General features: G+C 40.1%; 6 protein-coding genes across 9 annotated transcripts; 3 read left to right on the forward strand and 3 right to left on the reverse strand.

The window, feature by feature from the left end:
* Positions 1-36916: 36916 nt before the first annotated feature.
* Positions 36917-38616, reverse strand: LOC134013492 (small integral membrane protein 10-like protein 2A). Its single transcript, XM_062453004.1, has 2 exons — positions 38276-38616; positions 36917-37961 (listed from the first exon to the last, which is right to left on the reverse strand). The coding sequence occupies exons 1-2, from the start codon at positions 38453-38455 to the stop codon at positions 37941-37943; spliced, it is 201 nt and encodes a 66-aa protein (XP_062308988.1). The 5' UTR covers positions 38456-38616; the 3' UTR covers positions 36917-37940.
* A 513-nt stretch (positions 38617-39129) lies between these two features.
* rac1b (Rac family small GTPase 1b) lies at positions 39130-48655 on the forward strand. Its single transcript, XM_062452974.1, has 6 exons — positions 39130-39566; positions 45346-45417; positions 46171-46288; positions 46467-46529; positions 46839-46998; positions 47237-48655. Exons 1-6 carry the CDS (start codon positions 39532-39534, stop codon positions 47365-47367), a joined length of 579 nt encoding a protein of 192 aa, XP_062308958.1. The 5' UTR covers positions 39130-39531; the 3' UTR covers positions 47368-48655.
* On the reverse strand, positions 48151-50784 carry LOC134013294 (inactive serine/threonine-protein kinase 19-like). 2 transcript variants are annotated; one of them, XM_062452970.1, is made up of 6 exons: positions 50644-50784; positions 50371-50516; positions 49998-50233; positions 49672-49769; positions 49083-49230; positions 48765-48936 (listed from the first exon to the last, which is right to left on the reverse strand). In XM_062452970.1, exons 1-6 carry the CDS (start codon positions 50735-50737, stop codon positions 48891-48893), a joined length of 768 nt encoding a protein of 255 aa, XP_062308954.1. In that variant the 5' UTR covers positions 50738-50784; the 3' UTR covers positions 48765-48890. The 2 variants fall into 2 exon arrangements, with proteins under 2 accessions (XP_062308955.1, XP_062308954.1); XM_062452971.1 differs by lacking the exon at positions 49083-49230 and having other exon boundaries at positions 48151-48936.
* Positions 50785-50902: 118 nt separating this feature from the next.
* Positions 50903-76018, forward strand: dxo (decapping exoribonuclease). The gene is made up of 7 exons (XM_062452960.1): positions 50903-51025; positions 73238-73714; positions 73893-74119; positions 74353-74572; positions 74915-75050; positions 75227-75321; positions 75438-76018. Exons 2-7 carry the CDS (start codon positions 73245-73247, stop codon positions 75574-75576), a joined length of 1287 nt encoding a protein of 428 aa, XP_062308944.1. The 5' UTR covers positions 50903-51025; positions 73238-73244; the 3' UTR covers positions 75577-76018.
* A 1585-nt stretch (positions 76019-77603) lies between these two features.
* slc25a17l (solute carrier family 25 member 17-like) lies at positions 77604-99015 on the reverse strand. 3 transcript variants are annotated; one of them, XM_062452967.1, is made up of 9 exons: positions 98752-99015; positions 98498-98558; positions 92123-92189; positions 91747-91850; positions 91403-91519; positions 91138-91283; positions 78250-78345; positions 78019-78101; positions 77604-77854 (listed from the first exon to the last, which is right to left on the reverse strand). In XM_062452967.1, the coding sequence occupies exons 1-9, from the start codon at positions 98824-98826 to the stop codon at positions 77707-77709; spliced, it is 897 nt and encodes a 298-aa protein (XP_062308951.1). In that variant the 5' UTR covers positions 98827-99015; the 3' UTR covers positions 77604-77706. The 3 variants fall into 3 exon arrangements, with proteins under 3 accessions (XP_062308951.1, XP_062308950.1, XP_062308952.1); XM_062452966.1 differs by having other exon boundaries at positions 91702-91850; positions 98752-99008; XM_062452968.1 differs by lacking the exons at positions 92123-92189; positions 98498-98558 and having other exon boundaries at positions 91702-91850; positions 98752-99008.
* A 1401-nt stretch (positions 99016-100416) lies between these two features.
* On the forward strand, positions 100417-102768 carry LOC134013131 (putative nuclease HARBI1). Its single transcript, XM_062452925.1, has 3 exons — positions 100417-101527; positions 101895-102111; positions 102254-102768. The coding sequence occupies exons 1-3, from the start codon at positions 100582-100584 to the stop codon at positions 102519-102521; spliced, it is 1431 nt and encodes a 476-aa protein (XP_062308909.1). The 5' UTR covers positions 100417-100581; the 3' UTR covers positions 102522-102768.
* The last annotated feature ends 15909 nt before the right edge of the window (positions 102769-118677 follow it).

Below are 118677 nucleotides of genomic sequence, written 5' to 3' on the forward strand. Positions count from 1 at the left end.
TAATAATGTCTGGCCTACTTCCACAACCTTTACTTTTCCAATAAAGTTTTGAATAAAATTCCAATTAATCGCTAATCTATGAAAATAGCATGAAATCCTCGCTAATCTCAATATCTTTTTCAAACTTGTTTCAAAAAATCTCAAACATACACCAGATTTTTCTAATAATGTCTGGCCTACTTCCACACCCTTTACTTTTTCAATTATGTTTTTAAAAGAATGATAGAAAATCGCCAATCTCTGAAAATTGCATGAAATCCTCGCTAATCTCAATATCTTTTTCAAACTTGTTTCAAAAAATCTCAAATACACACCAGATTATTGTAATTATGTCTGGCCTACTTCCACAACCTTTACTTTTCCGATAAAGTTTTGAATAAAATTCCAATTAATCGCTAATCTATGAAAATAGCATGAAATCCTCGCTAATCTCAATATCTTTTTCAAACTTGTTTCAAAAAATCTCAAATATACACCAGATTATTCTAATAATGTCTGGCCTACTTCCACACCCTTTACTTTTTCAATTATGTTTTTAAAAGAATGATAGAAAATCGCCAATCTCTGAAAATAGCATGAAATCCTCGCTAATCTCAATATCTTTTTCAAACTTGTTTCAAAAAATCTCAAATACACACCAGATTATTGTAATTATGTCTGGCCTACTTCCACAACCTTTACTTTTCCAATAAAGTTTTGAATAAAATTCCAATTAATCGCTAATCTATGAAAATAGCATGAAATCCTCGCTAATCTCAAAATCTTTTTCAAACTTGTTCAAAAAAATCTCAAATATACACCAGATTATTCTAATAATGTCTGGCCTACTTCCACAACCTTTAATTTTTCAATAATGTTTTTAAAAGAATGATAGAAAAACGCTAATCTCTGAAAATAGCATGAAATCCTCGCTAATCTCAATATCTTTTTCAAACTTGTTTCAAAAAATCTCAAACATACACCAGATTATTCTAATAATGTCTGGCCTACTTCCACACCCTTTACTTTTTCAATTATGTTTTTAAAAGAATGATAGAAAATCGCCAATCTCTGAAAATAGCATGAAATCCTCGCTAATCTCAATATCTTTTTCAAACTTGTTTCAAAAAATCTCAAATACACACCAGATTATTGTAATTATGTCTGGCCTACTTCCACAACCTTTACTTTTCCGATAAAGTTTTGAATAAAATTCCAATTAATCGCTAATCTATGAAAATAGCATGAAATCCTCGCTAATCTCAATATCTTTTTCAAACTTGTTTCAAAAAATCTCAAATACACACCAGATTATTGTAATTATGTCTGGCCTACTTCCACAACCTTTACTTTTCCAATAAAGTTTTGAATAAAATTCCAATTAATCGCTAATATATGAAAATAGCATGAAATCCTCGCTAATCTCAATATCTTTTTAAAACTTGTTTAAAAAAATCTCAAATATACACCAGATTATTCTAATAATGTCTGGCCTACTTCCACAACCTTTAATTTTTCAATAATGTTTTTAAAAGAATGATAGAAAAACGCTAATCTCTGAAAATAGCATGAAATCCTCGCTAATCTCAATATCTTTTTCAAACTTGTTTCAAAAAATCTCAAATATACACCAGATTATTCTAATAATGTCTGGCCTACTTCCACACCCTTTACTTTTTCAATTATGTTTTTAAAAGAATGATAGAAAATCGCCAATCTCTGAAAATAGCATGAAATCCTCGCTAATCTCAATATCTTTTTCAAACTTGTTTCAAAAAATCTCAAATACACACCAGATTATTGTAATTATGTCTGGCCTACTTCCACAACCTTTACTTTTCCAATAAAGTTTTGAATAAAATTCCAATTAATCGCTAATCTATGAAAATAGCATGAAATCCTCGCTAATCTCAATATCTTTTTCAAACTTGTTTAAAAAAATCTCAAATATACACCAGATTATTCTAATAATGTCTGGCCTACTTCCACAACCTTTAATTTTTCAATAATGTTTTTAAAAGAATGATAGAAAAACGCTAATCTCTGAAAATAGCATGAAATCCTCGCTAATCTCAATATCTTTTTCAAACTTGTTTCAAAAAATCTCAAATACACACCAGATTATTGTAATTATGTCTGGCCTACTTCCACAACCTTTACTTTTCCAATAAAGTTTTGAATAAAATTCCAATTAATCGCTAATATATGAAAATAGCATGAAATCCTCGCTAATCTCAATATCTTTTTCAAACTTGTTTAAAAAAATCTCAAATATACACCAGATTATTCTAATAATGTCTGGCCTACTTCCACAACCTTTAAGTTTTCAATAATGTTTTTAAAAGAAGGATAGAAAAACGCTAATCTCTGAAAATAGCATGAAATCCTCGCTAATCTCAATATCTTTTTCAAACTTGTTTCAAAAAATCTCAAATACCCACCAGATTATTCTAAAAATGTCTGGCCTACTTCCGCACCCTTTACTTTTTCAATAATGTTTTTAAAAGAATGATAGAAAAACGCTAATCTCTGAAAATAGCATGAAATCCTCGCTAATCTCAATATCTTTTTCAAACTTGTTTCAAAAAATCTCAAACATACACCAGATTATTCTAATAATGTCTGGCCTACTTCCACAACCTTTACTTTTCCAATAAAGTTTTGAATAAAATTCCAATTAATCGCTAATCTATGAAAATAGCATGAAATCCTCGCTAATCTCAATATCTTTTTCAAACTTGTTTCAAAAAATCTCAAATACCCACCAGATTATTCTAATAATGTCTGGCCTACTTCCACACCCTTTACTTTTTCAATAATGTTTTTAAAAGAATGATAGAAAAACGCTAATCTCTGAAAATAGCATGAAATCCTCGCTAATCTCAATATCTTTTTCAAACTTGTTTCAAAAAATCTCAAACATACACCAGATTATTCTAATAATGTCTGGCCTACTTCCACACCCTTTACTTTTTCAATTATGTTTTTAAAAGAATGATAGAAAATCGCTAATCTCTGAAAATAGCATGAAATCCTCGCTAATCTCAATATCTTTTTCAAACTTGTTTCAAAAAATCTCAAACATACACCAGATTATTCTAATAATGTCTGGCCTACTTCCACAACCTTTACTTTTCCAATAAAGTTTTGAATAAAATTCCAATTAATCGCTAATCTATGAAAATAGCATGAAATCCTCGCTAATCTCAATATCTTTTTCAAACTTGTTTCAAAAAATCTCAAACATACACCAGATTATTCTAATAATGTCTGGCCTACTTCCACAACCTTTACTTTTCCAAAAAAAAATTGAATAAAATTCCAATTAATCGCTAATCTATGAAAATAGCATGAAATCCTCGCTAATCTCAATATCTTTTTCAAACTTGTTTCAAAAAATCTCAAATACCCACCAGATTATTCTAATAATGTCTGGCCTACTTCCACACCCTTTACTTTTTCAATAATGTTTTTAAAAGAATGATAGAAAAACGCTAATCTCTGAAAATAGCATGAAATCCTCGCTAATCTCAATATCTTTTTCAAACTTGTTTCAAAAAATCTCAAACATACACCAGATTATTCTAATAATGTCTGGCCTACTTCCACACCCTTTACTTTTTCAATTATGTTTTTAAAAGAATGATAGAAAATCGCTAATCTCTGAAAATAGCATGAAATCCTCGCTAATCTCAATATCTTTTTCAAACTTGTTTCAAAAAATCTCAAACATACACCAGATTATTCTAATAATGTCTGGCCTACTTCCACAACCTTTACTTTTCCAATAAAGTTTTGAATAAAATTCCAATTAATCGCTAATCTATGAAAATAGCATGAAATCCTCGCTAATCTCAATATCTTTTTCAAACTTGTTTCAAAAAATCTCAAACATACACCAGATTATTCTAATAATGTCTGGCCTACTTCCACACCCTTTACTTTTTCAATTATGTTTTTAAAAGAATGATAGAAAATCGCCAATCTCTGAAAATAGCATGAAATCCTCGCTAATCTCAATATCTTTTTCAAACTTGTTTCAAAAAATCTCAAATACACACCAGATTATTGTAATTATGTCTGGCCTACTTCCACAACCTTTACTTTTCCGATAAAGTTTTGAATAAAATTCCAATTAATCGCTAATCTCTGAAAATAGCATGAAATCCTCGCTAATCTCAATATCTTTTTCAAACTTGTTTAAAAAAATCTCAAATATACACCAGATTATTCTAATAATGTCTGGCCTACTTCCACACCCTTTACTTTTTCAATTATGTTTTTAAAAGAATGATAGAAAATCGCCAATCTCTGAAAATAGCATGAAATCCTCGCTAATCTCAATATCTTTTTCAAACTTGTTTCAAAAAATCTCAAATACACACCAGATTATTGTAATTATGTCTGGCCTACTTCCACAACCTTTACTTTTCCAATAAAGTTTTGAATAAAATTCCAATTAATCGCTAATCTATGAAAATAGCATGAAATCCTCGCTAATCTCAAAATCTTTTTCAAACTTGTTTAAAAAAATCTCAAATACCCACCAGATTATTCTAATAATGTCTGGCCTACTTCCACACCCTTTACTTTTTCAATAATGTTTTTAAAAGAATGATAGAAAAACGCTAATCTCTGAAAATAGCATGAAATCCTCGCTAATCTCAATATCTTTTTCAAACTTGTTTCAAAAAATCTCAAACATACACCAGATTATTCTAATAATGTCTGGCCTACTTCCACACCCTTTACTTTTTCAATTATGTTTTTAAAAGAATGATAGAAAATCGCTAATCTCTGAAAATAGCATGAAATCCTCGCTAATCTCAATATCTTTTTCAAACTTGTTTCAAAAAATCTCAAACATACACCAGATTATTCTAATAATGTCTGGCCTACTTCCACAACCTTTACTTTTCCAATAAAGTTTTGAATAAAATTCCAATTGATCGCTAATCTATGAAAATAGCATGAAATCCTCGCTAATCTCAATATCTTTTTCAAACTTGTTTCAAAAAATCTCAAACATACACCAGATTATTCTAATAATGTCTGGCCTACTTCCACACCCTTTACTTTTTCAATTATGTTTTTAAAAGAATGATAGAAAATCGCCAATCTCTGAAAATAGCATGAAATCCTCGCTAATCTCAATATCTTTTTCAAACTTGTTTCAAAAAATCTCAAATACACACCAGATTATTGTAATTATGTCTGGCCTACTTCCACAACCTTTACTTTTCCGATAAAGTTTTGAATAAAATTCCAATTAATCGCTAATCTATGAAAATAGCATGAAATCCTCGCTAATCTCAATATCTTTTTCAAACTTGTTTAAAAAAATCTCAAATATACACCAGATTATTCTAATAATGTCTGGCCTACTTCCACACCCTTTACTTTTTCAATTATGTTTTTAAAAGAATGATAGAAAATCGCCAATCTCTGAAAATAGCATGAAATCCTCGCTAATCTCAATATCTTTTTCAAACTTGTTTCAAAAAATCTCAAATACACACCAGATTATTGTAATTATGTCTGGCCTACTTCCACAACCTTTACTTTTCCAATAAAGTTTTGAATAAAATTCCAATTAATCGCTAATCTATGAAAATAGCATGAAATCCTCGCTAATCTCAAAATCTTTTTCAAACTTGTTCAAAAAAATCTCAAATATACACCAGATTATTCTAATAATGTCTGGCCTACTTCCACAACCTTTAATTTTTCAATAATGTTTTTAAAAGAATGATAGAAAAACGCTAATCTATGAAAATAGCATGAAATCCTCGCTAATCTCAATATCTTTTTCAAACTTGTTAAAAAAATTCTCAAATATACACCAGATTATTCTAATAATGTCTGGCCTACTTCCACACCCTTTACTTTTTCAAAAATGTTTTTAAAAGAATGATAGAAAAACGCTAATCTCTGAAAATAGCATGAAATCCTCGCTAATCTCAATATCTTTTTCAAACTTGTTTCAAAAAATCTCAAATACCCACCAGATTATTCTAATAATGTCTGGCCTACTTCCACACCCTTTACTTTTTCAATTATGTTTTTAAAAGAATGATAGAAAATCGCCAATCTCTGAAAATAGCATGAAATCCTCGCTAATCTCAATATCTTTTTCAAACTTGTTTCAAAAAATCTCAAATACACACCAGATTATTGTAATTATGTCTGGCCTACTTCCACAACCTTTACTTTTCCAATAAAGTTTTGAATAAAATTCCAATTAATCGCTAATCTATGAAAATAGCATGAAATCCTCGCTAATATCAATATCTTTTTCAAACTTGTTTAAAAAAATCTCAAATATACACCAGATTATTCTAATAATGTCTGGCCTACTTCCACACCCTTTACTTTTTCAATAATGTTTTTAAAAGAATGATAGAAAAACGCTAATCTCTGAAAATAGCATGAAATCCTCGCTAATCTCAATATCTTTTTCAAACTTGTTTCAAAAAATCTCAAATATACACCAGATTATTCTAATAATGTCTGGCCTACTTCCACACCCTTTACTTTTTCAATTAAGTTTTGAATAAAATTCCAATTAATCGTTTTTCTATGTCTGGCCTACTTCCACACCCTTTACATTTTCAATTATGTTTTTAAAAGAATGATAGAAAATCGCCAATCTCTGAAAATAGCATGAAATCCTCGCTAATCTCAATATCTTTTTCAAACTTGTTTCAAAAAATCTCAAATACCCACCAGATTATTCTAATAATGTCTGGCCTACTTCCACACCCTTTACTTTTTCAATTATGTTTTTAAAAGAATGATAGAAAATCGCCAATCTCTGAAAATAGCATGAAATCCTCGCTAATCTCAATATCTTTTTCAAACTTGTTTCAAAAAATCTCAAATACACACCAGATTATTGTAATTATGTCTGGCCTACTTCCACAACCTTTACTTTTCCAATAAAGTTTTGAATAAAATTCCAATTAATCGCTAATCTATGAAAATAGCATGAAATCCTCGCTAATATCAATATCTTTTTCAAACTTGTTTAAAAAAATCTCAAATATACACCAGATTATTCTAATAATGTCTGGCCTACTTCCACACCCTTTACTTTTTCAATAATGTTTTTAAAAGAATGATAGAAAAACGCTAATCTCTGAAAATAGCATGAAATCCTCGCTAATCTCAATATCTTTTTCAAACTTGTTTCAAAAAATCTCAAATATACACCAGATTATTCTAATAATGTCTGGCCTACTTCCACACCCTTTACTTTTTCAATTATGTTTTTAAAAGAATGATAGAAAAACGCTAATCTCTGAAAATAGCATGAAATCCTCGCTAATCTCAATATCTTTTTCAAACTTGTTTCAAAAAATCTCAAATATACACCAGATTATTCTAATAATGTCTGGCCTACTTCCACACCCTTTACTTTTTCAATTATGTTTTTAAAAGAATGATAGAAAATCGCTAATCTCTGAAAATAGCATGAAATCTTCACTAATCTCAATAACTTTTTCAGACTTGTGTCTAAAAATCTCAAATATACACCAGATTATTTTAATAATGTCTGGCCTACTTCCACACCCTTTACTTTTTAAATTATGTTTTTAAAAGAATGATAGAAAATCGCTAAACTCTGAAAATAGCATGAAATCCTCGCTAATCTCAATATCTTTTACAAACTTGTTTCAAAAAATCTCAAATACCCACCCGATTATTCTAATAATGTCTGGCCTACTTCCACACCCTTTACTTTTTCAATAATGTTTTTAAAAGAATGATAGAAAAACGCTAATCTCTGAAAATAGCATGAAATCCTCGCTAATCTCAATATCTTTTTCAAACTTGTTTCAAAAAATCTCAAACATACACCAGATTATTCTAATAATGTCTGTCCTACTTCCACACCCTTTACTTTTTCAATTATGTTTTTAAAAGAATGATAGAAAATCGCCAATCTCTGAAAATAGCATGAAATCCTCGCTAATCTCAATATCTTTTTCAAACTTGTTTCAAAAAATCTCAAATACACACCAGATTATTGTAATTATGTCTGGCCTACTTCCACAACCTTTACTTTTCCAATAAAGTTTTGAATAAAATTCCAATTAATCGCTAATCTATGAAAATAGCATGAAATCCTCGCTAATCTCAATATCTTTTTCAAACTTGTTTAAAAAAATCTAAAATATACACCAAATTATTCTAATAATGTCTGGCCTACTTCCACACCCTTTACTTTTTCAATAATGTTTTTAAAAGAATTATAGAAAAACGCTAATCTCTGAAAATAGCATGAAATCCTCGCTAATCTCAATATCTTTTTCAAACTTGTTTCAAAAAATCTCAAACATACACCAGATTATTCTAATAATGTCTGGCCTACTTCCACAACCTTTACTTTTCCAATAAAGTTTTGAATAAAATTCCAATTGATCGCTAATCTATGAAAATAGCATGAAATCCTCGCTAATCTCAATATCTTTTTCAAACTTGTTTCAAAAAATCTCAAACATACACCAGATTATTCTAATAATGTCTGGCCTACTTCCACACCCTTTACTTTTTCAATTATGTTTTTAAAAGAATGATAGAAAATCGCCAATCTCTGAAAATAGCATGAAATCCTCGCTAATCTCAATATCTTTTTCAAACTTGTTTCAAAAAATCTCAAATACACACCAGATTATTGTAATTATGTCTGGCCTACTTCCACAACCTTTACTTTTCCGATAAAGTTTTGAATAAAATTCCAATTAATCGCTAATCTATGAAAATAGCATGAAATCCTCGCTAATCTCAATATCTTTTTCAAACTTGTTTAAAAAAATCTCAAATATACACCAGATTATTCTAATAATGTCTGGCCTACTTCCACACCCTTTACTTTTTCAATTATGTTTTTAAAAGAATGATAGAAAATCGCCAATCTCTGAAAATAGCATGAAATCCTCGCTAATCTCAATATCTTTTTCAAACTTGTTTCAAAAAATCTCAAATACACACCAGATTATTGTAATTATGTCTGGCCTACTTCCACAACCTTTACTTTTCCAATAAAGTTTTGAATAAAATTCCAATTAATCGCTAATCTATGAAAATAGCATGAAATCCTCGCTAATCTCAAAATCTTTTTCAAACTTGTTCAAAAAAATCTCAAATATACACCAGATTATTCTAATAATGTCTGGCCTACTTCCACAACCTTTAATTTTTCAATAATGTTTTTAAAAGAATGATAGAAAAACGCTAATCTATGAAAATAGCATGAAATCCTCGCTAATCTCAATATCTTTTTCAAACTTGTTAAAAAAATTCTCAAATATACACCAGATTATTCTAATAATGTCTGGCCTACTTCCACACCCTTTACTTTTTCAAAAATGTTTTTAAAAGAATGATAGAAAAACGCTAATCTCTGAAAATAGCATGAAATCCTCGCTAATCTCAATATCTTTTTCAAACTTGTTTCAAAAAATCTCAAATACCCACCAGATTATTCTAATAATGTCTGGCCTACTTCCACACCCTTTACTTTTTCAATTATGTTTTTAAAAGAATGATAGAAAATCGCCAATCTCTGAAAATAGCATGAAATCCTCGCTAATCTCAATATCTTTTTCAAACTTGTTTCAAAAAATCTCAAATACACACCAGATTATTGTAATTATGTCTGGCCTACTTCCACAACCTTTACTTTTCCAATAAAGTTTTGAATAAAATTCCAATTAATCGCTAATCTATGAAAATAGCATGAAATCCTCGCTAATATCAATATCTTTTTCAAACTTGTTTAAAAAAATCTCAAATATACACCAGATTATTCTAATAATGTCTGGCCTACTTCTACACCCTTTACTTTTTCAATAATGTTTTTAAAAGAATGATAGAAAAACGCTAATCTCTGAAAATAGCATGAAATCCTCGCTAATCTCAATATCTTTTTCAAACTTGTTTCAAAAAATCTCAAATATACACCAGATTATTCTAATAATGTCTGGCCTACTTCCACACCCTTTACTTTTTCAATTAAGTTTTGAATAAAATTCCAATTAATCGTTTTTCTATGTCTGGCCTACTTCCACACCCTTTACATTTTCAATTATGTTTTTAAAAGAATGATAGAAAATCGCCAATCTCTGAAAATAGCATGAAATCCTCGCTAATCTCAATATCTTTTTCAAACTTGTTTCAAAAAATCTCAAATACCCACCAGATTATTCTAATAATGTCTGGCCTACTTCCACACCCTTTACTTTTTCAATTATGTTTTTAAAAGAATGATAGAAAATCGCCAATCTCTGAAAATAGCATGAAATCCTCGCTAATCTCAATATCTTTTTCAAACTTGTTTCAAAAAATCTCAAATACACACCAGATTATTGTAATTATGTCTGGCCTACTTCCACAACCTTTACTTTTCCAATAAAGTTTTGAATAAAATTCCAATTAATCGCTAATCTATGAAAATAGCATGAAATCCTCGCTAATATCAATATCTTTTTCAAACTTGTTTAAAAAAATCTCAAATATACACCAGATTATTCTAATAATGTCTGGCCTACTTCCACACCCTTTACTTTTTCAATAATGTTTTTAAAAGAATGATAGAAAAACGCTAATCTCTGAAAATAGCATGAAATCCTCGCTAATCTCAATATCTTTTTCAAACTTGTTTCAAAAAATCTCAAATATACACCAGATTATTCTAATAATGTCTGGCCTACTTCCACACCCTTTACTTTTTCAATTATGTTTTTAAAAGAATGATAGAAAAACGCTAATCTCTGAAAATAGCATGAAATCCTCGCTAATCTCAATATCTTTTTCAAACTTGTTTCAAAAAATCTCAAATATACACCAGATTATTCTAATAATGTCTGGCCTACTTCCACACCCTTTACTTTTTCAATTATGTTTTTAAAAGAATGATAGAAAATCGCTAATCTCTGAAAATAGCATGAAATCTTCACTAATCTCAATAACTTTTTCAGACTTGTGTCTAAAAATCTCAAATATACACCAGATTATTTTAATAATGTCTGGCCTACTTCCACACCCTTTACTTTTTAAATTATGTTTTTAAAAGAATGATAGAAAATCGCTAAACTCTGAAAATAGCATGAAATCCTCGCTAATCTCAATATCTTTTACAAACTTGTTTCAAAAAATCTCAAATACCCACCCGATTATTCTAATAATGTCTGGCCTACTTCCACACCCTTTACTTTTTCAATAATGTTTTTAAAAGAATGATAGAAAAACGCTAATCTCTGAAAATAGCATGAAATCCTCGCTAATCTCAATATCTTTTTCAAACTTGTTTCAAAAAATCTCAAACATACACCAGATTATTCTAATAATGTCTGTCCTACTTCCACACCCTTTACTTTTTCAATTATGTTTTTAAAAGAATGATAGAAAATCGCCAATCTCTGAAAATAGCATGAAATCCTCGCTAATCTCAATATCTTTTTCAAACTTGTTTCAAAAAATCTCAAATACACACCAGATTATTGTAATTATGTCTGGCCTACTTCCACAACCTTTACTTTTCCAATAAAGTTTTGAATAAAATTCCAATTAATCGCTAATCTATGAAAATAGCATGAAATCCTCGCTAATCTCAATATCTTTTTCAAACTTGTTTAAAAAAATCTAAAATATACACCAAATTATTCTAATAATGTCTGGCCTACTTCCACACCCTTTACTTTTTCAATAATGTTTTTAAAAGAATGATAGAAAAACGCTAATCTCTGAAAATAGCATGAAATCCTCGCTAATCTCAATATCTTTTTCAAACTTGTTTCAAAAAATCTCAAACATACACCAGATTATTCTAATAATGTCTGGCCTACTTCCACACCCTTTACTTTTTCAATAATGTTTTTAAAAGAATGATAGAAAATCGCCAATCTCTGAAAATAGCATGAAATCCTCGCTAATCTCAATATCTTTTTCAAACTTGTTTCAAAAAATCTCAAATACACACCAGATTATTGTAATTATGTCTGGCCTACTTCCACAACCTTTACTTTTCCAATAAAGTTTTGAATAAAATTCCAATTAATCGCTAATCTATGAAAATAGCATGAAATCCTCGCTAATCTCAATATCTTTTTCAAACTTGTTTAAAAAAATCTCAAATATACACCAGATTATTCTAATAATGTCTGGCCTACTTCCACACCCTTTACTTTTTCAATAATGTTTTTAAAAGAATGATAGAAAAACGCTAATCTCTGAAAATAGCATGAAATCCTCGCTAATCTCAATATCTTTTTCAAACTTGTTTAAAAAAATCTCAAATATACACCAGATTATTGTAATTATGTCTGGCCTACTTCCACAACCTTTACTTTTCCAATAAAGTTTTGAATAAAATTCCAATTAATCGCTAATCTATGAAAATAGCATGAAATCCTCGCTAATCTCAATATCTTTTTCAAACTTGTTTAAAAAAATCTCAAATATACACCAGATTATTCTAATAATGTCTGGCCTACTTCCACACCCTTTACTTTTTCAATAATGTTTTTAAAAGAATGATAGAAAAACGCTAATCTCTGAAAATAGCATGAAATCCTCGCTAATCTCAATATCTTTTTCAAACTTGTTTAAAAAAATCTCAAATACCCACCAGATTATTCTAATAATGTCTGGCCTACTTCCACACCCTTTACATTTTCAATTATGTTTTTAAAAGAATGATAGAAAATCGCCAATCTCTGAAAATAGCATGAAATCCTCGCTAATCTCAATATCTTTTTCAAACTTGTTTCAAAAAATCTCAAATACACACCAGATTATTGTAATTATGTCTGGCCTACTTCCACAACCTTTACTTTTCCAATAAAGTTTTGAATAAAATTCCAATTAATCGCTAATCTATGAAAATAGCATGAAATCCTCGCTAATCTCAAAATCTTTTTCAAACTTGTTTAAAAAAATCTCAAATATACACCAGATTATTCTAATAATGTCTGGCCTACTTCCACACCCTTTACTTTTTCAATAATGTTTTTAAAAGAATGATAGAAAAACGCTAATCTCTGAAAATAGCATGAAATCCTCGCTAATCTCAATATATTTTTCAAACTTGTTTCAAAAAATCTCAAATATACACCAGATTATTCTAATAATGTCTGGCCTACTTCCACACCCTTTACTTTTTCAATTATGTTTTTAAAAGAATGATAGAAAATCGCTAATCTCTGAAAATAGCATGAAATCCTCGCTAATCTCAATATCTTTTTCAAACTTGTTTCAAAAAATCTCAAACATACACCAGATTATTCTAATAATGTCTGGCCTACTTCCACACCCTTTACTTTTTCAATAATGTTTTTAAAAGAATGATAGAAAATCGCCAATCTCTGAAAATAGCATGAAATCCTCGCTAATCTCAATATCTTTTTCAAACTTGTTTCAAAAAATCTCAAATACACACCAGATTATTGTAATTATGTCTGGCCTACTTCCACAACCTTTACTTTTCCAATAAAGTTTTGAATAAAATTCCAATTAATCGCTAATCTATGAAAATAGCATGAAATCCTCGCTAATCTCAATATCTTTTTCAAACTTGTTTAAAAAAATCTCAAATATACACCAGATTATTCTAATAATGTCTGGCCTACTTCCACACCCTTTACTTTTTCAATAATGTTTTTAAAAGAATGATAGAAAAACGCTAATCTCTGAAAATAGCATGAAATCCTCGCTAATCTCAATATCTTTTTCAAACTTGTTTAAAAAAATCTCAAATATACACCAGATTATTGTAATTATGTCTGGCCTACTTCCACAACCTTTACTTTTCCAATAAAGTTTTGAATAAAATTCCAATTAATCGCTAATCTATGAAAATAGCATGAAATCCTCGCTAATCTCAATATCTTTTTCAAACTTGTTTAAAAAAATCTCAAATATACACCAGATTATTCTAATAATGTCTGGCCTACTTCCACACCCTTTACTTTTTCAATAATGTTTTTAAAAGAATGATAGAAAAACGCTAATCTCTGAAAATAGCATGAAATCCTCGCTAATCTCAATATCTTTTTCAAACTTGTTTAAAAAAATCTCAAATACCCACCAGATTATTCTAATAATGTCTGGCCTACTTCCACACCCTTTACATTTTCAATTATGTTTTTAAAAGAATGATAGAAAATCGCCAATCTCTGAAAATAGCATGAAATCCTCGCTAATCTCAATATCTTTTTCAAACTTGTTTCAAAAAATCTCAAATACACACCAGATTATTGTAATTATGTCTGGCCTACTTCCACAACCTTTACTCTTCCAATAAAGTTTTGAATAAAATTCCAATTAATCGCTAATCTATGAAAATAGCATGAAATCCTCGCTAATCTCAAAATCTTTTTCAAACTTGTTTAAAAAAATCTCAAATATACACCAGATTATTCTAATAATGTCTGGCCTACTTCCACACCCTTTACTTTTTCAATAATGTTTTTAAAAGAATGATAGAAAAACGCTAATCTCTGAAAATAGCATGAAATCCTCGCTAATCTCAATATATTTTTCAAACTTGTTTCAAAAAATCTCAAATATACACCAGATTATTCTAATAATGTCTGGCCTACTTCCACACCCTTTACTTTTTCAATTATGTTTTTAAAAGAATGATAGAAAATCGCTAATCTCTGAAAATAGCATGAAATCTTCACTAATCTCAATAACTTTTTCAGACTTGTGTCTAAAAATCTCAAATATACACCAGATTATTTTAATAATGTCTGGCCTACTTCCACACCCTTTACTTTTTAAATTATGTTTTTAAAAGAATGATAGAAAATCGCTAATCTCTGAAAATAGCATGAAATCCTCGCTAATCTCAATATCTTTTTCAAACTTGTTTCAAAAAATCTCAAATACCCACCCGATTATTCTAATAATGTCTGGCCTACTTCCACACCCTTTACTTTTTCAATAATGTTTTTAAAAGAATGATAGAAAAACGCTAATCTCTGAAAATAGCATGAAATCCTCGCTAATCTCAATATCTTTTTCAAACTTGTTTCAAAAAATCTCAAACATACACCAGATTATTCTAATAATGTCTGTCCTACTTCCACACCCTTTACTTTTTCAATTATGTTTTTAAAAGAATGATAGAAAATCGCCAATCTCTGAAAATAGCATGAAATCCTCGCTAATCTCAATAGCTTTTTCAAACTTGTTTCAAAAAATTTCAAATACACACCAGATTATTGTAATTATGTCTGGCCTACTTCCACAACCTTTACTTTTCCAATAAAGTTTTGAATAAAATTCCAATTAATCGCTAATCTATGAAAATAGCATGAAATCCTCGCTAATCTCAATATCTTTTTCAAACTTGTTTAAAAAAATCTCAAATATACACCAAATTATTCTAATAATGTCTGGCCTACTTCCACACCCTTTACTTTTTCAATAATGTTTTTAAAAGAATGATAGAAAAACGCTAATCTCTGAAAATAGCATGAAATCCTCGCTAATCTCAATATATTTTTCAAACTTGTTTCAAAAAATCTCAAATATACACCAGATTATTCTAATAATGTCTGGCCTACTTCCACACCCTTTACTTTTTCAATTATGTTTTTAAAAGAATGATAGAAAATCGCTAATCTCTGAAAATAGCATGAAATCTTCACTAATCTCAATAACTTTTTCAGACTTGTGTCTAAAAATCTCAAATATACACCAGATTATTTTAATAATGTCTGGCCTACTTCCACACCCTTTACTTTTTAAATTATGTTTTTAAAAGAATGATAGAAAATCGCTAATCTCTGAAAATAGCATGAAATCCTCGCTAATCTCAATATCTTTTTCAAACTTGTTTCAAAAAATCTCAAATACCCACCAGATTATTCTAATAATGTCTGGCCTACTTCCACACCCTTTACTTTTTCAATAATGTTTTTAAAAGAATGATAGAAAAACGCTAATCTCTGAAAATAGCATGAAATCCTCGCTAATCTCAATATCTTTTTCAAACTTGTTTCAAAAAATCTCAAACATACACCAGATTATTCTAATAATGTCTGGCCTACTTCCACACCCTTTACTTTTTCAATTATGTTTTTAAAAGAATGATAGAAAATCGCCAATCTATGATATAGATATTTTCCGAGACCCAAGACTTTGCCGAAACCAGAGATGTCCTTTATATTTCTGTGCGGTCAGAAATACGACTCTACCGGCAGTTTCAAAATCTTGTTATTTTTGCTTTCTCTGGCAATCTTGTCACCAGATTTAGCTTATTGAGCTTGAATCAATAGATAGCTATCTATTGATTCAAAAACGAAGCATGAAGAGCGAAAATTGTGGCAATGCTGGCAAACTAGAAATATTTTTTCAACAACATCCAAAGCTCAGGCCTCCACTCTAAGTGTTTCAGTCTGCACTCGAGGGTTTCACGTACACACCAATGTAAATCTCAGAAATGGCTTGAAAAAGTCATGAAACATAATCATTGATATCGAAAAAAGTTGAATAGATATCAAAAAGCTGAATTATTTAAAAATAGTTTAGGGTTTTGTCAACATTTTAAAGTTTAAATGGTGGCTCTAGCTGAAAGATTGAGTAAGAAGAAGGATTTGGAAGTTGAAGAAGTTTTAAGAAGTTTGAGAGGATTTGAAAGAAAACTCCATTGGAAACCCATGTTAAAAATATTATGAATATTGATTTATATTAATTCAATCATAAGAGGTACAAAGCTGAAAAGTCATAGCACCCATGGCCTGAAACTGCTGAATTTTTTGATAGCTGAACAGTTTTAATAGCATATGATTTGAAGGCGCTGAAAAGTGCCACGGAAGAAATAGAAGATAATATAGAATGGCATTTCCTGCTGAAAATGCGTTGGAATGCTGAAAGATGAAATTATTTTTCTTAAATTGCAGAAAATACAGAAATGAGAAAATACCCGCAAGCTGAAATGAATGTCAAGACATGTGTCAGTCACACAAAAGAGGCAGTGTGGAAACTGAACTGCATCATCTAACAACGCTAAGAGCTGAAATACAATGCGGGAGAAGCTGAAAGCTGAACTGTTAAACAGAAGAAGAAGTAGGCCGAGGCTAGCTAGTCATAAAAATAATATTATAGTCTTATCAGCTGAAATTATAGTTGGGATAGTAATAGCAGTAGCAGATGTGTGCATTGAGTGTGATTACTCGGCTTTCTTAGTTGGATTCAATGTGTTGATGGAATGAAACATACAGCAGTAGGGCCGATACAGGAAGACACTGCGACACTTTGTTGCAGAAGGATGATGGTGCAAGTTTTGTCCGTGGAGCATACAACGATTAATAAAAAAGAATCATGTAGACGTGTTTATTGAGTAATCGCATAACTAATTACACATGTAAACGGAGTAATCGTATTATTGGCATAAACCGACAATTGCTAGTAATCGTGTTTCTCATGGTCAAGTAAACGTACCAATCACCTGTGTGAGAGACTGAGTGGTGCGTGTCTGTCGTTACGGTGATGGTGCAGCTATGATTGCTAACGCGCTGAGGGCAGAGAATAAGAGAAATGTAGCTAGAATCCACACCTCAAACAAGATAACCTAGACGCAAAACTGTACGTCCAATCCAAAATATAAGGATATTTTCCGAGACCCAAGACTCTGCCGAAACCAGAGATATTCTTTATATGTCTGTGCAGTCAGAAATACGACTCTACCTGCAGTTTCAAAAACGTGTTCCTTTTGCTTTCCTGGTGCTTGTTTGTTTGGTTGCCACGGTGATGGCGCAGCTGTGATAGCTAACGAGCTAGGCAGAGAGAAAAACGAGCATTTACCTAGCATCCACACCTCAAACAAGTTGACCTAGACGCAAAACTATACGTCCAATCCAAAATATAAGGATATTTTCCGAGACCCAAGACTCTGCCGAAACCAGAGATGTCCTTTATATGTCTGTGCGGTCAGAAATACGACTCTATCGGCAGTTTCAAAATCTTGTTCCTTCTTGCTTTCTCTGACTGATTTTGTCACCAGATTTGCATTGGTCTCTATGGGTCGAGAGTTGGACTTTGTCTCGCTTTCGTGGGGCTCTGAACAAATGTGTACGTCTGTTGGATTCAACAGACAACTGTCTACTACCAGCACAAAATTAGCTATCTATCTTGAATCTTAAATTGTGGCAATGTTGGCAAACTAGAAATATTTTTTCAACGACATCCGAAGCTGCCCTCCACTCTAAGCATTTCAGTCTGCACTCTAGGGTTTCACGTAAACACCCATGTAAATCTCAGAAACGGCTTGAAAAAGTCATGGAACATAATCAGTGATATTGAAAAAAGTTGAATAGATATCAAAAAGCTGAATTATTTAAAAATAGTTTAGGGTTTTGTCAACATTTTAAAGTTTAAATGGTGGCTCTAGCTGAAAGATTGAGAAAGAAGAAGGATTTGGAAGTTGAAGAAGTTAAAGAAGTTTGAGAGGATTTGAAAGAAAACTCCATTGGAAACCCATGTAAAAGATATTATGAATATTGATTTATATTAATTCAAGCATAAGAGGTACAAAGCTGAGAAGTCATAGCACCCATGGCCTGAAACTGCTGAATTTTTTGATAGCTGAACGGTTTTAATAGCTGAAGATTTGAAGGCGCTGAAAGGTGTCTTGGAAGAAATAGAAGAAGAAGATGCTTGAATAAAGATTCAAAGAACAATACTTGGAATGCTGAAGCAGCATTCCAACAATATTAATAAAAATAAGTTGAATAAAGATTCAAAGAACAATACTTGGAATGCTGAAGCAGCATTCCAACAATAAGTTGAATAAAGATTCAAAGAACAATACTTGAAATGCTGAAGCAGCATTCCAACAATAAAGATTCAAAGAACAATACTTGGAATGCTGCTTCAGCATTCCAACAATTATAACAAGGATATTGAAAATGGACCACGGTCGTAAATGCTGTGTTCCAGGCTGTACAGGGAAGGCTAACACTCAGTCTTCCCAAGGAGCCAAACATTCGACAGGCATGGCTGCTGTTTGTCTATGAGAAGATCCCGGCGAAGTTCAACGCTAAATTATTAATTTGCTCTAAACATTTTACCCAAGACAGTTTTGACAACCTTGGACAATTTCAAGCAGGATTTGCTAAGAAGCTGAACCTGAAAAGAGGTGCTGTTCTGACCGTATGCTCATCGCAAGCTGTAGTACAGTATGATTTAGTCGCTAACAGTTGCTAACGTCTCCTGTATCTAGCATAGGTAGAATGCTAAATACGTTTCTAAACACATCAACATACTTTACTTACCAAATGACTCTTGTAATGGTAGAATTCTAGTGGCACTGTGTAGATTTGAATAGTCAAGAGATGGCGGTTTCAATAAATTTATTTTTCTTGTACAAATTAAGAATTTAACAAAGTACTTTGTGATCAGTCATAACGAAGGAGGTGCTAGCTACAGGTCGTTCGCCAGAGTGATGAAGAACAACCCTAAAACCCTGCCTTATATAAACTTTAGATCAAATGGTTCTTCTGATGGTCAATCCATCAATGTAACGAACTCTGTGATTGGTCAGCACTGCTCAGTGACAGTTTGACTCCATACCAAGTGTCCCACAGTTCTTTGATGTGGCATCTCTCCCCAAACCAGTAGATAGTAAAACCACAGGAGTTCACCAGTCAAATGGTCAACTGTCCTTTGTGTGGGCAACTTCAAACAAGTATTTAATTAACCCCACCCATGCAACAGGAAGGGTCAGAGCAGCTTGATCAGTTCATCTATCTTAAACTGCTCCCTCAGATCACAATAACAATACAGTTGAATCCACATTGTCTCCAGACCAGCTGTCTCATCCTCCCCAGGTGTCATAAACTGCAAATGGCATCTCTACCAAATGGAGTTGATTCACACTCTATAGACTAGCTGTAGTCGGCATTAGAAGGGAAGCTTACGAAAAAATTGCCAGAAAACGAATAGCAGTGTGGCCTATTGCTAACGCCTGTATAGATTATCTATTTGAAAGAACTGGAGAAAGGCAGGTGCTAGATACAGGATACGTTAGCATTGCTAATAACTGTTACCGACAAAATCATACTACAGCTTGCGGTTGTGATGAACGTAAGGTCGGAAATGCACCTGTTTTCAGCAACAGCTTCATAGCAAATCCTGCTTTACATTGTCCCAGGTTTTCAAAACCGTCCTTGGTGAAATGGTTCGCGCAAATGTGTTGAGGGTCGAACTGCACAGGGATCTTCTACGCTACGGTATAGACAAACATCAGCCATGCCCGTCTAGTCAGATGGGAGTCAGATGGCTGAGCGGTGAGGGAGTCGGGCTAGTAATCTGAAGGTTGCCAGTTCGATTCCTGGCCGTGTCAATTGACGTTGTGTCCTTGGGTAAGGCACTTCACCCTACTTGCTTCGGGGGGAATGTCCCTGTACTTACTGTAAGTCGCTCTGGATAAGAGGGTCTGCTAAATGACTAAATGTAAATGTAGTCAATGTTAGCTAGACTCTAGCTCATCTGCTTTTTATTAACGCTGATTTGCAAGGAATGCAAGAACAGCTAGATAGCGAAAACACCTAGACTGTAGGCATGTGAACTAGTTTAGCTTGCTAATGCAAGAGCATAGGTAGAATGTGTGATGATTTAGCCTAGTTTATTGGCAATGGGGCTAACGTTGTTTCATGTTCCTGACTGTGTTTCATTCAAATAAATAACCTGTGTTGTTATGTAAATCTACATTTCACGATGCATGTTTGTCCAGATCTTTGTCAGGTTATTTTTCAGCAAGATATCTAGAGCTAGCTAACTGAAGCTGAGTTGAATCACGATATAGTTTGGTTTTTAAGCTGTAACGTTCTACCCACCTAGCTAAGTCAATCCAGTTTCCAACAGAAGTGGAAACAACTAACGTTATAATTTCAAATGATATCTAGTCAATCTGTTGAAAACAGTGTTGTGTAGACACAATAGATTTATTTGCGCGTTTTTATTTCAAGTCTCCACCTTCGGTGTTTCAGTGAGTGCTGTTGGCCGTTTTGCGTTTTTTCTCCCCAGCTTCACTCGTTGAAAACCAACCAATCAGCGCGCAGCTCATCTAAATATTAATGAACATACCATAAAAGGAGAAAAGCTAGTGTTTTTTCCCGGGAAAATTTCAGAGGATCTATCAGGGGGCATAGAACAGCGCCCAGGCCATTTTCAACCCAACCAATGTTACATACCCTATTCGGAGACCTTAAGGAACAGTGTGAAATACCCCAAAAATCCAGTCAATCACCCCTTTAAGGATCCTTGTGGTTGAACGGAATTATTGCCGTCCTGCAATGCAGATGGCGTGGTATCGAATACGGGAGCGATGGCTTTCATCTAACAATACAATTAAGCCCATATATGATTTTTGAACTGTATGAGACAATAAACTCAGTATAAAGTTGTTTCATATTCATATATACAGTATATATATATATTTTTTTTATACACACAACAGCACACAAACAGACAAATAAACAAACAGGATTTCGCTAATGGCACACAAGTAACTAACTTTCTCTAACGTTCTCTTACTGTCTCTGACGTTCCCCAACTGTCTCTGAAGTTCTCTAACTGTCTCTAACTGTCTCAAACTCTCTCAAACTCTCACAAATCTCTCAACCAAGGTCTCACGCAAACCTTGGCTTCGCCGCCTCATTTAATACCCCGACACGTCAGAGTGTTTTGGCAAATAAGAGACGGGTTTCGTTCAAGATCACGTCACTTAACGTTTCGAAACACTTTGACACGTGACCGGAAGTGTGTTTAAAACCCGTCTCGAAACGTTGTTCCGATGCAGTGAGTGTTGAATGTGTCGGGACAGTATCGACACCGCAGTACCGAGCGGACCATCACTAGTCATCATCGTCGTCCATCTTTAGCCGAAGCGAAGCTAGAGAGAGGATTCAATGGGAGATTTCCTACAGTAAGCTAGATCTACTGCTTCAAATTGAAAACGGAGACGAAATTTTGATTACAGACAAGTTCCTTAACCTCTGTTATGAATATCGCCAATAAAAAGGAAATACTGTTACGAAGCATTTGTTCGTAGGTAACGAACGATGGACGTAGCTAGCTATGTGACCTGGTTTCGCCGTTCTATGGCAGCTAGAATGGCCATAACTTTAAAACAAAAGATAATATTTAAAATTTGTCTGCTGTTCTACATTGCCCACACAATTATGTATATATATCAACTCTAACATGGCCTGTATCTTGTATTGAAAGTGCTCGAAAATTAGCTTGTCTAATGTATGGTGGACTGAGAAAACATATTTGTTAGTCAAAGCGGAGCGAGCGGATGTCGTGGGAGAATTCCTACTGTGTTAGATTTACTGCTTCAAATTGAAAACGGAGAAGATATTTAGAGTAAAGACAAGTTTCTTAACATCTGTGTTCAATATCGCCAACTAAAAGTAAAATCTTTTCAGTTACGAAGCATTTGTTCGTAGTAACGCCAGCTGCAGTTAAACACTTTCGGGACCCCGGTTTGGCTGTTAGTGACGGTCAGCTATGACAGTGTTGAGCCTCGATTTTTTCAGATTTTTGTGAAACTTGCTTAATAAATCAAATATAATTTTGACTGATGGTTTTTCAAACCTTTGTGCCTTCAAGATGACATCATTCTGAAGTAACATACGCAATTTCACCTTGATATGTCAATATATGATTGAATTCAATTGAATTGCTCCATAGCGCGGGTGCTCCAAATTCTCAGACTCATCCTGCCCCTTGACACTAGGTTGACCACCTGTCCCGCTTTGCGTTGTGTCGCACAGCATTTTCACCCCTTGTCCCGCACGTCCCATATTGAAAATGCTGTGCGATACAGCGCAAAGCGGGACAGGTGGTCACCCTACTTGACACACGAGCGAGCTTGGCGAGACGCACACACATCCTTTCTGGAAATTGTGTGCTGACCAAGCCCCCACCCTCGGTTTTTAGCTCCTGTTTCATTTCACTTTCAATCGCAGCTCGCCGTTACGAATAGACCAATTATCACCCTACGTCACACCACTGTTAAGCATGCTCAACTGCGCATGTCGGCTGCAAAAGACGAACTTCTCCCAGGTATAATACACTTGGAGTGTTGATCAGGTCATCATATATCTCTGGCCACTGGATTTCAGAGCTTGACATTAACTTTTTGAGGCACTTGTCCTTTGGACAAGTACATTTACGTTTCATTTGTCCATGCACAAAAGTCACTTGACCCCCGATACCTTTAAATAGCCTGACCAAGTGATAGGGCAAAACTAGCCTGGCTAACGGAGGTCACTTTCTCAGGCAAATGACGAATGAAACAGGCTCGGTTAAAGATGCTGGCTATCTTCAGCAGGCTCGTATCTACAAAAGGCAGTCCTCCCTGACGTTTTTACTGTAGAATGGAGTGAACGGGCAAAACTAGGCTGGCTCGGGCAAAACTAGCCTGGCTAACGAAGGTCGCTTTCTCAGGCAAATGAATGAAACAGGCTTGGTTAAAGAAATCCGAGATGCTGGCTATCTTCAGCAGGTTTGTATCTACAAAAGGCAGTCCTCCCTGACGTTTATAGTGTAGAATGGAGTGAAATACAACATTTTGCACACTGCCAGTGAGCGACCCGAGTCTGACTGACGCTAACAAAGTCAAAACAGTGTAACGGGGACGCAGTCTCACTCAGATTGCCAGTTTTACACAAATCACAAAAATAATGGGACCAGCTGGCTAAAAGCAGAATTCCCATATCTCTTTAAAGCTGCCCTGCTCGACGTTTTAGGTGTAGAATTGACTGTAAAACTGTAAAATTATGAACTTTGTGACATGACGTGAAGACATGGCTGCCGCATAAGACTATGCGGTCTACCAGGCGACATTCTCACTCAAATTTCAAGACTTTCGTAACCAAAAAAAAAATTCTGATGTGACAGATCAATGGGGAATCGCTTTTTCTCTTAAAGGCTGTCCTCCTCGACCTTTTTGGTCTTTTTAAATCGAACTATTTGTATAATCCGTGTACTTCTCTAGCCATTATAAAGCCTATCCTTTCCCGGTTTTCTGCAGCCACATTGCGCGCGCATCCCGAATGTTTACAAACAAATAATTGGTCTAAATAATTTTTCGGCGGCCGTTGTTGTTTTCAAGTGGAATCACCTGATAGTGTTGGAGGCAGCCACGTTCGGTAAGTCCTATCACCTATTTTTACACATTTTAAGCTAGAATCAATGATTGGGTTTGTGAAAGTACACTACTCTTGAATTATGGTGAAGGTTTTAGCACTTTTAGACCTTTAGATCGTGAGTCTGAAGTGACGGAAAACCGAACTCGAAAAGTAGCTAGCTCTAGCTTTTTTCCTCTGTGTTTTTAATTAGTGAATCATTTTGCATCTCGGCGAATTGTTCATCAAAAAGGTTGAGGAGGGCAGCCTTTAGGAGAAAAAGCAATTCCCCACAGACCTGTCGGCTCAGAATTTTGATTTGGGGTGTGAAAGTCTTTGTAATAAGCCTATGCGCCAGGGAGACCGCATAGGCTTAGGCGGCAGCCATGTTTTGGCAGCGTCATGTTCATAAGTTCACCATTTTACAGTTAGGTCTGCACGAAAAAGGTTGAGGAGGGCAACCTTTAGGAGATGTGGGAATTGTGCTTTTAGCCAGATGCTCCGATTATTTTTGTGATTTGTGGACTTGCAATTGGAGTGATACTGCGTTCCGGGGGTACATTGTTTTGACGTTAGCCTCAGAGTCAGACTCGGCTCGCCCACTTGCAGTGTGTAAACAATTTTGTATTTCACTCAATTCTACTCCAAAAACGTCAGGGAGGACTGCTTTTTGTAAGTTCAAGTAATGCCACTGCATTTCACAGTCAAAACTGTAGTTTATGTCAAGTGTAGATGGAAAAAGCTTTGTTTTTCACAACTGAACTGACATGGATCCTTTCTTCACTTTTACAGGTCTGGAGGGTCATGCAGAGGCCTGCTCAACAGAGTTCAATAGAGGATGCTGAGAGCAACAACAGAGAATGCTGAGAGCATCACAGACCCCTTGCTGAACTATCCCTCTCTAGCTGGACAGCTTCATTCAGCTGGCCTGACCTGCCTGCCTGCCTGCCTGCCTGCAGGCCCTGCTTGCCCCTGCCTGCCAGCCCTCCAGAGACAGACAGTCAGCCCACAGACACAGTAGCTCTGCAGACTGCTTTTTTGAGGACATTGATGAAAAAGGACAAACCAGCATTTTTTACTTTGAATAAAGTCTAAATGTTTAATCCTTTCCATGTCCCAGTATTCCAAGCTGCTGACTTTGAATGTCTTAAGTGATGAAACCAGTTCAAGTGATAGACTTTTGACCTGAATCCAATGATTATTCATCTGAATAAAAACCACTCAAGAGAAGTACTGCTTCTTTATTAATAGTATTTATGCATATATAATTGCGCAGCTCCCCCCGTCAATGATCTACAACCTCCTCAGCACCTGTATTAAAAATTCTCTGGTGCCGTCCCTGCCCAGGGTTGATTGTAACTGGTGTTGGAAAACACATGTAGTAGGGCAGAATAGAGGGACTGGGCAAAGGGTGCTGGTGTGGAAAGTCCCCAAAAACTGTGAAGAATGGGCAGAAAATATTAGATGACATTGTATCGAGGCCCAATTGGAGAAGAAGCCATAGGATATTTACAATTGTAGTAGGCCATTAGATCTAAAAGTTCAGGGGTGTAATTTGTTGGATATGAAGCCTCCACGCTCCACTCCAGAGACAGTTGGTGACAGAGAGGTGCAGACATTAAGTTAAACATAGTCATGCGTTAAGAGTAGAGTAAAAAATACAGATCCCCCCTTTCTGAATAAAGTTCGACTGATCTGATTTGTTGATTTCTGCTTGCATTACCATTCAATAGATAACAAAACATTTGTAAAAATAGCTTGCTAATATGGAAGCAAATCGTGACCTAAATTTAAATGCATTTGCAGAAATGCTTTTTCATTTTAAGAATGTGTATGCATTATTTGACTCATAAATGAAATTAGTAATCAATCATCCTATTTGCATTTTAATTTTCTTCTTCAAGAGTGCTCAATCTTTCACTTAATTAAAATGAAAAATAACTATACATTTGAGATTTAATTTTCAAAACATGCCCCAGCAAATAGATACCAAAATTCAATTTCAAATGTAAAATTTGAAAATTAAAATGCATTTTCAGAAATGCAAAATGAACATACCAAAATTCAATTTCAAATGTACAATTTGAAAATTAAAATGCATTTGCAGAAATGCAAAATGAACGAAAAAGCATTCTGAGCGGCGCAGCAGAGTGACGTCAGTAGCCGCTCTTCTTCAGCTCCCTGCAGACCGAGCTACCCATCTTGTCCATTAGGGGGCGGTATGCACATCTGCATTGCATTACATTGCAAATGTGCCGGGAAATTGATTGAATTGCCGGGTCTTTAGAGCAGCGTTCCCCAACTGGTGCCCACCGGTCCGTGGACCGGTACCGGTCCGTGGGTCATTTCGTACCGGGCCGCACAAAAAATAATTAATAACATTATTTCCTTTTAATTGATTATCAGAGTCTGAAAGACGTTTTATTCTGAAAAATGACCGGATTCTCTCCTTCTCCGCGGGCCTTTTCCCCTGAGCAAAAAAGCTCTGCAAAAACCTTTGTTTACTCATTTTTTAGCAAGTTTGTGGGCTTTATTGAGCGGTATCATGCGCGTCCCTTCTTCTTGACACATGACAAGTGATAGTTACCACTCAATGAAGCCTGTTTGAGACAACAACTCTATCAGTGTTTTGGATGAAGGCTATCCTGAGATCGCCACTAAAGCACTGAAACCCCTGCTTCCATGTCCAACATCAAGCGGGATTTTCTGCCGTGACAGCAATCAAACTGCAAATGTTTACTCCTCGACAGGTCTGCAAACGCCTTTGTAAACCGAGATTTGTTAAAACGTTTGCACCATCCAAAACAAACGTTGCACCGAACGTTGCACCAACGTTTTGATAACAAACGTTTTGATAACAAAGGTTGCACCAAAACTTGCACCATCACATGATGGTGCAAGTTTTGTCCGTGGAGCATACAACGATTAATAAAAAGAATCATGTAGACGTGTTTGAGTAATCGCATAACTAATTACACATGTAAACGGAGTAATCGTATTATTGGCATAAACCGACAATTGTTATCGGGTTTCTCATGGTCAAGTGAACGCACTCAGTGGCGTAGTAGAACAAAACAGTTCCATTAGCATAGTAGTTAGTAAAATAGATATTAGCAGCATCTGCAGAATTAGTAGTTGTAGTAGTGGCATAAGATATAGCGGTATCAGTAGTGGTAGTAGTTGTGTTGTGGTGCTCTAGTCTTTTAATGAGACGAGTTGACTGAATAGCTTGTCTTGTGTCTCCACTAATCAGCTAATACCAATCACCTGTGTTAGAGACTGAGTGGCGCGTGTTTGTGTCGTTGCCACGGTGATGGTACAGCTATGATTGCTAACTCGCTGAGGGCAGAGTATAACAGAAATGTAGCTAGAATCCACACCTCAAACAAGTTAACCTAGACGCAAAAGTATACGTCCAATCCGACTCTACCGGCAGTTTCTAAATCTTGTTATTTTTGCTTTCTCTGACAAATTTTTCACCAGATTGGCATTGGACTCTATGGGGCGAGAGTTGGACTTTGTCTCGCTTTCATGGGGCTCTGAACAAATGCAGGGCTGCCAACTCTCACGCATTGGCCGTGAGACACACGCATTTCAACCATTTCACACGCTCTCACGCCACACCTTGTATATCTCAAGCTGAAAAGGCAACGCCAACCAAGTAGCCCTGTTAACGTTGTAAACAGGGCCGGGGTGGGTAATCGGGAGAATCGGGAGAGTTCCCGGTGGGCCGCTTCACTTTTGGGCAGGTCGAGGATTTTTTGTTGTTGACATTTGTCACGTTAGTATTATCTTCTCTTAAAGTAGGCTACACACGTTCCGCATTTTGACACCTCAGCCTCTGCATGGGTTGTACCATGTGAGGGAGTTCTCCCCTCCCAAATAGAGTTGGTTGGGTCCATAGCCTGTCTTTTCCAAAAGGTTTTCTCAGATAGGCTACGGATAGCTGGCCTACCGTAACGATACGCGTCAGCGAGGATGGATGGGAGCAGGGCCGGAGTGATGGATGTAAATAATACGATCCCTTTCTGTCATCATGATACCCCCCAGAAAAGTTCACTGGAGAGGGGGGTGGGGGGACCAAATACCAAATCTCACTCCAAGGTTTTTGGAAAAGTTGGCAGCCCTGCAAATGTGTACGTCTGTTGGATTCCATAGACAACTGTCTACGACCAGCACACAATTTGCTATCTATTGCTCCAAAAACGAAGCATGTAGAGCGAAAATTGTGGCAATGCTGGAAAACTAGAAATATTTTTCAACGACATCCGAAGCTCCCCTCCACTCTAAGCGTTTCAGTCTGCACTCTAGGCTTTCACGTACACACACATGTAAATCTCAGAAACGGCTTGAAAAAGTCATGAAACATAATCAGTGATATTGAAAAAAGTTGAATAGATATCAAAAAGCTGAATTATTTAAAAATAGTTTAGGGTTTTGTCAACATTTTTAAGTTTAAATGGTGGCTCTAGCTGAAAGATTGAGGAAGAAGAAGGACTTGGAAGTTGAAGAAGTTTTAAGAAGTTTGAGAGGATTTGAAAGAAAAATCCATTGGAAAACCATGTTAAAAATATTATGAATATTGATTTATATTAATTCAAGCATAAGAGGTACAAAGCTGAAAAGTCATAGCAGGAATGGCCTGAAACTGCTGAATTTTTTGATAGCTGAACGGTTTTAATAGCTGAATATTTGAAGGCGCTGAAAGGTGTCACGGAAGAAATAGAATAAGAATAAGAATATGAAGAAGTTGAATAAAGATTCAAAGAACAATACGTGGAATGCTGAAGCAGCATTCCAACAAATATATCTGAATCTGATGCCCGTGACCGAGTAGAACAAGTCATAGAGAGCTTGGCTGCATACTCTGCCGTCACAGATTTACACATTAATAGTAGCTCTGCCACTGTTTTAGTCATTGTTTGACATCAAGTTGCTCAGTCTGTGATGCGTCCTCTAAAGACCCGGTAATTCAATCAATTTCCCCGCACATTTGCAATGTAATGCAATGCAGATGTGCACACCGCCCCCTAACGGACAAGATGGGTAGCTCGGTCAGCAGGGAGCTGAAGAAGAGCGGCTACTGACGTCACTCTGCTGCGCCGCTCAGAATGCTTTTTCGTTCATTTTGCATTTCTGCAAATGCATTTTAATTTTCAAATTGTACATTTCAAATTGAATTTTGGTATCTATTTGCTGGGGCATGTTTTGAAAATTAAATCTAAAATGTATATTTCTTTTTCATTTTAATTAAGTGAAAGATTGAGCACTCTTGAAGAAGAAAATTAAAATGCAAATAGGATGATTGATTACTAATTTCATTTATGAGTCAAATAATGCATACACATTCTTAAAATGAAAAAGCATTTCTGCAAATGCATTTTAATTTTGGTCACGATTTGCTTCCATATGCTAATCGAGCAGAACTTGTTAATGCAGGAGACTCAGAGACCTTAGCGCGCCACTAGCAATTCGCTAGGTGGCGCTGTCAGATAAAACGAGGTTCCTAGAACTGCGGTCCTGAAACTGCGGTCCTGAAACTGCAGCTCTCCGGCTCTGCAGGTTCATACTATTGGGATAATCAGCTGTCAACGCTCTTGAGTACCCAGCATTCAGTGCGGCATTTCAAAAAACGCAAAGACTTGTGGAAAATAGTTTGGTTACAACGGCCATGCAAGGGATTTCAGTTGTTGTGTTTGTTCAGTTAGATGTTTGTAATGTTATTGTTCGTTAGTTAATATAATCTTGTTGGTCACCTTGAGTGTGCATGTCGTTTAGTTTAATGCGAAAAGAGTCGGCAATGTTGTTAACAGAGGCGACACTCGCCAAGGAGCTAGGAACGGGCTGTACCCTAGCCAGTTACCTATGAGGCTGTTCTTGAGATCTACTCAAGAAGAAAGTAAATATCCGTTTGTATCAAGCCGTCTTTGAGAAAGTTTGAAAACAATGTTGCGGTTGATATGTATTGATTGTGGGAGGTATTTTTTGAACTACATCTAAACCTCATGCGGCTGCTGCAGCATTTCTGCTTTGGCATGACCTGCGCTGGGAGAGGGAAACAGCATGGATGGGGATAGTGTGCGGCAGATGTGTCTTTATATAGGGTGAAATGGAATGAGAAATGCAATACAAAATGTCTGAAAGGGGTGTATTTATGTAAGTGTCCACATTGCCTCAATATCTTTGTTTCAATAAATCAAATATAATTTTGACGGATGGTTTTTCAAACCTTATTGGCTTCAAGCTGACATCATTCTGATGTACCATGCGCAATTTTATGCAATTTTACCTTGAAATGTCAACTGTTTCTTAACCTTTGTCCCAATGCTGACCAAAGCTCATACTCTGCCCTTTCTACTCATACAATCTCAACAGTTGGTGTGTGGCAGAGAGGATAGAGAGACTGACTTGTGACCTTATGCTCATGAGTTCAAATCCCCATTCAGCCTATTGTTGTTGGCCAAACATGAAGTAGTTTTGCTCTCTTGTTGTCCAACTCTCCATCTTCAACCGTGTACATGTTTATAATATTTAGCCATTTTGCGGAGGAATCCGCATCGCTGCTTGCAGCTATATTTTCTATTTTGTCTGAACCATTTCTCAAGTTTCTCCATTTCTCATTTTTCTCCTAAAATTCACTAGGAGCAATAGGTGAGACAGAGCAACATTAGCAGGAGTCATAGTTGAGACTTGATGGAGATAACTTGTTAGTCTCATTAATGGCTCATTTTGTTCTCATTAGGAAAGAAAATTAGCAGTACCAGAGCTAATATTGAGTAATATATTGCTCCTAAAATTCACTAGGAGCAATAGGTGAGACAGAGCAACATTAGCAGGAGTCATAGTTGAGACTTGATGGAGATAACTTGCTCAGTCTCATTAATGGCTCACTTTGTTCTCATTGGGAAACAATCAAATCTGAGATATCTCAACGACCGGTGAATCAGGTGAAAGAGACAAATTTGGGGGGGGGGGGAGAAGCCACCTCCCGGAAATGAGTCTCTGCAGGTTGGGATGTCTGTAATATTAGGTCAAATATTGTTTTCATTTGTAGTTAAATTCTAGTGATAGAATTTGCATACATTTCCAGAACGTAAATCAGAACATTGTATGAAGACAGAATTAAAATCCTTGTTTCATTTTGTCAACATATTAGAGTCCAAAGTTTTTACAAAGGGCACTTTGGATATCTCTTTTTCATCACTCCATTGATCAGAATATGGTGGCAACAGCCATTAAAGAAAATCCTTTGCAAATTGCGCGGCAGACCGTGTTCTTGCTCAGGTTCTCCACATCACCCACACTATAAAAGTACCCATAGCGAAATAACGAAACGCTATGCATATAGTCTGTGGGACTGTCAGCGCACGGCTTCGATGTGTCGCATTGGCAACATACGGCTCAAGATGCTGGCAAAGACACGTAATTCCCTCTTCTGAGAATCTATATCTTGCATAAAGATACTCATGAGGGAATGCGAAAGGGTTTTGTCGGTCTCTAAATGTTCTGGCTCTTCTAAACGCGCCTCTCACTATCCGCGCACAAAGCTCCACAGGATTTTCTATGAACAGTGACAGCATTATCCTCAAGAAGACTATCCTCAAGATAGTCTCGCTTCAGCGAGACTATCTTACTCATCCCTTCCCCCTCCCCCACCGACATCTGTGGTTTGGTCTCTGCCCGGGTCATGACCAAGGATGTCTCCTTGCCAACACAATCTGCATAGGGAGAATCGGACTGATTGTGGCCTAGGTCGAGGGCGCCAACCCAGACCTACTCACACATTAACTTTCACCTACTACAGATATCACCACCCCCCCACCCCCATCCAACGCCTTCGCCTGCTTGTTTCCCCAGGGTGGCTGGCGGGTCTGTGTCCAGCGCCTACCATGGCTGCAGGTCCAGATGCTGCTTGTCTACCCCCCCCCCCCCCCACTCCCCGTTGCAAGTCACGTGTTTTTGTAAATGTTGTTGGGCTTATGTGCTGAGGTTTTTGCCTGTTCCCACACTGTACTCCTCTAGGAGCATTGTCTGGGGGTTGTCTTTTTCTCTCCTTCCCTCTCCTCATGTTATGCTGTAACTTTCTAGTTGGCGCCGAAAATGGCTGCCTAGGTAGGCTCTCCTGCCAAAGTAAAACTTTCATGGCGAATAAACACCAATTCTGATTCTGATTCTGAAGAATGAGTTAGTGGGCAGGGCTTTTATACCGGTTGATCTCTGATCTCCAACTTAACCTGCTCCCGACCAGGTTAGCCGTTCAGCATGTGTTACCATGGCGATCTACCCCAGTAACAAGTGATCCTCCGTCGTAGTACAGAAAACCCTGGGTTGAACCCAGGGGCGATTCTATGATCAGAACTTTAGTAAGTAAGTAAGACTTTATTTATATAGCACATTTCATACAAGAATTGTAGCTCAAGGTGCTTTACATAAAATCAATAAAAACAATAATACAAGTGATAAACAATTCAAACAAAAATAAAAATCCCAATAAGATCTCTGTTCAAGAGAGAAAACAACTTTAAAAAGTAGGAAAACCCTTTTGAGATAAAATTACTTAAATGCTTCTGTAAAAAGGTAGGTTTTAAGCTGTCTTTTAAAAATGTCTAGAGTGTTTGCTTCCCTAATATTTATGGGTAATTTGTTCCATAGTTTTGGGGCGTATTTGACAAAGGCCGAATCACCAATCTTCTTATGACTGCTTCTGGTGACCTCTAATAGGCCTGCATTTGATGATCGCAGTGTTCTAGCTGGTGTGTAGTTTATAGGGGTGCTTTAGGGGGTGAATCAAATTGAACTTTAGGGGTGCTCAGACCCCAATGAGAATGTGACATGAATACAGTGCCTTGCAAAAGTGCTAAACCCCCTTGCTATAAATCCTTAATTTCACTGGATAACAATTAATACATTTATGTATTATTATGCAAAATATTGAATGAATGAAAAAACTAAGGATATCCCTTTCTTCATGAACTACCAGCATCAAATGATAATGAACAATAATAATTGTAATTTTTTATTTTTGTTTTATTATTATTTTTAGGGGTGCTCAGATGAAATTTAGGGGTGCTTGAGCACCCCTAAAAGGGTCTAAAATCGCCAATGGTTGAACCTGAAGTTACCTTGCTAACGCCAAATTTTGATTCGTAGTACAGGCCCCAGGTGTCAACAAGAGCACAAACATCTCAGGCATTTCCATTTCCTGCCTGTAATGCATTCTCCAACTGACCACCACTGGTGTTGTTGTGGGAAAAACATCATACTGTTGTAATTATGAAGATGGGTAATGATTATGGATTTAATGAAACTTGTAATCACTTTTGTAGTACATGCTATATTATTGGAAACCAGATGCAAAGCTGTTGACTGATTATTGTTATCCCTTGACAATGGTAGAAGAAATAAAGTAAATATTAAGATCTGGATAATTAGGGGCTGAGTGGAGGAGAAGAATATGTGTGTGCTTCCATAAAGAACCAGGAAGCCCAGCTATAACTTATGAGACATATTTGTGGCCTTACGCCCAGGAGCCTAGTGCAGATGGCTGTTCAAGGTCAGAGTGGGCCTAAATTGGGAGAATTGTCTATGAAGGAAAGTACCTGGATTTTGAATCCCCTAGAACAAGGGACTAGTTGGGTAAGAATGCATAATGTATATGTAACCAACAAGTATTGTACCATATTACCATACAATGGGGAGAAGACTATAAAAGTGAAATGTCCGGAGAAAACTTCAGTCTGATTCCCGGGATCTTTCTCACGTTTGTTGGAATCTCTGTCACTCTGAATTCCAATAAACACTTTGCGTCAAACTTTGCTGAGTTCCAGTGCTGTTTTTTTATTTTTTTATATTGATTGAAGACCAGGGTTCTAAATTAACACCCGCCAACCCGCCAAATGCAGGTTAAAATTCATTTTGGCGGGTGTTAATAAAAACTCACTAGTCAGTTTGGCCGGTGATACATTACATGAATGATACATAAGGCTCTGTTCTCGGCATGGTTGTCGGTCATTTATCCCCCTGGCAGTACTTCCTAAGTTTCCCATGAACACTGTGCCGTAATGCTACGTGATAACGTTTTATACGCCCATTGGCTGCGCGCAGTTGAAGTGAAACCGGCGCGAGAAACCGTGGAAACGAACAGAGCGTCCACCAGAAAACACAAGGAAGAAGTAAAACTAAGCATAGCGGATCATAGGAGGTAACAAGAGCTAGCTAGGTTAGTTAGGTTAATGGTAAAAGCAGAATACAGCACAGATATTGGGTATTTGAATGATCTCTTAAAAGCCAATGTGGTACACCTATTTGGGGTTAAGCAAAGAGTTGAAAGGTTTGGTCATTTTACGAATGAGGAAAAACTGCATTTAATATGTAAAAATGTCACTCAGTTTTCCAATATGCTGCGGCAGAATTCTCAAATACAAGATATATTTGCATAATCACCAAGAGGAGCAAAACTGCTTGAGGCCTTTCCACAGATCATCCACACCTACTCTGTAACAGTAGCATTTAAGCTCATAGAGTGCACATCATTGAATCCAAAGAGATCATGCCCCAATCAAATTTTTAAGACCAACATTTATTCCAGTTAGAGGATTCACATTTGTTTTCATTTAGTGTTTCTGTGACAGCTAATCCATTCCCCTTGCACTGGGGAGAACATGAATGCATGTGACCACTGGAGATGTCACTCATGTTGACTGATGGGTGTCCCTTTGAGGGTACGTAGCAAACCACCCCAGAGTGTTTGATACACAAAGAGCAAACTGTCTGATTCTGACTTCTATTCTGATTAACTATCCCTTTAATTGATGATGAACTGTCAGGTGAATTCTTTCATCACAGCCTTTGATCAGAAAGGCCTTTTACAAGAATTCTTTGAATTATAATAAAGTCTCATCAAGTCTGGGAGCCTACTTTTCGAATATATGAAATTACAATTCACTTATGAATCAATTTGAAACAACATGATGTGCAGACAGAAATCCAATTGCAGGCGCACCAATACTCAAAATGCATGAAAAGTCATTTTTCCATATTGAGGTTAATTATCATACTGTGTTACACACATTCAAAGCAACATATGGATACAACACACACACACACCTGGGTGGCCTAATAATCAACACAAGCCCCTTCAGTGAAATGTATGTCAAAGGTTCACACACTAACAGTCCCAACATGCAAGTTAAACACAACCACAAATGCCTAAAGCTAAAACATTGCCACCTAATCTTCATTCCCATTTTGTTGATGTACACATGCTTTTAGGTTGAATTTAGAGAAAGTATAGCCCGGTTTATCCATAATCTATCTCTCACTCTTGCTCTCTCTCTTTCCTTTTTTAAATGTTAAACCTATTAAAATATTTTCCTGTGTCAAATCCCAGAGAAATAAATCTTTTTTTTCCCAGGGGGAGGAGGCTGAATAGAATTCCGTGGAGAATTAAGAGTGCAGTTGCCTTGACAACCCTGGTTGATTTTACACACTATTATATAGGAATATATAACTGTAATAGCCTGGCTTTGAAATTACTGTGCGAGACGTTTTTGCAGGGCACTGTTCATATAGTGAGACGTGTAAAATAAGAATAGGGGGAAAGGCCAACTTGGCCGTTTTATATAATACCCAATCACACACCCACATTTAGCAATACGCAGAGAACAGCAACATAGCTCTTTAACCCTCGTGCTGCCTTCGGGTCACATGACCCAAAGGTTCATAATGAACCATCGTTGTGTTTACCCAATTTTACCCAATACAAAAACAAATTAAAATAATTTTCTTTTAACCTTTGCAATGTGGGGGGTCTGAGACAGCCTAGCTGTTAAAAGAAAATGCTTCACTTTGTCTTTGTATGCAGTAAATCTGTCGCAATACGACGGTGGGTCACAATGACTGATGGGTCAGAATGACCCGAAGATAACACAAAGGTTAAACTAATTTAGCGGCAACTAATAACAGACCACACAATCATTGTGTTAGAACATTAGTATAACATCCTGGTTGCTTTGATTACAATATAAATTCCCATTCACTGTAACTGCGAACAACAGACAAATAAATTCATGATCTTCCCAAATAGACATCATTCGCTCTTTCATCTTCATAAAATGTGACAGCTGTTCAATGAAGGAGAGTGATTAAATGTTTTGTAGAAATGCTCTGCATATCTTTACATTTGTTTGCTTTTCGAAAACACTGTATTCTGTGCAAAAATATCTTTACTGTGCAAAAACCTTACACACCAATATCTGTCTCAGAATAATCATTTAATGCATTTGGTCTAAACACATTGTGTAAGATAACCAATGGAATATGGAAGGTTTAAATTTTGCAGAGGCTCTACTTTTTGCATATTTGTATGCAAAGTCTTTATAATCTTTGAAAGTATAAGACATACACATTTTAACGTACCCAGGTTTTGCATTGACGTCAATAATGTCCATCCAAAACTATATAATACTCTGAGGGCTACAATACTGTAATCCACGTCAAATAGATTAATTGACCTAAAAATCAAACAGTCTCATGGGAGTTCATCTGCTTTAATGACATGATGCCCTCAACTAGCAAGCATTACCTTCCATTATGTATTGCTAAGTAAAAGATATGTGAACTGGACTGGGTTCACAAAACATTTCGCAACCTGAAAATTGTGAACCTGAAAAAGTGGAGAATTGGAGCTCTGTTTAAAGAGTATATGAATATTTTAAGAACTTTAATTATAGTTACTTGGCCAGAAGTTAAATTATTTTTTCATAATTTAATTAGGTAAAATCCTACAACAATATTTACCTTTTTAATACAGACTATAAGAATTTACAAATTCATTACAGAGAAAACAGACATACAAATCAAAGCATATCCAACACAATTATATAAATGATTTTGAAAGTATCACTATTGAAATGCCATAAAATCTAGTTCCACAAGACCTTGACAGATAGAGAATTCTGTGATGTGTGTGCAAGCCTGTATGAGTGCATGACCAGGTCTGCACATCTTTTTCTTACACTGAAAAATCAATGACTCAAAAGTCATTGTGTAGATTATGTGATGAGATAGCTTGATACTGTAACATACACGCCCCCTACTTCTTGATGGACAGAAAACCATTTTAGAATTGTCCCAAGTGTAACAATGCCCTGCTGCTTCTTTACACCTCCCTAACACTCAGTAAGTCGAAGTTGCTACAACCACTGTGAACAAAAAGCATGCTCTGGTTTGTGTCATGCTGTGTGAGATGCTACATTTAATTTTAAACTATAGGACCTCTGATGACATAATTCCAGTTTCCCCTTCTAAAAGTGTTTGCAGGTGACTATACATTCTGATGATTTTCTTCATAACAGAACTCTGACAATTAAGGAAGGAATGAGAGAAAGTCCCAAAGATGTTTGTTCCATTGTCGGCATCATTTCCATTCTTAGGTCCTTCTGTCTGTGACAGATAAGGCAGTATAAAATTCCACCAGTAATTTTTCCCTTTTTCTTCAGACTGGAGAACTGACTCCAGAGCATCAGGTGGTGAGATGGCTGTGAATCAATACAAACTCACATATCCCTTCCTGCCCCTGCTATGGATGATAGCATCATGGTGACCTTCCACAGCAAAGGTACTGGGTTCCTATGACAAGGGCTGAGCGAGACAATGTGTCTCACTGCGTATCGTCATAGCCATCCCTGACATTAGTGCCCCCCTTATCCACCTTGCGGAGTTAGCTATTCAGCTGAGTCTTTGAGAAGTGCAAGATGACCATGCACATTACTGCACAAAGGCCCTCTTGGTATGACTGATAGCAATGTAAACTCAATGAATTTCGATATGGACCTGTAAGTGAAAAGAAGAAAAAAAGTCAAAGTCATGCCAAACTGAACAGTTGAGTGAATGTTGCTGCAGACGGCATTCCTAGTGTAAGCACGACAAATCGTGTCAACATCCAACGTTCAGATTCTGTGCTATCGTGGCGTTTTGGGGTAATTACATGCTAAACAATTGTAACCCAGTAGCCTATGACATTGAATGGGCGTATGCTTTGCAAATTGCATTTATTGATCTTGCCAAGTTAGCTGAGCCAATATTAAATGACACTACAAATAACTACAAAATAGATGCAGCACAGATTGTTTTATTTAATTCCCCACCTGCAATCGCACGTTGAACATCATCGAAGCAATAAGGTAAAGATACGGAAATCTGATTCGAAGTCGCCATGCCAAATCAAAAAATATCAACAAAGTCCTCGTCAAACCTTTTGAAAACACTCCGTAAGTCCGACCAGCAGACCCCGAAAAACGGAACACTAAATACGACAGACCCGCCATAAGACGATGTCTATCACGGCAATCACAGCTAAATTATTAAAACTAGCTTGCTAGTCAATAACATGTAACAAATGCATCTTGATCAATCTCCATGATTGCCTGAGACCTGAAAAACTCATGTCTTGAGATCCAACCCAGCCGCTCGTATCGCGTTTTGGTTACACGGAAGATAAACAGTGTGACCCACGGAAGTAGGCTATAAACTATTTTGGTGTTACATAATAAAATAACCGTGTCCGCAACATGGGCTTTAGTTGTGCGTTAGGGTTAGGGTACACATACGTACACATACGTAATGAATAACACTTTACACATGAGAATATTGTGTTTTCATGTCATTTGTATAAATTATTATGGGCGCATACGTATTCTCTCAGGAAACGGTCTACTACGTGTTCTAATTTAAGATTACTTTTACTAGGCTTTCTTTCATTACATATAAATTTACTTTTTAGTTTAGTTCAATTTCCCGAATCGTCTTCATTTAGATCTATCACGATATAGGTCCCAGTGGGGCAACTGTCAGTGGAACTGTTTTTGTTAGTAGGCCTACATCTCATCAAATAAAGTGTGTGCCAAATTATATGGCAAATTCGGCCTTGTGCCTAGGCTAATGGTTAAACACGTTTTGTGCGTTTAACTACCTAGTTTAATCAAAACAGTGAACGTGAGGGATACATTATGTGGGAATGGGCTATTCCATTTGCCCCGTAGGGTGAGTGCGTGGGCGTCTGTAGTTGAGCAGGAAGTTGTTTGCCTTTACCGCTATCCAGATTACACCGTTGTGATTTTTTTCAGCAGGGGTGGTGGCTGCTGTTTTCTCCAAAACTTCCAGTCCGATAAAGCATGGGAATGTAGCAAAGTAACTTCAAAATAACTTAAATTAGACTAACGGAACACATTCGACAATAGTCGAACAAGTCAGAGTCAGACACGTTATTCAAAGACTTTCTACTGAGTTTTGTAGCTACTGAGATTAAGTTCGGACAAAGACAGACTGAATAGCTAGCTACTAGCTAGCCAGTTAGCCACAACGCTAGTAAACGAAAGGGTCAGACAGACTCCTCTGCGACGCAATGCAGGCCATAAAGTGTGTCGTCGTCGGGGACGGGTAAGTTGATAAAAAGTTCAACTTTAGCTACTTACTCATAGTCATGGGTATGTAATTAAACTATTTATTGTCCTTATTCAACTTCACGCTAACTGATCATGATATGATGAGCTAGGAAGCAGGTGTGTGCGTGTGAGTAAATCATGAATGAGCATAGGCTCAGAATATTCCCTGGAATGCAAAACTATCACCGAAAGTTATATATGCGTACAGTTAAACTTCGTTTGCGACGTGCTTCTTAATTGTGCATAAATTACTCGTTATAATGATCGCACACTAGCAAGCACTAAACTGCTAAATTATGGAATTGTTTGCCGTCGCTATTTTTAGGGTTGGATGCAGTTTAAATCCTTTAATTCCAGCGAATAGGCTGAGCCCGGGTCGACTCATACCACCATATAGCAACGCCTGACTGTCCCGCGTTGCAGTTAACACACATACCCAATGTTTAATACATGCTAGCAAAGTCAGTTATGAGTGATATCGTTTTCTTGTCCATGGTGTTTTGGTATACCATGCCAGAGCAAGTCTGCCATGGCCACTCTTTTGGATACCTATGTTATGCAGCGGTTACTACTTTATTTTAAGTAGATCGGGCAAATCTGTGCTTGGGCTACAGGACGATTTATGTTGTTACCACCCCTATCGTTTTCAGTTTCAACACCTAAAATATTGCCTGTCGACTTTGTTGACATAGCTCAACTCCACCTGGTTGTGTATTTAAAGGGGTCATTGATTGCAGAACCGAATTTACCTTGTCACAGTTGAATAACGACAGTTCAGTGGGTAAAATGGACATACAGTGAACCTCAAAGTCCATTGACACCTCTTTCCTATGCGAATCTCACAATTAAAAAATGTAGCTGTGAAACGGTAGGTTTTGAAAAAAGCCACCTTTTTGGCTCTGGTCTGTACCTTGGTCACACCCCAAAATTTGCTGTGCGCTGCTCTGTGTACTTCCACGGAATTACAAAGAAGAATGTTTTTCTAGAATATTGAAAATGGACTACGGTGATAAATGCAGTGTTCCAGGCTGTACAGGGAATGCTGACACTTTTCAGAGTCTTCCTAAGGAACCAAACACTCAACGGGCTGTGATGTTTGTCTATGAGAAGATCCCTGTGCAGTTTGACCCTCAATTACACATTTGCTCAAACCATTTCACCAAGAACAATTTTGAAAACCTGGGACAATGTAAAGCAGGATTTGCTAAGAAGCTGTTGCTGAAAAGAGGTGCTGTTCCTCCCTTATGTTCATCACAACCGCAAGCTGTAGTATGATGTTGTCGCAAACAGTTATTAGCAATGTAACGTATCCTGCCTGTATAGCATCGGTAGAATGTGTGATGATTTAGTTTATTGGCAACGGGGCTAACGTTATTTCATGTTCCTGACTGTTTCATTCAAATAAATAACCCGTGTTATGTAAATCTACAATTCAAGATGCATGTTTGTCCAGATCAATTTTTCAGCAAGATAGCTAGGGCTAACTCAAGCTGAGTTGAATCACAATAGTTTGTTTGCTAAGCTGTAGTGCTAACGTTACCCACCTAAGTTGATCCTGTTTGCTTCGACAACAGAAGTGGAAACAACTAACGTAAACATTTCAAATGTTATCTAGTCAATCTGTTGAAACACAATAGATTTATTTGTATGTTTTTATTTCAAGTCTCCACCTTGTTTCAGTGAGTGCTGAAACAAAGTATTTGCGCCGCAGCTTCACTCGTTGTAAACCATCCAATCAGCGCGCCGCTCATCTATATATTCATGAGCAAATCGTAAAAGTAGAAAACCTAGCGTTTTTTCCCGGGACAAATTCACAAGAAGCATGAGCGTGCATAGAACAGTACCCGGGCCATTTTCAGCCCAACCAATGTTACATACCCTATTCGGAGACCTTAAGGAACAGTGTGAAATAAACAAAAAAAACTGTCAATCACCCCTTTTAATATATATATATTTTTTATCCTTTCCTATTTATTTTCTCCGTTGACACATCTGGGCTTCAGGAAGGTTCTGTGTCTTATTGTTAGGCAATAATAAATACCCCAATGTCCTCACAAGCCATGTCATTCCACTATTCTAGGGGCATTTAGGCGTGCCTTACAAGACATCATTTGTCATCTTACTTTCCATCCAGAGTTTAACAACCTTGTAAATACAATCTCTATATTGTTTGATGCCTGGTTACCCGATTAAGCATTATGTAGCTTTTAATGATCACATGTGTCAGCAAGGGTTTGTTTGTTTCTTGTCCACAAAACTTGATTGTTTACTGTCATGAGTTTTACACATCAAGAGATAAGGTTTTATTCTATGGTCTGTTTTGCCCAATACTTAAACTACTTTTTTTGAATGGCAGGGATGTGCTTGACCTCCATAACATTCCAGCTGTTTAAGCACTGACTCCACTTCTTGTCAGTTTAACCCTTGTGTTATCTTCGGGTCATTCTGACCCATAAGTCATTGTGACCCACCGTCGTATTGCGACAACTTTACCGCATACAAAAACAAAGTGAAGCATTTTCTTTTAACCGTGGGCTGTCTCAGACCCCCCACATTGCAAAGGTTAAAAGAAAATTATTTTTATTTGTTTTTGTATTGGGTAAAATTGGGTAAACACAACTATGGTTCGTTATGAACCTTTGGGTCATGTGACCCGAAGGCAGCACAAGGGTTAAGGACACACACACACACACACACACGTGGGTGGGGGATCAAACACTGCACTCTCCGGCAAAACCAAAGGCGGTGGTATTTGTTTCTACATCAACGGTGGCTGGTGTGTAGATGTGACAGTGATTCTGCAACATTGTTCTCCGGATCTGGAATCATTTTTTATAAACTAGACCTTTTTACTCGCCACGAGAATTTGCGTCACTCATTTTGGTCGGAGTTTACATGGCTGGATGAACTCACAGAGGCTGTGACATCATACATCAGCTTCTGTGAGGACTGCTGTATTCCAATACGCACCAGGGTGAACTTCAACAACGACAAGCCCTGGTTCTCAGCAGAGCTCAGAAGGTTGAGGTCAGAGAAGGAGGAAGCATTTAGGAGTGGGGATAGAGACAGATTCAAGGAGTCGAAGAACAGGTTTAGCAAGGCGGTGAGAGAGGCTAAACGACTGTACTCAGAGAGACTGAAGCGCCAGTTCTCTGCTAACGACACTGCTTCTGTCTGGAGAGGGCTCAAGGCCGAATTATACTTCTCCGACTCCGTTACGGACGGACGGAGTCGGACGGATTGATTGAATTTATAGTACTCCGAAGGCTGTGGGTGCTGAAAACAATTCACCGCCAGAAGAGTAGGTGGCGCAACGGTTTTTTGTAAGTCGTCATCGAGTGTTTATTTACCTAGGTTATCAAGAAGTCGGAGCAAATGTACAAATTAGCTGTTTCATCAATAAAATACGCACATTTTCAGCAACTACACTGCCCATTTCTCGTCACATTTTAATTCAGATGCTGATTTACATGTACTGTTTAGCTGAAATATGAATTGTAAAAACTTACAGCAATGGCGGTCAAAGGATTCTGTTTGTCCTGTTTATCACGGCAACCCCTCCCCTGACGCAAGCGGTTCTTAATACGGACCAATCACAGCCAAGGGGTATCCGTAAAATGACGGACGGACGGATAGTCAGGAAAATCAGGAGGTGCACGTAGAGCTCTCCGAGGGGCTCGGAGAGGGCACGGAGAGGGCGTTCCTTGACGGAGAGGGCGTTCCCTGTCTCCGTAAAAACGCAGAAGTATAAATCGGCCTTCAGGCAGATTACCAACTACAAGCCCAGAGCCCCCCACTCCACTAACGACTCCTGCCTGGCCAACGACCTGAACGAGTTCTACTGTAGATTTGAAAGACAATTGGACTGTCCTGATCTACCCCCTCCCACCCATGTGGCCTCCTCCCCTCTACAGTGACGACTCTCCATTCAGGAGGGTGAAGTTAACAGACTTTTCAAGAACCAGAACCCCTGCAAAGCAGCTGAGCCGGACTCTGTCTCTCCTGCCACCCTCAAGCACTGCGCTGAACAGCTGTCTCCGGTGTTTACCAACATCTTTAACACCTCCCTAGAGACATGCCATGTGCCAGTCTCAAGTCCTCCACCATCATCCCTGTGCCCAAAAAGCCAAGGCCAACAGGACTTAATGACTACAGACCCGTCGCCCTGACCTCTGTGGTAATGAAGTCTTTTGAGCGCCTTGTGCTGGCACACCTCAAATCCATCACCGACCCTTTCCTGGACCCACTGCTGTTTGCCGACAGAGCCAACAGGTCGGTGGATGACGCCGTTAACATGGCCCTCCACTTCACCCTACAGCACCTGGACTCCCCAGCATCCTACGCCAGGATCCTGTTTATGGATTTCAGCTCTGCCTTCAACACCATCATCCCTGCCCTGCTTCAGGACAAGCTCTCCCAGCTGAACGTGCCCGACTCCACCTGCAGGTGGATCACAGACTTCCTGTCTGACAGGAAGCAGTGCGTTAAGCTGGGAACACAAGTCTCTGACTCCCGGTCTATCAGCACCGGATCTCCTCAGGGCTGCGTCCTTTCCCCTCTGCTCTTCTCCCTGTACACCAACAGTTGCACCTCCAGTCATCCGTCTGTTAAACTTCTGAAGTTTGCGGACGACACCACCCTCATTGGGCTCATCTCTGACGGGGACGAGTCTGATTATAGGTGGGAAGCTGACAACCTGGTGACCTGGTGCAGCCAGAACAACTTAGAGCTCAATGCTCTTAAGACAGTGGAGATGGTTGAGGACTTCAGGAAGAATACAGCCCCACTCACCCCCATCACCCTGTGCGACTCCCCAGTCAACACTGTGGAGTCCTTCCGCTTCCTGGGCACCATCCTCTCCCAGGACCTCAAGTGGGAACTGAACATCAGCTCCCTCACCAAGAAAGCACAACAGAGGATGTACTTCCTACGGCAGCTGAAGAAATTCAACCTGCCAAAGACAATGATGGTGCACTTCTACCATCGCCATCATTGAGTCCATCCTCACCTCTTCCATCACCATCTGGTACGCTGCTGCCACTGCAAAGGACAAGAGCAGACTGCAGCGTATAATCCGCACTGCTGAGAAGGTGATCGGCTGCTATCTGCCTAGGACATGCACACCTCGAGGACCCTGAGGCGAACGAGGAAGATTGTGGCCGACCGCTCCCACCCTGGCCACTCCCTGTTCCAGCTACTCCCCTCCGGCGGAAGGCTGTGGTCCATCAGGACCAAAACCTCACACCATAAGAACAGTTTCTTTCCATCTGCTACTGGCCTCTTCAACAAGGCCAAGGACTCCCACTGACATTCATTCATTATTTAACCCAGTATCTGATTGCACTATGTTGACCACTCATGCTGCTTATTATTTTTATATATATTTTCTTTTATATTTAAATTGTTTCATTCTTAGATTGTTTAGTTCTTAGGAATAGTTAAAACTTCTGTACCTTTACTTAGTTTAAGATTCGTATATGTTTAGTGTTTGCACCTCCCTGCCACAGTAAATTCCGTGTTTGTATAACATACATGGCGAATAAACCGAATTCTGATTCTGATATTTATATTGTTTGAATGCAGATGTTTTATCATGCTTTGGCTAGACCTTAACGCAGTATTTTCTTAACTTAAGCGATGTGTGCTGATCCAAATATGGTTCAATTGTCTTTATACTTTCACACACCATGTATAGGACTACAATCATTTAGCTCCATAAGCCTGTGTGTCTTGTTGACACTGATGTGATTTTCCTTTTCTCCCCTCCTGTCCAGAGCGGTGGGTAAGACATGCCTGCTTATTAGCTACACCACCAATGCCTTCCCAGGAGAGTACATCCCCACAGTGTGAGTAGTCCTACCACCACGGTGCACCACACCTCTCCCCACCCTTTCCCATAAACAGTGTTTCCTCATGCAGTTATATTACGCAAGGCATGGGGGGGAGTGTTTCACATGTGTGAATAGAGAATTTAGGATCCTGGAATTTAGATCCTAGTTTGACAGTATGTGTCTTGCTTAACCCTTGTGTTATCTTCGGGTCATTCTGACCCATCAGTCATTGTGACCCACTGTCGTATTGCGACAAATTTACCTCATACAAAAACAAAGTGAAGCATTTTCTTTTAACTGTCGGGCTGTCTCAGACCCCCCACATTGCAATGGTTAAAAGAAAATTATTTTTATTTGTTTTTGTATTGGGTGAAATTGGGTAAACACAACGATGGTTCGTTGTGAACCTTTGGGTCATGTGACCCGAAGGCAGCACGAGGGTTAAGGTAATATTGGGGGGTAATCCAGATAGACTTTTAGCAGATCTTAATCAGACCTGGGAGTGTTGACATCCAGTATGAACTGGTTCAGAAACTGGTTTTGATAAGCCTCTAGATCTGTTTCATGAAGGGTCATTTACAATTTGAAAAAAACAACAATTGCAAGAGGTGAATACTTATATAAACTTTTGTTAACATTCAATGGAAATGGCAGAAACACTCTGCTATTTGCTTGTACATGTACTTGTGGAATTATCTGTACTCCTCAAATTCAATGGTTTATAAAAAATGTTCATGCTCACACTCATTGCCACTGACTCGCTTACAGGTTTGACAACTACTCTGCCAATGTGATGGTGGATGGTAAGCCGGTCAACCTTGGTCTCTGGGATACAGCAGGACAGGAAGATTATGACAGACTTCGTCCTTTGTCCTACCCACAGACTGTGAGATGACAATTTTTGTAAACTCTTTCATGAAATGTGTATGTCATCAAAATTACTTTTAATGATTGGCTATAAAAACACTGGAGTTTCAAATGAGAACCCCCGATACCGTGTAATGATAAGAAGAAAGTGGTTTTCTGGGCTTTGGTGTTGAGATGTTCCCTCTTTGACTCAACAGGATGTCTTCCTGATCTGTTTTTCTCTGGTGAGCCCTGCCTCATTTGAGAACGTCCGTGCCAAGGTATAGGCAATTTTTTAGTTGCATGAAAATTCCTCTCCTTATTGTCACGCCAGTCAGACCTGTGCTTCAGTACCATATGATTTTGAATGATATTACAGCTTTGCACTCTCTGTAGCAGTAAATGGGCCGTTAAAGTAAACATAGAAAAATGCCCTTTGAAGTGAATGACTTATTTAATCATGTAAATTATTACGATTACGTATTGCGCGTGTAGTGTATTGTACATTGTCAGTCGAGTCATAAACAAACTATGCGAGCGATTCGAGGGAGTGGCCTATTTGACTGATTTGTAACATGGTTTTACTGCAGTGGTACCCAGAGGTTCGCCACCACTGTCCCAACACACCCATCATCCTGGTGGGCACCAAGCTGGACCTGAGGGATGACAAGGACACCATTGAGAAGCTCAAGGAGAAGAAGCTCACTCCCATCACCTACCCACAAGGCCTGGCTATGGCCAAGGAGATTGGTTAGTGTCACCGTAACGATTACTTAGTAATGTTTCAATGGTCATATATGTGACCTTTTGAATCAACTGTATGAAGTGAAAATGTATAGATATAAAGAATTGGTTCCATGTAATTGGTAAATTTGTGTAATCTCTGTCTTGAAAAGTATTACTCCTCCCAGTGGGACAGTGATAGTAATGTTTTGTGGACAGTAACGACACCTTGGTTAAATCTGTAAATTTCTCTCTGGTTCCTTAGGGGCAGTCAAGTATCTGGAGTGTTCAGCCCTGACCCAGCGAGGCCTGAAAACGGTGTTTGACGAGGCGATACGGGCCGTCCTCTGCCCCCCGCCCGTGAAGAAGAGGAGGAGGAAGTGCTCCCTGCTCTAAGACTCCCCTTAAGAGGAAGTATCAGGACTGGGGGTCTAGCTCAGTGGGGTGGGTGAGCGTGAAGGGGGAGATACAGGAAACACAGACACAAAAACAATTTACTTCAAATTATTTCTTAGCTACATGCTCTAACACATAATGCTTTATTTTGTAATGTTGGGTTTTCGAAAAGGGATGAATGTGACTCCCCAGTCCCTTCATTTAACACACAGTGGACAAACACACAGACATACATTAATGAATTCCTGAGGCCTTCAAGGATTTGAACTTTTGTGAACATGATCATGGAAAGTTTTTAGATTCTTGTTCTTCCACTGGTAGTTACTATTGTTTGTTTACAGTCTTGAGTTTTGTTTTGAGTGGAGAGCCTTGTTGCCAAAATTAATTCTGCAGATATTAAAAGTTGTACAGTTTTACAATTACATAGCAGACAGCAGTGGCACTTGCTGTGTCTCCTTGAAGTTTACACCTTAAACGTACAGCAAAAGTTTGGCACAATGCACAGTAGCCTGTGGTTAAAATGTCCTAGTATTCATTTAGTTTGTAGGAGACAGTATGAAAAACATTTCATTAATGAGGAACCTGAAAGACGACAGCAACATGTTGAAGAGGCTGTCTTTCGTCTCAGTAATCTTGATTATCCTTACAATGATATTTGATGTTAGGACTGTTTGGGTATGAAGAGACTAAATGAGGACACCTTTAAATGGTGTTTGGGCATTTATTTGAAACAGTATATTTTTTTCATTTTCATAAGTATCTTTTTATTTTATTTTTTATAATTATGTACAATTTGCATTAGCATCTCTACTGCATAACAAACTTCAGGAAGGAAGGCACCTATATCACAAGTTCTAAATGGTTACAAAGCTACTCTCAAAAATGAAATCTATAATCATCCTTGGTTATAACCATGTGAATTAGCTATTTGCTTCATTATTCTCAGAAGTTACACATCACTCACTGTATTTTAAAACTAACACTTAGAATATTACTGTTCAATACCTCCTATAAATGATTAACACTACCTTAATCTCACTTCAAGTCTAGATATCTTTGTAATTAATGCTTTTAGCATGCAACAGATTAAAGTAGGATTGCTACATTGATATATTTTTGCATATTTACATAGTTGAACTGTTAGACGAGGGTTAAAAGTAAATGAGGTTAACTGTTGTATTCAGGCATCGGGCTGTACTTCCACTTCAAGCCAATGTGACCTTTTAGTTTTATGGATAACGCTATTGTCACTTTTTTTGAGGAAGCCAATAAATTTTAATAAAACTGATTGTTTTTTTTATTGACTAAATCCATCACTTCAAAAAGAAAGAAAAGTCTTATTTCACAATTACATTTTATAAACCCATAATATTTTACAACGGGCAAATTAAACAATACAAATATGGCAATAAATATAAACAAACCACAGCCCACTAGGAGTACAATACGCGATGCCCACTTCGTATCTGAAGTGCAGTTGTTCAGTTGTGTTATTGGTGGCCATGATGCAAAAGTACGGATTTTCAGGCATCAATAAATCGTAAGAGCTTTCCTGAAGTTGTGGGTATACTAAAAAAAAGAACAAATGATGAGTTCATCACACAAACCAACATTAAATATACATTTAATTATATATCCCAGACAATAACTACAAGTACACTTTTCTAATTCATATTAATAATCTATAGAAATATTAACACAGTATCCTGTCTCACCATTCTACGAGCTCTGCACCAATGATGTCATGGATGTGGTATTTCATTTGGAATTTGACCTGTGAGTTTGTGCGTCGTTCCTCTAGGTCTGACTTTAAGATTTCGCTATATTTGGATTTCTTGACCATTCCAAGTACAGATTTACGGCCTGAGGAGGGAGGGGAGGGGGGATTGAAAGAGAGTAGGAAACAATGCTCAATTAGCCAAGAACTACCAATGACAATTTTGGGGGGGAGTCACACAGTATATTAACCCTTGTGTTATCTTCGGGTCATTCTGACCCATCAGTCATTGTGACCCACCGTCGTATTGCGACAAATTTACCTCATACAAAAACAAAGTGAAGCATTTTCTTTTAACTGTCGGGCTGTCTCAGACCCCCCACATTGGAATGGTTAAAAGAAAATTATTTTTATTTGTTTTTGTATTGGGTAAAATTGGGTAAACACAACAATGGTTCGTTATGAACCTTTGGGTCATGTGACCCGAAGGCAGCACGAGGGTTAAAGGGTATTTATTGGGGTGCTCTTTCTATGGACAATGGTAATCATATAGTCAAGGGTTCATAACTAGTGTTTTCACCACCCACCCTGTATTAAGTACTTGGTAAATCTTCCGGAGTTTGGAATGGAGAGCCACCAGCTGCCTGCATCTCTCACAGTCAAAACCCCTGACTTCACTAGTTGCCTGCATGGTAAGAAAGATGAGAGGTGTTAGAAGTGGAAGCACACAAATAGAAGTCAGACATTCTCTGATGGAAACTTTTAAAAGTAACTTTTGATTAGTGTGTGCCAATGGTACACCTCTACTTATTTTAAATGTTTTAAAACCCATTTAAGACAGACAAAAAAGATAATATCCCAGTAATAACGAGTGTCCCAAGTAAAGGGCACATTTTTGTTATCGTTTTCATACGTTATCTCTGAATCTGTGAAAAGAAACTCCTTCAGCATCTTGTCTTTGTTGAAGCTAAGGTCTGAGCAGGCGGGCAAAACTTTCTCTAGAAACTTTTCCACTGTCCCTTGGGTCACTCTTCCCTCCTCGCCTGTCAAGACCTTGGCCTTGTAGTCTGTCCTGAACACCAGTCCAAATGCATCCGAGTCAAAGCCTAGCTGGAACATCAGAAGCTCCCCCTGTTCCCTCAATTCACTCTGTAAAGGAGAGGCAAAAAATTATGAGAAGAAAGTGGTTTTCTTGAGTTGTAATAAAACCTAAATTGACAAATCAATTTAGGTTTTGTGACTTTAAACCAAATGTGAACTCCTAAGAGAAATCGTCTGTTGCTTGCCAACTGTCGGTCCACCAAAGTCTTGTCATTGTGCATGCTGTAGAGTTGGTGTTTGAGGACAATTTGAGGCAGGCTGTCATTGAAGAGCTTCCGAGGGAAGAGAGTCATTAGGTACTGCAATGAGGCTCTGACGTCAAGAGGTCCATCTGGACAATACAAATACACAGAAGAATAGAGAAGAAAAAATGTTATACACAAAAGAATAGATTAGAACTGTCTTCTAGAGTGGAAAAAAACTCATATACCATATAGATGGTATATATAAATACATACCATCTTCATTAATGACAGCTCCAAACGTCGCATTCCCAATTCTTCGTTTCTTGACTTTGAAAGTGTCCGATATAAGTGCTCTTTTTCTAATCATAACTGAACGAATGATAGAAGTGGGTTCAGAACCTTCTAATCAGTAACGCTTTGAAAGAACGCAATGCAAGATCAGCTAAATTAGTAGCCTATCTATATAAAAAAAAAGACATACATATCTGATATGATCGTACCATTGCTTTGGAAGTTTAGCTAGTGTAGTCTTGTGTCCAACAGTTTCTCTTCTTCTGCCTTTAAGTTTGGAACGCTGCAACTGAGTGCCACCGTGTGGCCAGGATGAAGTATGACACACGGGAATTACTGCTAACTACGAGCTGAACTGTTCGAGGTAAGTAGTGAGTCCAGTCTTGTACATGTCACAATGCACAGACACATACAGGACGATATTTACTACCATCTATTTCACAAGGAGCTCGTTTTCACTACGTTTTCAGTAGGAGCTCGAGGCTGTGTGTTAGCTAGCTAACCAGCTAACACACAATAATACACAGCACAGTTCGAGCCAGTTTAGCTAGCTACGGTAGCACTACGCCTAGAAAGAAAAGATGAGCTGTAGATGTAGTTATAACGTTGCTATCTAGCAACCTTGCCTAGTGTGGGGGCAAGTTCTTTTGTTTTCCAACAAACATTACTTTACTAATGTTACAAGCTAGGCTGAGTACAGTATTATACTAGTCAGGGCCGGTCCTAGGCATACTACGTAGGGAGGACAAACGTTCTGCTCTCAATGTAATCACAACGGAGTTCCAAGCGTCATCAAATGCTAAACTGAACTTATTGCTCATTTAAAATTGTCATAAAAACACACTTGTGAGATTTAATGTACAATACGATGTACGATGATATTATTAGTACATTTACTTTCGAAAACAGTAGTCAATTTTCGCTTGTTGACTGAGACGTTAGCATAATTAGCCTCTGTTGGACGACATATACGATAGCGGTCTGTGATACATCCGTTTTCAATCGTTAAAATAATAAACATGGCTCACATATCAATGAACGTTTTATGATTTATTATGAGATAATATTACTAGTAAACAATTAATGGGTACAATTATCATTATATACCTGTAGTTTTAAGCCAGTGTAGCTCACTGTTATGCTGTACGCGACGCGGTTTAGAGAAACAATTCTATGGCTGTTTAGGAAGCCAAACGGCGACAGTAAAATCTCGGCCCTCCCCTTACAAAAATCAAAATTCCCAGATGAGTTTTTCAATTGGTGAATCAACCTGTCACTCAAATTAGAGCCAATCCCTGTGCGAATACCATCCCGTATGTGGCACAGAGGTTTTCCCATTTTAAGACGTCTGTAATGGGCTGAGAGTACTTTGAGCCATTGGCTACTAACCTGAACTTCAATGCCACAGCCTCAATTTGATGTCATTCTGTTCATGAAGGTCTCCTCTACAGGACTGAATACCGCTAACATTTCCCAGCTGGGTTTTTTTTAATAATCAAGCTATTTATAAACAATCATCCTTATGATGGATGTTGCTGTTTCGGATGCCAGACATGCCCCTATCAGCCAGAAAGGCGGCTATGCCGGCATTCACACGCCTTCGGGCCCGTTCAATCCCATACACACTGGTACCAGGTACATGGTTCCGATAGACCCGTCGCTGGATGATATCAGAAAATATGATCTTGGTACTGGGGTACTTTTGCAGTAACCATCCAAGATCGTTCCTCATTTGGATCATCAGAGAACACGACGTTTGAGAGGCCAGGTTGTTTCCGCCTAGATGTACGATCATTACGTCGGGACCTGGACCTGGTGTTCTCTGGAGAAGAGGGAGGAGCTGCTCCCATCTCATACCCCTCTTCCCCATCCACTCAATCTGGCACATCAAGCCGAGGGTGGCTGTGTCCCGTGGCCGTGTGGCAGTCAGGTGGCGTTCAAGCCAGTAAATCAGCGAGCTGCCGATTATCCACACGCGTGGCTTTCGAAGGAGTTGGAGTTTGTTTTCCATAATTGTTGGTAAGTAAAGTCTAAAGACAAATGCACTTATATTTAAACCCCCTTCTATTTTTTTTTAAAGGGACGAATAACTGCTTACTATTGGTCTATCATAAAATGGCGGGAACATGTTACAATTTACCACAGTGACAGGGGGGAGGGGCACAAGTGAGTGACAGGGGATATGATCTTATTGGGTATTAATCAGAGTAAACAAACCAATTATATCCAGCTAAGCACCCTCCCCCCCAGCAACACACACAAACACCCCAGCAACACATTGTAACTCATACAAAGATTAAGCCAATCAATTGTTACTGTCCACCCCTCCCCCTCTGTCAGTGAGGAGTTACTAGTTCAAATCTAATAATTCATTACTGACAGACGACAAGCAAGACAACATGAGCTGCAGCAAAGAGACAAAGAGTGAAGGTAGTATGGTGTTCAGGGAATGTGAGAGATTAGGTGTAGAGTTGCATAATTTATCAGGAGAGAAAGATAAGATCGATATCAAGTTGTTGACCAATAGGGTCTTGTTTGAGATTCACAGGTTTGTATCTTTGATGGATGTAGGTACAGTGATTCAAAGTGTAGTTGACATTTTGTGTTACAACTTTGTTTTAAATGTAGATGATCGCAGGGCCCTTGAGAGGTGGGTAAGTACATATATCAAGAGAGCGTTGTCAAGGAATCGTAGATTTGTACATAGAGAAAGGGTCGCTTTTGAAGAGAAATCTGTTAATTTTGGTCAATGTACACAGGCTGAGAGCCACGAGCTAGTAGCTAGTATCGAACTGGAATGTGTCAGGGACGTAGACAAGGTTGTTGTGGATTTAGAAAGGGAACTGAAGGAAAGGGATCAATTAGTGCAGGACTTTGAGGTTCTGCTTAAAGATAAAGATAGGATAGACAATGATAGGAAATAGAGAGGTTTGAAGCTGTATGAGGCTGAGGTTAAGATCAGCAGCTTGCAGTGTAAGCTAGACAAGTGTAGTCAGAGGTTCTCAGATAACCATAGCTCCAGATCCCTGGTTAGAAGAAGTTGAAGAGGAGGGAAGATAGGCTAGCACTGAAAGAGCAGGAGGCTGAGAGCCTTAGGCTTCAGAACAGTGTGTTGGAAGTGGCCAAGGAAGAGTTAGAAGAAAGGTTAGTAGGTCTGAGTCAGGGACTATCACAAATGAAAATTGAGAAAAGGAGGGAGACTGCGTTCTAATTATTTAAAAAGAAAGACCGATCAGGTAAGTGGTAGAGCGTCTAGTTTAGTAGAGCAGGTTCAGAGTTTAAATGAGCAAGTGCTGTTTTGGAAAGGGGAACATGCTGCCGCACAGGAGGAACTAGACAGGTTTATACAAGGGCAGGTCCCCACTTTTGAGCATGGTAGGTATTCAGATGTTGTTAGGGAGGTGTACATGGATTTGATCACAACTATGGGGGTGAGTTCCACCAAAGCATCTGAAGTTGTGAAAGTTGTGTTGCAGAAGCTTGGCAGGTCCAAGATAGGAAGGCTTCCTAGCCAGTCTTTTTGTAAATATATGGTGTTGGAAGCAAGACAGGTGTCGTTACAGCATCTGCAAAGTACTCTGTTGTCAGAGAATAACTTGACCCTTTGCACAGATGCAACAAGTAAGTTTGGACACAAATATGGCACTGCAGGCATCTTTTTAAAGGATGGTACTAGACTCCATTTAGGTGTGAGAGAACAGGCATCCGGTTCTGCCCAGTGCACGTTTGATACTGTGCGGGAGATGATTCATGATGTTGTTAGCAGTGGTGGTGAAGAAGTTAGTGATTTTTGTGAGAAAGACATTTTCTCCAAAATTAAGAACCTGATGAGTGACAGGGCTAGCACAGAGAAGAGGTTCAATGAAATACTAGCTCAGTACAGAGCCAGTATCCTGCCTGACATAGTTGAGGACTTTGATCAGTGCAGTGAGGTAGAGAAAGCAAGACTCTGTGGTGAATGAGCTGTTCTGTGGTTTGCATCTCATTGATGGTCTGGCCCATCAAGCAAACACTGCCTTGTCTACCTGGGAAGACATGGTTTTTGGCAGTGCAGAGATTGGAAGCTCTAGGCACCCTGGTTTCCAGAAGAGTTGTGGTGAAAGCGGAGCTGTACACCTTTTGAGAATAGTGTGTAAGCTCATTCAAGAGCGTGGCTGTGAAAAGAGTGGCAAGCCGGTTCAATTTCGAACATTTTTGATGGACAGGAACGTAACGGATTTCGTTCCCCTTGCTCCTTTTAAGGGAAACAGGGAAAATGTCACCTTTTACAACTCAGCAGGTTTGTATTTTTTGAGTAGGGATATTTTGGATTTCTCTTGTGCCAATAGAAGTGACAATAGGTTAGTAGAGGCTGTGTATGAGGATCTTAATGTTCCTCATTTCCTTGCAGGTTGTCGGGCCTTGGGGCTTGTAGGGAAGTTAGTTGTTGATCCTGTGTGGGAGGCACTTTCTAGGAAGGAAAATGTGCTGGTAATGAATGGCAGGTATCAGGAGCTTGTCAGAAAGCTTAGAGAGTGGCAGGTGGATGGAGCTTCACTTCTTACAGGGGAAGTGACTCTCTTTGAGGACATAGCTGTCCATGATAGTCCTGTTTTAAAGTGTTTGACTAGAAAGACTGACATAGATTTTGATGGTTTGCTGTCGAGATAGTTTTAGCCAGCCTGGTTAAGGTGTGTAGCAGCATGCTAGCGGACCACTTAGTGCATGGACGCTATGCAGATGTGTCTGAGGAATTGGTTGACCAACTTGCCTCAGCACCTAAAACCAATGTCAGTTGTGAGCGCGACTTTGGGGTTTTTGATAGGCTTCTTCGAGAGAAAGCTAGGGCAAAGGTCAACACACTAGAGGGCATGATGCTTTTCAAGCAGAATCGGTCTTGGGAATGGCTGTCAGGGTTAGATAGAGACAGGAAAGCACAGGTGTTATCTGTAGCTAGAGCATCAGTGCAAGAACAGAGCCGTTTTCTGTGAGCGTGCTCAAGCCATTAGGGATGAGAGACTTAGAATTTTGCAGGCGTCTAGGGTCAAAGAGAGAGAGAGGGAAGTTAGGGATGTTGCCACAAAGCAAAAGCTGACATTGGAGATCAGTAAGTATGGGGGCTTGTGGACAACTTTAGATGAAATAGATGAGCAACTAGAGAGTTTAGGTGAGAGATCCAAACTGTTAGCTGTATCAGCACAGTTGAGGTTTAGACGGGTGGTACTAGGGATGAAAAATGAGAATGGTGTCTTCAATCTAAGTAAGGACAGGAGAAGATTGCCTTTAGAGACTCTCACTAGGAATCTTAGGAGTGTAGTTCAGGCACCTCTAGAGTTGGAGGACACTGAGGATAGGCAGTATGGGTGTGCATCAGCACATGTTTTTGCAGAGGCAAAGGCTGAATTTATACGCCTTGCTGAGAAGCAGCAGGCACTTGTTCGGGATTCAGGTAGGAAGAGGGGGGGGCTCTCAAAGGTCATAGTACCTGATGTGCAGTCGGCAGACCAGCTCCTTGGTAAAATCATCAGACATGGGTTTGATGAGGATGGGACTAAAGTCTGGTACAGAGCCACAGTTATAGGGGAAAAGGAGGTCAATGGTAAGACCATTTCCCATGTAAGATACAATGGGGAAAAGAGACTGTGGTGGTTTGATTTATGGTCCGATTTTCAGGAGGGGTATGTGGAGTTGTTGTCTGTCAGTGCTGCAGACATGATAGGCAGGAAAATAAAGCACATGTACATAGATAGTGATGATGGGTTGGAGTGCTGGTATCCAGGTAGAGTAGTGGGCTGTAGCACAGGTAGTTTACTTGTTGTAGAGTACGAGGGTGAGGACGAAGAGGAGGGGGTTTACGAATGTCCTCTTTTAGATGATTATATAAATCATGAAGTCAGATTTACATAGGTTGTAAAGCAAGGCTGTTGAGCGGGATTTAAAAGCCAACAGTATTAGAGTAGGGCATTGGCAGACTGTTGAGCGGGATTTAAAAGCCAACAGTATAGAGTAGGGCATTGGCAGACTGTTGAGCGGGATTTAAAAGCCAACAGTATAGAGTAGGGCATTGGCAGTTAGACTGTTGAGCGGGCTTTAAAAGCCAACAGTATAGAGTAGGGCATTTGCAGTTAGACTGTTGAGCGGGCTTTAAAAGCCAACAGTATAGAGTAGGGCATTGGCTATAATTTGTAGTTATTGTGTATCTTCTAATATTAATCTTTTCTTTTAGGTTGAAGATAGCTGTATAATTATTTGTAACTATTGTGTATCTAATAATCTTTTTCTTTCAGGTAAGATTTCTGATGTAAATAGTTCCCTCTGCATATATTCTTATCTCTTATAGGATGTTTATATAACTAAATATTGGCAGTTTGACTCTAGTAAGGCTGTTGATCAGGTTTGATATTAATATTTAATAATTTATGTATTTCTAATTTCAGGTATGAAGAGAAAATGAAACAGCAGCAGCACATTCCGTTTGCAGTGAGGTTGTATAGTAAAATGAAGTTTTCATAAATATGTTTATAAGTAACTTATTGTCAATAAGTATTTGTTACAAATGTGCACTTTTTTCTCTCTCTTTCTCAGATGAACGTGCCTTCAATTAGCTACACATTTTCCAGGAGCTTGCTCGATCGCCTTTTTGCTAGGGGTCGGGGAATAATTTTCCAGTATCCCATATTGGCTAAAATGGGTTAACTGGTTTTTTGATTCCCTCTGGAAAATGAGTTAGGTTTCCTATTAAATATGCATATTAAACATTGTTGTTCTTGAACAAATTTAAGTCGTGTCATTATTATATTACATGTATTATGTTTCAATGGAATAACTTAATTAAAATTACATTCATTTAAATAAAGACAACGAAAAGTAATTTAGAGGTCCACTTTTGATAACATGTTATTATAAATCGACTGGACAATATAAGAGTACAGACAAGAGAAGAAACGCTTCTCCACCCCATTCACTGCAATGAAAAGCTTCATGAAACTCCGACTCGGAATTTGAGCTTCAGGGACGCTTGACAAAAAATGACAACATTTGGCGTGTCGGACGTTTTAGAGTTGTTTATGTGATGTGTTCCCATCGTATTTAAGACCACATATTTTACAAACAAGAGGTTTGTGACACCAAACTTAATAGGAGGGTTACATAAACATGCCCTTACATAAACATGCCCTCACGCTAAATGTCTGTTATTACATGCTATATTAATATAACTTTTAGGGAGGAACACTTTTAGTTATGACGTTAAACTATATACTTTGTCACGAAATATAGTTGTAGCAAATAGCAAATGTTCGTCTTTGAAACTACCTACAGATTTGAAAATTCCGTTGGCTAATTACAGGGCCTGACCTAAATAATAAATAAATAATAACTGAACTTGTAACAGTTTTGTTGCAAAGCACACATTATGGTGAAATGTTATCTCGTGTTTGTTGAGTTAAAACCGAAATATTGTTGTTGCATAGCAAGCATCATAGCAAAAAGGCTAACAAACGTAAGAGTTAGCCTATACCCACCAATTAACATTAGCCCTTCATTCATGACATGGATACCGTAATAATCATACAGAGACATATTTGCATACCTTTATATTTTTCTCGTTTCTCCTCTTCTTTTCTTTTTTTTCGAAATTGGGCACCTGATGGCTTACTTGACCTTTTCCTGTCCATCTTCTTTGGCACTCAACAGTCAACAGATTTCCCATCCCCCCAACACTATCACTCACGACCAGAAGTCAAGACTAAACCAATTTTTGCCTGCAGCTGCCTGAAGGGGGCGGCAATTTGCCAATTCCCCACACAGTGAAATGATAGAAAAGAGAAAACCGCTTCGCGGCGCAGAGATTTTTATTTATTTATTTTATGCTCGTGCGCCCCCCACGTGACATGAAAAAATGCCGCCCCGGGCGGCTGCCCGGTCCGCCCGTGCCTAAAACCGCCCCTGCTCGTACTGGCTAATCAGCTAGCATGTTAAAGTAGGCTACATCCAAAGTCACTGTCGTAAAACTAGCCTCTTTTTCACAAACAGCTGATTAACGGAAGTAGCTTCGAGGTAAAATTAAAAACCTTTCAAAACGTCTAAATTGAGCAAATATTGTTGATATTATTGTGCACACGTATTTCAGTATAGTTAATATGTAATTTAATTCCATAATTTCCCCAGGAATAACTATAAAAAACGTATTTCAGGAAAAACGCTCAAACGGGTTTGTCCTAGGAGACATAGGCAGCCGCCTAGGGAGAGGCGGTTAGAACCGAAACTGTACTTTACTGTATCGAGTCAGAGCCTGTTTAAGGAGAGCCTGGCCACTCCCTATTAAAGGCCACATGGCAGGTACATTTTTCCAACAAATTTACGCTATTTGCTTGTTGGTATTAAACATTTAAACTGTTATCCATTGTATTTGATGTTGTTGGGTGTCACAAAACGGAATATAATACGAAAAAGTAGCTACTTTTTGCAATGATTCTTCTTTCCCCCACAATGCATTGCATGACGTCACATTGGGGAGACGATCGACCAAAGCCCGCTTAGAGACCATTGAAATCGATTAGAAATAAACACTAGGCTAGTACCAGAGAATGTCTAATATGGTTTCTGCTAGTACCATCAAAACATGGGACATCTAGTCGGAAATGTGTTTACAACGTCGGGGAAAATATTTAATTAGAGATGATCTTGGGGGGATTTCTAGGTGGCACTGGCAAGGTAGTCCATAGCTAGCCCATAGCTAGCATGATGTCTTCTTTCTAGATAAGTTTACCGGTACGTACTAGTCTAGGCTACTTATCTGAACTACAGCTAACGACATGATTGTCCGGGACAAGTGGATTTTTTTGTAGGGCAGAGAAATGTATCTTCCCCACTGGGGAAGTTTAAACTCAAACAAAATAAAATGCCATGTTACTGTACTTGCCAGGACTGGCCAGCTTGCAAATACTGAGGATAGCCTACCAAAGTTGAGTTAGCCAATGTCGTTACCTATGCTAGCTAACGTTAGTTTGCTAGCTGTATATAACATTTCACTGGGTCTTGCAGCTGTTTGATTGACTGAAATTATTATGAAATGTTATGTTCTACTAGCCATTTGCCTACTTTTGCAAGTCACAGTATTTCCAAGCCCTGATAGTGTAACTGAGAAGACGCAGTAATTCCTCTTTCAAGTAATAAGCCCCCGTTCAAGTGTTGAGCATTAAATTAGCTGCACGGTCTGTAGAGATATTGGGACGAAGCTGCAATACAGTACATAACAGAAAGTGTTTCATTCTGCAGAAATTGTGGAAATGTTTACTGTAACAAATACATTTTTTATAACACCTCAATTGTTATCATTTGTATAATATTACAGCTCATCTTCGTTGGTCAAAGGCACAATCTTTACCCGGACGTGACTTTTGTGCATGGAAAAATGTAAATGTAGGGCCACTTGTCCAAAAAATGTAATGTCAGGCCCTGAATTATCACTGTCACTAGATATAAAGAAAACGTGGACCTTCACTCGGTGCTATTCACTGACAGTAAAAAAAAAAAGTTGTATATGTGCACTGCTGTTCATAGACTAGCTCCAGAGATCGTTGCTGCGTTGCTAAATGATAGCAACTCACCAGGACACTTCACCAACTCTCCACTCATTCTCCTCGGACCATCCATTTAATTGGCTTTGACGGCCATCAGGTCTCGGCAATTCCTCATTTGCCCTCTCATGTCTACTTGGTTCAAAATTATACGGCTGTGGGCCATCATACACATTAGTGGGTTTTGCCACATCTTCTTCATCCCAGTCAGTCGCCATAGTTCTAGTACTAGGCTAGTACTCAACAGTAGTGTTTAACCTGCCATATGGCCTTTAAGCCCCCTTGTACTGAATTTTGTTGCAGTTCCACAAGAGTTCCACTGGGAGTGATCGCGGTCGAGTGCAAAATGAATGGGAGTCTATGGAGCCAAACGGCTAAATTTGTGTCTTTCACCTGATTGTCGTTGAGCAATCTCAGATTTGATTGTAGTTTTTGCATGTTCAACGTGGATTATAGGTCGAAAGTTGAATGAACGAGTAGGCTACTTATGTCCTTTCGATTTCTTACAGGGTGAGTCGTTGTTGCCCATAATACGCTAGCATTCTGCTAATGAATGCTGATTGGTTAGTGAAGGACTGACTACGACCAGAGATCCCGCTTGATGGCATCCAAAGTGTAATCAGAATGTCAGAGCATTAGCAACATTAGCAACAACATTAGCAAGCCAAAACTCTTTCTAGCATGTGTATTGACAGGGAGAGCCTAACCTGTCAGCTGTGTTGTCGATGCCTCGAGAGAAAAAAAGGAAGTGACCAGAGCTTGCCGTAATGCAGTATATCTGTCCGTACAATGTGTATGACGTCATTGACATTTTAAAAGGTTTTGTAGAACGAAAGGCGACTTAAAAAAAATCTTAACACCCAGCAGTGTGTATTTTTTTTGCCTCCCCTTTCGAATTCAACATTCAAATTACTAAACAAAGAATTATATCCTGAGAGAAGTGGATTTTGAGGGGTAAAGCTCCATAGACCTCCATTCATTCTGCACTCGACCGTTAGCACCCTCATATGGAACTAGAGTGGAACTGCAGAACCCGGAAGTTTCCCGAGAGTGGGAGTTCTCCCCATATTAGACATTCTCTGGTTTAACTTAGCCTATAGGCCCTATGTGTGGCGACCTGCGGAAACCCTTCACATCGTGAACATTTTACTTTCTGGGTATTATACATATTTGGAAACTACAAACTCTCCTGGATAAAAATCTGTTTAAATCACTCATATCTTTTTCAAAACCAGGGGCGTGTCCAGGGAGGATAGGGGTGGAACGGTACATGTATTCGTACCGAACCGTACGGAACGGGCGTCACGGTTCGGTGCATGAAATTACACAGAGAATACACAGTATAAAAATAAATAAAACTTGCGTGCAAATTAATTAATGTAATACGGAACTACTGTTAGATACTCATGTTCTTTAGGGACATCCAATCTGAAGCTCTGATTGGCGCCACCGTCAGTCAGAGATAGGCTAGCTAGCAGCACTAAGGACAAGTATGGCGAGTGGTGGCGGCACACGAGAGGACCCGCCAGCCTTTTTAAGATTGCAAGTTTGGGAAAACTTTGGTTTCCCATTTAGTTACAGTAGTACAGGCGAGAGAGTGGTGGATAAGACAAGCACTGTGTGTCGGCATTGTTCAGCAGTTGTGGGCAGTGACGCGCAGTCTGGGTACGCAAGGTAGGCACTGCCTACCCTGCCAAAATTCAAACGTAAAAATGTTTATTAAATCATTTTATTTAATAAACTTGTATTTGTATTTTTACTGTTTATGCAATATGTGTGTTATTCCAATTGTTTAGACGTTACGATGACAAATGTAGCAGTTACGCATAATCATATAGGCTACAAAAGAAATTGTAGAATAAGCCTTTACTGTCCGTTCACTGAGGACGACAAGCACTTCGATCCTGTATTCTTCAACATGTACGTTGAAAAGCACAACTCTGCTGTGCCTTTGCATGTAAAAATGTAGGTGATTACTGGCATAACATAATGTATCAAACATGTACCAATTAAAATCGAGATATTACTGGACATTTGCGCAGCTAACGTCATTACACCAGCTACATTGTAAGCGTAATCCCCGCAACATTAAAGTCAAAATGACAGCAGCGGTGTCTGCCGATATCACGGAGTTGAGGAATTTCTCCAAGCTCGATTTTATTCCAAAAATTAGGTAATTAGGTAATCTGTCTTTCATAACTTGTGGGGTATGTGAGTGGAAATACATCTAACATGCTAACGCATATAACGCATCTGGCGTGTGCTAAATGACTAAAAGTATCCGACGCCATCACCCAGGTGTGCCAATCACTGGAACGAGACAAAAAAAACTGTCCAACTTCTCCTCCCTACAGTGCTTAACCAACCATTAGATACACATACAAATAGGGCCAAAAAAATTACTGACGCAATTGGAATTTACATGTCATCTTCAATGCGCCCGTATTCACTCGTAGAGGAACCTAGTTTGTTTTGCTTTTCCCTCCGTTGTACCGAACTCGTACCGAACCGTGATGTCTGAACCGCGGTATGAACCGAACCGTGACTTCAGTGTACCGTTCCACCCCTACTGAAAAGTGATAGGGTTAGGCACCATTGGCCACCACTGGTGCTACCCTTACCATGCGATCGGCTATTTTCTGACAGTCTTGTCCATATGCATGAATACTGGCCAATGAAAACAAATCTAAAATATGAGGGGCGGGAGTTCAGGCTGAGCAGCATGTTCAACAACTACACTGGAGAAGCATGAGAGAAGACGCTGATGATACTAAAGTTGATTTTTCCATATGTGTGCTGGGAGATATTCGTAAGGATATAAACATTCAGAAACTAAACATAAGCTAGAAATGTGTATGACGTTATTCAACACCATGCAGCCCCTTTACTTTCGGTGTATGGAATACAGTTCGTATTCCAAAAATAGCCTGATGTAAAGTCTCTACAGACTGTAGCTAAATAGCATGCTAGCTAGCAAGCATTCACGATATGAGAGACATTTTATTTATAAGATGTATGAGTAGGCCTACAAATAATAAATCTGTCATTTCAAGTTTGCAGTTAGAATGTTTCTGACGTGTATGACTGGTAGAACTTACGGAATCCATGAAGAAACTGTAGACTAATTTCTAGACTGTTTAAAATTATTATAAATACATTAGAATAAATCATAATTTGCAATAGGGAAATCCCAAATGCGGGATGCTCAATTTAGATTTAAGGATGTGACCATTTACTAACAACTACACACAGGAGGAAAATGTTAAATGTTAAAATATTGCAAACATTTTTAGTTTATTGAGATATAACACACAGTGTTTCATTACCTACAACAAAAAGGGTAGATAAAAAAATGTGAACTTCAGTCTCGATATGTGGTTGATGGCCACCCTGCTCTGAGGCTGTGCCCCTGCCTGGCCACCCTGTTCAAAATGTTCTAGACACGCCCCTGCCCTGGCCACGCCTCTGCGTACCACTAGCCACTGTCACATGTCAGTGGAGGCACTGTCACGTACCACTCGCTCCACTGGCACGTACCACTCGATCAGAGAATGACTAATATGGGGAGAACTGCCACGCTCGGGACACTTCCGGGTTCTGAACTGGTTGCAGTTCCACTCTAGTTCCATATGAGGGCGCTAACGGTCTAGTGCAGAATGAATGGAGGTCTATGGAGCTATTCATGGGTTTCATGTGACGTCACACAGTGGTCTTGGGGACCTAATTGCAAGATGCCGTCTATCTGCTGTGCTGTGGGCTGTGATAACAGCAAATCTCAAATACATAAATTACCTTTTACAATGTCCCAAAAAACCCTGAGCGTCATGAGAAATGGATTGCTGCTATCAAGAGGGATCACTGGACTCCTACAGAACATAATTTAAAATGTGAGCATGTATAACGTTATTCTGGACAGCTAGCACAAGATGCTAGCATTAGCTATATCCAATGCTAGCTGTCCAGAACAACGTTGATATATATTTACATTAGTAACGTTAGTTATGTAAGGTATTTTATTATGAGCTTTCATTGTGACAAGGAGAGTCATTGTTCTGACGGTCTGGCGGAGTGAGTTAAATAAAGTGAGACGTGCAGTGCCGTCTTGGAAGCCTGTATCCTTCTTTTAAAGCCCAAACCTAAGTTTAGCATAGCATATAAAACCCTCGGCTACAGTTGTATGGTTGAATTATGTTATGTTGCTACTTGTTGGAGTGGCGTTAGTATGCTAAACTACTTTTCATTTGATGTCCTGATGTGGCTGATATTACAACAGAATCTGATGGCAATTCAGTTCAGTGATATAAAAGCTATTCGTGTAATGTTAATATCGCTTGATTAACAGACTGCCACTGACCCTTCCTATGATAAAGAACATTTTCTTCATCTCCAGAATGATACATTTTGGGATCATTAACCCATCTTGATGAGATGTAGCGGTAGGCTTCGGTTCTTTTAAATGCCTTAAAGGCCATATGGCAGGTTAAACACTACTGTTGATTAATGGGTACATGAAGCAATCAAGATATGTATATCATTTAAAATATCTCCAAATGGTGTCTCCAAATGGTGTTAAAGACCAGTTTTTGTTGTTTTTGGTGTTAGCATTAGCATATTAGCGCAAATCGGCGATGACGTCACGTTGGGGAGTCATGGAGGAGAGAAGCCTCAGCCTAGTACTAGAACTATGGCGACTGACTGGGATGAAGAAGAGGTGGCAAAAACCACTAATGTGTATGATGGCCCACAGCCGTATAATTTCTAACCAAGTAGACATGAGAGGGCAAATGAGGAATTGCCGTTACCTGATGGGCGTCAAAGCCAATTAAATGGATGGTCCAAGGAGAATGAGTGGAGAGTTGGTGAAGTGTCCTGGTGAGATGATGATGATGATAGATACTTTATTAATCATGTGTTGCTATCATTTAGCAACGCAGCAACGATCTCTGCAGCTAGTCTATGAACAGCAGTGCACATATACAATTTTTTTTTACTGTCAGTGAATAGCACCGAATAGCCCTACATTTACATTTCACTTTTCCATGCACAAAAGTCATGTCTGGGTAAAGATTGTGCCTTTGACCAACGAAGATGAGCTGTAATATTATACAAATGATAACAATTGAGGTGTTATAAAAAAAATATTTGTTACATTAAACATTTACACAATTTCTACAGAATGAAACACTTTCTGTTATGTACTGTATTGCAGCTTCGTCCCAATATCTCTACAGACCGTGCAGCTAATTTAATGCTCAACACTTGAACGGGGGCTTATTACTTGAAAGAGGAATTACTGCGTCTTCTCAGTTACACTATCAGGGCTTGGAAATACTGTGACTTGCAAAAGTAGGCAAATGGCTAGTAGAACATAACATTTCATAATAATTTCAGTCAATCAAACAGCTGCAAGACCCAGTGAAATGTTATATACAGCTAGCAAACTAACGTTAGCTAGCATCGCTAACGACATTGGCTAACTCAACTTCGGTAAGCTATCCTCAGTATTTGCAAGCTGGCCAGTGCAAGTACAGTAACATGGCATTTTATTTTGTTTGAGTTCGGTCGTCTCCCCAACGCGACGTCATGCAATGCATTGGGGGGGGAAAGAAGAATCATTGCAAAAAGTAGCTACTTTTTCGTATTATATTACGTTTTGTGACACCCTACAACATCAAATACAATGGATAACAGTTTAATTGTTTAAGCAAATAGCGCAAATTCGTTGGAAAAATAAACCTGCCATGTGGCCTTTAACCCTTGTGTTATCTTCGGGTCATTCTGACCCATCAGTCATTGTGACCCACCGTCGTATTGCGACAGATTTACCGCATACAAAGACAAAGTGAAGCATTTTCTTTTAACAGCTAGGCTGTCTCAGACCCCCCACATTGCAAAGGTTAAAAGAAAATTATTTTAATTTGTTTTTGTATTGGGTAAAATTGGGTAAACACAACGATGGTTCGTTATGAACCTTTGGGTCATGTGACCCGAAGGCAGCACGAGGGTTAAGGGCTTCCCCGGTGTATGGAGAGGGATCGTGGACGAGGTAAATATAGATGTCAGCAAACGTCAAATTTGGCTGGTTTTTACTATACTTTAGTGGAGTAAGCAGTTCACTTGTCAGTAAATAAGGATCAAAACTTAAAGTATCTATCTCATAAAAGTATTGTTGCTTTTCATCGGTGGTAAGGTGTTCTATTTTCGTGTGCGACATTATTCATTCTCACTGAGGAGACCCAAGGAGAGGCTTCGAATTGGTCCCCAAGATGGCGGCCGCAACAAAAAAGTCACGTGACTGAAACCCATGAATACCCCTCAAAATCCACTTTTCTCAGGATATAATTTTTTGTCTAGTAATTTGAATAGTGAATTTGAAAGGGAAGGCAAAAAAAATACACACTGCTGGGTGTTAGATTTTTTTTAAAGTCGCCTTTTGTTCTACAAAGCCTTTTAAAATGTCAATGACGTCATACACATTGTACGGCCAGATATACTGCATTACGGCAAGCTCTGGTCACTTCCTTTTTTTCTCTCGAGGCATCGACAACACAGCTGACAGGTTAGGCTCTCCCTGTTAATACACATGCTAGAAAGAGTTTGGTCTTGCTAATGTTGTTAGAAAATGTATGACCAGGGACTTGAGATATTAGATACATTTTCTATTTTGGCACATTGATACTACATCCGAGTGGGTACCCCCACACCAAATATGGGACACTTTGACTGTAGGGGGCGCCACAGGCCACGCCCTAAAGTCCGATTTTCAAAGCGATGGCATTTCCAACTCATTGCTCCAATTCTTCTGAAACTTGGTGTACATGCCTCATTTCCCATGGGAAACAAAAAATCCTCAAGGACCCATAAGGTCCGCCATGATGGATTTTCCTGTACAGTGATAATTTGGGAAAACCTTCAAAATTCCTCTTCTCTTGAACCAAAGCTCCAATTGACTTGAAATTTTGAACTGATATGTATCATGGATGTATCTAAAAACGTTACTTAAGACAGTTGAATCAAAAACAAAATGGCTGAAAGGGGTGTACGTATGTAAATGTCCTCATTGCCTCAATATGTTTGTGTCACTAAATCACATGTCATTTTGAATGATGGTTTTTCAAACCTAATAGGGTTCAAGATGACATCACTCTGAAGTACCATAAACAATTTCACCTTGGTATGTCAAAATATGATTGAATTAGAGCTGTTTCAACCTTGGCTGAATCTAACAAGGCTTACCACAGGAGAAACAACTTACTTTTTCAGACAGTAACTGAACATGACAATATTCCACACTGAGAATAGCTCAATGGGCTGGGACGGTGACCTGCAAAGTTTAAGGTCGTAGGTTCGAATCCAGCCACAGTGTTTGAGCCTGTCTTAAATTTGAATATCTGTTTAGTTAAACAGGACTACATTGTTCTGAAGAACCATGCGCAATTTCACCTTGATATGTCAAAAGATCATTGAATTACAGATGTTTAAACTTTGGCCGAATCGAACAATCCATGCTACAGGAGAAACGGCTTCCTTTTTTTGTACAGTAACTGACCATGTATTGTCGTCCTTGAGGATAGCTCAATGGGTTGAAACGGTGTCCTACAAAGTGCAAGGTCACAGGTTCGAATCCAGGCACAGTCTATTGGCCAGTCATCATTTTGATTACTTGTTTAGTTAAACAGGCAGACATTCTGAAATACCATGCACAATTTCATGCAATTTCACCTTGAAATCTCAGCAGTTGGTGTGTAGCAGAGAGGCTAGAGAGACTGACTTGTAACCTTATGCTCGAGTTCAAATCCCCGTTCAGCCTATTGTTGTTGGCCAAACATGAAGTAGTTTTGCTCTCTTGTTGTCCAAGTCTTGATCTTCTACAGTGTACATGTTTATAATATTTTGCCATTTTGCGGAGGAACCCGCATCGCTGCTTGCAGCTATATTCAGGATTCCTCCGTAAAGAGGAAACCTATTGTTATTGTTAGTTTTATTATTAGGATTCTTCCGTAAGGAGGGAACCTATTGTTATTGTTAGTTTTATTATTAGGATTCCTCCGTAAGGAGGAAACCTATTGTTATTGTTAGTTTTATTATTATTTTTATTCTTGTACCATTTGGAGTCAATGGCAGCCCCTAGAACCCTTGGATAACTTTTTGTGGAATTTGGCACACTTTAAGGACAGTTCCTTCTATACCTACACCAAGTTTCATGTATCCCATTAGACCACTCTAGCGCCACCAATGGGTCAAAGTTTGACTTGTGTTTACACACGCAACTTTTGAACCGTATGACTGGTTTTCAAAAATGAGGTACTATTGGATTCCCTGGATCAAGACGAGTTCAACGCACCCTATGACGTCAATTTCCGGTTATATAGATTTTCCGCCATTTCCGGTTTTATCAAAAACCTTTGAAAGCCTACTCCTCCTACAATTATTTTTCCAATATTCCCCAGAATTGGCACACATCATCTTCAGAGCAACCCTCACTGTAGTTATCAAAAGGTTTTTGATTTTCAAAACCGTTTGTCCGGTACAGCCAATCAAAATTGGCAACAAAGCAACCAAACAGGAAGTTTGGTCATATCTCAGCAAATCCTTGAGAAATCAACACCAAACTTGGTAGGATGACTCGAAACCCTCTTCTGAGGATGTCCAATCACTTTGGTGTCATGTGATCACTGGGCGTGGCCGCAGGAACCAAAAATGTGTTTTGGCCAATAACTGTTGATTTGTTTGCCTTTATTAAGTGATTCCTTTGTCTCATGATATCTTGGGACATCCCGTGTGTGACACATGATAATTTGTGATAACAGCCGAATTGATGCGGCCGCCATTTAGAATGACTGAAAAAACACGTTTTCTCCACTCCTCCTACAAATGTTGTCCAATCTTCACCAAATTCGGCAGATATTATCTTCAGACCAAGCCTCACAAAGCCCATTACATGTTTTTTTGATTTTCGAAACCATTTGCCCGTTACAGCCAATCAAAATGTGCAGTTAAGCCTTCAAACAGGAAGTTGGGTCGTATCTCAGCAAATCTTTGATGGATTCACACCAAACTTGGTATAGGGACTCGGAACCCTGTTCTAATGATGTCTAAAATGTTTTCTGGGTCATATGACTGCTTGGCCACCTCATTGCTGCTTGCAGCTATATTTGGTGGCCAAGCCGCGAAGCGGCGAAGCCACTTGTGTTTCTACCTTTTCTTATTATTATTACACTTCTTCTCCCATTGGAGTCTATGGCAGCCCCTAGAACCATATGGTAAAAAGTTGTGAAATTTGGCACACTCATTAAGCACAGTCCCCTCTTTATTTTCACCAAGTTTCATGTCTCCCATTCGAGCAATCTAGCGCCACCAACGGGTCAAATTTGGACTTGTGTTTACACACGTAACTTTTGAACCGTATGACCGATTTTCAAAAATGAGGTACCGTTCGATTCCCTGGATCAAGACGAGTTCAACACACCCTATGACGTCAATTTCCGGTTGTATAGATTTTCCGCCATTTTGAATTTTAAGGAAAAACGTATTTTTGCTTCTCCTCCTTCAATTTTTGTCAAATCTTCCCCAGAATTGGCACACATCATCGTCACAGCAACCCTCATTAAAAATTTCGAAAGGATGTTTGATTTTCAAAACCGTTTGTCCGGTACAGCCAATCAAAATTGCTGAATTGATGCGGCCGCCATTTTGAGTTACAGAAAAAAACACGTTTTCTGTACTCCTCCTACAAATGTTGTCCAATCTTCACCAAATTCAGCAGAGATTATCTTCAGACCAAGCCTCACAAAGCCCATTACATGATTTTTTGATTTTCGAAACCGTTTGCCCGTTACAGCCAATCAAAATGTGCAGTTAAGCCTTCAAACAGGAAGTTGGGTCATATCTCAGCAAATCTTTGATGGATTCACACCAAACTTGGTATAGGGACTCGGAACCCTGTTCTAAGGATGTCTAAAATGTTTTCTCAGTCATATGACTGCTTGGCCACCTCATTGCTGCTTGCAGCTATATTTGCCAATGTCTTTCTTAATTGTATTAGTGCAGTGGTTCCCAAACTGGGGTGCGCGCACCCCTAGTGGTGCGCATACTGACCACCGGGGGTGCGCGAGAGAATGTAATGGCGGGGGAAAGAAAATTGTCTCTAACGTTTTTAACAGAGGTAAACTTCACATGCCAAAGTTTTATTGAGAAATAAAATTTAATGTTACAAGCTGTAAATTACTCATGATTTAATTTCATTTTACAAGCACGTCTGTGTCACAATAGCCCCGCCCTGTTCGTATTAGGCGCTAAAACGTCTAGCTAATTTATTCATACATATTCTTTGCTTACTACGTTCATCAAAATGGACACCTGGTTGAAAACGGGCACTTTGAAGAAATCAAGGAACAGTAGCAGTGAGCCATCTACGTCCTCGGCATCTTCTGTGGAGATGTGCACCGACCACGGCGCTGAATATATGGAGAAACCCGACCAAACAGCCTCAGAGGATCATGAACGGGGTGAAGAGGCGGGAACAGAAAAACCGATGTGCTGAACAGAGAAACCTAGCGTTACCAGATGTGCTGGTCAAGAGAAATAGGCCTACATTGGAGAGTCTGAAAATGTCAAGTAAGAAACGCAAATACAGTGACAGTTACTTTGGTTTCGGGTTTACATGGATTGGTGACGCAGACAGTCCAAACCCGCAATGTGTAGTCTGTGGTTAAGTTTTAGCCAATAGCAGTCTCAAGCCCTCATATATGGTCCGGCACTTACAAACCAGACATAGTCACTACAAGACATGCCTGCAAGTTTTTTCCAAGGAAAATTGGAGGAACTGCAGAAGAAGAAAAAATGTGTCCACTCCCATCCAGGCTTAGGGACTTCGAAAAATGCACAGAAAGCTTCATATCTGGTGAGCTACCGCATAGCTAAAAAAGGTATTCCCCACCCAATTGGAGAAAATCTGTGCTTACCCGTTGCCAAAGACATGGTGAACTGTATGCTCGGGGAGAAAGCAGCAAAGACGTTGGACAAAATCCCTTTCTCTGACAATACTGTGGCTCATCGCATTGATTCGATATCTACTGACATCCTCAGCCAGCTAATAAGCAGAATAAAAAACAGTGAATTCTTCTCACTGCAAGTCGACGAGTCTACTGACGTAGCGAACCTAGCTAATCTTCTGGTGTATGTCCGTTATTTATTTGAGAACACAGTTCATGAAGATTTTGTTTTGCCGTCCCCTTGTCACACGTTCAACAGGGCTAGATATTTTTAATTTGATGGATAGCTTTTTCAGAGTACACAAAATTGACTGGGCGCGCTGCGTTGGAGTTTGTACAGACAGGGCAAAATCAATGACAGGGAGACACAAAGGAGCAGTAGCTCTCATCCGAAAAGTTGCACCATCAGTTTTCTGGGTGCACTGCAGCATCCACCGAGAAGCCCTAGCAACGAAAAACATGCCAGGTGAACTTTTGTCTGTTCCTCATGACGTCGTGAAAATCGTCAACTTCATCAAGGCTCGTCCGTTAAATTCACAGATTTTTCGCACTATATGCAACGAAATGGACAGCGAGCATGAAACACTTCTACTACACATGGAAGTGCGCTGGTTATCACGCGGAAAGGTCTTAGCGAGGATTTTTGAGCTCAGATGTGAAGTTCAGGAATTTTTTGTTCACAACCCGTTTCACCTGTCTTCATGCTTGCAAGATGACATCTGGCTTCAGAAACTGGCATATGTGGCAGACATATTTTCTACTCTTAATGAACTTAATTTAAGTCTGCAGGGTCTTAGTACCACCGTTTTCAACACCCAGGACAAAGTTGAAGCACTTATTAAAAAGCTTGTTTTCTTGGCCAACTGGATAAATACAAACTCAACTGAGTGCTTTCCTCTTCTATTTGAATTTTTGCAATCCCGGGAATCTGTGCTAAGTGATAGCGTCAAAGGCCTCATAACTGAACATCTCAACCAGCTCAGCCAAAATCTGCAGACTTACTTCCCCCCTATGGACCAAACTCAGACATGGATTCGGAATCCTTTCCATGTCACTCCTCCAATCCCACATCTCTCATTTCAAGAGCAAGAAAAGTTACTCGAGTTATCATCTGATGGGAGACACAACATACTTTTAAAAAAGAAGTCACTGGTGGATTTCTGGGCTTCAGAAATGGTGGAGTATCCAGGATTGTCAAAGCAAGCACTTAAAGTGTTGATGCCCTTTGCAACCACGTACTTATGCGAGGCAGGCTTTTCTGCACTGACATTGTTGAAAACAAAACATCGACAAAGACTAGATGCCGAGAATGATATGAGAGTAAAACTGTCATCCATTACCCCGAATTTTGATGATCTGTGTGTAAACATTCAGGCCCATCCATCTCACTAAAAAGGGTAATAGTATATTTTTTAATTTATAGCTGAATTTTTTTTGTTTTCTAATCTACAGTCAAATCATGTCAAAATGTATTTTTATTCAATTTTTTATTATTACAGTGAACATTTGTATTTAGTTGCAAGTTTAACCAGAGTAAGGTGTTGGGGGGTGCTTGACAGGTGTCAAACACTAGAAAGGGGTGCATGCTGCAAAAAGTTTGGGAACCACTGCATTAGTGCTATCGCGGTATCCTACTTCACTCTGTTGGATTATAAAATGACACCTGGAAAATATTAACTGTGTGCCCGGTTCTCGAGTTGAGATATTCGTAGGAAACTCGCTGCAGACCAGATGACCAATCAGAGTGAAGGGGCTGTGACGCGAAAAGAGCAAGCCAAGCTGCAGCAAATTATTTTTTCATTATTTGATATCGAAATGCTTATCCAAACAACGTCAGTCGCGGCACTGCACTCTGTTGGGTTATAAAGAGGACACATGCCAAATATGAACTTTGCAGAGTGCCCGGTTCTTGAGTTGATCATGATAAACTAAACCCATTCTAATTTACACACACAGAGATTCCTGGCATTATTAGAGAAATGTATTAGTCCATTTTTAAGTATGTTTCTCTCTCTTAAGTAGCTACAGTATGGACCAACATCAGCACAGACCCCCAAATCCAAACTTCAGTCACCATCAGTCGACCACATACAGGCGAAACAGGGATGAGAGTCATGGAGGTCACTTTCAACCTAAACGTTTCAAATGCGAGAACCAACACCACCAAGCTGGTTCTTCTGCTGGACCACCCCCAACAGCCCCCCAGACACTCGGCACCAGACGACAACTATATGAAAGAGACTTCCCCTTGTACAAACAACCTGTGGAGCTCGGTCACTTCTCCTTGGACTCTCAACGTCGTTTTTTCAACGATGCAAGGCAGCTGAGATATTACGTAGAGCCAGAGAAGAGTCCCAATTTTGACCTGAGAGATGGCTACAAAGACCGCTTTGTAAAAAGAGATGATGGGGTGAAGGAGAAACTTGATCACATCCTGAAATGGATCCTGTTAAACAGAGCCAAAGTTCAGTCAAAAGGAACAGCAGCCTCATCCCCATGGTAAGCTGTTGCAGTCCAAACCGTGATTATAACTACAGCGTCATCTGTTTATAATAATAATAAATGTTATTTGTATTGCACTTTACATTACAGCAATCTCAAAGTGCTACAGAGCACTTTGCACATCATAATGCAAATCATGTTCAACACAGCCTTTGATCCACCTTCCCTTTCCCAGTGATTTGGAGGTAGACTTTGTGACTTGGCGGGGTCATCTGACAAAGCTTCTGACCACACCGTATGAGACGCGTGAGGGCTGGCTGCTGGCCATTTCCAGGCTGGGGGGCACTCTGTATATCAGCGAGGTGGAAACTGAGGCAGCTCGCACAGACCGGGAGAACCGTGCTGAGAGTCATGAGGAGATGATGTACTGGGGATACAAGTTTGAACAGTATACCTGTGCAGGTAAGGATGTGTCTTTTCAGGAACAAGGAATTCACAGTACATTATTAGTATATTATTGAGGTGAACAGTATATTGATGAGTTGATTTTTGTTTTAATTGTTTTGGGAGAGGTTGCTCAAAGGAGATACTCAGCCAGGCCTTTTCCTTAGCAGAAATGTCCATTGTCCACCCTGATTTATGCACAGTATTTGCTTATAACAATACTAAACATTGTGACAACATTGTGGTTTCAGATGACATCCACAGCCTCCCAGACCCAGCTGGGGTAGTAAACACTAATGAGGCTTTTTGCACTGTGGTCCAGACCCGACTGGCCAAGCATAGACTCCTCTTCTCCGGTGAGGTGGATTGTCGAGACAAGGACCCCAAGGCTCAGACCGCCCCAGCATGCTACATCGAGCTGAAGACCTCAGCGGAGATCTGCACCCCCAAACAACGCAGCAACTTCCACAGGTACCCGTGGAAGAAATTATATGGCAGATGCTGTCTTCTCCCAGTAGAACCTGGTACTTCGAAGAAGAAGATTAATTCCACGATCGAAGAATCCCAAATCCTCCATTCCATTCCACTCCATTCCTTTTTCACTGGGTTCCAGTTCCAAACAGGATGAAATTCCTGCAGCAGACAGGAGGGCGAGGAATAAAGACCATGACAGATCAACCTTAATAATCAATATCAAGGTTAATCAACCTTAAATCCAATCATAGTCTTGTTTGGATGGTGAGGGTGCAAACTAGCACTGAGGTCAGAAGCTCTAGACAACATTGATGTTTCCTCTCTGTAAACTTCTTATAGGTTCAAACTGCTGAAGTGGTGGGCCCAGTCTTTTCTCCCCGGCGTCCCGAGGATCGCAGCTGGTTTCCGTGATCAGGAAGGAGTGGTTGTGTCGGTAGAGACTTACCACATCTCTAAGATATCCCAGCTAATCAAGGTGGGAGTTTGGGGGGGGGTCACTTTGGAAGATATGTTTGTAGTTGTGGTTGTATTTGTAGGTCATGCGTCTGCTGTATGTGTTTGCATGTGTATGCATGCTCGAGTGTCACTCCGGCACATAGTTTATTCCTCTGAATTACAGTTTAAAGTGCTCATTTGTTCGTCCCCATACAGAATGAATACAACTGCTGGAAGCCTACAGTCTGCATGAATTTCTGCTCTGATTTCCTGTCCTTTGTGAAGAGTGTTGTCAGAGAAGACAATCCCAGGTGAGAGTATTGAGTGTTATAACCATGGCATGAATGGTGTGAATTTAGGTGAACATACCCATGATACTAACACTGAGTTCCCTTGTCTTGTTTTACATGCAAATGTATTCTTTTAGGGTGGTGTACCTGTTTTCATGGGATCCCCATAAAGATGTGACATTCACCATCCACAGAGACTCTCACTATTCCTTTCTGCCTGACTGGTATGTGAGGGACCTGAACAAGACACACCACCATGCCCAACCTCAGTCTTGATTCACTTCTAAGCTTTGGCAATTGAGGTAAAAGAGAAAGACAAGAACTGTAGACTCCCTAACTCCCGGGTAAAGACTTGATGAACTTCCATTTTCTTTGGGTGGATGGCTGTTTCTATTCTAGTGCAGACCAATTTCGGAGTTAGCGCCTCGATCTTTGTATTTTTAACACTTTTTTTCTTTTTCTTAAAAGTGTATGCCTTTCCTGTATGAAGTATGTTCATCAAGTTGAATATGTATAATGTTTTATATTACAAAAAGCACCATTAGACAAATGTTATTTCCAATAGAAACCCTTTACTGTTCCCAGGATATATTAATAAAGTACAAGTTACCCTATAAATCTCTGGGTAAAACATTCATTAAATGTAATCAAACAAAACTACATTTAAAAACGTTAAACTGTGCAGTGAAAATCTAAATAAAGGCATGACTTCAAGTTAGTGTTAGTATTGCATACTTTTTTCATGTAAAGTCAGTATTGTGTGTAACCAAACCACATAAACTAGTGTAGTTTATGTGAGTAGGCCAACCGAAATACATTATCAAAGGCACTGAAGGCAGTAAATTAGCTTTTCTACATAAAAGGTCCAGAGGATAGGAGGTGGTCTCTCTAAATGAGATCTATGTAACATCTATGGTGGTACATGCTGAAGTGCAAAAGTTGAAGTCTCACAAACCATGGTTTTTCCATTTGGAGGCACTCCACACAAACATTGCTGAAAACAGCTTTGACTATAATGTTTTGTGTAGTAATGTTAATGTGCAGTAATACCTTCTAAAATTATTAATGCCCCTACAGTTATTGTAGATTTGGTTTGCAGATTGCAGTCAACTGTCTCGGTAATGCATCTGCTTGCAAACTGAATACATTTGAATGATTTTTTCATTTTTAAAAAGTCAGCTGTCATTGTACCAATATTGAAACATATAGAATTAGCTTCATGATATCCATGTTTAAGTTAAAACTGGAAAACTGACATCAAAAGTGTAAATTGCATTGTTAAATGTGCAAATAGGAATGGGTTCAAAACACAAAAGGCAACACAAAGTTAAAGAGGAGAGCACCTATAGAATCTTATTGGTCCTTCACTGCTGCTTGCATGTCTCATTTCCCATCTCCTGTGTCAATAGGAGAGAAACTATTGTTTGATCTAGCTGTCTAGCACATAGGCACCAAATTTGTCACGGCTGGTTGATAAATTGGCACTTCCTTCTAAATAGGGTTGCATTCCTCTGGAGGGGGCTGACAGTGATCTGTACTGCTGTGCATGGCTGCAGGAACTAGGGGTGCTGCAGCACCCCCTGCTGACAGCACGAGAATTTACAATTCTTGAAAATCCACCACCGCGGCACTGCCCTGCAACATTAAGCCTCCCCAGCACCTCCCTGATAAAATATGTTCCCGCGGCTATGCTGCTGTGCGATGTACCAAGGTATACAGTGCTTAAGATGCAATGCTGCGGATGGTTGAAATGAACATGAAACTGCCTCTATCACTCCCATCCACCTCCTTGGCTCTGTACATTTAAAACAAGGTCATAAGTGCACGTTCAAGTTAAATCTAATGTTAGACAACCAACATCAATGACAGGTTATGCCACATAAATAAGCTTATGAGGTTTAAAGTGCAGCCAGCACGTTTCAAGTATAATGTAACAAATCTATCTTCAAAGAAATGCTTGTTAGCAATACTTGCTTACTTAATGCATACTGGCACACTATTCATCTAACTTGAGGATTCCCACCACCCAGCCACCAACAATTATTTTAATCTAGATAATATAAATCTGATTTGCTGATGAGGGCAGAGTAGTGAAAACCAATGCAGTCAGAAAAGCTGTGAGTCAGAGAGAGAGGTAGTGGGAGTGGAAACCGTCGGGCTGAATCTTGTTGTGAAGGTTGGGCTGAAGGTTTTTCCTCAAGCCTTTCCCCCCTCAGCCCTTTCCCATTAAGCACCTGTCACATTCCACAAAAGGAAAAGATGTGAGGAATCACGCAAAGACTTTTGAGACCCACCGCATCTGATAGATTCTGTCTGATGATTTATGATGATTTATGAAAGACTTCAACGGTAAAAAATGCCAGTCCTGAATCAAAACACCTGAAAATAACCTGTCAGATAAAAGTCTCAATGCTTCAGTTTCTTGTTCAGGCCCAGGACTTTGAAGGTGACAGCTGTAATCTTCTCATACACTACGAACATTAGAGCAGCCGTTAGTACCGTCTGAAGGAGCTTGGCCTCCAGGCCTTTGTACAGGCCCAGCACTCCATGTCTCCTGCAAAGACAGAACAGACATCCTCAACACCCAGCAGTGATATACCATGCCACTCAAGACCATGACAAAAGGTCTATTCACAATCACTGATTCTTTGTGATCATAACCATGTCAGATTGCTGCCACTTTGAAAGGTAGGCAAGAGTTCAGTGAGCATTACTCACTTGATTCTGTCCATTAGGAGGAAGATAACATTTCTGAGACTTCCAAATACACCACCCTTGCCTTCAGCTTTGAACTGGCCAAACTGAGGTGGAAAAGTGTCTCTGAGTATGTTAATGACTGATTAATCATTATTAAATTAGCGTGTGTGTATATAGATAGATATAAGAATAAAACTTGACACCATTGAATGGAGACTGGACTGTATGTTGTGTGAATGCATGTCTGTTTACCCTCAAAATAGCCTGGACTGTCTGCAGGGGATATGTTGCTGTTGTAGCAATAGCCTTGGCAAGTGCTCCAATGAGAAAGATCTCGACAGAGGAAATCTGTATGTAGACCAAACAATGGTGTTGTTATCTTTAAGCCTGACATTGACTGAATTACTTTCTACAAAATTTTGAGAATTTTTTAGGGCTGGGGATCGTTAATTTTTGGAGATATCGATACCATTTTCGAGACTGCTTAACGATACAAGTCTTTATCGATACCACTATCAATACTTTTCTGGGGTGAGCTTGAGCTAACCACCATCTAAATAAATGAATTTGGCAAATGTTAAACATATAGAGCTCCGGGAGTTGACGTCATGCACTCCCAGCAAGCACCGGTCATCGCCATTTTGGCAGGAAAGTGGAAAGCCAAGTGGAGCGCCCAGACCCCCACCCCTCGACTTGAGGCAACGGCCCCGGTGGATATAGGTGGTATTGCATTTCCGATTTGCTACCTGACTCGTCCGGTCGTTTTTATTCTATTAACTCCAGTCAACATATCTAAAACTATCTCTCCCAATAATTTTTGTTTGATTCTTGAACCTGGCTCATAATACTAGCTTTTTCATAGAATAATTTCGAAACCAATCCGAAATGGGTAAACTAGCACCCCATTTATTTGTTTACGTCAAGAAAAGTTGCCTGTAAACGTGCTCGCGGATACAAACGGGACAAGCACAAAAGGGAACATCAGCAAATTGCTGGTTTACCTGAACTGAATGAGAACAAGGAAGTTTTACAAATGGTTGCACACATACATGACGGTTGTTTGTAGAGTTTATTTCCGTTATTTTAAAGCAGATTTAACCCTTTTGTAATGAACGCTATTATGCTCATGGCATGACGAAAGTAATTATAGCCCAATATAATTAGTTATAATATCGTGGCATGTTACGGCGTCATTATAGATTGTTGACATGTTATTCTGGAGCAAAGACGAAGATGTATAAATCATGTCTGATAACCACAATATTGTTATGGTCGTTATATTCTTAGAACTTTGTCAGTTAACACCACAATGGCATTCACAATAAGCTAGTAATAGCAACACTCATCATCATTATAATAGTAACATAGGCTCAGGGCCGGAGTGGGGCCACTTTTCAGCCCGGGAGTTTCAGGCCCAAGACCGGCCCTTTTTTTGTATACCAAACAGGGACGGATGCAGCCTGCTTTGACTGGGGGTGCAGTGAACCTTTCTGGGGGGTATCATGATTACAGAAAGGGATTGTATTATTTTTTATATTGATACAATTTTTGAGACTGCTTAACGATCCGAGTGTTAATCAGGCACGGAGCCAGACGTTGTAAACATTCGGAGCTTTGCCCCAACCTAGGACGTATGGGTTTGATGTGAGTTTGATGTGTGCAAGATAGGCACTTCTACACTTAATGCGAGCATGCAAAGAGCGCGAGCGAAAATGTTGGCCATTATTTGAGCGCAAAATAGTTTTTTGAGCTTTATGTAAAATAAACAGACTCCGGCCCTGCTCCCATCCATCCTCCCTGACGCGTATCGTTACGGTACGGCCGCCCGTCCCAGCTATCGGTAGCCGATCTGAGAAAACATTTTGGAAAAGACGCGCTATGGACCCAACCAACTCTATTTGGGAGGGGAGAACTCCCTCACATGGTACAACCCATGCAGAGGCTGAGGGGTCAGAATGCGGAACGTGTGTAGCCTACTTTAAGATAGACTAACCTGCCAAATGTCAAAAAAAAAAAAAATCCTCGACCGGCCCAAAAGTGAAGCGGCCCACCGGCCCAAAAGTGAAGCGGCCTACCGGGAACTTTCCCGATTACCCACCCCGGCCCTGCATAGACTTAATTTAGTTTGCTTTGCCGAGCTAGAACAACGACGGAGCCAGATATTCAAGTTTACAGTTTTTTTAATCCGACACAATACTTAAGCAGTCAAACTAAAAACACGAAGAAAAAAGAACAACGTATAGGCCCTGCACGTATAATACTACAGTACTAATAGTATTGATTTTCGTAAAGTTCACATCTATCCGCTTCTTGATCGGACTTGTACCACATTCTGACATTTTTTTTGCAATGCCTTAGCTCCAGCTCACAAGCTCGCGACTGGTTGTCGCAAAGTATGACGTGTACAGCTAGTTGCAAGCATGCACGAGTTTCGGAGCTAGCAACAAGCTTCTGCGCAAGACCGGACGAGTCAGTCTGGAAAGATGGCGCAGTCCATTTCGCGCTCTCGCTTGCCTCACTGCGCCACTGAGCACTTTTCATAGAAATGAATGGGGACGCCATCTTGGAAGAAAAATCTAGCTGTGTCTATTAATATATACGTCTATGAGAGCGCCAGAGTGTACATACATATATACTTACATACATATTATACATAGTTTAATAGGGGTTATGCGCAACATTCTTCCGGGTTCTACAAAACAGATGTAACTACTTCCGGCCGTCCGCTACTGAGGTAAACACAGCGTAGTAATGGCCACCTTCGGTGTTTACAGGAGCTACCCTTAATTACAATTTCCGATGTACACCGTATTGCCAAACGGACGTCCAGAGCCCCGAGTACTCTGTTAGACAATGTATTTAAGTTTTACGCCTCCTCATTTATTCATAATTATAAATGTAATATATGTAGCTTTTGCTAATGGCATCGGATATAGCGATAGTGTTAGCCTAGCTAACTATCAGTAGTTAGTTTAGACTTGTATGCTATCAGTAGTTTAGTCTTTTATTTTTGCTCGCAGACGATTAAAACAGTCAAACGAAGACTGCATTTTAGCGATGGGGTTATAGTACCAACAGTATAATTACTACGATGTCCTGTGTGTTTATGCTGGTCAACCGTTATGTAATCCATCTGACTGTAGGTCTAATGTGTCGACTGTAGGTCTAATGTAGACTGCTGTTCTGGCAGGTGTTTCAGATTTCTAAAATATTGTTAGAATAATGATAAAAGTACTGAATGGATGAATGCTGTATCTTCTTGTCCACCAGCTTTCATTTGACCATGAACATGTTCTTGACTATGTAAACATTCTTCTGAGACACTTGATAAACGGCTATAGTCTACCTGTTAGTGGAGAAGTAAGGTAATTGGGGCAAAGTTGATTGACAGTAAATCTTTCTATTGCAACATATTTGGTATGGTATACCTCACCTCGTATTGTAATAGACGTGTAGGAAACCCCTTGTCAACAAACTTACCCCAGCAACTTTACTAGGCCAATTCTTAATTCAGCGGTATCTGAATAGTAGCAAAATTCACTTCAAAAACACTTGAAAGGATACATCAGTATCAATGTTGGTCTAATTGTCTCTTTGTGTACTTTACACAGATAGTGCTACGTGATTCAGAACCTGTCGTCATGACCTCCAGTCAGTGTTTGTGCAAAGCTGGCACAGCAGTGTGTAATGACACTGCTCTTTCAGACAGCTCATTACTCAGAGCTCAATATCCAGGTTGTCCCCCCTGTTCATGCCTGCACAGAAACTGAAAAACAATAGCACAAGCCCAGAACTACAGTAAGGGTTGAGGCAAATGTACTGTATATGTAAGAGTTAGGCTATGTATGCAGCAATAAAAATTGTAAATTGCTAAAAGAAAGTATTGTGATCTAAGGTCAGAAGCATTTTGAGGTGCAGCGTAATATAGTGGAGACTCAGTTTATTTTCCGAGCGGTAAATGGGACTGCACCCGACTACATCAAGTCTCTCCTCCAGCCTTACACCCCCACCCGCCAACTACGGTCTTCTTCTGACAACCGTCTGGTGGTCCCACCGCTCAAGAGTGCCCGGTCCCAACACAAGCTCTTCTCCTGTCTGGCCCCCCAATGGTGGAATCAATTCCCCACCTCCATCAGAGACACTGACTGTCTTCCCACGTTCAAGAAAAGGCTCAAGACGCACTTGTTCCGGTACTTAGGAATGATTGGCTGGACCTGATGTTAGTTTCCTCCAGGATCACAATGACTCTTATTGAGAGACTTGTTACTCTTGTTGGTTAGTTGTAACTGACAAAGTTATTGTACTCGCTGTGAATTATATTATTGTTGCTTGCTTTTTATACAGGTACACTCTTGCACTTCTGAAGTTGATGTTGTTTAATAGTAACTTGTCTAAACATGCTCTTATGGTTCTTCCCTTTGGGACTTATTTGGTTTTTCACAATGTATGCTTCATGTTTTGGCTATCCGCAATGTTTGGGGCTATCTCGTTGTTATGATCAGTTACCTATGCACTTTTGTAAAGCTCTCTCTTGGAAGTCGCTTTGGATAAAAGCGTCTGCTAAATGCATAAATGTAACTATCCCTACAACGTCAACAGCTGCAAAGTTTTTACCAAATGATGGAGTGGAAAGGGGAAAGTGAACATATGGACCAAAAGACTGGGGGTGGCATGTTTTGGATGGGAGATTTATGCCAATAATGACCATCAGGTCATTGGCAGAAGGATGATTGGATGAAGATTGGGCCGATGTATGTCATATAAATGGTGTTTCTGCCTATTCAAATTAGAGCATATTCAATAAGTGTGGAGCTCATGTGAATATTCAAATTAATTTCAAAAGAAACTTGTAATACAAAAAAAGTTACTTTTCATGTATACTTTTACTATGTTAAGTTTTATTGTGGTAGGAGTAAAGGAAAAAATTAAGCCTATTTGGGTGTATTTTGGGCATATTCGATTCGTGTATAGCTCATTTGCATATTAACATTCATTTTTAAAGAACTTGTAATACAAACAATGTTACTTGTCATGGGTAGTTTCAGTGTGTAAAGTTTCATTTTGATAGGAGTAAAGGAAAAAAATAGCCCCATTGGGGTGTAATGTTGCCTGGCGTTATTGGCACACATCTCGGATTGATGAGAATTTAACATATTTCCTCAACTAGGATTTCTTAGGACTTTTAGTATGTTGTTCTGGACACCTCATAGAAATAATCTAAGCTGCAAAAATTTAAAAAAATTACATTTAGTCTGTCGTAAAACGCTACTTTGCCTGGACTAATAGTAACAAAGTTACATACTAGCTAGTTATAACAGTTACACAGAAAGAGACACAATATGACAATGAAGTCCAAGTGGACTCAAAGAACGCAGTGTTCGGCAATCAACTGCAACAACTACCAATGTGACAGTATTTATGCCTTTCATCGCTTTCCCAAAGACCCTGACAGGTGAATTTTGTCGGTAGCGTAATCTTATGCACCTGCTAATTTTAACGTTTTTTTGGTCTAGTAGTAGGCTAGTAAACTTAATTCCTTCTAGGAACTGCAGGTCCTATCCATAGAAACCAGAATAATGATTTATATGGATATGACAGTAAATTAAAATGATCTTAAATTAATTTGCTGAATTCATATATTTCATTGATAACTTATGTGTATGTACTGTAGGCTAACGTTGTAATGTGTAGAGCTAGCGTTAGGTTACCTCCTGGGAAACGGTCTAACGTTAGGCTATTATAACGTTATATAAACTCATCACTTTATTCTTACCTGTCACACTTAGCCTAATGTAGAGAGTAATATAATTTATAAAATGCTTGAACTTCTCTGTCAATATAAGTTCTTTGCATCACCTAGCGCTGCAGATGTGTACGGAAGTGAGAAGCGGAAACGATTACATCTGTTTTCCGGTTCGAATGCTGGGCGCTCCGCATAACCCCTATTTGCTGCCTATTTCAATAAACGTTGATTCAACATGGTGGGTAGCTGCTGTGCGCCAGGATGCCTGAACCATCGGGGAAAAGATAAAGGGAGAGCATTTTATAGGATTCCTAAGATCCAGAGAGAAGAACCCCATAATTCCTGACAACCGCCCATGGCTTCAACTGAGGATCATTCAGTCTCTTGGAATGACTTATCTGTAATAAATATGTAATGGCATTTTTGTGATGAAAAGTGCACTGATATAATGTACGTTAGCTAACGTTAGTAGCTAACCGTTGACGAACGTTACAGACTAGCTAACGCTAGCTAGCTATACAAGTTATAAAACTGACTGCATTAACATTACACATAGCAATGTGTAGCAGGTAGACTTCAAAGTTGAATATTCATCACTAATCTGCGTCCATTTATATCCCTCCAGGCTGTTGTAGGCTTTCAAAGACTCTAGATTAGGACGAATGAAAGTTGATAGTTGTAGCTAAATATCTGGATACAGACTGTCAGGGAAGCCTTCCGTTTCACTCCTAAAGGTCGTAAAAAATAACTCCGGGAGCATTATATGGATCACTAATGTTTAATCGATCAAGTTTTGCTTTATATGTCTTTTGAATTAAAGTGCGCAGTGAACTCGGACAGGTTGAAATCCGTGCTGGCGCCGTTCATTTTAGCCACTACTTTTCTGCTAAAATGGCGACGTAAACAGCAAAGTCACGTGATGGGTTTTATGTGACCTCACACAATGGTCGCGGCGCCATCTTGGGGACCGAATTGCAAGATGCCGTCTATCTGCTGTGCTGTGGGCTGTGATAACAGCAAATCTCAAATACATAAATTACCTTTTACAATGTCCCAAAAAACCCTAAGCGTCATGAGAAATGCATTGCTGCTATCAAGAGGTATCACTGGACTCCTACAGAACATAATTTAAAATGTGAGCATGTATTCTGGACAGCCATCATTGTGCTAGCTGTCCAGAACAACGTTGATATAAATTTACATTAGTAACGTTAGTTATGTAAGGTATTTTATTATGAGCTTTCATTGTGACAAGGAGTCATTGTTCTGACGGTCTGGCGGAGTGAGTTAAATAAAGTGAGACGTGCAGTGCCGTCTTGGAAGCCTGTATCCTTCTTTTAAAGCCCAAACCTAAGTTTAGCATAGCATATAAAACCCTCGGCTACAGTTATATGGTTGAATTATGTTATGTTGCTACTTGTTGGAGTGGCGTTAGTATGCTAAACTACTTTTCATTTGATGTCCTGATGTGACTGATATTACAACATAATCTGATGGCAATTCAGTTCAGTGATATAAAAGCTATTTGTGTAATGTTAATATCGCTTGATTAACAGACTGCCACTGATCCTATGATAAAGAACATTTTCTTCATCTCCAGAATGATACATTTTGGGATCATTAACCCATCCTGATGAGAAGTAGCGGTAGGCTTCGGTGCTTTTAAATGCCTTAAGGGCTTCCCCGGTGTATGGAGAGGGATTGTGGACGAGGTAAATATAGATGTCAGCAAACGTCAAATTTGGCTGGTTTTGACTATACTTTAGTGGAGTAAGCAGTTCACTTGTCAGTATATAAGGATCAAAACCTAAAGTATCTATCTTATAAAAATATTGTTGCTTTTTGTCGGTGGTACGGTGTGCTATTTTCGTGTGCGACATCATTCATTCTCACTGAGGAGACCCGAGGAGAGGCTTCGAATTGGTCACCAAGATGCCGGCCGCAACAAAAAAGTCACGTGACTGAAACCCATGAATAGCAGCAACCACACAACACCATGTAAACAAGATTACTGAACAACATTTATAACAATAACTTAAGTAAAACAGATGTCAAATAGAACAAGGGGAACGTTTTGCTCTCAGGAGGAGGCTGGATAAAAGGAGCACATATTGGCACAATGGATCCTGGCTCTGGCTAAATCTACAATTGTCCACTACAGATGTACTATCCACAACCTAGATGAGTAACTAGTATAAATGACTGTGATTGGTTGGTTGACAAAAAGTGACATTGACAAGACGTTATGAAAACGGCGATGGACCTGCCCGGCTATCAACTCTTTAGAGCAGACCGCGATGCAACAGTCACCGGGAAAACAAAAGGCAGAGGTTACTGCTTTTATGTGAGTAACAAGTGGTGCAGCGATTTAACAGTCATCGCTGGATTATACTCCCCCGACCTGGATTGGTGATACACTGCAAACCCTTGTACTCACCTAGAGAAATATTATCCATTATCCTTGCGTGTGTCTACGTCCAGCCCCAGGCGCACGCTGACACTGCACAGCAACGTTTAGCAGATCAGATCACGGAGGTGGAAAACAAGTTCCCTAACTCCACTTTATTTGTCATGGGTGACTTTAACCACACTGATCTGAGATCTGAACTTCCAAAATACCATCAACTGGCGCGCTGCGCCACCAGGGGAGAACGGACTCTTGATCATTGCTATTCTACCATCAAAGAGGCATATCGCGCGTGCGCTCCATTAGGCAATGGCGATCATGCTGTGATTAACCCTTGTGTTATCTTCGGGTCATTCTGACCCATCAGTCATTGGGAACAACCGTCGTATTGCGACAATTTTACCGCATACAAAAACAAAGTGAAGCATTTTATTTTAACCGTCGGGCTGTCTCAGACCCCCCACATCAGGGTTAAAATAAAATTGTGCTGCCTTCCGGTCATGTGACCGGAAGGCAGCACAAGGGTTAAACGTGTTTGTAAATCGAAGTATAAGCCGCACCGGAATATAAACCGCACTTTGTAAGCACACAATGTTACCGTTGAGCCGGCTTATATTAGGCAGAACCAATGATTTAAATTGATTACGTGCCGAATCACACCGCATTGCGGCAATGGAAAGGTGGATAGCGATCTAATTAGACCACATTCCCAATCAGGGTGAACACAAATTATCTAAACAATCGACCATAGCATTACATATCAAAACAGAACGAACACAACAATAGAACTCCAAACAATGCTAGTAGCTTTTCAGCTTGCCGCAGGGCATTCTGGGTACCAAGTGCAATGCACGAGTATAGGCGATCTTACAGCATTGTGTAACACACTTCGGTTGTGGATAGTATGTCCAGAAATAAATCCAAGTCACTCATTTAGTGGCAGAATCCATTGTTATGTCTACAAAATTATTTAGATATATTATAAGTTCAGCTAGCTTGCAAATCCTGAGGATAGCCTACTGTAGCAGACCTTTCTATGTGACAACGGACAAGGGTGTTTTGTCCCTCGGGAGTTGCCGTAGGCTTGATGCTGAAAGCATTACGTGAAATCAGTGAAGGCTGTTCGAATGGCGATGTCAAGAAGAGCAGTGGTGAAATTCAAGTTATGAAAAGAGACCGCGTCCGTGTCTTATTGTCCACACTATCATATACAATTATATCTAAAACGAATTTACAAAAAGCTGGTTTGACTACTAAAGTTGAATTAGTAATGTTGCTAGCGATGCTAGCGTTATTTTGCTAGCTAGCCTAGCCTATAACATTTCACTGGGTTTGCAGCTGTTTGATTAACTGAAATTATTATGAAATGTTATGTTCTACTAGCCATTTGCCTACTTTAGCAAGTCACTGTATTTCCAAGCCCTGATAGTGTAACTGAGAAAACAGTAAATAATTTCTCTTTCAAGTAATAAGCCCCCGTTCAAGTGTTATAAAATTAGCTGCACGGTCAGTAGAGATCTTGAGAGAAGCCACTTTTTTGTTGTAAAACCGGAGTATAAACCGCTTCGAAATATAAGCCGCACAAGCACAAGAAAACTGTAAAATCGGAGTACAAGCCGCGTCTTATTTTCCGTAAAATACGGTAAGAGATCTGTCCAGAAACGAACACCCGTTGCAACTGAATCACTACAAACCTGTTTTGACATTACAGACTGGGCAGCTATTATGCTGGCATGCAATAACATTGATGAGTATGCAGACACATGCTCATCTTACGTCTACTTTTGTGAGGAACTCTGCATCCCCAGACAATCCATTGTAATTTATGGAAATAATAAACCGTGGTTCAATAAGGTGAGGCTACTGAGGAGAGAAGGAGGTGGCCCACAGGAGCGGAGACAAGGACGCGTACACCAAAGCCAAATATGCCCTCAGCAAAGCCATCCAGCATGCTAAAGGGGTGTATAAGGCAAGAATTGAACAACAGGTCGGGGATAAGAACATCAGTGCTGTCTGGAAGGGCCTACAATCTGCCACGGGCTACAAGAAGAAGCCCCCCCCCCCCCAACCTCTAACGACCCAAATCTACCAGACCAGTTCAATGTGTTCTGCACAAGGTTTGAAGCACCGCGTGGGTCCCCCCCGCCATCCCCACCGCTTCCCCTCCTCCTGCCACCACCTCCCCTCCCCATGCCACCACCTCACCTACTCCACTGGTCATCACTGAGCATGAGGTTCGGAGGCTCTTCAAAGGTCAGAACACCAGGAAAGCGTGTGGGCCGGACATGGTGTCACCTGCTACCCTCAAGCACTGTTCCAGCGAGCTGGCTCCAGTGTTTACGGACATTTTTAACCAGTCTCTTAATTTATGCCGTGTTCCTGTATGCTTCAAATCTGCTGTCTTCATTCCAGTGCCGAAAAAGCCAAAGGTCACCTGCTTGAATGACTACAGACCGGTCGCCCTCACCTCTGTAGTCATGAGGGTATTTGAACGCTTGGTCCTCTCCTATCTCAAAGCATTCACTGACCACCTCATGGACCCCCTCCAATTTGCATACAGACCTAACCGCTCAGTAGACGAGGCAATCAACATAGCCCTTCACTATATTCTACAACACCTGGACAATCGGAACACCTTTGCAAGGGTCCCGTTTGTGGATTATAGTTCTGCCTTTAACACCATCATTCCCGACCTCCTCCATAGCAAACTGACCCATCTGAACATCCACCCCCTCACCTGCTTATGGATTACAGATTTTCTCACCAACAGGTTGTCAGGCTGGGCCCGCATCTGTCACAGCCCCGCACAGTTAACACCGGTGCCCCTCAGGGTTGTGTGCTGTACCCCATGCTGTTCTCCCTGTACACCAACGACTGCTCCTCTGGTGACCCGTCTGTCAAGACCATCAAGTATGCAGACGACACCCCCATGATAGGTCTCATCAGTAAAGGCCGAATTATACTTCTCCGACTCCGTTACGGACAGATGGATTGATTGAATTTATAGTACTCCGAAGGCTGTGGGTGCTGAAAACAATTCACCGCCAGAAGAGTAGGTGGCGCAACGGTTTTTTGTAAGTCGTCATCGAGTGTTTATTTACCTAGGTTATCAAGAAGTCGGAGCAAATGTACAAATTAGCCGTTTCATCAATAAAATACACACATTTTCAGCAACTACACTGCCAATTTCTCGTCACATTTTAATTCAGATGCTGATTTACATGTACTGTTTAGCTGAAATATGAATTGTAAAAACTTACAGCAATGGCGGTCAAAGGATTCTGTTCGTCCTGTTTATCACAGCCATCACGGCAACCCCGCCCCTGACGCAAGCGGTTCTTAATACGGACCAATCACAGCCAAGGGGTATCCGTAAAATGACGGATAGTCAGGAAAATCAGGAGGTGCACGTAGAGCTCTCCGAGGGGCTCGGAGAGGGAATTCCTCGTCGGAGAGGGCGTTCCCTGTGTCCGTCTCCGTAAAAACGGAGAAGTATAAATCGGCCTTAACAACAATGAGTCTGCCTACCGGAGGGAGGTCACCCATCTAGAGTCCTGGTGTGCAGTCAACAACCTAGAGCTCAATGTCAACAAGACAGTGGAGGTGATTGTGGACTTTCAGAAAAAGGTTCCGACACATCCTCCACTTGTCATCAACAACTCATCTGTCACTGTAAAAGGGCATTTCAAGTTCCTAGGCACAACCATCACCAACACACTAAAATGGGACAATAACATCACTCAATTAGTGAAGAAAGGTCAAAAGCGCCTGTTCTTCCTCCAGCAGCTGAGAGGACTACAGGTCAGCCCCCCCCATCATGGTGCAGTTTTACAGGGCTATCATTGAGTGTGCTTACATCCTCTCACTCGGTCTGGTATGACTGTCTCTGCCCTTTGGCCAGGGTCCAAAGAGTCATAAGGGCAGCAGAGCGCATCATCGGCTGCCCCCTTCCCTCCATCAAGGACCTTCACAGTTCCAGATCCCTCAGGAAAGCAATAAAGATCACGGCAGACCCCTCACATCCTGCCAACTGTCTCTCTAACCGTCTCCCCTCTGGACGGCGATACAGGGCCATCATGACCAAAACATCACGTCACCTCAACAGTTTTTTCCCCCAAGCAATAGCCCTCCTAAATAGCTCTTACACATGAACTTTATGGCACTTTATTTAACATTACTATTGTTGCACTACCTCCACTCTTTTATTTTTTGCTCATACTGGTACTATCTGTCCTTGTATTGTTTTTCAGTTTTGTCTTGTTGTTATATTTGTGATGTTATAGCCTGCATGGAGAATACCAAATCAAATTCCTAGTATTGTATACATGTCGAAATAAAGTTGAATTGAAAAGTTTAACACGTTTCAACAAAAGGCACCTGATATAGCTAAATGACCAGCAAACCAAACAACCCTTCCTTATCTCATCCCTATGTTGTTCTGTCTCTGTTATTGTTTAACAAGATGCTTAAGCAGCCCACAGAGCCATGCTCCCGGTGACTATGTTTTGAATGATCAGCAGCAGGGCGGGGGAGGCTAGTCTTTACTCACACAATGACTGTGTTCGTAAATAATTTTTCCGGTTCGATTGAATTTAGCAATTTTATTAGACAGTCGATGTGTTTGTGCACCAGTGATTTGATTTAAATGACCTGACTTATCTCTTGAGACATAAGTTACATTATATTACCTAGTCTCGATAACGGTATCGATAAGCTCGGACCTTATTAATCTTCGGGTTTTGAGAAATTTGGAACCGGGTCCTTACAGAACCGGGTATCGATCCCCATCCCTAGAACATTTCTCTATGTCCCCCTCTCTCCGTTCTTTCCTCTTGCTATTTGTGCGTTCTAAGCAACCTAATTTGACAGATGAAGGAACAGTATGAAACCATCTTATCAATTCAACAGAAACAAGGTCAAAGAAGCAGACAGGTAATGCGACAAAGCTCTCCTAGTATTAGAACACAGCCACTCTCTCCCATTCTCTCACCCTCCTCCCTCCTCGGCCAGCCCTCCTCTTCATGGTCTCATAGAACATGAACTGCATGGCAGGATTGAACACCAGAACCAGAGAAGGCAGGATACCATTCCAAAGCGTCCCCACTCCCTCTTTGGCTATGATCTGGGAAAAAGCATCTGGAGAGATGTTTCAGTTATTTTCTCTCTGGGACAGAAAACAGACAAAAACAACACAGATTATCTGTATTATGAACTAGACCAATAGGAGACCAATAGTGTTGGCCACAGACACACACCAAATATGCCCTTGTAGTGGGTTTGATGCAGGTCTTCATTCCTAAACTTTGCCCCCTGTAGCTTCAGCCGAGTGTTGACCACCCACATGGGTGTGGTCAGGATCACGTTCACAGCACCTAAGGAGGTAGCTGTAATTAGGCGACATCTATTTTCAAATGCTAATTGCCTCATTTAACCACAACTCTAAAGAAATTAGATAACGGTAGTATACGTGGAACCAAGCAGGACCACTTATCAAGAGAGGTCTGGATAACACTGAAATTATGGTCATGAACTGATAACTTCAGGGTGTTCTCACCTGATATAAAGCCCATAAGCAGGTCTTTGCTCGGTCTGGACTTGCCTGACACCATCAGTTTCTTAAGTGTGTTGAAGGTGTAGAAGTAGACAAAGTTTGAGCAGCACAGGCTGGAGATAACAGGGAACCAGCCTCTGTACAAAGACAACCTGATGCAGAAAAGAGGATATAGAGTCATTTCTGATCAATCTTAGTTTAGCCTTATAAACATGAATTGACTTGTTTAAACTCCAAAGCTTATAGAAAAAAATTCTAAACACAGCAGCACAATCAAGGCCATGTACATGTTTGTAAAAAGCAATATTACTGTTGATAGATCAAATCAAACTATGGTAATTGGATTATGGTGGGGTGGTGTGAAGATTAACTCAGTGAATGGAATTATTGTGCTCCATGTTTACTACTTCAGTAGGCAACTTACACGCCTTCTTCCTTTGCTATTTCAACCAGAATGACGGGGGTGGTTTGGGCCTTCCGACTTTCATCCACTGAAAGAAGAGAAAGGGGAGCATGGCTTCCTATTTAATTGGGTGTGCTCAAGCCTTCGGCGAGAGCACAACCTTTGTTCTCTCACATATATATTTATTATTATTTTTTTTTATTTTTTTTTTTCGCCCCCCTAAAACTCAGTCAATATTTGGCCTACATACACAACGGCGGTGTCAAAAGGTTCGTCTTGGTAGCGATTGCGTTGCTTCTATTGGAATTTACGTTCCGTTGCATGGTTTGGGCTTAAGTTAAGTTTTTGTGGCGAAAGGTGAAGCTAACGGTGGCTAATTTGCTAGCCACAGTCACTGACGTTACTAACGTCACTACGTCACTAACGTCACGAAAACACGCGTGACTACCTGTAGCAGAACATTCGTTTCGCATCTGTTAACTTGGGGGATAGCTAGGCTAACTATTTACTCATTTTACTTTGTGATATGACACACAATTGTGATGTGTAATGTACAATATTAGCTGATATTATTAAGGAAGTAAGCCCACATCTACTTTCGGAAACGGTAGTCTACTATTTCACTGAAATATTAGCATCATGACATTAGCCTCTGTTGCCCAGGCAACACATACTACAGTGGTCTATGATGTATCTGTTTTCAATCGTTAAAATAAACATTCCTCACATATACATTTTCGTTGTAGGATTTATTATGACATTAGATTACAAGTAAACGATTTGTGGGTGAAATTATCATTACCTGTGGTTTCAATCCAGTGTATCACTGCAACGCTGTAGCCTACGCGAGACACACGACAAAAACATCTAACATACTGTAGACTCACGGTGTTCCGTACACAACTTTTACTCACGGTGTTCCGTACACGTCACATAAAACACGCCAGCCAATAAAAAATACTTCCTGGCAAAATGTGTAATCGATACTGTTACAAAGTTAATTTTCTCCCGCTTCCAGCCAAATCAAATTGACATCAGTTGGACTTCTGCTGTCAACAAGATCACAGTAAGTAGCGAAGCTCCCCCTACCATTGAATCATGGTCTTTAAAAATGGTGCCGGGAGAGGAATTTGCATAGCAATTAGCTAGGCGGAGCCGTATCTCCGTAAGGGAAACTGCTCTCTAAGCCTTGTTTTATCAACTTACAAATGTCTAAATTAAACAAAAACATCTTAAAGTATGTTTTGACGTATCATTTCATACAATTTGTAGTTTTAAAATGACTTGTTACAGTCTTGATTACGCGATGGATTAATGCTAGAATCACCGCAGGAAAATTGACTGTCATGACGCGTCTTTTTGAGTGAAACCAATATAAATGTATTATTATGTATTGAATTACGTCAAACTGATCTTATTTTATTTAATGCCAATGTATTCCTTTACAACCATTATCAAAACTACCCAATAAGACCATTTATTTAAAAAAAATTACCTCAGGAAACCTTAACTGTCATGTTGCGTCTTGTGCAGCCGCAACTTAAAATCATTAGACTGAACACTACTGTTAGGACGTGATATTTCTCTTACTTAAAATACAATTACTGAACAGTTATTACTGATGCTATAGTCAACCTTATTTAATATATTATGAAATAGAAAACAGGTACAGTAGGGTCTAATACTGTGTGGCACTCCCTTTGACTCCAGTGGTGGCACTCCTGCTTTGTCAGGACGGGGTTCAAATCCCTGTGGTGTCTTCTGCCTTTATTAGTAGACTTAGCATGATCAATATATATGATCATCAATATACTGTATTGTAGCCTAACTGTGGCGCACCAGCAAAAACAATATCTAGAAGAACTGGAGCTTCATCTATTATGCCACAAACGATAAAGCTTAGTTATCATTCTCAGATTGCTCTCCTGTCTGTGTCCCTTGTCAGGACATGTGAAGCACTAGGTCTAGTCCCCTGGTGTTCTCCACCACCATCCACACGTGTGTTCACAATGTGTGATAGGCCTGAATAAAGGATTGTCGTTTTCTTTGTCTATTTCTACAGCTATGACATCAAAAGAGTCCAAGAGGAGGAGGACCTACACCCCTCAGGAGATGGAGGTAAGGGTGGCAGAGGTGAGGGGGGGGAGGAGTGTGAGGGAAGTGGCCAAGGAAAGTGGCATGCCTGCCACAACCCTCCAGGATTGGGTGACTGGTAAGTACACCCATGGGCCCCACACCAACCTGGCCATCACTCCGGATGAGGAAGAGGAGCTCATAAGGTACTCCCTGTGGATGGCAGACCATGGGTGGCCATTGAGCCGGGCCACCATAAAGGTGTACGCACTGGAGATGGTGAAAGCCTCAGGGAGGGCATCTCTGGTCAATCTGGAGCGGGGCCTGAGTGACAACTGGTGGTCACGGTTCCGGGCTCGCCACCCGGAGCTGTCTACCAGGATCCCCAGCCACATCGACAGGGCCAGGGTATTTGCGGCCACGGAAGAAGCCATCGATGGCTTTTTTGATCTTTATGAGCCAATATTCCACCAGCACGGCTTCCACACGACACCTCATCTGGTTTTTAATGCCGATGAGACGGGGTTTGGGGACAAACCCAAGTCCAGGGAGCGGGTGCTGGCGCCGAAAGGCAAAAAGCACATTTACAGGCAGCAAGTCACCACCCGGGAGCACATCACTGTGCACAGCTGCATCAGTGCTGCAGGGGCAGACATCCCCCCTTTTGTCATCTTCTCTGGCTGCCTCCCAAGTGCTCCATATGCCCTGGAAGGTCCCCCTGGTGCCATCTATGGCAGGTCAGAGAAGGGGTATATGGACAGTGGCCTGTGGCTGAAGTGGTTAGGCCACTTTGTCAAACATGCCCCCCCAGAGAGGCCTCTGCTCCTTGTGGTCGACCAGGCGGAGCCACATAAGAACAGGGAAGCCATCCGGTTCTGCAGGGAGAACATGGTGGTGGTTGTGTGCCTCCCTGCGCACACCACCCACGTGATGCAGCCACTGGATGTGGGGGTGTTTGGTCCTCTGAAGAGGATTTTTGACCGGGATGCTGCCCGTCTTGGCCTGGTGAGGGGGGATGTTTTTTTGGGGGGAAAAAACTTTTCCCCCCTCCTTAAGGAAGCTTGGCCTAAGGCTGCCAAGCCTGAGAACATCAGGGCAGCCTTCAGGAGGACAGGCCTCTTCCCCTGCAACAGGGGAGGGTATGATAAGACCCAGCTGACCAAAGTCAGACCTGCACCCTCCACGGCGACCACCACCGGCCCAGCCCCGTCCACGGCAACCACCACCGGCCCAGCCCCCTCCACGGCGACCACCACCAGCCCAGCCCCGTCCATGGCGACCACCACCGGCCCAGCCCCCGCCCCAGCCCCCTCCACGGCGACCACCACCGGCCCAGCCCCGTCCACGGCAACCACCACCGGCCCAGCCCCCACCACGGCGACCACCACCGGCCCAGCCTCCGGCCCAGCCCCCACCACGGCGACCACCACCGGCCCAGCCCCCGGCCCAGCCTCCTCCACCGGCCCTGCCCCCCCTGCAGCAACCCCTTGCTGCCGAACCTGCACCTGCCATGGACCTGCCCATTCCAATCCTTTGGTGCGAGCAGGTCTGGTCTCAGCCAAGTGGGGAGACATTTTAATGCCCCCAGTGATGGCCAACCGTCAAGACCAGCGGCTACCAGTGGTGAGGAGGAGGCCACCACTTGGTGCTCGGGTCGTCACCAGTGACGAGTACAATGAGCTGCTGGTCCGACAGGAGGAAGAGGAGAAGGAGAAGGAGGAAGCTCGGCTTGGGAGACAGGCAGAAGTGCTGAGGAAAAGGGAGATGGCGCAGAGGAAGAAGGAGGAGGCCCAGAGGAAGAGGGAGGAAAAGGAGAGGAAGAGGGCAGAGAAGGAGAGGCAGATGGCAGTAGTGGAGGAGCTTGGCGGACACTGCGCTGTCTGCCGTAGCCTATCCCCTCCCTCAGGTGAGGAGGCAGGTGAGGAGGATGCCATCTACGAGTGGGTTCAGTGCGAACTTTGTGAGCTCTGGTTCCACCTCACTTGTTTGGGGATTGCAAGTGTGCCAGCAGGGGACTGGTACTGCCCCAAGTGCTTCCTCAGTGAGATCTAGCACTTTGTATATATGTTTGCTATCTTTGGCTATTTTACCCAGTTCTGTTTAATGTTTTTGTTAAATATGTTCTGCATTTCAACAGTTTAATCTTTAATCAGTTTAATCTTTTAAAATCAACTTTAATGTTAATAGTTTTTTGGGGGGGCATATGGATCAGCGTTCTCGTCGCGCCTCCTGTCAGTACCTGTTCTTATGCAGGGAAGCTAATGATCCTAATATATTTCTAAACACAACATCTCACAGTTCTCTGTTGAAGGCAGGGCTCCAATTGATTTACAATTCTATATGTATGTGTAGAATATGTAGTTATGCTAGTTTGAGACCACAATAGCTATGGAAATAAAGAGTGAATGCAATTATGGATTGAAGTTGGCTTTGTCCATATACAATTTGTCCATTTCACAACACCTTGTATTTCTAATGCTGAGAAGTAGCCTAGCCTAAGGAATAACTTGTCCCTGTGAGAACCCTGTGACGGACGCCAACTTTCCACCAGCTTTCATTTTGACACGCATATTCAAGGTAAGGGGTAACCTCTAGAATCACAGGAGCTTCCACTGTGTTCCCATAAAGTATCCCTGAAAACCTGTGTGCTAGCGAATAACTGCCTACAACCACACAAATACAAGCTCCTATTCCAACTTTCTAGCGATGAAAGAAAGTGTAATGTGTTGCCTTTCACAAGCAAAAGCAAATCTAAGTGACTTATTTGGTTATTAAAATAATGGGCAATTAGAATAGTCCGTAATATACATACTTAGGGTAATTTATATGGATAGTATATACTAATAATGTATATTAGGTTATTATACATATTATTATCATCCATATAATAGTATCCATATTATACATGTGCATAATATTTATATTATATTATGAGTATAAACACATAAGTCTCTTATATGTGTCTAACAAGTGTCTTTAAATGTTTTATCGTTGTGGTTGTCAGTTAAACATGTTTCCATCTGTTGGACCCCTGGTGGAAAGAAGCAAACGTTACACCATGAGTTAAATAATATCGGAAAACGGAACACCGTGAGCTACTCATGATGTTCCGAACAACGCCGGATGTCGCCGTTTTTTTATATTTTAACGTGTATTATTGGTTCAACATCATGTCAATCATAGCTCAGAAAGTTGCCAAGCGTTTTCCGGCAACTACGATGCTATCAGATTAGCTGTAGCCTTATTTTTGACCGTTGCAGCCTCATTTGAAGTCGCTATACGTCCGAGTTTGTACGGAACACCGTGAGTCTACAGTACACAGCTGTTTAGGAAGTCAAACGGCGACACAACATGTTCGGCACTCCCCTTACTTAAATCAAAATTCTATCTAACTACTAACCTGAACTTCATTGCCACAGCCTAAACTTTGTCAATCTGTTCATGAAAATAATAAATTTCAGCCTAAACCGTACAACGGAATGTTTAATCGAATTCAACCAACGCAATCGCTACCGAGATGAACACAGCAGTAGTCTAGTACTGTACCGTAGTAGTAGAATTTACCGGGGCAGCTTCTCCACACAGGGCTATATCGCATTTTGCGTTGTTACCTTACAATGATCGCTACCAGTGAGCTTTTTATGAATGAGCGATTTTCCACTAAATAAATGTCAAGCTTATTTACGTTTTGGGGGGCATATTTTCAGTTAGCAGATGGTACTGTTTGAATCGCGATTCCATCTTCTACTGCCGGGTAACATCGTAGAATAATCTTCAAAGGGGGTTCTTTATTAATGAATGAATGCAATGAGTAGGCTAAATGCATGAAAATATCACGAGAAGGGAAAAACTTAAAAGGACGTTTAAGTCATAGAGATTAGGTCAATTTGTACACCGGTCTGTCAAATTTATTCGTTTTGATTCAACGATGAGGCTGCCTCTTGCAGGGGAAATGAGAAGACATCCATTTCATTCTACACTTCACTCGTATTTTCAGTTGTAAATGAGCAGCAAAAAAAAGTGCTTTTAAATCTATGTAATCTTTATAAATAATAAGTATGCATTTTTATATAAAATACAGAAATATCAGTTGTCATTAAAAAACGGACCCCTGTCCAACCGACGCAAGCAAGCACACCCTACAATTTCCCCAGAAATTGTACCCTCTCTAGTTTCACCTATGGAATATTCTAATACATTCGAACCTGCTGCATATCGGCCGTCCAGCAAAAATAGATAATCTAGAATAGATTGTTCTTTGAGACCTTTGTTCAGAGTCCAATTCGCAAGCAGTCAAGCCAGGCCTATGCTCAATGTACCCACCCTGCAGTCTGATCCTGGCTGTGTCCAAAGGAAAGAAGACGGTCATCGCCGTCATGCTACCCTAGAAACAAATGCATTCTGCAGTGTGAGTTACTGTGTTGTCTTTGACAGGGGCAGTCATGAGACGATACAACGCCACTTCCTCTCCGACACCGGTTCCCTGTGTTCGGCTTGGCCTTGGGTGACAACATGTAGCCTAACGTAAATAAACATAAAATAAGACATAAAATTTGTTATGTTGAACTATATCTTACCACTGCACCAGCCAAGGCATGCACCAACGTCTCATAAGACAAAAGGCCGATAGCCGAGTCACCGTTGTTGGACATTCCTTGTTGTACGATCGTGGACTGTCAAATGAAATCAAACACCGGAACAACGACTGCCAAAGCTGCCCGTTAAATAAAGGGTTGTCCTGCGTGCGACTGATGGTATTGGTTGAACTGCTTTCCAAACTATCTAAGCCGACATTGCAAAAGAGGTGGGCTTTGACACAGCAATCAATAAGTCCAGTTGTGTGTGCGCACTACCTCGGCACACTGTTCCGTCTATGGTTCCGTCCCCTTTTGCTATGCAGTTTGTGAGATGCACTCACCCAACGAGTGATACTGCCATCTACTGTGAAGGATGGATAATTAGTGTGTTTGCTGAAAGCAAAAACACTATTGTTATTCTGCATACTTATTATTTTTGTGTGTTTGCTGAAAGCAAAAACACCATTGTTATTTTGCATACTTCTAATTATTAATTTTCCTCACCCTTTTTTTTGCTCGCTAACTAGTTTCACACCGTTTAAGCTAGCTTTCACTTTTCTCACTGATAACACTTAGTTTTTAAGATATTAAAGTTTAACACTTTCCTGCCTGAATATGCACTTTTTCAAATAATATACCTGAACTGTTTATACCATTTTGAAGACAAGAAGTAGGGCTTTCTAATTATGTAAATATTTATATGATGTAAGGCAAATCATCCTTTATCAAGACGATTTCACGGAGCCATTTTGACAAAAATCTTCTCCATCTGCAATACTTTTTTACAAAACGTAATTTTTAACCACTTTAAATACAAGATAGAGGACAAGTTAGAGTTTATGATACGTACGTAATTTTGTGATGAATTCAGAACAGTAGACAGATTTAAGATAGACTATTTTGTTTAAAAGTTATAACCACTGAAGTGGTGAGTGGGAAAACGCAATTCTTTCATAATCGAGCTAGCGCGATGGCTCTCCAACGGTTCAACTTTTTTCCACAATCAACCAAATTGGCCAAAGAAGGTATGTACATTGATCTTAAAGTGTACATAATCTAGCTAGATCATTTTTCTTTTAGCAAGTTTCACAGAAATCTGCAAAAATCAAGGCTCAACACTCATAGCTGACCGTCATGAACAGCCAAACCGGGGTCACGTAAGAGTTTGCTGCAGCTGGCGTTAATCCTACGAACAAATGCTTCGTAACTGAAAATGTTTAACTTTTAATTAAGCAATTAGGTACGAGAGGCAGTACATTATCGTCAATAAAGTACGTGTTCCAGGGTGTTGTTAGGCCCGACGCGCAGCGGAGGGCCGGCAAACCCTATAAATAGTAAGCTGTCTTTTAGCACAAAATAGTTATAGCCAACAAAGGTTCTGTATCCATTTCAGTAGCCGAGAGAAAATAGTCCCGTACGTGTGGCTGTTGCTATGCAAGGACAAACAGCATTGTGAATTTAACGTTTGTTAGCCTAGCTAGATCTCGCACCATCTCATTCATTCTCAATGCTCATTTTATAAAAGTTGCCTTTAAAATAACAACAATGACAATGGGACACTTTCAATAAAATAATATTTAATTTAAACATTAGGCATAAACATTCTAAATCATTCAAATGTAGGCACTGGGTATAGGCTATACTATAGTTACGAGTTACTCGATAGAATAAAGCCTAATTTATACTTATGTCGCCGACACTTTTGAAATGGTCGCAGACGGAAAAAAAAAGTGTCGCTCAGGCTGCTGCATTTATACTTCGGCAAACAGTCGCCTGTGCTCAAGGTTCGCGTGACGTAAACAGAATCATTTTACCGTTACATTCATAGCTATGGTTACATTGTTAACGCTTTGTAGCCTAGGTGATCAATCGAAGAAAATGGCTGCAGCTAATTTTGAGAGAGAGGGAGAGAGAGGGGTTGGAGGAATAATAGAGACCATGTCAGTGGAGGAGGAATTTGATTTATTAGAGGAGGAGGAATTACTAACAGAATTGCTGTTAGCGAGAGAGCAGGGGCACAGAAGGGAGAGACGATGGTGTGTTCGTCCTCTTAACAGGAGTCGAGAGAGCCGGGGAGAGTATCAGCTCGTAAAGCAGATGAGGGAAATTGACCCAGAAATGCACTTCAGATACTTCAGAATGTCAGCCAGTAGGTTCGACGATTTGGTCCACCGCATCCGTCCCTACATCCAGCGTGCCAGCACCCACTCATCACCTGTTACTGTAGCAGAGAGGTTGGCCGTCACACTCCGTATCCTGGCTAGTGGGGGCTCACAACAGAGTGTGGCTGCTAGCTACCGACTAGGGTCGGCCACAGTCTCAAGCATCGTGTCCGAAGTTTGCCAGGCCATACACATGGCACTGAAAGATGAGTTCATCCCCTACCCATCCAGAGCTGGGTTCCAGGAGATATCAAGGGATTTCTGGCGGATGTGGAACTTCCCCAACTGCATCGGTTGCATTGACGGGAAGCATGTGCAGATCAAAGCCCCTCCATCCGCCGGCAGCGAATATGTCAATTATAAGGGAACACACTCCGTGGTGTTGATGGCAGTTTGCGATGCCCAGTACCGATTCACCATGCTGGACGTTGGAGCCTACGGGAGGCAGAGCGATGGGGGGATTTTTCAAGCCAGTCGGTTTGGGCACGGGCTTCTCCAGGGGACACTCGATCTTCCTCCGCCAGACGATCTTCCTGGAAGTACAGTGCCTATCCCACACACCTTTTTGGGAGATGCTGCTTTCCCCCTACACGCAAATCTGATGCGTCCCTACGGTAAGATTCCTGTTGTTACTGGCCTCACGTTGAAGGCACACAACACAGCACCTCGTGAGGCTCTTCTGATTGTGCACCGGTAAAACTATCCTGACGGCAACAATTAAATAATTCCCAATAAGTCGCAAGCGGAACGAAAAATTGGTTCCTCCTTTTCCTATGGTTTAGGCTAAATAATAGGAAATTACTTGACAGGAAATGTATTACTTATTTATTCAAATGATTATGCTGAACATTTACCTATTTATTGACCCTTAAACCCAAATATGGACTGAAATATTCTCTAATAAATCTCTAAATATGAGAGTTGCCTCTGACGAAAATCACACAAAGCATTGTGTCTCTTGTCTAATACTTCTATATGCAGGTACCAATCTTGATGAAGGTAAAAAAATCTATAACTTCAGGCACTCAAGAGCCAGGAGGGTGATCGAAAACCCATTTGGAATAATGTCTGCGCGATGGAGGGTCCTAGGTCGGCCCATCGAGTTCCATCCAAAGAAGGTGGTTGATGTGGTCAATGCCTGTGCGGCTCTCCACAACTACCTGTGTTACACAGACGCTGCAAACTCCTTGGCCACTAGGTATTATTATAAATTCAGGTGTAATAGCAGCAACAGGAATCAAATAGGAATCAAAGATCTTTAAAAGTCTAGCCTTGTTATACTTATATAATCCAACTCATCACCCTGTATAATGTGTGTTTGTACATATTTCATCTGTCAGGTATATCCCACCAAACTTTACTGACACAGTGTCAGCAGCTCAGGAGATCCAGCCAGGGGAGTGGAGACTGGGGTTGCCGGGGACAATAACCTCATGGATATTGGGCGTCTGTCAAACGCGAGGGCATCCCAAGCTGCCGTTGCCACCAGGGATGACCTCAAGATGTTTTTTCAATCAACACAGGGTCAGGTACCCTGGCAGCTTGACCACATCAGAAGAGGTCTCCTCAATCCCCACCCGCCACAACAATAACTGCAATAATAAATAATAATATACTGCAATAATAAATAATAATATACATCTCATCAAAATCTTTGATTTCTTTTTTTATTGTGAGACTACTCCTCTGTATTTTGCCCTGCTTGCTCCATCTCAAATAGGAGTTTGTGTATGGCAAACTTTGCTTCGCTCTTCTTCTGTGGAGGCAGTTTTTGGAGCATGCTGGCCACCATGTTGCCAAAAACTGTCCTCATTCTCTGCTCTGGCCTGTCTCTCCTCCCGGATCCTCCGTAGCTCCTCCAGCCTCTCCAGGATTGCCTCTTCTGAGCCTTTCGTCTTTCGGCGCTGAGATGGCTGTGAAGGAGCTGGCCGTGTAGAATCTGGCTGTGTAGAAGCTGGCTGTGTAGAAGCTGGCTGTGTAGAAGCTGGCTGTGTAGAAGCTGGCTGTGTAAAAGCTGGCTGTGTAGAAGCTGGCTGTGATGAAGCTGGTTCTGCTGTGCTGGTCCCAGAGAAGATTGCATCCAAGTCTTCCCTGTTAATAGTTTCTTCATTCTCTGACTAGGAGGCAATGGAAAATATTGTAAAATGTCAAGCCTTAATTCATAAGCATTGTACAGGCTATTGAATACCACATTGAGAGGAAATGTAATTTTGGTATGATTCCAATCATTTCGAGCATTGTGCCTCATTTCAGATTGCTTAGATGTGTATTTAAAGGGTAAACAAACTAGTAGCTTCAATGTTGCTGCCCCTGCCATATGTAATGTTTGACTGCAGCATTATGACACAATCATAATACTCACTGTCTCCGGAAAGTTTGTCATGGTGTTGTTGGTGAGCCTGACAAAGTCGTGCATCCATGAGAGGCTTATATAAATGTCGGGGACACACTTTCCTCCGGCATCGCCGCTTCTCCCCGCCATCCTCTTTTTTGCCTTGTTATACCTGTACACGTACATGCTACTATTATGAGTGACCTTTATTAAAATAACAACACTATCTATAATAGCTATTTTATTTGTATTCTGACTGTTGTTAGCTTCATTAGCCACCACCAGGAGGATTTTAACGTTAGCTCTACCTGTCACGCAGTTTCTTCCACCGGGCCTTGCACTCCACTACTGTCAAGCCAATCGTTTGCGAAATCTCCCCCCATGAATGTACTAGCACTTGATGATCTTTATAAAATGGGGCGCGAAGGGCGTCTCGCCCTGGGTGTAATTCAATGTAGAACCACCACTGATTACTGTCAAGCTTGAAATGAATAACGGTCGCGCACAATCTAACCGTTATTTTGATAACGCACCAATATGGAACGCTCCTCAGCATAATTGTAAACAGGTGTACAGTTACTTTTTGAGTGCGCACTAATATGGAACGCTTCCCTTTTAAGGTAAATGTAAAAAGGCGCACAGTACTTTATCGCTCAATAATGCACACCCCGGAACTCCCTCTCAACCAATCAGAATGCTTGATTTCATCCACCCGTATTATAATTGACGATATTGAACACAGATGTTAAGAAACTTGTCTTTACTCTTAATATCTTCTCCATTTACAATTTGAAGCAGTAAATCTAACACAGTAGGAAATCTCCCACGACATCCACTGGCTCTGCTTTGACTACAAATCCCAGCTAACACATGACCTTGCCGCGACGGATACGTTATTTTTGGTCCCGTGGACAACGTTGCCGCGACGTCGTAGCAACGTTATAAAGTGAAGGTTGCCAGTTGGTGCCATGGACAACGTTGCCGCGACGTCTTACCTTGGTCGGTTGGATACGTTAATTTTGGTACCATGCGTTACGTTGCTGTTATATGGAACGCCAACTGTGCCAAAACGTCTGAATTGTCGTTCGTGTACAGACGTTACATTTGTATGGAACACCAACTGTGCCAAAACTTCTGAATTGTCGTTTGTGTACAGACGTTACATTTTAACATGTACAGACGTGGCCGTTTTTAACGTCTGTACACGTTTTGACGTCTGTACACGGCCGTTTTTAACGCCTGTACAGACGCCATGGCAACGAGTGTTTGCTGGAGCAGAGGTCGACTGCTTCAATCTGAAGTGGTTGATGAAATGCTTTTGCTCATTAGCGAGTTAATTCGGGAAGCCAACGATTAGCAACAACAACCTGGTAATGTACTCGTCATATTTAGACATGATCTGAAGAAGCAAGATTCAAAACACGATGCCTAACATTTTTCTCTTGAACTGCAGTTGCTCCTGGTTTCACCGTACCTCAAATGGGAGGACAGACTGGAGGAAGGCCGGTTTACCAAATCGCCCAAGAGCAGTTGCAGATGTTGTTGTCCTTTAACCTTTTAAGGAGTGAGTTCTAAATATTACCGACGCTTCCACCAGAGTGAGTTATTTTTCCAAAACAGAAGCTAGCTAGTTTTAGTTAGCTTCCGTTACCTAGCAACCTAGCATAATACTCGTAGCAATGCTACTACCTGCTAGTGTTACTTGTTAGCCTCCTAATTGTAAATTTTGAAGCCATACTATAGCGTTTGTCATATAGTTTTTGTCTATCGGAAAATAGTCTGTTGGAATGTTCAGAATCACACGTGTGACGGTACTCTGTGGGGCCCGCTTTCGAACGATCACATGTGTGACGCTACTCCTTAACGGGTTAAAAATCCTGTAAAGTAAATTCCATGTTTTGCTTCTAAGAACATTATATACGTGTGAAATGAGTTCCTGAAAGCATGTGCAAAGCGCTAAAATTTTGTCGCACTGAAATGTGGAGTTAACGGAAGAACATTTTCTCTTCCGTTTACAGATCAGGTTTTAATGGGCGGAGCCAAAAAATGCCCTATCTACGTCATTTCGCTCCATCTACGTCAGATCACTGAATGGCTCCTCCTGCTGTACTGTTATTGTAGCTTACATCAGCTAGCTAGCTAGCTTCAGGATGTCTCCCACCACCCGCAACTGCATCTTCCCTGGATGCAAGAACTCCAGCTGCGCTGCAACGCCATTTAAGTTCCCTGTTGATAATGAAAGGAAAAATAGGTGGATAGATTTTGTGAAGAGCCACGCTCATGGAAAGTTTCGGATAAACTCGAACAGCCGACTCTGCGCCACTGACCATTTCACGGCGGACAGTTTTAACATGGACCAGAGACAGACGGGGTTCACCAACACACGGCTTCTCTTGCAGCGCGGAGCCGTACCGAGCATCGCCCCCCGGCCGTTCATCCTCCGGTCGCACCTGGACCATCCACCTCCGCCAGCAGTTCATCACTCAGTTCTGTGTGCTTGTAGCATGATTATACTAGATAACTTTTCCAGAGGTATCTCTGCTATAATTAGTGCAAACCGCTAACTTGATATTAGGCTACTCGGTGTAGAATGATGGTATTTTGGTGAAATGGTAGCTAATGTGCTAGAAGTAGTTGGAGAGCTCACTGTCTGCTGTCTCTGCTGTAATGTTTACTCCTGTGTTACAGCTCGGGGGAATATTTCATTTATATGCATCTGTATGTTTCACTCATTGAACAAATACATTCTAATTCTATACTGTTTTGTTCGGCTTGACGTAGCGTCCATTATCTGGGTCGTAGGTAGCTTACTTGAGAGAGGCGGAGCCTTCCAGCGAGGGGGCCGAGCTTCAGTTCCTTCAGGCGACACGCCCCCCCAGTCTCGAACAGAGAAGACTGATGATTTTCTTACCATTTCAAAGCCTAATTTAACATACTTGTCGGTGTTTTTTTTTTCATGCGAATTTGGATGGGTAGTTAATAATACATTATTCTGTGGTGTGGTGAACTTGAAACTCGTTTTTAATTCCACTTTGCAGGATCTTTAATTTCTCTGCTAAACAGATTGCGGAGATCTTGGGTGTCTCAAGAAGAACAGTGAACCGACGGTTACGGTATGTGTCAATTGAAGGACTAGTTCAGGACAGATCTGAATAATGTAACCCCTTTCTCACTGAGCCATACACAATTTTCTTTTTCTTTACAAAGACAAAAACACTGCAGAATTACCCTTTCTATACATTTCATAAAGAAATCGATATACTGTGATAGAACTCTTTCATATCCCATATCTTTGGAGAAAATGTCATGCGCATGTACCACATAGCTGCCTTGTCACAGTTCCTTAAACGCATTGTTTTTTTTTAGAGTTACTACTAGGGATGAATGTTATTTTTTTTTAGCTAAGTTCTAATGTGTTTACATTGTCTTCCATAGACAGTACAAATTTCTCTTTTAGAGGTCGCTACAGGGATCTAACAGATGATGCTCTTGATCTGAAGGTGCTGCTATTCGGAGTATGTCCCACAGGCTTCGGAGGAGAATATATCGAGTGGCAGAGTCAATTTTGCTGTGGCATCTTGATGGCAACCACAAGCTCATAAAGTAAGTGGCTTGTTTTAATGTGATTTGTTCATTTACCCTAACTGTGTCCCTGTGTCCCTAGCCAATGACAAGCTGATTATTTTATGAGTTTTGAATTGAAAATGAGATTTTCTGCTTCACATGAATGCAATAGAGGTTAGGACTTTTCTTTCTATTAAACGCCCAACATGTTGCACAGAAATGTATACAAATCATTTTAGCTGCATTCAAGCCATTTATATATTTTTTGTTATTTATAAAATAAGATGTGCAAGTGAAATATTTTATTTTCCCTTCCTTCATCTCTTAGGTGGAGGATTGTAATCCATGGAGGTCCACTGGTGGTTTTCCTGAAGGCTTCTAACAACAACAGAAGTGACTTTGTAATGGACCTGTTTTCGGAAGCAGTCGCCCAGTTTGGTGTCCCATCCAGAGTCAGATGTGACTATGGAGGGGAAAACAACGCCATTTGTCTCTTCATGGATGTCTTCCGAGGATCAACCCGAGGGAGTGCTTTAAGAGGGATGAGCACTCATAATCAACGCATTGAAAGACTGTGGGGCGATGTCTGGAGAGGCATGACAAAAAAAACACAAGGTCCTACGTAGTGTGGTCAGGTCTGCTGAGTTTATCATCGGCAGGCCACCACTAGCCACTTTACATTGATGCATTTCTCACTAGTCACTTTACACACTGTCACTTTCAGCTACTGGTTTCACTATCAGCAATATTGCAGTAACTGTACCCCACTTGTCTTAGGTTAGTATAGGTCTAAAGTTAGTATAGGTCATTATCTGTATTAGAGGTCTAATATATTGTATACTATTTTGTATATTTAGGAGGTTTATAATTTGTTATTATCATTTTTCTTTTAGCTTATCATAGATGTAATCTAAGTACTTATTATGTTATGCCAGGTTGCTTTGCATTGTCTTGTCCCAAAAATGTCAGTGCCCAGTCTGACTTTGTGGTGTTCTGTGTACCTGACAATAAGACTTGAAACAGATGTGTACCACTCCTTGTTTACATATCTATAGAGAAAATGAAGGAATCATTATTGCCAACAACGAAAGGAATCTTTGGGCTCTTCACTTCGTTTACCTGCCTCGTATAAAACGTGACCTTGGATTGTTTTGCAATCAATGGAATCACCACCTACTGAGGACTGCCAGATACATGTCCCCATATCAGATTGTTGTGCAAGGTTGTCTTGACACAACAGTTGCAACATCAGACTGGTATCCAAGGTATATTCTGAGCAGCCAGTTCCAGGGGGTGGCCGACTAGGGGGCGGCTGCACTTGCCTTTGACTGGCTACAAAGAGTTGTGGTTCCCCTAAACCAATTTCAACCTAGTGGCGAACAGTTGGAACACCTCAGGCAACACACAATCCTTTGGGTGGAGATAGAGACAGTTTGGCAACTGATCAGGTCCTCAATGTCCTGTGTTAAATACAGTGCAAACACACATCATTTAACTGTTGTAATCACATTGTCAATAGGCCTTGGAATGAGTAAGCAGTCTCAATCACGTCAATGTAATAAAGATGAGCAGACGAAATACAATTTTGTGTGTGTTTAATGTTATTGCATTATGTAACTATGAAAATAGGATACATGTAGGACGAACAATATTCAGCCCTCCCAACGGATCAGCAGATCACATACATAACAAATTCAAAGATGAGTATCATGCCTTTGAAATCCATACATTTAAACTAGTGGTGGTCATAGATTTTTTTTTTAATCTAGATTAATCTCACTGTCATTTTGGCGTTAATCTAGATTAATATGGCTCATTTGAATTCAGCCGAAGGCATTCAGAATATGTGTGCTACCCAAATAATGACTAAAAGTAAGTCTTTGAGAACGGGTTTCTCAAGCCAGGTGGCGCATTAGACCAGGAGCTCATCTCCTGTTTCCAAAATGCATCACAAACTGCTTGAGAAAGCTGTTCTAGTATGATAATTGGTGATGAAAATAAATTATGTTCAATAAGATGTACTTGTGTTTATTAACTGTTTATTAGATTAGTTAGCTTGGCTGATAGAGCTGTGCTGACGGGCTTGCCTCGGTTGCACTCAAACATCGTAGTTTGACGACGACTCTTCCCCTGCGCTACATCAGTGCTTGGCCCGGCATCTTCCGCATTAGCTAAGGGATGCTTTGCGGTTAGGTGGTATTTGAGACTGGAAGAACACCTACAGCAAACTAATTCCGCATAGCACAAGGTGCAAACAACCTTAGTCTTGTCGAGGTTTCCATTGGGAAGCTTCTTAAAAATACATTTTCCCTGAAGCCAACCAGGTGGCTTCATAACTGCATCCATGTTAGCACGTCACGTTTGATGTGATAATTTCATAGGCATACACACAGGCTCGAAGACTCGTTCTCGCCCCCTACAGTGCAATTCGGCTAGGTATACATCCGCGCTAAAATATCAAGGTGACGCAGCTCCCAACCCAACTTTGAGAATAGATTAACGGCAATATTTGTTTTATCGCCGATAAGAGTCGAAGCGCGTTACCGCCGATAACGGCCCACCACTAATTTAAACAGAACAAAATACATTCATGTGTTCATGTAAAATAAAATTAATTTACGACTACATTTAGCCCTCCCCAAACTGATCCGCAGAACCTATTCTAACCTATTCCAAGCTCCACCTTTCTTTTAAAGTTGTCATAAGTCTGGCCCACATGTAAGTATAGCACCAGCGCGCACGTGTTTGCCTTTGGGAACGTGGCCAGTCCATCTTCTGGGTAGAGAAAGGCGAGCTCTGGCTGTACCGGAAATATGCATTATATACATGTTATAATAATAATAATTAAGCCTCTATAGTGCATAGGCGAATTAATTCCTAGTCAAGTCAATAGCCTATATTTTGCTGTAGCCTTGTTTTGTGGTGTGTTTGGCCTCCGACAGTTCAGAAAAAAGCAGAGAACGGATGTTTAAATGTACAGTGCATTATATACACTGCATAATATACTAACCCCCTTGGTTTAGAATATTAAGCTAGGCCTACATAATCTAAATTGACCAACTTTAGGCATTTCATAAACAACGTGTTCAACTTTATGCATAAATGTATGTGTACCCGAGTGGGTACCCCCACACCAAATATGGGACACCTTCGACTGTAGCGGGCGCCACTGGCCACGCCCTAAAGTCCGATTTTCAAAGTGATGGCATTTACACCCCATTGCTCCAATTCATCTGAAACTTGGTGTACATGCCTCATTTCTCATGGGGAACAAAAAAGCCTCAAGGACCCATAAGGTCCGCCATGATGGATTTTCCTGTACAGTGATAATTTGGGAAAACCTTCAAAATTCCTCTTCTCTTAAACCAAAGATCTAATTGACTTGAAATTTTGTACAAATAAGTATCATTGATGTATGATTTACTTAAGGCAATTGAATCAAATACAAAATGGCTGAAAGAGGTGTATTTATGTAAATGTACACATTGCCTCAATTTCTTTGTGTCAATAAATCAAATATAATTTTGACTGATGGTTTTTCAAACCTAATAGGGTTCAAGATGACATCACTCTGAAGTACCATAAACAATTTCACCTTGGTATGTCAAAATATGATTGAATTAGAGCTGTTTCAACCTTGGCTGAATCTAACAATGCTTACCACAGGAGAAACAGCTTACTTTTTCATACAGTAACTGAACATGACAATATTCAACACTGAGAATAGCTCAATGGGCTTGGACGGTGACCTGCAAAGTATAAGGTTGTAGGTTTGAATCCAGCCACAGTGTTTGAGCCTGTCTTAAATTTGAATATCTGTTTATAACTGGATGACATTGTTCTGAAGTACCATGCACAATTTCACCTTGATATGTCAAAAGAGATGTTTAAACAGAATCGAACAATCCATGCTACAGGAGGAACAGCTTCCTTTTTTTGTACAGTAACTGACAACGTAGTGTCATCCTTGAGGGTAGCTCAATGGGTTGAAACGGTGTCGTGCAAGGTCACAGGTTCGAATCCAGGCACAGTCTATTGGCCTGTCATAATTTGTATTACTTGTTTAGTTACACAGGCAGACATCGTTCTGAAATACCTGCGCAATTTCATGTCACCTTGAAATGTCAACCGTTTCTTAACCTTTGTCCCAAAGCTGACCAAAAACTAATACTCATATCACGCAGTCGGAGCACAGCTAGATAATCAGCGTCAGCACCCTTGGGTACCCAGCATGCAGTGCGGCATGTCAAAAAAACGCAAAGACTTGTGGAAAATAGTTTGGTTACAACAGCCGTGCGAGGGATTTCAGTTGATGTGTTCGTTCAGTTAGATGTTTGTAATGTTATTGTTGGTTAGTTAATATAATGTTGTTGGTCACCCTGATTGTGCATGTTGTGTAGTTTAATCGCACCAGAGAGTCGGCTGCTGTACAATCACAGGCTATTCTCGCATAAGGAGCTGAACATGAGCTCTGCCCTAGCACTGTTGCCCACATGACTATAGTTAGTTGTGCATTGATTGAGAGTCTGGAAAGAGATCAACCCAAGAAGAGTTTCTATATCCTATAAAAAGTTAATATTCAGACCTTACTATTCATAAAATCTCAGCAGTAGGTGTGTAGCAGAGAGGCTAGAGAGACTGACTTGTAACCTTATGCTCATAAATTCAAATCCCCGTTCAGCCTATTGTTGTTGGCCAAACATGAAGTAGTTTTGCTCTCTTGTTGTCCAAGTCTCGATCTTCTACAGTGTACATGTTTATAATATTTTCAATTTTGCGGAGGAACCCGCATCGCTGCTTGCAGCTATATTTTTTCTCTTACTTTTGGACTAGGACTACAGGTTTAATCCATGTCTGGGAAACTGGGCCATTAATAATGTGCGCTCCTTGCTCAGGTTTAATTAATGGCACTCTGTTCCTTGCTCCACTAATTTACAACTCCATTCAAACATGCTCTGACTAATGCTGGGTACACACCACAAGATAATCTGTCTGATTTTGGGCCGATTTTCCCCTTCCGACAATCCTAGGTTATGTCCCGATTATTTACAGATTATTTTATCATATTTTCCCTTAATGTGAGGTGTGTTAAGAGTGACCGAACTTGCTCGGAAGAACGTCGGAGCCGCTCCGAAATCCTGATGTGAGGGGGGAACCCCGAGGACAAACACCACACACTATAGGATCAAAAAGGTTAAATGTAGGATTTTCTTGTCCACCATGTTTGTGGTCTCTCACATTTAAAAAATCTTAAAATATTTTTTAAAAAAAATTGTGTGTACCCAGCATAACACAGGTCTCTATCCTATAGACTTGTCCTGCATGTTTGAGATGTTTCCCAGATCCAACACACCTGATTGAAATGAATGGGTCGTTATCCAGGTGGCTGAGCGGTTAGGGAAGCGGGCTAGTAATCAGAAGGTTGCCAGTTCGATTCCCGGCCGTGCAAAATGACGTTGTGTCCTTGGGCAAGGCACTTCACCCCACTTGCCTCGGGGGGTATGTCCCTGTACTTACTGTAAGTTGCTCTGGATAAGAGCGTCTGCTAAATGACTAAATGTAAATGTAATGTAAAATGTTATCCAGCTCTGCAGAAGCCTGCTTATAACCATTCATTTGAACCAGGTGTGTCGGAGCAGGGAAACATCTCAAACACGCAGGACAGGGGTGCCCTGAGGACCAGGGTTGGGAACCACTACCAATACTGATAGGTTCCCATTCCTATCCAGGGGGGAAAAAAACAGACCCTGTACATTTTCATTTACTCTCAATTACATTAAAAGTATTTTGTACATTCCCTGTGCTGTGTTGGATATTACTTGTATATTGCCATGGGTATTACGTGTTTTATTTCTTGAGTAAGGCTACTCTGTGTACTGTCCAGCTGTCTTCAACCCTGTGTATTCCTAACCTGTTTATTGTATTGTTATTTTTCTTGCTGTTGCGCCACAATTTATCCTTGGGTATACCCATCAAATTGACCAGAGGCTCTGCCCTTACTATTTGTGCTCTCACACTGCCTTCTAGTGGGCACTTTAGCGAACTTAAATGTATACCTTTTTCAAAATGTGAATATGATATAGTATACAAACATAGTTATTTTTTCAGTAGCTTACAATAGCCTACAGTTGTTGATAATGTCACTGCCAATTTATATTAGCCTATTTCTTAACCTTAATTCAATCAAGATCAGTTGAGTGTGGACAGGTTTTCTCTGTTGCAATGATCGTTATCTGGTTTCCCCTCAGAAACAAACAAGTTGTAACACCCAATTTTAAACGTGTACAGACGTTAAAAACAGCCGTGTACAGACGTCAAAACGTGTACAGACGTTAAAAACGGCCGTGTACAGATGTCTAAAATTGACGTCTGTACACGGCCGTTTTTAACGTTAAAATGTAACGTCTGTACATGAACGAGAATTCAGACGTTTTGGCACAGTTGGCGTTCCATAGCAGGCAATCGCAGGCAATCGCGGCGCTTCGCAGCCAGTGTGGTCGGTCCCATTTGATAACATGGGTGCCGAAAGAAAAAAGGAGGCGCTTCCTGGCGCGTCGCAGCAGATCGCAGCAGATCGCAGCTTGTGTCCCAGGCGTAACAACGTCACTAGATCGCAACAAGATATTTGAATGGTTTGCGAGAGGCAAGGAAGAAACAAGGAAAAGAAACAAGGAAAACTGGCATATCAGAATCAGAATTCGGTTTATTCGCCATGTATGTTATACAAACACTTTACTGTGTTTAATGTGGCAGGGAGGTGCAAAACACTAAACATATACAGATCTTAAATTAAGTAAAAGTACAAAAGTTGAACTATTTCTAAGAACTAAACAATCTAAGAATACAACAATTTAAACATAAAATAAAATATATATAAAAATAAGAATAATGAGCAGCGTGAATGGTCAACATAGTGCAATCGGATACTGAGATAAAGTGGCTTATGCATACTGAATTTCCATTAGATGGACTTATAATAGTTAAATAAGTGAATGAATGTCAATGGGAGTCCTTGGCCTTGTTGAAGAGGCCAGTAGCAGATGGAAAGAAACTGTTCTTATGGCGTGAGGTTTTGGTCCTGATGGACCGCAGCCTTCTGCCAGAGGGGAGTAGCTGGAACAGGGAGTGACCAGGGTGGGAGGGGTCGGCCACAATCTTCCTCGCACGCCTCAGGGTCCTCGAGGTGTGCAGGTCCTCGAGGGTAGGCAGATTGCAGCCGATCACCTTCTCAGCAGTGCGGATGATACGCTGCAGTCTGCTCTTGTCCTTGGCAGTGGCAGCAGCGTACCAGACGGTCTTATCTTATAGCCACAAGATAACTTTTACATTTTACATTTTTGCAACTAGTATCAAAAGCTTTTTATGGCACACTTTACAGGGCATGAGGAGCCACCAAAATAATGTTGGGGTGTGTCAGATCTTATAGTCCCAAGATATGAGGAGGGAAGGATTTCAGCAGGTATAAAAACAGTGTTGCCAAAATCCTACTCCCCTTCTAACTTTGACATTTTTGCAACTAGTATCAACATCTTTTTATGGCACACATTTTACAGGGCATGAGGAGCCACCAAAATAATGTTGGGGTGTGGCAAATCTTATAGTCCCAAGATATGGGGGGGGGGGGGGGGGGATTTCGGCAAGTATGAAAAACAGTGTTGCCAAAATCCTACTCCCCCAGTAAATTAAAAATAAATACTGAATTCCTGCATCATAAAATAGTTGATTCAAGCAGCAGTTGGTTTTTAGGATTGTTAAATTTGTGAGGTAGCGTGCGAGATAAAGAGAACTCATACACAGTAGCCTACTGCAATGCATACAAGGTGAAAATAATGGGTCATTTAGTTGTATTAAACATAGATAAACACAACTCAATATAAGTTAAACATGAAACATGAATTAAATAGCCTACTGACAGTTTCCTCAAAGCCTAAAACGAGGGAACCTAGGCTTAACATTGTAAAAATCGCCTTGGTTCACCAATCTACACATGGCAATACACTAGGAAGGCAGTGCGCGTTCACGCGTAGGGGAGTGGATTTCTGCGGGGGAGTGAGAATTCGGTCCAACACCGGCATGAGGCAATGAGTGCAAAATGAATGGGACTCTATGGAGCTAGACGGCTAAATTTGTCTCTTTCGCCTGATAGTCGTTGAGAAATCTCAGATTTGATTGTAGTTTTTGCAATTTCAATATGGATTATAGGCAGGGGCGGAGCAAGGGTTGAGCAAGGGGGCGGAAACTGATTGGGGGCCCCCTTGTTATTAATATTTTGCAGTGCAATAAAATATAACAATAAAAAGTAACCAATGGCAACCTCTATTGTGAACAGCACATATTAGCCTATATAATAAATGTGTTCAGTCATCATAGCCCCTAATGTGCGAACAAAATGTAGGCCTAGGCCACTAGCCTTGCATTCAGCATTCATTAGAATCTTTCACACACAGTAGGCCTACACAAATCCATGCATAACATGGGTTTAATGATCTGTCCATTTACCAAATACACTATATTCAAATTCAACGAAATCAAAAGGCTGTCATGGTAAGACCGATTATGTTCTATACAGCTAAAACAGCCTGGGGTCAAATTGACACCAAACATAATAGGAGGGTTACATAAACATGCCCTTACACGCTAAATGTCTGTTATTACATGCTATATTAATATAACTTTTAGGGAGGAACACTTTTAGTTATGACGTTAAACTATACTTTGTCACGAAATATAGTTGTAGCAAATAGCAAATGTTCGTCTTTGAAACTACCTACAGATTTGAAAATTCCGTTGGCTAATTACAGGGCCTAACCTAAATAATGAAAATAAATAATAACTGAACTTGTAACAGTTTTGTTGCAAAGCACACTATTATGGTGAAATGTTATCTCGTGTTTGTTGAGTTAAAACCGAAATATTGTTGTTGCATAGCAAGCATCATAGCAAAAAGGCTAACAAACGTAAGAGTTAGCCTATACCCACCAATTAACATTAGCCCTTCATTCATGACATGGATACCGTAATAATCATACAGAGACATATTTGCATACCTTTATCTTTTTCTCGTTTCTCCTCTTCTTCTTTTCTTTTTTTTCACACAATTAAAAAAAACAAAAATGTGCAGGAAATTTAGGCCTATATTTATAATATTATGAATGAAATGTGCGTTATTTGGAAGAAAGTCGAGGTGCAACTGACTTTAGCCCACTAATTTAGAGTATTGCACTATACAGTGGACCCCCCCTTCCCCCCCCTTGTCCGTTCCATTTGGGAGACCCAGTCAGGTGAGCTGTCTGTCCCCCTCCCCTTTTTTCACACAGCTTCTGTGCACGGCACCTTCTCAGCAAGCAGGGGTGCCTGCAGATGCCTGAAGGGGGCGCCAATTTGCCAATTCCCCACACAGTGAAATGATAGAAAAGAGAAAACCGCTTCGCGGCGCAGAGATTTGTATTTATTTATTTTATGCTTGTGCGCTCCCCACGTGACATGAAAAAATGCCGCCCCGGGCGGCTGCCCGGTCCGTGCCTAAAACCGCCCCTGCTCAGCTCACGGTACATAGCACGAAGTGTAACAAATTCATCAACCACATAATCGGCCTTAGACAGATATTCATCACACAGGTTCATCACAGCAAATTTCTCAGCCATTCTCCTGAAATCAGCAAAGCGATGCTCAAACTGCAAAAGTTTACTCAACGTCTATCCTACTGTACGTCTACTACGTCTCTACATCATGTAAACAAATTGAAAATGTATATATATTTAGTAAAATTGTCTTTTAGTTAATCCCCATGCTTGATGGAGTAACAGGAATGAATGAGACACTAAAACCACCTGATGATCACGATAATCCTTGTTCATACAACTAGCCCAGGAACACTGCGCCACAAAAATAATCTCACCTACAAAGAAGGAATCTGATATATTTGCGAAGAGATTGCACACAACTATATGGAAAAACTATATTTAGTAAAATTGTCTACCATGGATACAATCAACGTTTTGTTGCCAAAGAGAAATTATGACGAAAGAAACAAAATCATAGATCGCAGGGCCCCCTCGGGTGCGGGAGACTGCGGGAGGGAACCTAGGCTTAACATTGTAAAAATCGCCTCGGTTTGCCAATCTACACATGGCAATACACTAGGAAGGCAGTGTGCGTTCATGCGTAGGGGAGTGGAATTCTGCGGGGGAGTGAGAATTTGGTCCAACAACTGCTCTCACCTAGCCTGGTCCTAACCAGACTCTCGTACATTTCATTTGTACAGAGTCTGGGCTCGCTCCATTGACAAGCGTTAACTTCCTTGAAGGCGGGTACTCTGTTGAAGTTTAAAACTATTGGATCTGCCCAGAGACACTCTGGATCTGCCAAAACTAATTGCTAGCGTTCGCCTTAGCCAACTCCTTCACGACTAACGAAGCTAGCTGGAAAATCAAACAAACCCTGTGGGGATCAAAGATTGTTCTTGCTCCAGCTTTAACCTCTGGATATTCGGCAGCGTTGCCACAACGGACCGAATGGCTTCGCTCGCATCTTTCTCCACCGCGGTTACGGAACTACAACACAAACTAGCGCATGACATCACGACATCGTTCTCAGCCACTCCCTCTGTTCGCTGATTGGACAGGTAGAAAATTAACCGGAGACATCTGACTTACGTACCTCATGCCCAGACCTAGTACAGAAGCAAAATCAAAATTGAGCGGAAGTACGTAGGAGGGCAGAGCCAGGCTAGCGATCACCCCCCGTGGAACTGCAACCATATTCGGTACAATGGGGCTTACTGTAATAGGGAGTGTACAGGCTCTCCCTTGACGGCTCTGGTCCTGGGTCCTGAGGAGAAAGCAGGGACGGACTGGCCATCGGGGATACCGGGGGAATTCCCGGTGGGCCGACGGGGTTGGGATGGTCCAAAATACCGGCACACTTCCATCACCAATCGGCCCTACCTCTTACATCCCCGGCACTTTGCACTATTTACAATTTTACACAGCTTGAACACATAATTTGCTCTAAGACCATCTAAAAATCACTGACTGAGTTTATACTCCTCCTCGCGATCTGTATTTATACTCATGGTGCCTATTTTTAAAAACATTTCTGAAGTGTCTTTTGAAATGTGTTCTTACGGACTTCGGACGTTCAACGTAAGAAAAGATATATATGATGTAATTTCTTTGTAATCATCCAAAATAATGTTAAGTGTATGGGTACTTTTCCAAGTAGGCCACTGATTGGTCGATACGTAAGATGCATTGAGTGGGCAACTCGCCGTGTACTGAATGGGCCGGTCTGACAGTAACTCCTGGGCCACTTTTTTCCCCCAGTCCGCTCCTGTGAGAGAGGTCTGGTCTGAGGAACCTGAGGAGAGAGGTCTGCAGGTTACGACCCTTCTCAGACCAACACGTGACAAAAAAAAATATGGGGAGAAGTTTTGCTTATTATTTCTGGATAGATACACCTATACTCCTTTTCAGAAAATTGTGGTGCTACTTTTTCATCAGAACGAACGAATTGTTTAATATGGTGGAAATGAATCTGTGGTTGTGATAATATGGAAATGAGAATAGTTTAAATCTCCTACATTTACATTTAGTCATTTAGCAGACGCTCTTATCCAGAGCGACTTACAGTAAGTACAGGGACATTCTCCCCGAGGCAAGTAGGGTGAAGTGCCTTGCCCAAGGACACAACGTCAATTGGCAGAGCCAGGGATTGAACCAGCAACCTTCTGATTACTAGCCTGATTCCTTAACCGCTCAGCCACCTGACTCCCTCTAAAACTTCAACTCCATTTAGTCAGAAATGGACATATGAACAATAAACCAACGATAAATGGTTCATTCTATTCTGACCAAAATTCTTATTTTA

This window comes from Osmerus eperlanus, chromosome 2, assembly GCF_963692335.1.
Source record: "Osmerus eperlanus chromosome 2, fOsmEpe2.1, whole genome shotgun sequence".
Lineage (NCBI taxonomy): Eukaryota > Metazoa > Chordata > Actinopteri > Osmeriformes > Osmeridae > Osmerus > Osmerus eperlanus.

What these genes read in the sequence shown, in the direction of transcription:
- slc25a17l (XM_062452966.1), bottom strand. Translation starts at nt 98,826, where the DNA reads ATGTCCAACAACGGTGACTCGGCTATCGGCCTTTTGTCTTATGAGACG. An exon ending in CCACTACAAGGGCATATTTG is followed by an intron (nt 91,284 to 91,402) that starts GTGTGTGTCTGT and finishes ACATCTCTCCAG; the next exon opens with ATGCTTTTTCCCAGATCATA. An exon ending in CTGGCCGAGGAGGGAGGAGG is followed by an intron (nt 78,346 to 91,137) that starts GTGAGAGAATGG and finishes GTCTACATACAG; the next exon opens with ATTTCCTCTGTCGAGATCTT.
- LOC134013131 (XM_062452925.1), top strand. Translation starts at nt 100,582, where the DNA reads ATGGTTACATTGTTAACGCTTTGTAGCCTAGGTGATCAATCGAAGAAA. An exon ending in AAATCTGATGCGTCCCTACG is followed by an intron (nt 101,528 to 101,894) that starts GTAAGATTCCTG and finishes TTCTATATGCAG; the next exon opens with GTACCAATCTTGATGAAGGT. An exon ending in GCAAACTCCTTGGCCACTAG is followed by an intron (nt 102,112 to 102,253) that starts GTATTATTATAA and finishes TTCATCTGTCAG; the next exon opens with GTATATCCCACCAAACTTTA.
- dxo (XM_062452960.1), top strand. Translation starts at nt 73,245, where the DNA reads ATGGACCAACATCAGCACAGACCCCCAAATCCAAACTTCAGTCACCAT. An exon ending in TGAACAGTATACCTGTGCAG is followed by an intron (nt 74,120 to 74,352) that starts GTAAGGATGTGT and finishes TTGTGGTTTCAG; the next exon opens with ATGACATCCACAGCCTCCCA. An exon ending in GTCAGAGAAGACAATCCCAG is followed by an intron (nt 75,322 to 75,437) that starts GTGAGAGTATTG and finishes GTATTCTTTTAG; the next exon opens with GGTGGTGTACCTGTTTTCAT.
- rac1b (XM_062452974.1), top strand. Translation starts at nt 39,532, where the DNA reads ATGCAGGCCATAAAGTGTGTCGTCGTCGGGGACGG. An exon ending in GGAGAGTACATCCCCACAGT is followed by an intron (nt 45,418 to 46,170) that starts GTGAGTAGTCCT and finishes ACTCGCTTACAG; the next exon opens with GTTTGACAACTACTCTGCCA. An exon ending in TTGAGAACGTCCGTGCCAAG is followed by an intron (nt 46,530 to 46,838) that starts GTATAGGCAATT and finishes GTTTTACTGCAG; the next exon opens with TGGTACCCAGAGGTTCGCCA.
- LOC134013492 (XM_062453004.1), bottom strand. Translation starts at nt 38,455, where the DNA reads ATGGCGGGTCTGTCGTATTTAGTGTTCCGTTTTTCGGGGTCTGCTGGT. An exon ending in TGTTCAACGTGCGATTGCAG is followed by an intron (nt 37,962 to 38,275) that starts GTGGGGAATTAA and finishes TTTCACTTACAG; the next exon opens with GTCCATATCGAAATTCATTG.
- LOC134013294 (XM_062452970.1), bottom strand. Translation starts at nt 50,737, where the DNA reads ATGATTAGAAAAAGAGCACTTATATCGGACACTTTCAAAGTCAAGAAA. An exon ending in AGCTGTCATTAATGAAGATG is followed by an intron (nt 50,517 to 50,643) that starts GTATGTATTTAT and finishes TGTATTGTCCAG; the next exon opens with ATGGACCTCTTGACGTCAGA. An exon ending in GGTGCAGAGCTCGTAGAATG is followed by an intron (nt 48,937 to 49,082) that starts GTGAGACAGGAT and finishes TCTTTTTTTTAG; the next exon opens with TATACCCACAACTTCAGGAA.